At 39.4% G+C, this 121,896-nt stretch overlaps 4 protein-coding genes across 5 annotated transcripts; all 4 read right to left on the reverse strand.

Moving 5' to 3' along the window:
* Positions 1-26,195: 26,195 nt before the first annotated feature.
* micall2b (mical-like 2b) lies at positions 26,196-46,675 on the reverse strand. The gene is made up of 16 exons (XM_053328320.1): positions 46,400-46,675; positions 43,018-43,066; positions 40,321-40,462; positions 40,030-40,217; positions 39,174-39,301; positions 37,730-38,437; positions 37,161-37,339; positions 35,420-35,489; positions 34,789-34,913; positions 34,588-34,676; positions 33,340-33,460; positions 33,063-33,165; positions 31,526-31,599; positions 31,326-31,440; positions 30,674-30,720; positions 26,196-28,085 (listed from the first exon to the last, which is right to left on the reverse strand). The coding sequence occupies exons 1-16, from the start codon at positions 46,540-46,542 to the stop codon at positions 28,006-28,008; spliced, it is 2,361 nt and encodes a 786-aa protein (XP_053184295.1). The 5' UTR covers positions 46,543-46,675; the 3' UTR covers positions 26,196-28,005.
* Positions 46,676-55,755: 9,080 nt separating this feature from the next.
* On the reverse strand, positions 55,756-73,773 carry gaa2 (alpha glucosidase 2). Its single transcript, XM_053328071.1, has 21 exons — positions 73,612-73,773; positions 71,061-71,215; positions 68,815-69,399; positions 67,364-67,509; positions 66,632-66,797; positions 65,521-65,617; positions 64,889-65,008; positions 63,378-63,496; positions 63,151-63,282; positions 62,960-63,070; positions 62,760-62,873; positions 62,257-62,341; positions 62,050-62,167; positions 61,557-61,690; positions 61,171-61,322; positions 60,881-61,029; positions 60,432-60,573; positions 59,555-59,653; positions 58,555-58,719; positions 57,549-57,695; positions 55,756-56,178 (listed from the first exon to the last, which is right to left on the reverse strand). Exons 2-21 carry the CDS (start codon positions 71,151-71,153, stop codon positions 56,116-56,118), a joined length of 2,937 nt encoding a protein of 978 aa, XP_053184046.1. The 5' UTR covers positions 71,154-71,215; positions 73,612-73,773; the 3' UTR covers positions 55,756-56,115.
* Positions 73,774-74,496: 723 nt separating this feature from the next.
* LOC128367538 (zinc finger protein 436-like) lies at positions 74,497-83,619 on the reverse strand. Of its 2 annotated transcripts, none has more exons than XM_053328129.1 (6): positions 83,603-83,619; positions 80,553-80,683; positions 78,539-79,491; positions 78,213-78,396; positions 77,953-78,087; positions 74,497-76,051 (listed from the first exon to the last, which is right to left on the reverse strand). In XM_053328129.1, the coding sequence occupies exons 2-6, from the start codon at positions 80,668-80,670 to the stop codon at positions 75,354-75,356; spliced, it is 2,088 nt and encodes a 695-aa protein (XP_053184104.1). In that variant the 5' UTR covers positions 80,671-80,683; positions 83,603-83,619; the 3' UTR covers positions 74,497-75,353. The 2 variants fall into 2 exon arrangements, with proteins under 2 accessions (XP_053184104.1, XP_053184097.1); XM_053328122.1 differs by having other exon boundaries at positions 77,953-78,090.
* Positions 83,620-85,880: 2,261 nt separating this feature from the next.
* On the reverse strand, positions 85,881-121,196 carry LOC128365223 (zinc finger protein 208-like). The gene is made up of 27 exons (XM_053325886.1): positions 121,076-121,196; positions 117,581-117,755; positions 116,959-117,455; positions 115,620-115,812; positions 115,296-115,348; positions 113,793-113,958; positions 113,596-113,691; positions 112,800-112,874; positions 112,037-112,123; positions 111,629-111,691; positions 110,267-110,509; positions 108,610-109,384; positions 104,352-104,452; positions 103,600-103,968; positions 102,412-102,912; positions 100,302-101,015; positions 99,274-99,335; positions 96,431-96,641; positions 95,836-96,090; positions 94,585-95,196; positions 91,909-92,098; positions 89,681-89,779; positions 88,679-88,762; positions 88,241-88,372; positions 88,076-88,149; positions 86,783-87,046; positions 85,881-86,685 (listed from the first exon to the last, which is right to left on the reverse strand). Exons 1-27 carry the CDS (start codon positions 121,082-121,084, stop codon positions 86,066-86,068), a joined length of 6,720 nt encoding a protein of 2,239 aa, XP_053181861.1. The 5' UTR covers positions 121,085-121,196; the 3' UTR covers positions 85,881-86,065.
* Positions 121,197-121,896: the final 700 nt, after the last annotated feature.

Genomic DNA, 121,896 nt, shown 5'->3' on the forward strand with positions numbered 1-121,896 from the left:
ATTTCCAGATATCAGCACTAACTTTGACAGAAGTTATGTCCAAAACTACAAAAATAAGACTGTAGTTGTGAGAAAATGTAATGAAGCTGTTCAATGATAAATAAATGGCAGTACATATCACATCTACAGTTTCTGGATAGTGTTTAATCCAGCAGTCTGAGCGTGGATGGATCGATCCAAACAGGTGGATAGTGCAGAAGGGTCCGGGGGTGTAAACATAGGAAGTGGGTATACAGTGGAGGGGGGGAAGGAGGGGAGGTTTGTGAAGGTTGGTGAAAGTCACACGGCGGAGATGACGAAGCGGAGGATGGAGAAGCAGTTCAAGGTGAAGGTCCCTAATGCTACGAGGCCTCCATTCCCAAGACTGATTACAAGACAAACAGAGACAGATGAAGCAGAGGGGCACCGGTGGCGAGGGGAGACAGCGGTGAAAATAGAGAGAGATTACACGGATAGACAGAGAGGAGAACAAAGAGCAGGAAGTACAATATCAGAGAGAGGGAGAGAGAGAGACCAAGGGTTGAACCCGACTCAGCTGTGAGGGGCACCTGTTCACGGTTGGACCACCTCCTCCCGCCAGCCTTAATCAAATTTACCACAGAGACAGACTGTGATCACGCCCCCCTCTAACAAGAAACCTACTGTGTGTTACATCCAAATAATCCCTACCTCTAGCCAGGCTCACACTGTGTGCCACTTCCAAAGGTGTCCCACCTCTAACTACACGCCCACGCCATGCATGAAGTAATCCCTCCTCCCAACTCTAATTAACTGGTGGATATTCTTAGCGAGTCTTATATAAGAACATTCGTACTGTGCGGACATACATCATCATTACTTATCACAACACGTGGTTTATCTAGAGCTCAGTTCTGGAGGTAACGTACAGTCGTAGACGTACGTGTACATGATAAAAGCATTTTTGGAGATGTCTACAAGCCCAACAGTCAGCAGATGTGTTGTGTGTAAAATAATTTAGGTGTCTGGATGTGAGTATGTGGGGTCGGTAGAAAAAGGGGTTTTGTCTTTTGGCCTGTGTAAAGATTTCGAGTGCCTCTTGTCTCTGTACATCCTTCTTCACACTTTTTCTCCCTCGACCACTCTGCTTGAAAAAAAAAATGCATCGCCTCATTTAACGACGTCTGTAGCTCACATCAGATGCACAATACAAACAGAAAAGTAGCAGTCAGGGCACAACAGCTGAGATGTGATAATCCAGAGAGTGAATGTGATAAAACTGCTGATTTTTATTTTATTTTTTTTACGTTAATTTGCATCAAGAGGCTGTCATTTTGTGAGACTTTACATAGTGAACAACAGACGTGAGCCTGAAGATTAAGCAATATTTTTCAGTTTTCAGCTGTGGTCCCCATAAGAAGAGGCTGGTATAAAATATAATCTGGCAATGAAGGACAATATAGTAAAACACAGTTATATAATCCTATAAAATAGCTCCTCACAGCAGATGTTATAATTATTGTACATTATTAAAGACTTTAAAATGTCCTTGTTAACAATAGCTTCTATACAGTAGACCTTCAGCCATATTATATATAATAAATACAAGCACCATCCACACAGCTGCGACAGGATATACTATTCATTGCAAATTTAACCTCAATAAAACATCCTGCACCCCCCACCACAACTTCATTCGCATAATTAATCATAGTCATTTTGAGTCCATTTGAAAATATCTGCTTCTACTGTGAGAAACAACAGCTTCCCAAATGTTGATGGTGAACTTTAAGAGCTATTAGGACATAATTAAGAATATCGTTACCTGACTCTGACTTCTTCTTGAGTGAATTATGACATTAATGTGATATAACTTTGAAATCCAGTCTGAACTGGGTGAATCAACAGCATGTTTAACACTTGACTGGAAGCTTCAGGCTCATGAGAGACGAACGACAGCTTGTCACTTTGAGTCTGCAGGTGTGAACGGAGGATAAAAGTAGGCTCAAAGTAGCTCTAACATGATCAAGTAAAGAGAAACTGCTGAAAATAAAAGATTCATCAACATTTTAACCTGACAGCCATGGCCTTTGTAATGTTTTTATTCTTGATTAGTCACTGCTGGGTAATTATGATCTCTTCAATTAGGTTTCACTTCTCAAATTACTGCACTAAAACATCAAATAATGAACTTTTCGTCTTGTTTCTCTTTCCTTAACCAGCCTTTACCTGCACCTCTGAGCTCCTATTGCCCTTCATTCTTCTTGCTTCTTGCTTATTTCGAACCTAACAGACAGACACTACTCACCAGCCAACAAAATGTATTAATAGCATTTTTCTTGTAGATATGATTCATCCATCATCCATCATCCCTCTCCCCCTCTCCATCTCCCCTCCTATCTCCGCTTCTCATTCAATCTGTCGCTCCCTCTCCTCCCACTCTCTCTTAGAAGAGAGAGAGGTGTCAGTTTCAGTGAAACAACTTAATTCTGATGTCAATGAATTAATTAGATGTGTTAATGAGCTAGCGACAGCTAACCCAAATTAAATTAATACCGTAATGGCCTCAGACAGCGAGAATTAGCTCCCATTTCAGTAAACGCTTTCTGGAGTGTACACAGCCGCCAAGGATAGACACACACACTCATACACACTCACACACACGCACAGCTCAAACAACATCCATCCCCCCCGAGCAGATCACCATCCAGATGTAATTAACTGACTAATTACAGGAGCTCTCACTCGCTCCCCCTCCTCTCGCTGTATCTCTCTTCTCTTTCGAACACTTTGACTGTCTGCCTCTTCTCATGCTCTGTAATTTGACTCCACTCAGACATGAGTTTGTGTTATTTCTTAGCAGTTCAGCTCTCGTATTTGTTTTGGTTTCTTTATTCATCACTTACAGTACATATAGCTCTAAAGAAGCAAGCAAGTGGTTGTTTAACGTCTATTCATCAGTGTGGCTGTGTGCTTCCTTCCTCTCGCTCCTCTTGTCATCACACTTAAAGTCTCATTACACACAACAGGCCTGACTTAAAGGCTGTTTAGGCTGCCATTAGCTTTAATAGTGACTCCTCCACAGTTACCACGCTCCAGCAGACCTGCTGATAGGAAGTAGTGCCATCAGACTACTAATCTGATCTCAGAGGCACAAAATGGCTGCTGTCTATGTGGTGATCGGCCGGCCGGGGAGGAAAATGGTGTCACAAGTTGAAGATTTTCAGCTTTAGATGTTAATGTAACTTTATTTTCTATTGTTTGTTTGTTTTTGTTTCTTTCTTTTTTTTTTGATACTCTATAGGGGATTTCATGTGTTTTGAAAGTTGTCCCTTTATGTCCCTTTATTAATGACAGGCTCCTTTTTTGACATACACATTTACAAGGTCTCGGTTTTTAATCTGGGGGTCTACTGGAATTTTTTTTTTTTGATATTCTTCTTTGGATTTTCGCTTTCTTTGCATGATTAGCAGTTTTAATGACCCCTAATTTTATCCTTGTCTTATTGTGGCGCTTTCTGCAGCCCCTCAGTTCAGCCTCTGTCTGTAACAGGCCGTTTTAGCTCCTGTCTCTTTAAGCCCCGCCTCCAGATGAGCCCACTCTGTTCTGATTGGCTAGCTACCGGGAGTTCCCCCTCAGCAGACTTTACGCAGCTCTGTATTAACAATATTTGAATTTTTAACTCTTTCTTTTGTTCTCATCTCAAAATATTAACTTTTCAAATACATCCATACATGTTTGAGCACAAAGTTGATATAAAACACGTGAGTGGACAACGCAAATAACACAGGTAACAATATTACCAACAAAAGCTAAGGAAAATCACACACAGCAAGCTAAGGAGAGCGATACGATTGTGCTGCAGAAGGTATCAGCTTTAAAGTTGATGCATTTTTGCTGCCATCAAAATGTCTGTTATTATATACATTGGACACATTACAGAACATAATGTCATTTAACACACCGAACACTGAACATGTCATGTAGACAGACGAGGTAGTCAAGATTACAGGAGCCAGGAGTTACAGATCAATGCTGCTTCTATTAATTGCTGCTTTTCCAGAGGAGCGAAACGAGTCGATGTTGGGAAGGAGGACAGTGGCGTATCCTGCTGAGTCGATGTGCATTATCATGTGTTGACGTGTGAAAATGATGTGGTACACCACTGTCAAGACACTCACATAGAAAAATATGGGTGGCTGCGTGTGGCTGTGTGTTGCCCTTCAGTGTTGAGATCATAGCAGAAAAAGTGACGCATTGTAGATTTGCTTTCATTTCTGTTGTATTTTTGGGAGCCTATGCATTCAGACACTGGCCATATGCAAGTAGCCATCAAGCAGACACAAAAGCATATTTAAAAGCAAGAATATCAAAGGTTTAAATGGTTTAGTGCTGATCTGTAAAGTGTTAATTAATGATATTTTAACCATTATAAAGACATCTCTTTCCTCCTTACTTCCTTTCCAACGCAGAGGACAGTAATGTGATGGCATTAATAAATATACCCACTTGGTTATCCATCCCTCTCTTCACTATTTGCATCTCCCTCTCACAAACTGAACAGGTTATAATCCATTCAGAGCTCGTGACGGTGTGTCACACAGCTCTATGTACAAGTACTGTGTGTGTGTGTGTGTGTGTGTGTGTGTGCGTGTGTGTGTACAGTAGGTCTGTCTGTGTTAGTATGAGCGTTTTCCTGGGGTGAGACTCTGTAGGGAGCGAGCTTCTCTCACAAACACCATCTGTCAACAACAGGCTCACCTGCTAGCAAACATTTAGCTCAGGAACCATCTCGCCTGCTCTCTCCCCCCATCTCTAACTCCCTCTCGCTCGCTCGCTCTCTCCACACAATACGATTCAGCAATGTCAAAGCAGAAGATAATGTAATTTCCCACTTAGTCAACTTGACAATCTCACCTGCTTTGCAGCCTCAGATCTCTGAAGAATACACACAAACACATATCTGAACATGTCTGCTTAAATATGTGTGTTTGATAGAGAGAAAGACAGAGGGATAGTGACACACTGAAGGTATAAGAAAGCACAAAACAGAACATTTGACACCTTGTCTAAACATGAAAATTGTTGGGCTGGGGAGTAAAAAGCAATATGCAGAGTGGGGAGCGATTCCAGGAAGGTGAGAAAGAGGGAGATGAAGACAGGAGGGAGGGAGACTATTACCTGAGGTGTCTGACTAAATTAACTTCTCATCATCACTAATTAGCCCCTTGTTCCTCTGTTCCCTCCAGGTGAGTGCTACCTATATTATTGTGTTTGTGCCTGTGCAGTACGTGTGTGTCTGTGTGTGTGTCTCATGTTCATTGTATGACTTGGGAATGCCAGTCCTTTCTAAGAAAAGAAACGCTCCATTCATACCGGTGTTTGGTGTATGTCACTTATAATCAGCACAAAGTGTTCTTTATTAAATTCCACTTTCATGTGCAAATGATCATCCTAAATATGTAGAGTATGCACTAGAATGAAACCACTGAAAATAAATTCAGGGTTGTAGTGGCACTATTACCAAATTTCAAGGCCACTCTAGTTTTCATTTACCATTCAAAATATACATGAAACTATTGTACTACATGTGTTAGATGGAAGAACTAGGAAGCTAATTAAGATGTATTAGTGATTTTTTGTTGCATTGTATGAACGGGTTGTAACGTAACTTCCAGACCTCCACCGACTGTCTCAGTTGCCTGTCACAGTCCTGTGGACGGATTTCTATCTGAAGGACTTGGGCCAGTTTTTCCATGAAAATCCTGAGTGCCTTGCTTGTATCCACGGCCAACACCCACCACAAAAGAAACCGTGCTGACTTATCTGACTAGAAACACCCTGCAGATGGTAGCGGTCCAGCTCTGTCACTCACCAGATTTCCCAGTGGCCACTAATGGTATTGCAGTGGAAAAATCACCCGCAACCCGAAGAGATCATTTTCTCCATAAACTGCCCAAAATATAAGAGAGGACAGGACACCTCGAACTTCAAACAAGGTCAGTTAGGAATTTTAAAAACATTAAGGGTTTATGTTTATAAAACGTATGGCTATGAAACGTAATTTTTGACTATATCCATGAGCTAGAAACCATGGGAGTGTTTCTATGTTCCCTCAGTTTTCTGAGTACTCAGTCTTTAATAATAAAGAATTTCACCTGTGTTGACCTGGGTTAAGGGGGGGGGCAACAACACATTATGTGCAAAAGGAAATGGCTATACCTGTACTGTGGTAATGTAGGCCTGAGGGAACATTGGGATGACCCCAACACCACAGTGCCCTGTGCTAAATGTTCACTCTTGACTCCAGAGACTCTTCCCAATGATGTTTAACATTTTGTTCATCGTGTTAGCAAGTTGACTTTTTCAACTTCAATCTAACAACAAACTACAACTAAGGATAACTAGAATGTCATTCATTTATTCATAAACTAAGGTACTAAACAAATTAAAATTGTGACTTGATGATGATCACAAGAGAAGTCAGAGGATCACTAAAGTAATTACAGTTCATCCTGAGGGGGGCATGTACATCTGTGTTTCCAATAGTTGGAGAGATATTTTACTCAAAACCACAAGTCGACCTTGTGGTTTTGCTTGTTGATGAAAAGTCAGGGGATCGCCATGATATTTGTTCTTAAATTAGTAGCAGCTCATCTAATAGTTGAGATATTTCAATCTGGACCAAAAGTGGAGGTCTAAATGAGCAACCAACCATCCTTATCAAGCCACACTGCTAGCATGGCTAAAACTAGACATCAAAGCACCAATCTAGACCTTTTTAGAACAATAAAAAATATAATATAAACAAGAATACATACAGGGAGAGAATGTCCTAAAATGAAATTCCTGAGTATGAAACTCATCCAGCAATAAACCCCCTTAATTAGTTTGATACAAGGTTCTGAATTAAGTATTTCTCGTGCTACCTTTGGTGCATTAGTGCCTTCTGACAAAAGACATGTTCATGCTATATATTCCTGCTTTCTCTCCAGCACATTTTGAGAATGTAGAATAATCTGATTATTCAAATAGATGTTAATTAGAGCTGTTTCTTCAAATGGTGGCATTATTCGAGTGGATAAAAGCGAGTCATCTCTGAAGATTCCTCTAATGCCACAAAAGAACCTGTGTGGACATAAAAAGAACAGCCCTGTCGTTTTTTTGTTTTTGTTACATTTTTATTTGCCCAATTTTCTTTTGTCTTCCCTCAGTGTTCTTCTGGTGGGACATAATTTGAAGAGGAACAATGGCGCTGGATGAATAACCTGATATAATACATATTCATGGCATTTGAGAGGCAGGAGTTGATCCACTTGTTTGAGACACAACAAAGGTAGCTTCCGCTCCTCTGTTATCCTCTCTGCTCCCAATCCCTCCTCCATGCCTCCTTCAATAGTTTGCCTGTTCGTTCCTCCTTAATTATCTTTTGAAATCCCCCCTCTGTTTAAACCTTTGTCCTTTTCCCATGTGGAACCTATAAACAGACAGCAGCAGCGGCAGATTTCTGGGGGGAAATAAACAGAGGAGGGGGAAAGAAGAAATTTCTCCAGTTAATCTTCCTGCAGCTAAAGCAGAATAATATTCTGTATCCCTGCCGCTCTGCAGCAAGACACTATCGTAGCTAAAACTTGCTAACAAGGTTAGCATCACAAATTAAACACAATAAAATGTCTCGAAATTACTGATGCCCTACCTTAAGCATTATCATAACTAGCATAGCTGATGTATTAGCCACGCAGTGTAAAATAACAACAGACAAGAATAGCTTCAACACTCTCATTGCTAAAACAATTGTAATTACAATACTATTGTCTGGTAATCCTTCTAAATAGGAGCAAGGAACTAAATCGGTTTGATGACGGTGGTGCTCAGCTTAGGTGCCTTTCACCAGTTTTTACGGTAATCCTCATTAGCAAAACACTAATCCCCCGCTCCGTGTTGCCATGTTGTGTCCTGCTCCTTCCCCCCTCTGCCATATGAAACTTCACCAAACTTCTCGCCCCACTTTACCAGAGACACACTCATCTCATCAAGCCAGTCGAATCGAAATCCCATCAACTCGTTGCAGAATACACTCAGCCTTTGTGCTGACGCAGGAAGGATTCGACTAAGTTAGCGAACACTTGCTCTGTTTACAACAGGCTCACACATGTCAGAATCCTATCAGCTCCTCACACAAACGTGTGCAAATGTTTATACATTCACGGCACATTATGAATTTTGGCTATTACGTTCCTATATTCGGTCTATGAGACATGAAGATCTGTGTTGAACAAAGGATTTGAGAAAGCTCTCTGCTTGTCAGCTGGCTTTCAGCAGTTGATGCAGTGGAGAAATGGGTTAAATTTGGATTTGGTAAGTGAACCCAGCAGCCATTATTTTTCTGTGGTTGTAGCTGCAAAGACGAGCATTTTCCCTGCGTCCAGATTCCAGGATATCTCTAATTAACTTAAGCTATCAGGCTTAATTAATCCATTTCAAGTGATTACCTTGAGACAAATCAGAGCCAGCAGCACTGTTCATAGAGGACCAACCTGTATCTGTATGCAATATCCAGTCCAGGTGATGGTCTCTTAAAAGCAGAATCAAAAGAACTAAAATGTTGACAACTATTTCATCATCCTGTTAAACATCCTGGGAAACTGAGAAGTCTTGACTGGAGGCAAGACACCACGCTGTAAGACCTTTTTAACAGCCGACATTGTAGAAGAACAGCACAGGTGTTACTAATAACATTAATGATGGCTGTTTGAGTCAAGTGTCGCAGTAAAACATGTCTGGGTGACAGTGAGCCAGCATGCACAACACCAGCACTCTGAAACCGAAGCAGATAAAAGGGATTCAGCCATCAGTAATTTTATCACTTACACCAGTTTTCTTTTACTTTGTCTCCTATTTTTAAAAAAAGGCCCATAGCCACAAATCTGTAGCTCTACAGCGTGATCGAGAGAGCCAGTCCAACAATTTGATTCAAAGTGAAATATCTCGAGCGCTACTGCATGGATTGCCACGAAATTTGGTACAGACACTCATGGTACTTTTTTCTATTAGTGTCTCAAAGTTACTGCTGTAGTTTTTTTGTTAATCACCTGAAGATGTACAATATTAAAATATTCCCTGCCTTGCCTAACATAAACTCTACAACACATTTTTTCAGACAAAAAGAATCCCCTTTAATATATTTCCATTTCCACCTACAGCTGGAGGCTCCATGTCCACAATCCTTTGCTTTCTAATTATTCAAATAACAGACAGGACCGAGAGCTGTGATTCGCCAGCCCTCTTCAATTAGTGTTGTGTTAATTAAAGAGCATCATCAGGTTCTAGTTAGTGATTAAACACCCGAGTGTGATTACTTAACTCAGCAGGACTCCTGACGAATCATCTGCCCCCTGATCCCTGCAATGAGTGTATGTATGTGTGTGTGTGTGTGTGTGTGTGTGTGTGTGTGTGTGTGTGTGTGTGTGTGTGTGTGTGTGTGTGTGTGTTCGCGTGTGTGTCTGAACGTGTTTGTGTATGTGCATTTGAAATTTAGCTATGCTAAGGCGCTAGCAATGGGAACAGATTCTCCTGCTCACGCTGCATATCAATGCTGCAATGAACGCTGCATATGCAAAGCTGCGAGGATGTGTGTGTGTGTGTGTGTGTGTGTGTGTGTGTGTGTGTGTGCGTGTGTGTGCGTGTGTGTGCATGCACGCTTGTGTTTGTGTGTCCGATTAAAGGGGGATTTTTGTTCACTTGCTGATGAGGTGTCTGAAGTAAGTTAATTGCCTATCAAGAGAGCAAGCCAGCTCTCCCTCTTGTGTGTGTGTATGTGTGTGTACTTGTATTTGTGTGTTTGTCAGAGGCACTGCATGCTTGTCTATGTCACTTTACGAGCTAATTGCCTATCAAAGGACTGCTCAGGTCTCTGTCCTTTGCTTGGATCAAGTCTGTGTTTTAATATGTGTGTTGTATGTGCATTAATATGAATATGTATCCATATTCAATGGTGGGAAGTAACTGCTCCTGAAAGACAAGGTTGGTGTTATATATCTTTTTATTAGTATCAAAATGACCCTGAAGAGACTAAAACCAGTACTAATGTTACCCTGCTAGCTACAGTGTGTCTCTGTGTAGTAAAACTTAACACAATAAAATATACATAAAGGAGTCATACTGTTGTATTGGCTGACATGTTTCTTCACTGTGCTCAACAGTATGAGTGTCCTCCTTCTGAGTGAACTTCCTCACTACATTTTCGCACTGAGCAGAAATCATGCCCTAATGCATCATGTGTTTAATTTGTTTTGCTAATTTAATGAGCAATCTGTATATTGATGGCTATGAAGGAATATCCTGTGGACTGCCTTCAAAAAACATCTTATGAGTTTCTTTGGAGAATCAACAAAGGGTTTGACTGTAAAATGTGAGGCGGCCTTGTATAAACATAGGATAGAAATATGTAGTTTTTGGATGAGACTGGAGCGCTATAGCACAAAAGTAAAAGCTCAATCAGACTGTGACTACAGACAATACTTATTAGTAGGGACCTTAGTTACTGTACTCCATTTGATGCTACTTTATACCTCTGTCTACTACACAATTCAGCAAGGAATACTGTACTGTTTTACTGCACTGCATCGTAGAGAAGGCCATATAAAAAAAAGATATGTGTCATACAGCCAAATTTTTCCAGCCTTCGTGGTTTTACAAGACACTCCTCATATGACCAGAAGAGCCAAGAAAAACAACACAATGAAAAGAGACCTATACATAATAGAATATACACGATGTACATGATTTGATGGTAAGTCAAACAGCTTGTTCAGTAATAATGTGTAATCTACAGTACATTAATCTGTCATGTCACCTAGAGCATACATTTTGAGGTAAAGCTTCACTGTAAGATTATGATTAAATAAACAGTACAAACTAAAAGATATGTCATTCTCAACCTTATCTAAATCACACTTTTTCTCCTCCTCTGAGATTGAATGGAAGCGCCCAGTTTTAAACCGCCAAAGGCGGGACGCCAGATGTCAACTGTAATGATAATCCAATAATTTATAATTAAAAATCACTATTAAAAAAGGGCCATTCTGCATATTTGTAATGCTAGAACACTTAATTAAGCAAATAATGTTAATAATACCCCATCACTTTTCATTACTCACCCTTGTAATAACCAAATATTTTTACAGTGTAGTACGGCTACTTTGATTTAGTAAACAATCTGAGTACTTTTTTCTCCAGCGCCTGTGTGTGTGTGTGTGTGTGTTCCCAGCAGAGTAGTTTACCTCCAGAGGACCAAGATGCTAATTAAGATGAATCCACCTCCAGCCTTTCCCGGCCCCGCCCCTCTCTCACATTCATCAGTGTTATGCAAATGAGGCTGCGCAAAATCTCATTGCAGGCCACACAGATCACAGCCACCGCCGTCCCATCTGACTGGTGGTAATATATAGCATTTAATAACACTGTATACACACATACACACATACACACACATACACATACACACATACACACGCAGAAAATCAATATCCATGATTTAATAATGCAATGTACTGATCCAACCGGTTTCACAGGCCTTATTCCTGGCCACGAGAGCATCGCCACGACGACAGGCACCAGAATAACAGATATACAGCAAGCGTGCTAATTGAATGCATGCACATATGTGTGAGTGAGTGCGTGTTTGTGTGTGTGCGTGCGACGACGAATAAACGGGTAGGACATTTTTCATCTCTGGAATGATGAAGTAGGATTTAATAAACTAGCAAAAACACACTCGTAGACACATTCTCACACACATACACACACACACTCACACACACTCACGCAGATACCCTCAGCAGGTGAGCATAGCTGAGTTGACACTTTGTCAGCACAGTGTAATTTGACATAATGAATGCAAGCATCGTTACTGCTGTTAATTGGCCAGACTAATTATACTCCGAGGACGTCATTAGAGAGAACCTGCCGCTCCAACTGTGTGTGTGCATGTGTGTGTGTGTGTGTGTGTCTGTGTGTGTGTGCGAGTGTTTATGAGTCAGTTTGGGGCAGACGGTGGGAAAAGTGCAGGAGACTGGAGGAGGCGGTGGGTTGAGCTCAGGATGAAGAGGAGCAGTGCAGGTGGTCGGGACTGATGGAGGGGGAGGAGACGAGGGTGGGAGGGGTGAGGAAGGGTCTAGTTGAGGCACCGTGGGAGGAGGGGTGAGTCTAGATTTCAAGCCAGCAAGAGGTGATGGAGGAAGGCAGGAGGTTTGAAGAGTGAGAGCAGCATGAGAACAGGTGAGCTCGAAAAGTTCAGGCCATCAGGACGGAGCTGCAAAGTCAAAACAGGAGACATGAAAAGTTTGTTCTGCCAAAGTCACTGAACATACATTAGTACATACATTACACAGCCAATACATGAACGATTATTTACTTTTATTTGTCCTGAAAGTAAAGGTTGAGTTAGCACAATTATTACATTACTCTAAAGATGTCAAATCTCCAAATCAGTATTGACAACCCATCATTTTCATATTTATTTTAAACCTGCAGTGGAAAAACTTGTCATAAGAGTTCCCACAATGCTGATTAAGCCTATCACCAATGGATAAATCTCTTTGTGTTTCACAGTACACAAAGTACTGTTAACTGGCCGTTAATTGTGCGGCTCTTATAGGACCAAATGGATCAAATTCTGGCAGTGAAACGAGTCATTTCGCAGGACCTTGTGGCGCTCAAAGTTATTTATCCACCGTTTTACAGCCGCAACAGCAGGTTACAGCTGTGGCGTTCTGGCCATTGGGCATAATGGAATTAATCCCAGTGGGCCAGTGGACCATCAAAAAATATTTTTCGGCTGTTGGACCGTCAAAATATATCAATTTTTATCGCCCCCCGTGCTGTATGCCTGTTGGGAAATCACAGCCTAGCGTCCCGCTTTACTCTCACTGTCAGAAGGGGGAGACAAAAGTCCTGCAATCCAGCTAAAACCCATAAAAAGCTAAAAAATGAATTTTACTTTAAAATGGCTATAATCAATATTTTCTATTGTAACTATATGATACGACTCTGTTGCTCCCTTAGCCTTACGGAGCTTTATAGGAAGTTTCAGTTCAATGTTCATCTGTCATGCTGCAACTCTAAAAGCCCCACTGTACACTACCTGCTCAGCACTAATCAACAACATATGGAGACAAAAACAGATTTAAAAGTGAGTGAATATTACTTTCACCAGGTGGACAGAAAAAATACAAAATGAATGATGATAATGTTGCTCTGTAACTGCTGGATGTATAAATAAAAAAGAAATCTGTTTGCTAACCAGTTCAACGTATCAACCCAAAAAGTGATGATATGTGAGCGTCTTAACAACTTGTTTCAGATGTTAGTTATTTTTGGTGCAGATGTTTTAACGGCTTCATTAGTATCCATTTATCACTAAACAGAGTTTCCAAGTGTTCCAAATATTTCCACTTAAAAATAGAGAAAAACATTTTGTCTAAAGCAGTTGGTTCATTGAAAGCTTTCCTTTAGTTGCCAGCTGTATCACCTTGGTTTCAAGTGGAAAGGTTGGGGGCAAAATCAAACGGCAGCATCTTCTTCCTTTGATCATCACTTGAAATAATCATAATTCATATAATCCATTGAAATTAGTGATTAATTATCAAATTTAAACTAATTAATAAATTGATCTGTGCACATCACATCAAATATACCTGATACATAATAACTGATGACATAATGGCATCATTTTGGTATTGAACATGATTGTAATAGGAGCCATTCATAATCATGACTCAACTCTGCAGCTCTCAGTTATCATCAATCCTGTTCCCAGGCAGCTGTTTCAGCAGAAACACTTTGGCAAACTCACTGTACACATCCTGCCCAGCACCACCAAACAGACAGACCAGAAAACTAACTTTAAAATGCACATAAGTCTTATTCATTACGAAAATCAAGTATCATGCAGACAAGTTACATACTTCCAGAGTCATTATTGGGTTGAAAGTCGATGTCTTCTTCACCCAGATCAAAGAATGGACTCTAAATACTGTCGGCTAGTAATTATTTTCATTAATTCAATCCAAGTGAAGTCAATTAAAGGAAGTCAAGGTAATAAAAGACAGATTTCCAGTTAGGCTGTTATGATACTAAACATAAGAGCTTTCTATGGATTGGATTTCTATGGAAGAACAATAACAACAAAGCTTTTTTTCTCCTTCTTGTCAATCCACACAAAGCAGTACCATTTATGAATGAAGTGACAAAAACAACAAGCTCACAGCGAACATACTGACGCCTTATGGCTGAAACTGCATCAGTGGAGTATTTATTTAGCCAGCCATTGCGGCCGAGCAATTTGAGCAAATTCTCAGAAACAATATCAGCTCGCAGTCTGCCAACAGAGAGGGAGGGGTGTGAATCTACAACGGGCAAACCGTGTAATTTCCTAATTCTGATCTTGCAAGACAATCCGTCCTTATCAGTGTCTGATTCCCACATCGGAGGAAAAGTAGACGGAGAAGCTGGAGGCCATCACACACACACACACACACACACACATACACAGACTAGACAGAGGCATGAAATTACATAAAGGAAAGGGATACAGATAGAAAGAATGAGAGACTAGTGAGAGTACAAACAGGCCTATCAAACGACCACAGACCCAGATAACAAGATAAGGCCTAATCAATCAATCCTTGCACACGGAGAGAGATTGCGCTAAGTGGCTCATGAGTCCTGCTGTAAATTAAATCTGCACACTCCTTCAAGTAAGACAGAATGGAGGGATTGAGAGTTGGAGAGAAAAAGAGAAAGAGAGAAGGGGGATAATAGAAGGTAATTTCATCAGCGTGGCCCATGATGAAGCTTTTACACGGTGGTTTGAGAGGCCAAACTAAAAGGCTGGAGGTTTGGTGATATTGAATATGAGTGGTGTGTCATGATTAGATTTGAAAGACGATAGCCAGGAACTAGATTATAGCGTCTAATGCGGATATCTGAAAGGGTGTCAGATCTTAAGGGCTTGGTGTGTGTATATGTGTGTGTGTGTGTGTGTGTGTGTGTATGTGTGTATGTGTATGTGTGTGTCTTGAAATGCTCTTCCTGTGTAGGGGGGACGCCAGAGGAGTCTAACACACTGTGATTCACTTTAATTCACTCACTCTGGCATCATCCATCCTCATCACCGTTCTGCGTCCTCTTATGTGTTGTGTGTTGTTTTAGCTCATGTAGATTAACCATCAGCACGCAGCTAAAGGCAACACACACACACACACACACAAAAAAAAAGCAAAACAGTGAGCAGCTGGACCAGAAATACTAAATAAATAAATAAAAAAGATGGAGGCCAAAAAAAGAAGTGAATACAAATCCTCGTCGGTGAAACAGAAGTGCCAGTGTTCTGCCGGATGATAAATCATTTTCCTGTTTTTTCACACACTTTAGCATCACTGCCAAAGTGTGTGCGTGTTTCGTTTGGCATTGCTCCGTTTTTCGGTCGTCGGAAAAATGTCTTCACAGGGCAATAATTAAGACTATTTAAATGTTTACTCTAACATCTACTCTATTTGTGCTAGTGCGTGTGCATCAGCCAGGCCCCGGCTCTGAGTATTTATTCAGGGGGAAATGACGAGTCAGCATCACAGACTACCAAACATTAGCAGAGACTGATGGTCCTGATGACAGACGCATCAAGCCAATGGGTTTCTTAGTTAACGCCCGCTGTCTCATCCTATCCAAGTCAGTCACACAGAGAGAGAGAGTGCGGAGGAATAAAATCTAATTTTACTTAAAGTTAAAATTGCAACAGGATGGAACAATATTCCTTTACAAATTAACGCAGGTAGCTATTCATTAGGAATATGAGTCAGCTTGTGTAAACAGTTATGTGTGTGCATGTGCTTGTGTAATGTTTCCTGTGGCTCTGGAGGATCTTCGTCATCGGCGTTTGGATGATGTGTGCCTTCAGGAGCAGCCAATGAAAGATGCTGTCATGGCACATTATGCAACTTTAAAGTCAAATACAAGCTTCGCTCATCTAGACTGAAGACAATCTCCTAGTTTTCATTGTTAAAACTGGATGGAAACAATCATACCCCTTTTCCACCGAGCTGGAGCAAGTGCTGGTTCGGAGCTAGTGCTAGAGCCAGTGCTCAGTTGGTGCTAATCCAAGCACCTCTTACAAACCTGTTGCTTTTCCACCGGCAAGGAGCCACGTGATTACATCACTGTATAACGTAGCCAGCTCGCGCCTTTGAAGCACTTCCATGATTCACCAGTGAGAGGCAGCAACATGGTGCAAGGCATCTAGCCTGCCGGAAACAAAGAAGAAGAAGAAGACGACAGCTCTGGCAACCCTCTGTAAATGCCATGCTAGTCAGCTAATGAAAGTTAACCCTGCTAGACAGCTAATAAACATTAACCCTGCTAGCTGGCTAATAAACGTTAGCCCCGCCCCCAGTCCGCTGACGTAATCGGTTCTTGCTTTAGACCAGCAAAGAGTTGGTGCTTGCTCTGGCTCCCGTTCTGAGGCTCGGGGCTGGAGCTTTGGCAGTGGAAAAGCAAAGAACCGGTGCTTAGTCAGGCTCTGGCTCCGAACCAGCACCAGCTCCAGCTCGGTGAAAAAGGGGTATCAGAGAGCTTTAAAAAAACCTGCATTCAAAACCAATCCAAAATCTTTAGGGCGGCCCTTCATATCAGGGCGGTGATGTGCAGTTCACTACAGTGGAGAATGAAGGGAGAACATAATTTCTGGAAAGGACAAAACTGAAGTGGCATCGGTTTGCTAGTGGGCGTTCAGAAATCCCCAAACTTCAGTAGGCGGATATCTCTGATTGTTTGATATCATGACACTATGTTAGGGCACAAAAACTAATTGGATAGGTTTAGGAATAGATCATAGCTTGTTAAGTTTAGGAAATCTTCGTCATTATGGTTTCGGGGATGATTGTCGTCATGGTTTTTGTAGAAACAGTCTTGACGAACTCTCATGATATAATCCAATGTCTCGTTGAGCCATTTCTTGTAGTACAATGTTAGTTTTGGTTTCATCCGGGATATCGCCCTCTGAAGTGCAACATACACTAACACAGAAGAGGTAGTAAAGGTTCAGTAGCCATAAAATCATCAATTTCCTGAATATTGTCACGTGTCCATGCTGGGAAATACAGTACAGTGAAGTATTCTGATGAGATGACGCTCATCAAACTGCAATGACTTGTATCAAGGCGCCACTGGGGTGTGTTACTCTTCAGATGTCTGCTGTCAGCCTTCAGCCAACACAAATGCAATGCTCCTCATATTCAGTAGAAAGTAGTTCCAATAAAAGCAGTCGGTGGATTATCCAGAGTGAAAGAGGAACTGGATCATTTCTGCAAAACAAGATGCTGTTTATATATAATCTGTAATCAATTGATTTACAGTACAACATAAATAAAACTCTATCTAACTTCTTCACATTAAAGTGGAGGCAATCACTCAGAAGATCATGCATTCAAATGAAGGAAGTAAGACAAATAAATTAATAAGAAATTAAAGAAAGTAAGAAAAGTAGAATGAAAGATTCAGGATGCAAGAAGGGACCAAATACATTATATTAATGACAGAGTATGATGAGCTTTTTCCTATTTTGACGTTTTTAATCTGCTAACCATTAAATAAACCCGTCAGATGAATGTAGAGGAGCAAACAGTTGAATCTCTTAGCGGAGCAGAAAATAAAAGTCTCTCAAAATAGAAATACTCAACGCAAATTACTCAGTACAAGTTTTCCCTCTCTGCTTCTGTCGTAGAGCTCAACACGACCTCAAACACACCCACACGACATGAACATATCCAGTGTGTGTACAAACAAATCTGAATTATAAAAAATGGAGCAGTGACACAAAGCACAGGCCTCATAACCAACAAATATGGATGGATACACACACACTCACACACACACACACACACGCAACCACACAGACAAATAAAGTTGTCTTGAGTGTTGTTTGGCAGGAAGGGTGGGAGGGAGATTCATGACTTTTAATATGCAGAGCAGCTGAAAAGTGGAAAACCAGACACTCACCAACACACACCTACGCCGAGACATCAGTTTCAGAGCTCCATACTCTCACTCACACACACATACACACACACACATTAACTATGAAGATGTTTTTCTTATTCGTATGGTGACAGACAGCAGTTAACACACAACAGATCGCTCCCAGCAGAGAACACAGAGCCCTCACATCATTAACACCTCCTGCTGCGTACCGCTGGGCTTCAACTGTCTGGGGACACAAAGCCAAGAGAGGGAAGGAACAAGAGACGAACACTTAGGACACGGACGAAGAGGTGCTATAAATGTGTGTGTGTGTGTGTGTGTTTGCGTCCCTGTATGTGTGAATGTGTGTATGTGTGTGTATGTGTGCTCGCTCTCCATTTCCCAAATGCCTCGACTCATCTGCTAATTAGTCAGGAGCAATTAAGTACGCTTAAACTAACCGCACACAGAGGCAGCCTGATCACACACAGCCAGGTAAACAAATAATCACAAACACAGTGAATGACTCATTTTACCTGTGTCAGTTATTAAAAAAAAAACACAACAATGGAGTCCTAAAAAAAAAGGAAATAAGAAGAAACTGGCTGTGATGAAAGTGGAAAGAGAAAGGCAGATAGAAAATGAAGAAAAGAGTAATAAGGAGTGAGGAAGGGGGGAAAAAAGGAGGAGAAAGAGATAATCATAAGTCCCAATGGACAGATTGAAGCAGAGTGGATTCTATCACATGCTATCTCTCATTTATATGCTAATTTACACTATTAACAGAGAGTGGAATAGAGAGAGAAAGAGAAAAAGGGGAGGAAGGAGAGTCTAATAAATATGCACTGATTGCTGTTTGTTCGTTAGTTTCTCCGTGTTACTGAAGATATGTTGTATAGCAACCAGCAACCAGCAACCAGCCGGACACGCTGTTACATTTCTAACAGCTCGCTAAAAAGACAAAATGTGTCTCATAATGTCTTGAGGAAACTCTTGTGACTGTAAGCGCAAGAAACAGGAATGTTTGAAATGAAAAAAAAGAAGGGGGGAAAAAAAATACTGTATATAAAATAAAGCCAGAGAGACTGATGTTATCAATGTAATTCAATTTGGATTAACGCTGCAAATCATCTCCTTTCATCCCTCCTCCCTCACTCCCCTCCTTCACTTTTGTTCCTTTATGATACTGATAGCCACTTGAGTGCTTCTCTCATTTTCTGCTTTAAGCTTTTGCGGCTGCTGCTGCTGCTGCTGCTGCTGCTGCTGCTCTCAATTCAGTTCAATTAACAATAAATACAAACGCACAGTGTCAATGTACTTCACTGACCTTCAAATATGCAGCAGGTTACCGAGATTATTAAGGTGACATCGGTGAATGTGTGTGTTATTTTCAATTATATAGTTATGGCAAATTCAGTTTGGATAATTAGAAAACATCTTTTAGTTGTGCTCTACATTTAGATCTATTTTGGGTGCATGTTTTAGCGTTTGCACCTGCATAATTACTTGTTATGTCTCTGCTCTTTTTTAAACAAGCGCCCCAAATCCATCGCATGTGAAAAACATTTAACATCTTTATGAAAAGAGGTATACTACATATTTAAAAAATCACTTTGACATGTGTTTTTTTTATATAATGTGTCACTGAAAGGCTGAAAGACAGCAACAAAAAAAGGGAATCACACATGAATAAAGTTTCTAAGAAAGAAATGAAATCAAATATTGATCACTAAGGAGTGTGTGTGTGAATGAGAGCAGCATGTGATGTAAACCCCCTACCTGAACTGGCTGATGGAAATGAAAAGGGAGAAGTTAGGTTGAGGCCCAATTCACTCAGGTGTGGACAGTTTCCTGATGTCAACTCTCCAACTCTGCTTATTGGCTCCAGACTCAGGAAGCCAAACCAATCACACAGGCGGCAGGCGGAGAGGGCGGGACTCACCAAAAGTGACAGATTCACATGATGTAGACACATGTTAAACGTTATATCTACTCACTATACTTAATACTATAATCAGCTCCTTTTGAAATGTCTTGTTTTAATATATAATGAAAAGTACAATGTTCCTTATGGCTCTAGGAAGACAATTTAAAGGCCCTAAAACCTTACTTATAATATAATATAATATAATATAATAAAGTATAATATAATAAAATAAGATAAAATATAACATAATATAATATAATATAATATAATATAATATAATATAATAAATTATAATATAATAAAATAAAATATAATATAATATAATATAATATAATATAATATAGTATAATATAGTATAATATAGTATAATATAATAAAATAAAATAAAATATAATATAATATCATTGAGTCCATATCCACTCCGTCTTTTACATAGACATCACTCCAGACTCAAAACTAAATGAGGCCTTTGAAGTTGTGGCTCCAAAACTTCAGAAGTGTTGGAAATCTTTAAAGAGCAGCTCAAAGATCCACTTTTTTTTTTACTTTTGCCTTTTAGTAGAGTTAATTCTAACTATTTATATCCATATTTTAGGTATTAATTGTATTGTTTCTGTTTGCTTCATCTGTCTTTTATCTCTTATATTGAAGCACTTTTTGACGTCTGATCTAGATGCAATACAAACAAACTTTACTTGCTTACATGATAAATCTGTATTCACATGAGGGGGTTGTGTGTGTTTCTTGTATGTATAACCTTTGAAAATTTATAGATAACTTAGGTCCGTTTGTGTATTTAATAGTTGGGGATGAAATGCAAATCAATCCCAACTTATTTAAGGACAATCCTCTGTTTAATATTTAAAAGCAAATCATTTATTAGGAACGATGTTTAATCTTTTAAAACGTGTTTGCCTGAAAGTGAGAGTGGAAATATTCACCCTGATAGATGGTGTTTGTGATTCATTGAGCACATATCCTCTCTGTCTTTCACATTACTCACAGAAACGTAAGTATCCATCCATGCAGGAGCTTAATCTGTCTGCACACATATTCTCTCTCTCTCTCTCTCTCTCTCTCTCTCTCTCTCTCTCTCTTTCTCTTTCTTTCACACACACACACACACACACACACACTGATCATTACCCTCCTGGCTTGTCACAGACACTTAGAGAAACACAAAGAGGGGAACCCGAACCAAAATCCTGAAATGATTTTCCCGCCTGTCACCACTGAGATGCGTGTGTGTGTGTGTGTGTGTGCGTATATGTGTGTGTTTGTGCAAGTAAAGACCACATGCAAAGGGTTTCCACGGGCGACATCCAGAGGTTCTTGAGGGGGTCCCTGGGCTGTGATCGCTTTTCCAGCGGCTGTCGTCACAAAGACACACTTATACTAAAAACTCTTTGTCAAAACAGACGCAGCAGACACAGAAAAATAACTCAAAGAAATCAGAAAGCAAGCAGCAGCAGGAGCAACGGCCCCCAATCGTTTTGTTCCACCACGTGTTTGCATGTGAGCGCAGCGACGCATCATCTGAACACCAAAAATCACTTTGCTATGGATTCCACAGTCATCAGCCTCCTCCTCCTCCTCCACCTCCTCCTCCTCCACCGTTAAACCTGTCATCACTTTTACACCTTATTCTCACTGTTTTGCTTAAGCAGAGCTGTTGTGTGTGAGTACAAAGAGTTTTTTTGTTTTTTTTTACAAGCACTGACTAAATATCTCCGTATCTAAGTGTTTCTTTTTTCAATAAAGCAGCTTACAAAATGAGATTACAGCACTTTAAACTTCCTCATGTGGTCAGTTTTATGACCTCTCACTGGTTTATAAGAACCTCATGAAATCCATCAAAACACACAGTGAGGGAAAAGCACTCAGACTCTCTTATAATAATCATACATGAATACTTTATAAGGAAGATAATTTCACACCTACTGAATCACAGAAACCGAGCACTAACTAGAATAACGTCTGGAATATTAAATCCATTTGATCCGTTTTGTATTTAGTACAATATTTATCCTGCAATTAGGAAGAATCACCTTCCCAAACTGATACAAGACATTAACAACATTTTATGAGCTATAAAACAAACATTTTAGCTTTGAGCTATTTTTCAAATAATAATAATCAAAACTTATTTTTACACACATTTAACAGTTGGATGAATATCTGAAGTAGATTTTCTGTGTATTTATATTTTTATTGTCAACAAATCTCATGTGCAGAGCCAAACCAACAATGAATGGATCTACTTACAAACCGCTGTGCCGCACTATTAAAAACTACTAAAAACACATCAGTGAGCCACACTGCAGCGCTAAGTGACATGTTCCTTCACCACAAAGGGTTTGGGTTTGTTAGTAATTTTAGAAACTGCCCTAAAGACAAATAAACGTGATCACATTTACAGTTTCAGGAGAGAATGTGATTTATATACTGCTGGTGAAGAAACATTTACACTACTGTGCTTTGCTAGCTTGTTGTGCTATATATCATAATCTCTTAACTTTGTGCTGTGTTTTAAATTGTAAATAACTTTAAAACAAAGCCAAGAAGTTGCTGACAGTTTCAGGAGAGAATGTGATTTATATACTGCTGGTGAATTTACATTTACAGTGCTTTGCTAGCTTGTTGTGCTACATATCAAGAAGTTGCAGATATGTAGCAGGTAGCACAACAAGCTAACGAAACACTTTTCACTGAACCACAATCCTGCACATGCTCAGTGGTGTCTGTCGTACACTGAACTACTCTCCGGAGACTGAAAACAAATCGCTCTTATTAGTATTTGGAGTCATTTCTAAACAACTGAACATGACTTTAACCATCGGATGTTACATTCATGCAGTGGTGCGACTCACTGATGTGTTTTTTGGTAAACAAATTATACCTGTAAGTAGATCAGTTCATTGCTGTGAATCATCAGACATATCCTTTAAATGAAACGCATGAGGTTGTATTTACAACACAGGAAGACAAATACACAATTTGCTTTGCGCTAAAGTCTTTTAAGCAGAACAGAGGGTGCTTGATGATAAAAAATAAACCTCTTTTGGCTCCTTTTTTTTTTTTGCATCCTAATATTATGACAGGAACAATAAAGTGTAGAAAACAAAAGCAAGCGATATGAAAATGACTAGAAAGTAGCTGCTATCAGCTCCGAAGCGCCATGTAACATCACAAAACATGAACTCTAGTCGTGGGTTGTTCAGTGCGTCTCATGAACAAGCTAAATATGAAGGACAGTTTGGTGAAGTCAATTTTATTTGAGTCCAATATTATAAATCTCAAATTCGACTCGGGCAGTCTTTGGTTTTAATGAAGCAGTCCTCTCAACTACATGCTCTCTATTCGTAAGGTTAAAGGTCATGGGGCACACGAAAATGCCCCTTGGATTTTTTAAAGGGGGACCCAGAACTGTGTGAATGTACAATTCAAATCAGAGATGGAGAAATATATATATATGTTATATTATGAAGAAAAGACATTAACATCACTCTCTTTTCTTGTTTTAGCGTCCTGTTTTCCAGCTTTACAGTCTGTACAGCATTACGACACCATTTATACTTAGACCCTCACTTCAAATAATGTAAAACTCCCTAAAAAAACCTTTAAAAATGGACAGAAAAATGGAAGAAACCTCATGAAGAGCAACAGAGGAGGAAAACGTCTGCATGGATAGATAGATGTGTGTATGGATTCGGACACAAATTACAGAAATGCATGTGACGTGTTTGGTGTTTGTGAAAAAAGACAAAGTTACAGACTTGATAACAAAGTGAGGAGAAATAGTGAGAAGAAGTTTACAGTGTGCCAGATTATAAACGCTTCTTCCTTCTCTTTAAAAACCTTAAAAAAGTGAGGAGAGGAGCATGAAAGAGCGTGAAAACAACAATACCAGCAGGTTGAGTGTATGCTAATCCATGACTCTATACTCTATACTATTCGAAAATGGATTAAACAGATACGAGCTGTGAATGGTTGAATCGCATTATGTCAGACCAGAGTCGAGCCTCACCGAAAACTCACCAAACTGTTAAAAAGTCTGTGTGAATATAATGTGAGGGGCCTACTGTGTTATGTAAATGAACCACCTCAAAAAGGTATATTTACAGTCGGCACCGAAACCTCAGACTCTGACATTGTAAATGTACCTTACTGAGTTGATTTAAAGGCACATTTTCACCCTCCTCCTCCTGTCCAACCCCCCCACCCCCAAAAAGAAAAGATAAACATGTTCCGAAGTTAAGCGTAGACATGATTGATTCAGACACACAGCGGTGCGGTGATGGGACACTTTATCACGGTTTGAGGAAGGAATCAACAAACACTTTCACACATAACAACAGGAACAGATGTTGCCTTTAGAGAGGAAAAGATTACTCACTGTTGTATTTTCACACCAAAAGATATGAAATAAAGAATAAAAAAAAATAAAAAAAACAACCAGAAGCTAAAAGTCAATTTCCCTGCTCTTTTCTCCTCTTATTGTATTATTTCTTACTTTCCCGTCTTTGTATCTGTAAACGGATATTTTAACTGTAGCGAGAAGAGAGAAATTGTTTCTAGTGTTTGGATGCGTACTTGTGTTTTGCCCCTCGTGACTGTGTTTCTGTGGTTTTTGTGGCAGTAGATTAACAGCTGTTTGTACCGACAGCTTACGCACATTGTGTTTTTATGCATTCCTCACCACTAGCTTCACATAAGATGATGAAAGATGACGGACTCTCGTTGTAAAGATTTATAGAAAATCTTAAGGAGAGCAAGAAAACACTTGAAATGTTTCCATGTGAGGTTTCATCAAACACATGCTGAGGAGCTCAAGACGAAGGGCATAATGGAGGGGAAGAAAGCTTTATGAGTGGAGTCTTTGGTTTTAAAATCTCATGGAAGCAGCCCTCTATTCGTAAGGTCAAAGGTCATGGGGCGCACGAAAATGACCCTTGGATTTTTAAAAGGGGGACCCAGAACTGTGTGAATGAATCAGAGATGGAGAAATATATGTATATATATATATATGTTATGTTATGACGAAAAGACTCTCACTCTCTCGAAATCACTCCTTTCTTTTTTTAGCATCCTGATTTCTACATTAGTAATAAATCAGACTTCTTTAAAAACATAAATAAATGTGTAATCCTTAAAAATCCAAATATCTTAAACCATTAAAACTATACAAGATATGTTTTAGTTTTGCTTAAATGCGATTATAAAGGATAGAAGGTGTCGTATGTTGTACATCTTTGAATGACCTTTGTGGCAAAACTGGGATTTGTCAAATCAATTCAAGTCAAATTTTATTTGTACAGCAACATATAACAAATGTGCCTCAGGGAGATTTACAGTCTCTGCAGCAATAAAACATCTTGTATCTTTAGACCCTCGATTTGAATGAGAAGAAATTCCCTCACTCCCCCCCAAAAAATGGGGAAAAAATGACAGAAACCTCAGGAGAAACTTATGATTTGGGTTACATAAATAAAATTGACTTGACGCTGGCTGCGTTGAGTTTGACGAACAATCTTTCTTCACTCTGTTGTTGGCGAGTTTGGAGGTTTTTTGAGCAGAAATCAAAAAAACTTCTGCAACAAACTGCAAAAACTAAAGATTATTATTATTGACGGTCTATGTTTGCTATTTTTTTTCATTCTGTGATTTATAGTAGTAATTATGGTAGCATGTGTATTATGTAATATGTTTTTACTCAAGTGATAACAGACTGAGTTGGAGGTGTCAGAAGGTGAGATGCATTCACTCTGTCTGCAAAAGTGAAAAACAGGATGGAAATCCAAAGCAGAAAACTTTGTTTATTTTAGAATAAAATCAGCCCATGTGTCTGTCATCGTCTGTCTGGTTTGGATCTTTAGTCTATTCGTCAGCTGCTCACATCAAAAGACTGAAGGTTTAATTTTCTGAGCAGAGCTGCGGTGACATGAAAAGGCTCATGCTGCCTCCTGGTGGTCATACATCATCACTGCAGCCTGTTAGCTGCTCTAAATAACCAATTATAAACCTAGTTGAGCCAATTATGATTAAAAATGTTTGGAACTATGAGCCAAAATACAAAACCTTCATTAAAAGCCAACATGAGATTAGCTACCACTCATTTAAGTAAGTATTATAATATTCTTAAACTAAAATATACCCTCAGATTTACAACTGAAGCACCGCCACAAAAAGTGAACCACAGAAGAGCTGCTAAGTGCTGATTGCTTTCACCATGCAACTTGTGTACATTATTCTATTTTCATTTGGGTAAATGTCACTCCAGAGCAGCATGTTGGATCAACAATATCTTTTATTAAAATGAGTGTAAAGATATTACAATACTTTATTAAAAATCCAGGCCAGTTTCTCCATTTAATGATCAAATCCTTGTAAATTCCACCTTAATACAATAAAACACAGCGGAGAAATTAGGAAATAACGGCGATGCGTTCAATGACATACAGTATATACAATGTTATTACCGAGCAGGTGTGTTGAAATTTGAAGTAATTTGATCACAACACACACACACACTCACACACACACACACACACACACAAAGTTGCTTCAGTGCCTCTGCAAACATGACTTTTTATGACACATATAATATCTCATTATGACACACAAATCCTAAAAAGTTAATTCTGCTAAAGAAATATTAGAAACATTTACAAATCCAGATCCAATATGGATCACTTTTTACATTCCCGACACTCACATTCAGTCAACTCTCGCTTTTACTTTACTTAATCTTAATTTTTTACTGAATCTCACCGTACAAATCAGTTTTAATCTTTCCTCCAGTCAACCGTAAAAAACACAAAGTACACACTCAAGAACAACATGATTGGACAGGAAGTAACACATATGGGGGGGGGGGGGGGGCAAATGTGATTCTCAGTGACTTTCTTTCTGCTAATATGTTTCACAATAAAATATGAATGAACTTATTATGATTTGAATTATATCAGGAAAACATCTGTGTGTGTTTACATGGCAACAAAGTGACTTGAATGACGACCTCATACAGGAAGCAGGTGAAAGCTCTGACTTATTATAGTAAGTGGCCTTTGAGCTTAGATCCTCTTCACCTGCATGTCAGTTTTGATCCTTTTAAAGAGCTAAAAATTCCTCCTTGAAGTATTAGATTTGATTTAAAATACTTTTTAGCGGCTTGATGAAGTAAACGTATGTATAACTCACAAGAAACAAGAAAATGAACGTGGTGACTTTGTGTTACAGTAATGGTGTTTTTTTTCTGTTTTCCTATCTCACAACCTGTCGGAGGGTCCTGAGTTAAACCCTCTGCGTTGGGAAGGATTGTTTTTCTTTTCTTAAATGGCAAACTTGTCCAAGAAGATTGCCTGTGTGTTGTTTTTCTTTTCTTTTTTTTGCCCTGGCCAGTAAAAGTACACACAGAGAGACATTTGAGGTGCAGCTCAGCATGTACAACAACATCAGGGTCAGAGAGGGACCCTGAGGTGGGTCGAGAGGTCACTAATGACTTGTAGTCTGGACTAAAACAGGACCAGAGAGCATGGACCAGCTGTTTGACCTCTGTAACGGGTGTTTTTTCCTCGAGCTCATATTAGCATCAGTGTTGCTGTTTACAACATTTCAATAAGATGCACGAGGAAGAGATATCAGGAGGAAGTGAGAGTGTGTGTCTGTGTGAGCATTAAGTAGACAGATTAAGACTAGAAGAGGATTAAAATTTACAACTGGAGCACTGAACCCAATCACATCAGAGCTGGTGTGTCATTAACCCCTCAACGTCATCTCTGTGTGTGTCAGTGGTGTGTGTGTGTGTGTCTGTGTGTGTGTGTGTGTCTGCGTGTGTGTGTGTGTCACCGGCAGGCAGGAGTCACGTCAGATCTTGAGTGATGTAGTCGACAGAGGGAAGGGCATTTTTCTAAAAGCGCTAGGAATGACAGATCACACGCAAACATGCACACTCACACACACACACACACACACTATCCATGATATCCCCATGAATCATAGGCTGAGTTAACTGACATGAAAGACGACGACGACGGCGACGAGAGCAGCAAAAAAAAACAAACATCAAAAGAAAGCGATCAGCCGCAAGTTTTTTGTGATGAGCATCATCCCTCCTTCTTGTCCTTTTTCCAGCCGAGCAGTTTGGACATCGGAGACTTTTTCTTCGGCTTGTCTTTCTTCAGGTCTGAGAGAGAAAGAGAGAGAGGGAGGTAAGTCAGATTTTAAAAAGTAAAATTTGTAGCACAAACACTCGTTTAGCTGCTTAATATTTGTTTTATTTTGATTATTTTCATTATTGATTCATATATTTATTTTTTTCTCTATTAATAATTAATCATCTGGTGAAAAAAGTCAATCACTGTATCCTAAAGCTCAAGGTGACATCCTCAAACACTCCAACACTCATTTTACTGTCAGACAGATAAAGAAACCAGGAAATATTCATATTTGAGAACCTGGAAAGAGAGATTTTGGAAATGTTCTCCTCAAAAAAAAGGATTTATCGATAGTGAACATAGTTGGGAGCTAATTGACTAATTATTGCAGCTACTTAGAAAGACTCTGGCACATGTTTATAAGACTGTTTGAGTTACAGCTGTTTGAAGATAATCGTTAGTTCTTGGTTGCTGTTGAACCCAAATGACAACCAACAAAGTAACTACTCAGTTTTTAATGTTATTCATGTTTCTCATCACTCTCATAAAACTTGTTTCCAGCCACAACAAGCAGCTTTGAATCTGCCTCTACTGCACCACTACAGCCGCCGGCCGTCCTCACACACAGTATGGGTCAAAAATTCAGGCCAAAAAAATGATGAAATATGTAATTACATTTACACCATCTAGCTGCCATGGTTACGACCCGTAGAAGTTATTAGGTGGAGAGATAAGATGCGGTTGAGGTGGATGACGAGATAGAGACCACTGTTCACTTCTATTTCCAAGCGTGAGACAAGGTTTTGTTTCTTTTTTTAACCGTAATGTTGTTGTGTTTACTGTTGCCATAACGACAAAGGTTGCATGACTTGAAGACACATTAAACCTTGTTTCAAGTGATAGTTTTAACCCAAACCATCATCTTTCTGTAACCCTAGCCAGACCGTAACCATAAAGCATCATTATTTTTATTTTATTTTTTTATTTTTATTTGAAACCGTTATTACCTCTACTAGATGCCGTAAATGTTACAATAGGTTAGCCTGAATTTTAACCCTACACTATAGTTATTTTATGAGGATGTGTTGAATGCCCTGCACCAAACGACACACACAAAGTTAGCAACTAGCTGGTGAACATGTGGAGCGTCTAGCAGCTAAAGAGGCAGATATTTCCCTGGTGGAGAACAAAAACAGAGCTAAGATGAGAATGAAAGAGCACTCCAGATTAATGCCAATATTACTGTCTCTCTCTCTCTCCCTCTCTCTCTGTCTCTCGCTGCTGAATATGAAGCCAAACAGGCCGCAGGGCAGATTGCTAACATGTGAAGCGTGTGTAATTTTTAGCTTGTTGTGGCCAAGAGACCAAAAAGAGAAAAAAACAACATAATGCTGCAATAAATGTACGAATAACTGTTGCCCATTGACTATTATAGTTTTCTATTTTCTTTAAGATAACAAATAAAGGTTTAATGCACTCAAAAATGTATGTAGTTAGTCATTAATTATGCTCTTCCTATAGAAGTACTATCCACTAAAAACAACATGAAAACAATATACAAGGTGACATTTTCTCTTTTATTACCTTATTTTTTATATATAAGTGCACTTCTCTGTGTATTATTGTTCTTATATAACGGGCAAAAAGATGTGAACGGTGTTAAAAAGTTGTGTTTAAAGTTATTTTGTAGTCCGTTTAACTCATCATGAAGTCTTTTAGCAGTTCACAGAGCATGGTTGCTATGGTTACATGCAGTTTAATGTACCAACCATAAAACTTATTGTGATTTTAACATCTGCCAGCCAGTCGGACGGCGAGTAGTTTCCAACATCATGGTAAAAAATAAGTATATATGTGATGTTATTATATTATTATTACATGTTATTTGCAATGTGATACAACAATGTGTGCAAACTAGCACACGACTGTACTCCGAGTGGGAATGAACTGTGATACTTTGGCATTAACTTTATGAATACATTAAATTCAAATGGCTAGTCTTTAGCCCACAGTCGGCATTCGCTCGCTGCAACAACACGACCTTTCACTGAAGTTCAATAAATCTCCTCAATTTCAGCCCTGCTTTACCGATCATGAATTGCAAATGAAGCCGGTTTTTAACTATATTCTATCAGAGGGGTCAAATTAACCGGCTACATCATCCATTTGTCTAATAGGAACACCGTGGACGAAAAAAAAAGAAAAAGAAGAGGGGGAGCGTTTTGTTTGATGCTTTTTCCATTAGCAGTCATTAGATCAAATGAGATGAAAACATCACCCAGTGGCATCCTTAAAAATGCAGCACACACACACACACACACATACACACATACACATACATACACACACACACACACACACACAAAGACACACACACACAAAGACACACACACACACACACACACAAAGACACACACACACAAAGACACACACACACACTTTCATAAACCACAATGACAATTCTATCTACTTCAATTAGAGGCGTCCATGATGGAAATCCTCAATTGGATAATTTATAAAACGGGCCGAGTCGCAGTGACTCCCGGGGTTGTGATAACTAATGAATGGAGCGGAGGGAGGGTCAGATGGCCTGTGGAGGTGTGGGGGAGATACTCACTGAAATTCATCATCATCTTATTTAGCTCCTCGTCCTCCTCTTCCTCTCTGAGAAAATGAATCGAGAACACACACACAAAAATATAAGTGAACGCAGATTAATAATCTCAATACAATGCATGTATCTGTAAATACTGTGTAATCTACAGGTACTATGACAACAGAGGTTAAAATGCTGAGTCAGCTTTAATCTGTGGGTGTTTAAATCCTCATCAGAGAAACAATGTGGAAACATTTTTAAAAATATCTACACCGATTTTTAAGTTTCATTCACATAAAGCTGCAAGAATCTACATTTATTTTACCAGATAGGAGCTAAAAAGTAGTGAATATTGAGCTTATATTTGACACAGGGACAGAAACATGGCTCCAAATGAATGCTAATGTGTCTCTGTGTCAGCAGGATGTTTAAATAAGATCACCATGACAACCTCATAATGTGGTAATATTGTGTTTGGAGTTTATTCCACTTCCAAATTGGCCAAAATGACAATTTTAGAAGCATTTTTATTAACATTTCTGGAGACTTTCAACCTTCAGTAAATGGTAAATGGACTTCTGTCTTTTTAACCAAACAAAGTGCTTTTACACAACATGTCACATTCACCCATTCCTGTTATTGAAAACAAACAAAACACGTGTTGTGAACCCACCTGAGTCTGTCCTCATCCAGACCATCGATGATGGCGTTTCTGTCATTGACGATCCCCACCAGCTTGTCCATCAGCATCTGCTCTTTCTTCTTGTCCAAGGGTGTTTTCAGATGTTCTGCACACATACAAACGATTTCTTTGTTAGTCTCAGATTGTCTTTCTGTTTCATGTTGAGTTGTGTTGTCTCTTAAAACTCTTACCTGGTTTCTCCATCAGCCTCCTGAGTTCCTGCTCAACACTCGGCTGCTGTTCCTCCAGGTCCTGGGTTTTTCCTCTGCAACATAAAACTCATTATTTGCTACCTTCGCCCAGAAGAGTGTGTTTTCAGCGTCTGTAGAAATCTCAAAAATTGCATAAAACCCTAAAATGACATTTAGTTAAAATTTAAGTACGTTTTTGGTGTTAATGACACGATCAGGGAACCATTTATGAAGCACTTATTTGCACTTTATTATTAACAGTCTTTATTACTGGACTTCTTAGCCTGATACATTAGCAACATTATCATCATTACCACCTACACAGAATTTGCACAATTTTGCATGTGTGACAAACTTTTTTCAGCACTCCTACAAAATATCATCCAAATTTTTGTTTTTATTGTTAGCAGTTATATATATATATATATATATATATATATATATATATATATATATATATATATATATATATATAGCAATATTTGGATTAAATAGCTTGATGTTGATATTTAGTATTGTACAGATGACTACTGGTGATTTCATTAAATATTTACACAATGAGATTTTTGATAAATAATCATCAGTAATGCGGAGCTCTTTTAAAGCACTTTACATTTTAATCTTTCATTTGCACTCTACGTCCTTTTAATGATTTTAAAGCTAATCATTATTTTATGCTGCAATCTAATATTTAATGCTCTATTCTAGCATTTTATTTCTCTCTTTCTATTTTTCTGTAGTTTGTTCTTATTATTAGTGTGGGGGGGGTGGGGGGTTAATTGCATGTTTGTCTGCCATTGTGTATGAAATGCGCTATATAAATAAAACTGCCTTGCCTAAAGTCAAATAACATAACAGCAAAAACAGTCTGGTAAGTTCAGAAAATTACACTTTACTGTAATGCAGCCATTAAAACCAGGAAAAGACACACAAAATTATGATAACCAAAATCCAAGACGATATCTAGCCTCATATATAAATACCGATGTAATATCAATATATATTGCCCAGCTCCCCCAACTCTAAGCAGTCCTGCAAAAACTGATGGTTTTCCTCTTTTAAGCAGCCCAACAGCAACATGATGAATTTAAATAGCCATAGCTCTAAAGTCATGAGTCTAACCCGCTTGTATAAAGTCCCACTACACCCAGAATTTAGTGTTTCTGTTGTAAAATTGATCATATTATTTAAAATAATACATTTTTGCAGTTCATGACCTTAGTGGAGATGCAGTATTAGCTGTTTAAGTGTTTTCTAAATTAACATAACAACAAATTATCAGAGGAATATCTATTAGCTGCAGTAAACGTGAGCTTTTAAGCAGCATCCGGCTTCTCACTTCTCTGTCCGCTGCAGCCCGCAGAGGGGGGCGGAGGGGGGTCTGCCCTGTTCCAGGACGGAGGAGGGAGGACACTGGGGATTCAAACTGTCAACCTTCTGGCCAAAAGTCTGTTTCACTAATCGCTCAATAGTGGCATGCCTCTTTTCTAAGTGTGTTCATGTGTACGTGTGTGTGTGTGTGTGTGTGTATACTCACATGTAGACCAATTCAGACTCCCGACGCATGGCCACCTGCTTGTTCCTGATCAAGTTGAACCACTCAACCATGAGATCATCCATGAGAGAGTCATCTTCACCCTCTGACACACACACACACACACACACACAGTTAATCCCACATACACTCCTTCCTCTAAATCTGCCTCTTTTCACTCCTGACTAAAGAAGAGGCTTATACTATACGTGTGTGTGTGTGTGTGTGTGTGTGTGTGTGTGTGTGTGTGTGGGTGTGTGTGTGTGTGTGTTTATCTCACCTTCTTCGCTGCTGCGGAGCTTCATCTCCAGCTCGACTCCTCTCTTCTCCAACTCGTTCAAATTATCTTCAATGTCTTGAAGTTCCTTCATAATGTCTTCTTTGGGGATGTAGTCCGGCTTCTACAGACATTAAAACGGAGGCAGAGAGACGTTACAGACACATATACATTTATTTAACCCGGTGATCCGAGTGTTCAAATCCTTAAATTACATCTGATGATTATTTATTTAGATTAAACAGATTTGTTCTCAGAGTTCCCAAAGCCCAATATTTGCAACAAAGGTTAAAAAGAAGAAAGAGAAATGAAGAGGATTACAGTTATATTACGTAAAGTCTAAAGCTTGACTCATGTTTTTCAAAGAGATCTATCTTTTATGTTACTCAATAAATAAATAAATAAATATATATATTTTACTCTCCGGTACTGCCTCTCTGCAGTGGACAACATGAACTTTCACACTTTTGTTAAACATATTGAGGATTATAAACTGGTTCTTTGTGGCTGCTCTGAAGATGCTCGAAAAACTCACACATGGCTGAGATGGTTACAGACAAAAGACGATCTGATCTCAAAAGGACTGTAAGTGTGTTTTCCCTCCTTATTTTGGCTCTGGAGAACAGTTCAGTGTGATTTGGGGACCACTTTGAAATCATTTGGATGAACATGGAATCTAAACCCAAGCAAGGACTGGAGGAAGTACAATAATTGTCCTGGTTCTTACTTATTTTGGGGTTAAGATTGTGAATATTTTATAAAAGACGATCTGATCTCAAAAGGACTGTAAGTGTGTTTTCCCTCCTTATTTTGGCTCTGGAGAACAGTTCAGTGTGATTTGGGGACCACTTTGAAATCATTTGGATGAACATGGAATCTAAACCCAAGCAAGGACTGGAGGAAGTACAATAATTGTCCTGGTTCTTACTTATTTTGGGGTTAAGTTTTTACAGTGTGAGTTTGGGTGGAAGGATCTAGTATTTGCTTCATTGCATTAGATACTTTGAATGTATAATAAAATAATAAAACTGTAAAACAAAAACTAAAGGAAGCGGTACAGTTTAAAATTATATATATAGATAGAGAAATCAAAATAAATTTGGCACCTTTATTTGATAAATTACTTACATTTTTTATAGATTATTACATTTTTTATTAATCCATTTTCTGGCAATTGTCCAGATGATTGGAGGATTGGATTTATCCGTTGGTACTTTTATGATTTTAACTAAACAAGAAACAAAGAACCACCTTAAAAGTCTCATCTTCCCCCTCATTCACTACCTTGGCGACCTTTGACTCTGACTTGCCACCGTTAGTAGTCTGACCGTTCAGGAAGCCTAAAAAAGACAAAAAGGTGTAAAATTAAAACGCAGAAAGGCAACAACAGAGATAAAAGTTGAAGAAAACCTGAAACTGGAAACTTTACAATACAGGAATCTGCGTCTTTACCCTTCGAAGCTGGTGGAGTGACAGTAATGTTCGGGCTGGGAAGATGAGAGGAGGAAGACGGCTCTGAAGACTTTCCTCCTCCGTTAGCCCACGGTTTAGCAGAGGACTGCGAAGAACCAGCAGGCCTGAGTAGAAAAAAAGAGAACGAGAGAGAGAGAGACAGAATTTAATTGTTTCATTGGCGATTTATCTTCTGCTCCAATTAGTCGCCTCTCTTTCTCACTACGGTCTTTGTTTTGATTCATGAGAGCGAGAGGAAGGGTCATCTGGAGAAAACAACTCTGAGCGCTGAGCATATGTCGCACCATGGAGGACTCGAGCCGCTCATGACACCATTTGGGGCTCACATGCATGTGGCGGAAGGGGAGAGACTGAAAGATCTGACTACAAATGATGGGCCGAGCCATTTGGAGGAGCAGCAGGTACAGGCTTCCTGTGGGAGGAATGGCTGGAGAGATGGATGAAGGACTGGATCAAAGGATGGATGGATGGACAGGGCATCAGGGGGAAAAAAAGCACTCATACAATTAATACTCGAAATTACAAATTCAGCTAGTAATGGGTGAAGAAATAACCAGAAAACACTGAATATGGTGACAAAACAGAACAAGATGAACAAAATAAATCTTACTTTGTATCTTTGCCGCCGATAGGTTTGAGTTTAGACCTCCAGTCCACCGGAGACTCGTTTTCTGATGCTGCTGAGAACAAAGACATTAATTTAAACGTTAATGTTACCATGGTAACTTCATATAGTTGTATAGTCGTTAAAAGATGGTGTTAGCTACCAACAGCAAGGCCAAACACCCAGAAGAGAACAATATGGCCGACTAAAGCTCCACATTAACTACAACCTGTTGTGTGTTTTTCATTTTCCTCTTTGAGCATCATTATAAATAATAAATGACACATCTGTAAAACTTTTAACACGGAGCTCCGTTCTTGACTTTTCTCGTCAAAACAATCTAAACTCAAGATCCGATCACTAGATATTTGGAGATTCCCTCCACATCTCACAGTCTTCTTCATTTACAGTGTAGTATATGCAGCAGAAGACCATGACATGCAGTTGAAAGCTCCAAATGTTTAAGCTTGGATTATTCTTGTTGCACATTGTAACGTTTTAAATTGTGAAATGTACCTTTAAAGACATACTGTGTTCCCTAAGATCCTGGAGAAGCAACATCATCAGACAACGCCTTGTATTTTTTAGTTAGGGTTAGTTTTCTTTATGCCTCTCAACTCCAGAGTAACACTTTGGTTATGTGTGGTCTCTGTTTTGAATATGTTTGATAAAATAGTAGACATTCAACCAAGCTTGGTAAGGTTGATATGAATATTCGTAATAAAAAGGACGAACATTGTGGAAATCCCAGTAAAAGCATGGCTGACAGTTTTTGACTGGTCGTCTTCTACTTCAACCAATAAAAACTGGTCAACAATTTCTATTTTACAGTGTGCTATTTTTTGGTATTTTAGAGTATTTTTTAACCCTCTTGTTGAAAAGAGGAAGGAATTTAGGAGAGAAGGAAGGAAGGAAGCAAGCAAGGAAGGAAGGAAGGAAGCAAGCAAGCAAGCAAGCAAGGAAGGAAGGAAGGAAGCAAGGAAGGAAGGAAGGTAGGAAGGAAGGAAGGAAGGAAGGAAGGAACAGTCAAAAGAGATGGGGTCAATTTGACCCGGGACGACGTGAGGGTTAAACTATGGAGATTTAATTTTTGTGAGATAATTTTTGGTTATTTTTAATAGGAAGTCTGATCAGAGTTGGTCACACGTGAAGTCCGCCACACAACACAGACACAAACAAAGAAGACAGAATTTTAATCATAATCATCCACAAAACCATTATAATGTCTTTTAAGTGCTTTAAATCCCTGTGTTTCATTAATTTCCTGTTTCCTGTTTGGGTAAATTGTGTCATTTTACATTTAGATTAATTTATTCTAAGTGGGCTGAAGCTTTTGATAAGGATGTAACATTAAGCCTTCCTGAGTGTATGTGAAGTTATAATTGTGAGCGAAGTTTATTATAATTTCACACTTTGGAAAGTATGAGAGCAGTCTAAAGAAAGGCTGAGCGACAATGAAATAGTGTTTATCGGTTTTTAGCAGAATCATATTATTAGTTAGAGTTATTCTACAAACTGCTAGGGTCCAAATTAATGATTATATAATTAAAAACTTAAAATTTGATGTTGATGTTTTTTGTTTTGCACATATGAAGAGTTTGGATTCATGTAATTAAGGCCAGGGATATACAATACAGTATACATCACACTTAATGCCACACACACACACACACACACAGACACACACACACACACACACACACACAGACAACTCTACATCCAGTTATATAAAGTATTTCAATGTAACCTGGTGTGACGGGTGATGCACTGCCAGCCTTCGAGCTCCTGCTGGCCGGGCTCGGAGCAGAGCTCGGGGGGTCTGAAGCGGGATAAAAGTCAGCGAGGATCGACGGGTCCGCTTTCAGCTTCACTCTCCCTCTCGTCACACCTTCTGTCTCCCTCTTTGGGGTTTCTATTTGAGAGGGTCTGAATAGAGGGGATGAAGCATTATTAGATACCAGTTTTCACCAGTAGAGGTCAGGCTATAGCAAGATTTAAAGTTTGCTGTGTGTGTGAGTGTGTGAGTGAGTGAGTGAGTGTGTGAGTGAGTGAGTGAGTGAGTGAGTGAGTGAGTGAGTGAGTGAGTGAGTGAGTGAGTGAGTGAGTGAGTGAGTGAGTGAGTGAGAGAGAGAGAGAGAGAGAGAGAGAGAGAGAGAGAAAGAGTGAGAGAGATAGAGAAAGTATGTGAGAGAGTGTGAGAGAGAGAGAAAGAGTGTGAGAGAGAGAGAGAGAAAGAGTGAGAGAGAGTGAGAAAGAGTGAGAGTGAGAGAGAGAGTTTGTTTGTGTGTGTGTGTGTGTGTGTGTGTACTTTCTTACTTCTCAGTTTTCTTCAGCGCTACATTCACCCACGATGGTTTACTGTTATTGTTCTCCTCTGTCACTTTCTTAGAGATGAAGGCTGCCGCTGATGCTTTCTTCTTACTGCTGTCATCCTCGTCCTGTTTCATATACACCTTTTCACCACCTGCTTTCCATCTTTCACCTTTATCCAAGGTCACGTTCATTTCCTTTCTTCCAGGGACATTTACAACCACAGTCACAGATTGACTTCCTGTGGCTTCCTGGGTCTTACCGGTCACATTTAAACCTCGGTTAATGTCTACGTTCTTGGTTGCAGTCTTGCTATCTTCATTTTTAGCGGTGTGGTCTGTTTGCCAGAATTTGAGCTTGGACTGCTGCGTCTTCACCGCCGTGGTCGAAGTTCGAGGCGCAGCTACAGGCCTCGTGACGACGGTGGTGGTCGTGGTGACGGTTGTCTGTGGCGCTGCGGGTTTGGATACTGAAGCTGTTTGAATCTCTTTAGCAGGCGAGAAGAGACTTGAAGTAGGCCGGGAAGAAGGCGAAGAAGATGAAGATGAAGAAGGAGAAGGAGAAAAAGTGCTGGAGAAGCTGGGAGTCTCCAGTCTGGAGGGTGTAGTGGTGGGAGTAGTGTTGGGTTTAGTGAAGTTTGAGTGAGGAGTATATTTAGTAAAAGCAGTGTTTCTGGATAAATCTTGGAGAGGTGCACTTGCTGATGACAATGACCTGAAAGACAGAAAGCACAAGATATGAATAGAAATAAATAGGATGCAAACTGATATAATGAAATATCTTAAAGCTAAACTGAACTCACAATAAGTCATCAACCTTTTTTTAAAATTATAAATATGAATCAGAGTGACTTTCAGATTTAGAGTTAATACTTTTTCTATTCAGTGACAGTTTAATTCCCACCATTTAGCCTTTATAATCAGTATATGAACAGTTAAATGGTTTATAAGGCACTATTATTTAGTTGTAAGCAGATATGTGTTGAACTGTAACTGCTGACAATTTCCTCAAAATGACACAAGCAAATAATACAATAGCAGAAAGAAAAATGTAACCCAATCTCAGTTTGACTTTATTCCTGTATATCCTGTTTTATCTGTCTTATTAAATACTAATAAAAGTGCTCAAATTGGAAATAAAATTCAACTAAAATAGAATATCTTTTTATTTTGCCATCTGTTGCTTGTATAGCCTTTTTTTATTTTAGGTTTTATTTAGGTTTTTTGTTGAAATGTGCTGCACGAATAAATCTGCCAAAGTTTTATGAGATTTTATTTCATCTTACACTTGAACTGGTTTAATTTGTTTTAAAATGTAATGATTTTATGATTTGCTGGTTTTCATTTCATTTCATTTCATTTTCTTTTTTTCATTTTTTTTGTAACATCAGTTTTAAAAAGATCATTATTTTAATTTACTGTCTTGACTGCCTTGTTTCTAAGTTCCTTACTTGGCACAGTTCCTGTGGTAGAGCTTCCCGTCAACCATCTGTCGCTGCACCAAGTGAACGTGCTGGTTACAGGACGCACACTTGTTACTCAGCGAGCCCGTCTTGTTGGATTTCTCAACCAGCACATTCTAGAAGAGGAAAGAAAAAGGAGGTTTCATCAGGTGGAAATGACGACTTCATTCATGACGTGCGATTGATTCGAGGCAATGTAGGTTTTTTTGTTTGTTTTGTCATCAGATGTGGACGTGACGGATCTTTGTAACCATTGAGGTCATCCTCCTCCAGGTTAGTAAAGCACAAGACAAGACACTTGAAATAAAAAATGAAGTTCATAACTTTGTGATGCTTGTGCAGATTACTCATACCCCTTTTTCCACCGAGCTGGAGCCTGACTAAGCACCGGTTCTTTGCTTTTCCACCGCCAAAGTTCCAGCCCTGAGCCTCAGAACGGGAGCCAGAGCAAGTACCAACTCTTTGCTGGTCTAAAGCAAGAACCGAATACGTCAGCGGACTGGGGGCGGGGCTAACGTTTACTAGCCGGCTATCAGGGTTAACGTTCATTAGCTGACTAGCGTGGCATTTACGGAGCGGTCGTCTTCTTCTTCTTCGTTTCCGGCAGGCTAGATGCCTTGCGCCATGTTGCTGCCTCTCACTGGTGAATCATGGAAGTGCTTCAAAGGCGCGCGCTGGCTACGTTATACAGTGACGTAATCACGTGGCTCCTTGCCGGTGGAAAAGCAACAGGTTTGTAAGAGGTGCTTGGATTAGCACCAACTGAGCACTGGCTCTAGCACTAGCTCCGAACCAGCACTGGCTCCAGCTCGGTGGAAAAGGGTTATCAGGTGGAGGAATTTACCTGCGTGGCATTCCTGTTTTGTTTTGGGGATGGGAAGGGTTTAGTGATGTTGGAGGAGCGAGGGGGGCTGTTCTCTCTGGCAGGCCTCGACGAGGGGAACACCTTAGCGGACACCGGCTCGTTCTTCTTCCCAGCCGGTTCATCTGTCGGCTCATCCGCCGGCCGCTTTATACCTGCCATCCCACCAACTGCAGCAAACAAGCACACACACACACACACAAACGAACAGATGAGATGAGCAGATAGAGGAACAGAAGGCAAAGACTAACACAGACAGACATCGATACTCACTCGGGGAGCGTCCGTGGAAGTAATTGTAGTACTGAGAGACGTATGTCAGGATACTGAGGCGGTCAGGAACCTTGAGCGCCAACATGTCTTCCGCGTCCAACAGCGCAGGAATTCCCAACTGCTCCTCCGCAACCTGGAACGCCTGCGAATAACATCGACAGAAGACGCTCATGGTGCAATTTTAGACTCTAGACTGACTGGCCAAAAGATGAAAAATTCAGACTCTCTGAAACTTTACACACTTCAGACGTGACCCTCGCTGCTTGATGTTAGTGTTTAAGTGCATGTTTGAGAGTTTCAGTGTCCCAGAGAAAGTTTTATAATTGTTGACCCTTTTTATAGTCCCGCTTTCTGTTATTATACTTCCACTGCAGCACGGCAGGGAAACATTGTCAGAGGAAACACAAAGAGGGAATTTAACGCTATAAAAAGTCTGTAAATGTGGCAGATATCCACTTGATATGACTAATTGAGACTACTGAAGCCTCATATGAGCTTCAAATAAACTTTTAAATGCAGTTTTTGCACAAAAAAAATATGGATTTTGGAAGGATTACAGTCTGGACACCTGACTGTTGTTTTAAGACAGACTTGGAAAAACTGCAAACCTGTCCTTTAAATAAATTGTTTTCAAATGACCAGATTCTGACCACAGATTAAATCTACACCTCATGTGCTAAGAGAGTTAGTGAGTCAGGAATTTCCCAACGAGACTCTCGCATTCAGCGTTTCCAGGGAGGCATGAAAAAACAACAAGCAGAGGCAGGCCAAAGCACACGAGAGGCATAACTTAATCAGTAATCAGATGATCAAGGGAGCCATAAAAAAAAAAAAAAAACGCTGTTCACTTTGTTGTAGCCCTACACGGCACTTTCATTGTATGCAGTTTATGGTCTTTTTTTATTGACCTGCCTGTTGTTTCAGTTAAAATTCAGAACAGTGTGTTACTCAGCTAAGAGAGAACAGAAGTGTGTTGTGTTAAACTATCGTCGGTCGCAGGGCTTGAAGTCCAATAATGAAGCTCCAGAGACAAAAAATGAAAGTAAAGAATGCAACCAAGCAGCCAAAGTCAAAGTGCTCACATTGAAACACTCTGAGTTTGGCAATGACTTCTCCTCTCAGCTCTGTTTGAACATTGACCCGCTCTAATTTTGAAAATTCCCTATTAGCCAACATCGAGTGGTGCTGATGTAACATCCAGAGTCAACACACATGTCGAAGCCATTTAAGAGGCTGCAACCAAATTCTTTTTAATTATCAATTTATTACCTGATTATTTTTAAATTGATCAGTTAAAAATGTCAAACTAGTGAAATCACAATCTCCCCCAAGCCTACGATGACGTATTTAAAATGCCAACAGTTAAAAAACCCAAATATAGACAGTTTAACAAAATTATCTTAACTCAAGGTCCACTTGCTAGCTTTTTGTGGAGCTTTCAACCACACCTAAAAAAGTCAAAGTCATCATCTGTTATTATGAAACCAAAGTTCACACTGAGGTCACATAATGATAAATGAGTCACCTCAAACTCCATGCTGATGAAGGCTGTGATATGCAGTTGAAAACCCTGGGAAAAAAAGCTTATAAGTGGACTTTGAGCGTGACCTTTCAACATTAACCTACGATGACATGAATATTATCGTGTCAAGAGTTGGGGCTAAATGCTTTGTCAGATTTTTAGTAATAGTTCTTATTACTTCCTGATGTCAAGAAAAGTTCTTTACTTAACAATGATGCATTGAGCAGTTTGCTGTAGTTTGTAAAAGTGACTGTAACCAATATTTTGATATGAATTAAGTATCAAATGACGATGTGTAATGTGAAAAGCATCACTCGTGGTGATAAACCTACAGAGGAATAGCAGCTAGAAGTCTGCAGCCGAGTTTAAAAGTGAGTTTCAGCTCATTGTTTAGCTGCCTGGCTGCAACTTTGGTTCACTCTCACCGCTCTCATTGTGTTATTTTTGGAGAAAAAGCTCTAAAATCACATTGTACACTACCTGCTCAGCACCAAATGGTAACACACACACACAGTAAGTGACTAACTGGTGAACACAGTGGAGCATTTAGCAGCTAATGAGATATATTTCCCTCAGGAGTGGGTGGAGACCAAAACTGGAGCAAAAAAGAGGGTGAATAGTGAACAGAAACAGAAACATGTCTGCAAATGAATGACAATAATGTTGCTCCGTAACTGCATATCAGCTTAAAAGGGTGATGATATGACAGTGGTGGGTTTACAACTTATTTCCTGCTGCTCCCAACTGCTCAGCATTGATACTGAAACTGTGGTATATAATACACACCAATATCGTTCCTGTCATTAGACTATTTTATTAACTGACTAATAATTTCAAGTTGTTTGGTTGTTATATGTGTTTGGGCACTTTTTGCCTTTACTGAACAGCTACTGGTGAAGAGGCCAACAGGAAACAAAGGGAGAGAAATGGATATGACATGCAACAAAGATCCCTTGTCAGATTGGAGCCAGGAACGTTGCAGATATGTGTCATGTGCTGCACTGGGCAACCAAAATGCCCCACTTTAGGTAAATAGATGCAGATGAGATAAACCTCCAATGCAAAACGTACATTTATCAACTCAAGGATCAGAGTTAAGAGACATATAAAGGGAACATCTGCTTATTCAAAAAACACTCGCATGATTAAATATGAAGAATCTGAACATGTCTTACCAGTTTGTTGTTGTCATAGACATTTTCCTTCTTCAGGGAATCAAAATTTCTGCAACAGAGGAAAAAAACATTAGTAAGACACACTTGTGATCCAACTTCCCTTCCTCATTCATTTGTTTACGAGCAGCCTGTTTTTTAGTCATGCACAGCCCCCCCCCCCCCCCTCACTTCAACATATATCACGACACTGACAGTGTGACTGATGGGTTACATGACTGCTGCTGTGTCACTGATCACATGCCCGCATAAATCTCAGGCATGAGAGCGCATCAGAGGCATGAGAAAAGTTTATATTGAGTGAAGTGGAGCTGAGCCTTTAACCAATGTTGCGTGCTTTAACCCATGTAAACATGAAATATGCCGCCACGCTGGTGAGGCTGCAAGTAAAAACTGGGATGGAAATGACTGGAATAGCTGCGTCTCTTCCTAAAATGAAACTACTGTTTGTCATAATGACCGCTCTGGAACAAAACCAGGCGTCTGTGTGTCAAACTGGCCAAAGTTCAGCGAGAGACTGCAACTCATTTGGAGATTTAATCCAAAGCCAGGCGAGGACAGATCTGATTCAGACCATCTGAAATACCAAAACACTTTAAAACTGTCAAGCTAAAATTTAAACTATTATTCCCTGATGGAAATTCCCTGGTAGTTATCAAGAAATGGCCAGGACAGTACAAGGAAGCTGGTCTTATTTATTTTTTCCAGGAAAAATACAACAGAGCTAAATTTCCCAATATTGATTCTGGCTCCAAACTGACTTGAGGATAAACTGCACCGAGCTGAAATGATTTGCAGATTAACTGGTTAGTCAATAAACCTAAAACGTGTTGTTCATCTATTACTCGCTTCAGTTGGTTATCAAGAAAAACATTCCTGCTTCTCAAAAGTTTCTCTGTTTTATTTTCAATGTAAATGGACCGTCTCGGAGTTAGACATTGTTGAAATCACCTCGGCCTTTGAGATCTTTTTCATTGTTGACTGACTTCTTAATTGACTGAACAATTATCAATTTCATCTAGGATCAAGAGCTTGAATCATGTCAATTTTATATCACAAAAACCACAGATTTTGCCTCAGGGGGCTTTATACAACCTCTACAACAAAGCAACATCTTCTGTCCTTATTATATAGAAAAATTAAACAGGGAAATAATGGAAGAAACTTCAGGAAGAGCAGCAGGGGAGTGATACCTCTTCCAGGACGGACAGACATGCAGTAAATGTCTGTACAGAATTAGACAAAGTAAGTTGTAGTCCTTTTTGTGCAGCCACCAAACAAAGCCGACACGTTTGATTACAGCTGCAGGATGATGAGGATGATCGACATGAAGACAAACTGGGTGAGCAGCAGAGGCAAGTGCATGTTTAATTTTACAGCATGACAATAACTGACTGGTTTTACGCCTTTAGGGGGAAAGTCCAAATCCAGTCTCACCCAGCTGCTTCAGGGCAGGTCTAAATCAAGTCACCAAGTCTCAATAAGCAAAATTCAAGTCAATGAGTCATTTCACCATTCCTGTCAAAGCTGTATTCATATTGTGATTCATAGCTGAGACCAGCTGAGTTTGTTCAATGAACAGGCATAAAGATTAAATATGTGACACGTATGGCTATGTGCCTGTTGCCCTCTTAAGTCATTTATAGGCCATAATGAAAGTTGTTGCTTTCAAATCTGAAGTCAAGTCTTTAAAGATGGCCTCCAGACATAAAATATAACACTGTGATAATAATTTGTGTCGGATATGTTCTCACAGGGGGAAAAAAGGCCTGTAGGTACTTTTTAAAATGTCTCTTTCTCCAATTTCAATTCAAAGATAATTAGTTTGTTATCATATAGGAGTATTAAAACTACAAAATATTCACATTTGGGAAGCTGCAGTCAGTTTTTTGCAACTTCTCCAATTATCCGACTATCAAAATCGCTGACTATGAGTTTTCGGTCAATCGACTGGTCATTGCAGCTCTACTTTCTCCCTCCTGCTTCACTGAATCAGCTGTGTTGAAAAGTGTTGTTTACTGGAAGCTTCAGGTTCCCACACAAAACAAGCTGTGACATCACAGTCCTGCTCGCAGGTACTTGTCTTGAACTCTAGTTTCAAGGTGAGTGCAGAAGAAAACCAAAACATGTCTGCATAGTGAAGCAATAAGAAAAGTACATTTTTAAGTGGAGGGAGACTTTTAGGGAGTGAAATCTCAAGTCCTGCACTCTGTCGTATAAATATTGTTAATGGAAGTTACAGACATGAGTGAAAATGTCCAGTCACTGATCTGACAGCTGCATAGATAAATTAAAATCCAGTCCAAGTGTATAAACATCCACTTTCCTGCTTCTGTGTGATGGTTCCCACTGCAGATATTAGTGGATGTTAAAACTACATAAAAGTGGATATTGCCACAATATTTGCCTCCTACGGTTGAACTCTTAATGTTTAGCTGTGTTTGGACTAGTTTGCCTCTTTACATGACAACTAACACTTGGAGTAGCAGAAGATAGACTGTTTATTGGCGACTTTAGATAAATATTTGGACCTCTCAGCTAGTTTCCATGGAAAACAGGTGTTACAGCTGACTCAGGGTTGGAGGAGTGACGTAGGGCTAAAACTAATGATTCATTATCAATTAACCCAATGATTATTTTCTCCATTAATCAGTCAGTGAGTTGGTCTATAAGATATCAGAAAATGTTGAAAAATGTTGATCCCAAAGCACAAAGTTATGTCCTTAAATGTCTTTTTTTTGTCCACAACTCAAAGATATTCAGTTTACTGTCATATAAGATTAAAGAGACCCGAAAATATTCACATTTAAGAAACTGGAACTCTGCTTGCCTCATAACTCAAAACCATTATTAATATCAGAGACTATTCTGTCAAGTGACACATTGATTGATGGACTGATTGTTGCAGCTCAGATGGAGGTGCGCCCCCTACAGTCAGCCTAGTGTCGCTTATAATGGAGCTTATTGGTTATTTAGACAACAAATTTACCTTAAAAAATATTTGTGCTCCTATTTATATATGCAATTTCCTCCTAAACACAAATAGGTGGGGTTTTTTTAAATCTAAATCATAATAACTTCTGCTTTTAATCAGCCGAGCTCCTCTACAGTCAGCAGCTACAGCCTGATTCAATCAGTCCACAGCTGAGCTCCTATATCCTGCTCCTGTTTTTCCTTCAGACCCACCAAACTCAACTTCTCTCTTTTCTCTAAGTCCCACTGCAGCGTGACCCGGTATGAAAGCTGAAGATATAGTTTGTGTGAACAGGCAGGAGAGAAGGAGGAAGGTTTAAAAGGTGTGTTTGGAAAGAATCAGAAGTAGGCTATAAACTGAGCAAACACTGAGCTCCTCTCTCGGTCTCCTGGTTCCAGCTTCTCTACTTACATGAGATCGGGTCTGTGTTTGTGGATGAGGGCGCAGAAGGCCATTCCGTCCCTGAAGGACGTGGTCATGTTGGTGATGGACACATCCCGGTAGCCCTCGCACCGGAGCCGGCACCACTGCTGCAGCGCCTTCACCGCCGACATCCCGGAGCTCCGAGACGCTCACGCACCAATGTTGGATCCGTGCGTCGGTGCTGCTGCTGCGGCTGTGAACTAACAGAGCTCCCCTTCCTCCTACTCCTCTTCCTCCTCTTCTTTCTCCTGGTGCTGCTGCTGCTGCTGCTGCTGCTCCGACCTCCTCAATAGAAAACTTTAGAAACTTTCCACAGGAGCCAGGACACGCTGGATCCGGGAAGTGACAGCGCACACACACATACACACACAGGGAGAAAGAAAGAGAGAGAGGCTGAGAGGGAATCACCTTCAATCCTCTGAGCGCATGGAAAGAAACTGGACGTGACACCTGCTGAGAAAGGTCGATACTGACGCGTGATGGGTGGAGTTCAGACCTCCTTTGTGTGTTTTCTCTCTGCGTGTGTGTGTTTGTATGTGTGTGTGCGCGCGCATGTCCTTATTTCCCTGAGAGAACCAATTTCATCTGAAAACCAGCATTATGAGAATATTTTAACCAGTTCTCACAACTTCAATGATTCATTTAAAGGTTTAAGACTTGGTTTAAAAGTTAAGGTTAGAGTTTTGGGTTAGGGGGGGTTAGGTAATGCATTATGTCATTGAGTGTCCTCACAAGGATATAAAGACAGACTTGTGTTTATGTGTGTTAGTGACTAAGCCAGGACAAAATTCTCACTAAAGACGAGTTAATTGGGGACAGCTTGTTCAACTTGAGGATAAAAGTTTGGATGAGTGCTTAAAGTTTATAGTTAAGTCTCCAGGTAATGAATGTAAGTAGCTACTGTCTCCAAAAAAAAAAAAGTGAAAGTGTGTGTACCTGTGTGTCACATGAGCCAACATGCTCACTGAGCCAGAGCAATAAATGTAATATCAGTTTTAGAGATAAGAGTCTAAATTACCAGAACACCACACCCTTATAATCTTTTTTTTTGTGCCGCCACCATAAAGTCGGTAAATGTTTTATCATATCAGGCCTATAAGATATATTTTCTGTACATTTTAAGTCCAAGATACAAATCTAAATGCTGTTTCAGATCATTCTCAGCACTGCCATATGAGTCATTCTGATGGATAAATGCTAAATTCATCATTTTAATTTAACCCCAAAACCACAAAAACCATTGAATTTAGACATCTTGACTATATAAATCAGCTTTTTAAAGACTTCCTATGTGTAATTGAGGAGAACACATGTTTAAAAAAAACCCAAAACAAACCTGAGGATGTGGGAACTTACTGTACTTGAGCAATTGCAACTTAATTGAAACAACACATGGAAGCAATCTTTAACAATTCCTCATAATTTCACGTCTGAAGATGAAGCAACAGCAACATGATGCATTTAAACTGCGTAACTTAGTGCACGTCTTACTTACTTTAAAGTGCAACTCGACACCAGAGGAAAATCCAGTTTTTTCTGACCTCCAGCAGTTTTAACTTCAATGACTCAAAGATCTCTGCTAAGTCATTATACTATACATCTATCGTTACCTACTTGCTGTGCTGTTATTATAGCGCCATGTAATACTTATTTAAAGATTGTCCTGTGTGGCTATTTAAGTAAATGGAGGCTTAAACGGTGAAACCAGTTAACCAGGTGTGGTTGTTGCTTGTGTGAGCCAGCCGGTCCTGTCCTGTCCTGTCAGCTGGGCGTGTTAAAGGAGGCGGTTGAAGTCTTTTCACTAAGTTACCTGACACCTGCAAGTATTTAGTGTTTCATAAAGCATTAGTCTGACAGCGGAGAGAGGCTTTGTATGGCTTATTCAGACCTGGTACTGTAAATACTTTGCTTCTTCTTCACTGTGGTGTCAAGATTGTTTGCAGGATAATCTGCAGATTTCAGTGCAATGAGGTGGAAAGTTATGGAAAGGAACAAATTAACAGATTATACCTTCTGGTGCTGACAGTGGCATCATGTATAGGCGCACTTTTATCACCATTCATCCTCCGATCTCGACCTGATTTACACCCAAATTTGATACATGTTTCAAAACTTCCTGAAAAGTTTGTCATTTGTGTTTTGATGTTATAATTTTCTTACTTTTTGCAGCCAAATTCTTGTAGGTGTGGCCTATTTGACATAAAATGACATCATCCTTAAATGGGTTAAGCTAACTATGCTATTGCAACCAAATGTCGTCCTCCCGGGTCAAATTGACCCCGTTTGTTTTGACTGTTCCTTCCTTCCTTCCGTCTGTACTTCCTCCATCCCCCTTTCTTCCCTCCTTCTTTCCTTCCTTCCTCTTTTCCTTTCCTTCCTTTCTCCCTCCCTCCCTGACTGTTCCTTCCTTCCTTCTGTCTGTACTTCCTACATCCCCCTTCCTTCTTCCTCCCTTCCTTCTTCCTCCTTTCCTTCCTTCTTCCTCCCTTTCTTCCTTGACTCGAGGACAACAGGAGGGTTAAGTGACGTTGCGTCAACATGAACACATCTCTGCACACTTTAAACCTTAATTAAGGGATTTTTTGGCCACTAGGGGGCAGTAAACAGGAGTCGTGAACACTACATATCGTCATCCTTTAACTTAACATGTTGAACTTGTTAGCAAACAGTTTCTTATTTACACATCCAGCAATTACGGAGCAACATCATGATTTATTTGTAATCGTGTCTAAGTACAGGTCTTTTAGCTCAGATTTTGCATTTCTATCAATTCCTGAGGGAAATATTTGGCTCTTTAGCTTCTAAAGACTCCATCATGCTCATCAGCTAGCTAGTTGCTAACTGTGTGTGTTTGCTGTTTGATGCTGAGCACGTAGAGTACTGTTTTAGTCTTTCTCTAAAAAAAGCAGCTTCCTGAATGAACCGAAACAGTACAGTCACAGCCAGACAGTTAAAGAGTGAGCTGAAACTCGCTATAAAGCTCCCAAAAGCTCATTCGCTCATAATTATCTGTGGGTTCATCGCTAAGAGCAACATCGCGGATATCACACTTTGTAATTTGATTATTAAGATGTAAAATAATGATTATAGCAGCTTTAGGATGAATGTGAGCGTTGTTAAGTTACTATTTAAAACAGCTTCTTTTTCTTTCTTTTTTTTGACCACTTCTGGGCAGTAGATAGAATATTGTCATCTTGTAAAGATTTATACATCAATAGTGTCAATAAACAGTTTCCTTTTTACATTCTCAGCAAAATTAGCTTTCATTTGGAGTTGGGTTTCTGTCATGACTCCAAATGTCTGTCTGTTTAGTGCCTGGCAGTCAGTTTATCTGGGCCTTTTCTCTGAAAGCAGCCACAGCTCAGAGCCGTGAGAGAGTCAGCCAAAATGTTGCAAGCTCATTGTAAGAATTAAAACAATGAGATGAAAGACTTTAAAATGCTTCGTACAGCTGAGAGGAAATATAGAGTTGTGTTAATACTTAAACTTATCACTAAAAAAACAACTAAAAATAAACGTACTATTAAACGACTTCTGGCTTTGTCACTTCAGATCACTTTAATGACACACAGCCATGAGATCCATTACTAGTATCTATTATTAACCCTCTCATACTGTCACATTTCCTCATAATTAATCTTTATACTAAACTTCTGAACCACAAGTCATTCATCAAGACTTCATCAGTCATAAACAAACATGATTAATCCTTAATGAAGCTTCCACAGAGCAGAGAGTGTTTATTTTCTATTTTTTTAATGTGGAAAAACAACATAAAAAACACTATACTATGGTCCAATTTCAACAAATTATATTAAATAAGAAGAATGATAAAATTTTTGAATGATGATTTTTTATATATATATATATAAAAATGGGCCAAACATGCTACAAAAAAGGATTTTAAAAAGTTGACATATTTCATTCTTTGTATATTCTGGGTCACATTAGGGAACGTCATCAAATTTCAAGCTAATTTTTTACAGCTCTCAAATTTGACCCTGTATAATATGTAAGGGTTAAAAAACATCAAATATTCCACCTTTAAATTCACACATTATAGCCACAGTGAGCCAGTCATGACTGCCTCTCACTGTGTGTGTGCTACAGCAGATTCAAATGCAAACCAAGGTTATTATAGTTTTGAAATTTTCTTTAGTTTTTCAATTTGCTTGATTAGTTTTAGTTAGTTCAACAAGTGATTTATAGTTTCAGTTCAGTTTTTATTTAGTTTTAGTCTTAGTCTTAGTTTTTCAGTTATTAAGAGAAAGCCTCGACTTGTAGAATTATTTCTTCATTGCTAGTTTTAGTTCAAGTTTTAGTTTTAGTCTTCGTTAACTATAATAACCCTGGTGCAAACTAAAACTTTCTAAACATTTCCATTTATTGGAGGATTGCAGAGCTCTGACGGAGCAGAGTAAAGTATGTACTTCCTGGGTGTTAGCATGATAGCATCATTCATAGTTGGTGTCCGCTGCGTGGATGTTAGCATGTATTCTTGTGATGTAACACTGACATTTTCATCAATTGAATCATCAGTTTCCTCTTTATGTCAGGAGGTCAAATAAGTTCTTTCTATATTTACACTATGGAAATCAGTTTATTCACGTCCAGCTGCCGCCTGTCTGCTAGATACTGAAGTTATTGTTGGAACAGACGAATGGACGTGATGTCAGCCGTCCGTGATGAATCAAAGCTGCGGACCATAGTATTTACTGGACTTTCCAAAATCCCAATTTGGTTTCTGTGATAAGTAGACAATAATTAGAGTTGTCTGTTTACAGATCAGAAACATACAGACACACAGATTGGATAAACATCATGTCGACTGAAACAGAAGAGAGCAAACAGAAAGGAAAAGTAAAGAGCTGAAGTGTAGATCTGATAAGGTAAATATTTGACTTTGATGGTTATATCATGTTGGACGCACCTTAGTCGCGCCTATAAGGAAGACTAAAGGTGCTCAGACTTACTGAAACTCCTGAAATAATGGGTGCAAGGTCCTGCTTTATTTCAAAGTGCTTCCAAATGCTTTCACTCAGGAATCTGTCGCAACATTTAACAAGGACTCACATTTTTAGCCGTGGTTCAGTGACCCTGTTTATAACAAGAAACAACAGGAGGATTTTTGGTGGATTAATACAGAAATGTTGCTTTTTGTTTTAACCCCTTTATGTTAGCTCACCAACATGCTTTTAATATGAGCAGTTTTATAAAGTTTGTGTATCCAAGCAAAGCAGAAGAAACATCTATGTGTGTTATCTAAATCTAAATCTTGCCAAAACTTCCCAAAAAATGACCTCACTTTACAAAACTGGTGCTCTTGATAGACTGAAAGGAAGCAGTGCAGCACAACAAGAGCTGCAGTTCGGGGGTTGCTATGGTCCTTTTGTCGAGTCCCAGACCGACCTCTAACTCGAATGCTTCAGTGTGAAAAGAAAAGAGAAAAGACAAGGAAGCTGTTTTTAGCTCTCTTTTTTTTATGACCCCCTAAAAGCCTCATGCTTGATTACATACTGGCAAAAATAACCCTAAAGCTATTCTCACTGTTAAATTAAGTTGAGCATATTTCACTTTGACGAGAATATTTAACGTTTTCACAGGAATATGACTCAACATGACAAAAAACACTATTTCACAATAATGGTTCTTCTCAGCTGTGTTCAGTTTTTCCTAAACTAGCGTTACAAAGATGGTTATGCAAATCCAACATGCACAGAATCAACCCCTCCAAAAAAAAAGAAGAGAAAGGACTGTACTTTGTCCCTCTCTCTCTCCACTCTCCACTCCACTCCACATGCCGACCCCACAAATACCCCCCCCCAACCCCCACCCCCCCACGCACAAATACTTAATCCTCCCAAATCCAGACAGGAAATGCCCTCGTCAGTAGAGCAGAATGCTTTTGACAGACCCCCGCTGCTCTTTCTCTCTCTGTGCCTCTTTCTACTCTCTCTCCCTCTCCTCCCACCCCCCCCCCCCCCCCCACCCCCTCACCCCCTCTGTTGAATGATATATATGCCCTCCACAAACTGCCATCTGGAAACAGTTAGCCTGTGAACGTTTGCACAGAGCCAATAAAAACATGTCTATCCCCGAATCGAGCTTATCAGTGGTGGAGGATAACTCAACCCCCGCTATCTCAGAGAGGGAGTATGGGACAAGTTATTTGCTTTCACTTTCTGCTGCTTGTGCCTGTGTGTATTTCTGTGTGTGTGTGTGTGTGTGTGTTGAAGGGACAGTCGAATACTTGTTAAGTGTCATGACTCATGAGAAGTCTTTGGCTCGGCGTCACTCCTTCCTTCACAGTTTATTTCCTATAGTATGTTTCTATGGCGATAACAGTTCATTATACATATAAACAGACAAACTTTTTGTCCAGAGGTATCTTAATTACAGACATCCTGAAACTCTTCTATCTACAGAAGCAGCTGAGTTTATAAGAAGAAGAGAAAAAAAAGGGGGGGGCGACTGAGGATCCTGCTCAACAACATAAACACACAGAGAGTCTGCGGAGGATGGAGAGCTGATTAAAGAGAAGCACTGGAGAACTCAGCTTGAATTTGACTCTCTGTTTCTACTCCTCAGTCTTCCTAAAGTGTATATTTTCTAATGACCATACAAAAAAAAAAAGGTCTTGACATTTTGTGCAAAGAAAAATGATATTCAGTAGATTTCCTGCAGGACTAGAACAAACTCTGGCTTGAGCTTATTCCACTGGACTTCCTGATTTGTGCAATTCACTTCCAAAATGTGGAAACCTTCTCTAAAATATGTAAATATGAGCATGAGCTATTCTTAACTAGAACTTTTATATGACTTACGTGCGATAATAAAGCCTAACTATGTGGTTTTTTTCATAACTGATGTGAAATGTCAGATGGATGTGCTCGTTGAGAGGATGTTTTTTTTCTTTTTCTTTACTGTTTATGCTGAGTTTGACAGTGTTGTGCTTTAAAAAATGAAAAACAAGCATTAAAGCAGGAAGAGAGACCATAAAAGAGATTATCTGATACTGTGGAGACAAAAGGAGGAAAATGAGACAGATAGGACACAATATTAGCAGAAACAGGATTTCCACCTTATCAATGTCTCCCATAGCAACCATATCAAATATATGAGGTAAACATTAACATTAACACATTTTGCCAGTCCACATGGGTTGTAATTTATTCTACATTAGTTGGTGTTAAAAGACAAGACAGCCATATTTAGATATTACAGTAAACAGTTGAAGTCTCGTGCAGAATGAGAGGAGGAAGGGAGAAAAAAACATTACTGATTCAGTTTTATCCCCAAAAAACATTCTGCTCCTGTGGTTCAAACCAAAAAACATCATCTTTTAATTTACTCTCAGTAATTAAGGCTGACAAACACATCTGACATCAAATCCTTGGTTCTCATGAGAAAGGACACCCACAATCATCCCAGCGCTGAGGAAGTGTGTCCTCTAGTGGCTCGAGAGCTCCAACATTTCAGGTTCAAGAGCCAAATTCATGCGACATCAAAATATAATTTATTCAAAAAATACTATCTGTAGACCACAGCAGAGCTCAAATAAGTAGAAAATGTGTTTTATACATTTAAAGCAGTGTTTGGCTTTAATTTTTAAACATTTTCCTCAACCTGTTGTCGCGCTAAAAGGTGTCAAATCATCATTTTTGGTAACGAGTGCTGAAAAAATAACACTTCTCATATTTCTCATATATAATTAAATCTTAACAATCACATATAAACGAATACTCTGAGCTTAATGATCAAATACTGCAAACTGCTGTGGTGTTGAATTATACTGCATTATACACTTAGAGGTATTTCTAATATTTTACGTCCACTTTATTAATATGAAAGAGAGTAGCGCTAAAATAGCAACTGCGTGCATATTTCAAAGTTGAAAGATTGGCTGGCAAACATTTTCATACTCTGGTGTGTTGTTGTGAGAAAGCCTTTATAAGAAACTCATATCAGATGTCCACAGCATCGCGGTCAGATTCATGCAGAATCAATCTTTGAAAACCTGAAACTAAAACTACCTCAAGAAATTCACCTGGCTTCAGTTTTTAAACTCCGGCAGAAAAATCAGTGCTGAGAAAATTCACAGTATTTTCCTTTTCTTTCTTTTTTCTTTTTTTTAAACAGAACTCCCCACGGCTGCTCTGGTGTCCATTTTCCATTTAAAGCTATCCTCCTCTAGCAGAGGGGTGTCACACTCATTTTCATTCAAGGGCCACATACAGCCCAATTTGATCTCACATGGGCCGGATCATTAAAAGGAAGGAAGTATGGGAGGAAAGAAAAGAAGGAGGAGAAGGAAAAGAATACAGGAAGGAAAGATGGAAGGAAGAGAAGAAAAGACAAGAAGGATGAAAAGATGGAAGGAAGGAAGGAAGGAAGGAAAAGAAGGGCAGATGGAAGGAAGGAAGGAAGGAAGGAAGGAAGGAAGGAAGGAAAAGAAGGGCAGATGGAAGGAAGGAAGGAAGGAAAATAAGGGCAGATGGAAGGAAGGAAGGAAGGAAGGAAGGAAAAGAAGGGCAGATGGAAGGAAGGAAGGAAGGAAGGACGGGCAGACGGAAGGAAGGAAGGAAGGAAGGAAGGAAGGAAGTAGGGAAGGAAGGAAGGAAGGAAGGAAGGAAGGAAGGAAGGAAGGAAGGAAGGAAGGAAAGAAAAGAAGGGCAGATGGAAGGGAGGAAGGAAGGAAAAAAGGAAGGAGCATGGGCCAGATTGGACCTCTCGGCAGGCCGGTTCTGGCCCACGGACCGCATGTTTGACACCCCTGCTCTAGCACATCAGTACTATGGTCTTTTTTTTAGCGTTGCGAACACATTTAAAATATAAAGCTGAAAAAAAAAACCCCCATCTGGAACAAACCCAGAGACGCTCAAACACACAGAAACAGGAATCATAAGGCACCTGTATCTACCTATGCAATACTGCAGGACTAATTAGTGCAAAAATAGGCCGTCGACTGCATTCAAGCATTAACAATATATTACATCATGGACTATAATAATAAGACTCTCGTCACATTTGCAGGAAGGTAGATTATCCTCTCTGTAATTCATTGCACTTCATCCTTCTGCTGATGATAAATTTTAAAAAATAAAATAAAATACAGATTTGATTTACGGATAAGAACTAATAAAAAGTACCAAGACCAAGCCAAGCTGTTTGTTGTAAATCATGTGACGGCTTTGGTTATAATTTATCAATGATGACATCACATCCACATGGATATGAAAAGCAGTGTCTGGGTCAGTGATTGTGTTTTTGTTGTGGTTTTTTTTGCACATAGAAATGTTTTTGTCCATTTAAAAAAAAAAAAAAAAAAAAGTGTGCAAAGACGCACGATAAATAAGATGAACACAATCATGACCTCACTCTACTCCAGAGCACCTCCACTTTGTTTTACCTGCTCATCTTTTGCTCACTGATGGGCAGTTATTTGTGTGTTGGCTCTGTACTCCAGCACAGGAAACAATAACAATACAGTTTAAAGTGCTGTGAACCAGATATGGACGTGAACTGAACTTCCACTTTAAGCTCAGTTATAGTTCCTGTTATTATCCAGTGTAGAGTAAAGAGCCAAAACAGTGAAAAACATCACTGCTCTAATACTTACAGACTCCACTGTGTGTCAGTCTCAATAACCATCAACGCATAAAACTAATATCTTAAATAAAATCTGATTTTTTTTCCTTTTTCCTTCACATCCAGCTGATGGTGAAGTTCCGACTGAGGTTCAGACCCAAATCTGCGACTGTCAACACCTGCAGGGACGAGAAAGAAAAACAAAAAGATCCATTTTCAGCATCAAGAATTTACTCTAGTCTTTAAACTAAAAGCCAACTTTATAAGAAAGACGTCAACACGCTCGTAAATCAGTCAAACTGGGTCTGCTTGTAATCTGAACTCTGAAACTGGCCCAGCTGCATAGAGACATCAGTCTACGTCCCTCTGTGAGCACCGGTCCACCAACGTCAGCCTGGAGCTCACGAACAGAGCTCACACATACTCATACTTTAGTTTATTGACTCTTATATACTATACAGAGTCCAATTTGACCATTTTTTACATTTAAGAGCTGTAAAACACTCAAAACACTTTTCTTTTAGCCAGACTTTTCTTATTGTGACCCACAGTTTACAAAAATGGAAATAAAATGCATCTTTTTTTAAATATATGCAAATATACAAATTTGAACTGTTTTTTTTTATTTATCCAAAAATCAGCATTTAAACATGTTGTATCTTCATATTCTATAAAATGCTCTCAAGGACCATAAAATAGTGATTGTGAATGTCTTTTTTCTTTTAACATAAGATTAATCAAACCTGTGTTAATGACTGACAGGAAATGTATGAATATGAATTGATGTAGAGACTAATTATGAGTCAGACTATGAACAGTATGTAAGGGTTAAATATATTTGTTGGGGTCCATGTAGGAAAAAGAAACATGAACCTCATACAAAGAGACGTATTGTTCAGTTACCAGCCAGATAATTTATATCTGCTGTCCCTGAGTGACACAAATACAATGAATGTAATTAATCATTAATATCATAAAATACACAATGAAGTCTCAAGAATCTAAAACTCTTCATGTGGAAAGAAAAAAAAAAGTTTTATCCTTCCAATATCAATTCATCATCTTGCTAAGATATATTTGTCTTGCTGTGTGTGTGTGTGTGTGTGTGTAATATATGTTTAGATGTTACTAGGCTTTCTTCCATTGTTAGACTAAAGACTATAGACTGCATTGCGCAATATTTAAAAAAAAAGAAAAAAGTTCCTAAACGACCTTATTGTCTGATGTGAAAACTGTTTCTATTGTATTTGTACAATGGACGAGCTCATTATAATGTCTGTTAATATGTAACGAGCTCATTAATCTTCATTTATATGCATACTGAGAAATGTAGCTGCAGCTTTTCCCTTGAAGTTCGTCTCTATGAATTTTGGCCGAGGAGTGATGGACAACGTGGGTGGATTTTTTTTCTTCTTTAAAAGTTAATATGTAAAAATTAAAACTAAAAACATTGTCTTTTTATCTTTTATGTTTTACTAGATGCAAGACTGTTATTGAGCCTGTGTGACTAAGCGTTGATAACAAGCCCGACCTTTGACCCTGGCCTCACCTGGTTCATTCTGTAGGTGAACGATGCATCCTGGGAGTTCACCAGCACTCTGTTCGGCTGCTTCTTCACACCGTAGAAAGACGCCGACTCCACCGTGATGTACGTGGCCTCCACGTTGGTGTGGAGGACATGTGACGTCATTACGTTCTGTGATAATAAGCAGATAGACGACGGGTTTAATGAAAAGTGGCTCAACATTAAATATTAAAGTTCATTAGGTCACTTCTGACTCCTGGAGGCCAAAGGTCATGATGTCATATGACTCTCTTTGAAAGACTTTTGATTATCTGAAACCCGAAACTTCTCTCCAGACACTATTTTCCAACAACAACCTTCAATAGATCAGAATGCCTTAAACATGCACCATGCACCAGGAGATACATACATATGGGTTCAAATGATGTGTGGGAATGTTTACTTAGGTGCAAATGAGATAACTAGTAACATCAAAGAAAATAAAAAGTCAATAAAAAGCATTCCTGCCTGCCTTCCTGTCGTCCTCCCGGGTCAAACTGACCCCGTCTATTTTGACTGTTCCTTCTTTCCTCCCTTCCTTCCTTCAGTCTGTTCTTCCTCCCTCCTTTATTTCCTTTCTTCATTCCTTCCATCCTTTGTCCTTTCCTTCCTTTTTTCCTCCCTCCTTTCCTTCTTCCTTCCTCCCTCCTTCCTTTGTCTTTTCCTTCCTTCTTCCTTCCTTCCTTCCTCCCTCCTTTCCTTCCTTCCTTCCTCCCTCTTTTCCTTCCTTCTTCCCTCCTTTCCTTCCTTCCCTCCCTCTTACCCTCCTTCCTTCCTTCCTTCCTCCCTCCTTTCCTTCTTCCTCCCTCCCTTCCTTGACTCGAGGACAACAGGAGGGTTAAGAAAGGCGACTTTAACTTTCTGACCAGATATTTCTCTCTCTTCATAAAAAACACAAAATCAGCAACTAAATCCAACAACTTCAGACACAGTTTGTGGATGTTTTTACTAAAAAGGTATTCTTGGAAATGTGAGTAGTAAGACGACGGACCTGAGAGACGTTAAAGACGATGTAGGCGTACTGGTCGTTCTCGTAGGTGTCGATGCTCTCTCCGTCATCCCAGAACAGATCTCCGCTGGCTGAGCCGTCATCGGAGAGCGCTGAGACGAGGTGGAGAGGCTGACCGCTGCTCACCCACAGGGTCAGGTTGGGCGCCTGTGAGCGAGGACGGCGAAACATCACGAATTTAGAAACAGTTAAAAGGCTCAGTTCACCCAAAATACAAAAGTACCAATTTTCCACTTATCTCTATGGTCTCTATAGTAACCATACAGAGAAATTAGCTTTTATGTGTTTTATGTGAACCGTGAACTGAACCCTAACCCCCCTCCCTCCCCCACCACGATCACAATAATCCTAATTGCATCACCACGGATTGATGTGCAATAACTACATATGAACTGTAGCTTATCCTTTAAAGCACGTTATCATATTTCACCTTATTTAACAGTTATTCTATTTCATGTGTGTGTGTGTGTGTGCGTGTGTGTGTGTGTGTGTGTGTGTTTAGTGATCGGAAACAGTTTTCCTTTTATGACAAACAGCACATTTCATTGTATGTGAACATGCAGTGACAATAAAAGGAATTAATTTACAGATTTTGAGATATCTGCTTCTGAGAGTCAATGCAGACTTGTGTGAGCAGTTTTCAGTTGAATTACTTTCTATTAAAGAAATTATCTTGAATAGAGCAGCAGTCATTCAACAGAAAATTAATTGTGAACTATTTTGCTGGTTGAATAATCATTTTAGTCATTTTTTAATTAAAAAAGCCAAATATTTGCTGGTTTCAGGCTCTCATATAAATGTGGTAATTTAATACTTTTCTTTGTCATACACATACATACTATCATCTTTGTGTTTGGGATTGTTTGACAAATTAAACAATGCTGTGTTTTATTAGCTGACACAAACACTTTAGTCTCTTGTCAAGTTTAGTAAACCAGTTATAAATCAGAATAATTAACCAACGTAAATGTAACTGATTTACCTGTGTAGGTATCACAGATCCTTCACGCAAATGCAGGTTGATCTTGTCTAAAGGTGCAGGGAGTCGCATCTCTTCACCTTTACTGTTCACAATGTCGCCCTGGATGGAAAAGGAGCACAAGTGGGTTTATTAGGACACAGTTTACAGCATGGGTGTCAAACTCATTTTCATTCAAGGGCCACATACTACCCAATTCAATCTCACGTGGGCCGGATCATTAAAACGATGGACGGAAGGAAGGAAGGAAGGAAGGAAGGAAGGGAGGAAGGCCGGAAGAAAGGGAGAAAGGACAGATGGAAGGAAGGACGGAAGGAAGGAAGGAAGGAAGTAAGGAAGAGAAGGGAGAGAAGACAGGAATGAAAGACGGAAGGAAGGAAGGACAGATGGAAGGAAGAAAGGTAGAAAGGACAGATAGAAGGAAGGAAGGAAGGAAAAGAAGGAGGAGAAGGTAGAGAAGACAGGAATGAAAGACGGAAGGAAGGAAGGACAGATGGAAGGAAGGAAGGAAGGACAGATGGAAGGAAGAAAGGTAGAAAGGACAGATGGAAGGAAGAAAGGGAGAAAGGACAGATAGACGGAAGGAAGGAAGGAAAAGAAGGAGGAGAAGGAAGCGAAGACAGGAATGAAAGATGGAAGGAAGGAAGGAAGGAATAGAAGACATGAAAGAAGGAAGGAAGGAAGGACAGATGGAAGGAAAGAAGGAAGGAAGGAAGAAAAAGAAGACAGAAAGGAAGGAGGGGAGGAATAAGGAAAGTGGGTCAGATTGGACCCCTCGGCGGGCCGAATCTGGCCCACGGGCCGCATGTTTGACATCCCCGGTTTACAGCATTTCATTACGTATATAACATGTGTACTGAATGCTGAGTGAGGGTCTTACCGTGTAGTAGTCGTACCACAGACCTGCTGGGAAGTAACCCTCCACATAGTCTACTCCAGGATCCAACACCGGCGTCACCAGTAAACTCTTCCCCCAGAGGAACTGTTTGTCAATCCCATAAGTTTTTAAGTCTTTTGGAAACCTGTCAAATACATACAAGACACATAAAGACTAGAACTGCAACAAATGATTACTTTCATCATCAATTCATCTATTAAAAAATCATTTAGTTTAGAAAATTGTCCAAAAATGCAAAGAATATCAATTACAGTTGTCCATACCTAAAGATCTTTAGTTTATAATCACATTAGTGGTGTCACAATATACCAGTGTTGATGATAAATGTGATATTTAAAGAATGAAGTATTGATATCATGTTAATAATACACATATGTCTTGAATTATTTCCATTTGAGGGATACAAGACTGTGTTTTTATGCTTCACTTACTCAAACATGAGGGGCCGTGCGACAGTGTGTCCGTGAACATGTGCGTGATGGAAGAGCGTGTAGAGGACGGGGTAGAGAGAGTAGCGTAACAGCAGAGCTTGTTTCATGGCTAAACGAGCCATGGGGCTGAAAGCTGTCGGATCCTGAGGCTGAAAATTAGAAGAAAAGAAAAAAAAAAGAAACAAACTGTGAAAAAACCAACAATAGAAATACAAACATGGTAGAAGTTGTTATTTCAGGGCTTTGAATGTCGTCTCAGCAACTTCTCAGCAGTGATGTTAAACTCTTACCTTCCTGTCGATGGCGTTGTGGTTGCGTGTGAAAGGATAGAAAGCTCCAACCTGCGTCCAGCGGACACAGAGTTCCTCCTGCGGCTCTTCACTGAAGCCACAAATATCTGCTCCCACCAACGGGATGCCCAGAAGGTTAAAGGTCAGAATACCTAAAGGAGAGAAAAGAAAGGTAGGTGACGTCTGGAGGATATGGGAAGGAGGCGTTTAGCTTTGAGGACAGCTTTGATTTCACTAACTCTGCTGTCTATCAGACATTTGATGGATAGTTGGGTTATTAGAGTGTTTTTACTGAAAGTGAAGGAGCCATCTAGATAAAGATCAGAGGACTCAAATGTTAATATTAGACTCCACATTTGAATCCACTATAACCTATGTGATCTAACCTGATATAGAGGTGTAAAGGTCTTTCCACTGGCTCCTGTTGTCTCCCAGCCAGTGACCAGAGTATTTTCCCTGACTAGGGAAGGTGGAGCGAGAGATTACAAAAGGCCTCTTTGCCACGATCCGCTTCAGAGCACTGCACAAGAGGACAGAAAGTAGAAGATTTAAGGAGAGAAGAAAGACAAATTCTGCAGTTTTTAAGCCATGCTAGCAAAAGTTGGTCAATCCAGACTGAAATATCTCAGCGACTATTGGTTGCAGACTAACTTCCACACCCAGTGCTCAAGCTGTAAAGTCTGATAATTACACCTCGAGGTGGAAGGGCAGACCATGCCTTTACATGAAGCCTTTACCAAGTACTGTGTTAACAGTGTAACAGCTCTTGTCAATCAGATGCATTTGTCTTTTACTAACATTTACCTCAGAGCTGTTAGCATGGCTTAATCGTAATAAAGAAACTTTCACAGCATTTTATTTCACATTAAAGGTCCTGACCTCGCCGAGGCCTCCGCTTCCATGAGTCCATAGAGGCTGTGCATGTTGTAATGTGTGGACTGCTTCTGCTGTGCAGATGCACACACCGTTTTGCCTCTCAGCAAACCTCCTAGTACACCTTAAAGGCAAAAGACACAGTGTTACATTGAGGGTTATGTGTAGTGTGTAGTTGTGAGTTTGTGTAGTGGTTGTGTCAACGTCTCCCACCTGGTGTGTAAGGTGGATTTTCAAGACTGTTTGATGGACAGCCGTTTGTGGACCCATCTAAGAAATTTGACGGCTCGTTCATGTCCTAAAACGAATGAGACAAAGTTCAGGGAGAAGATATGACTTATTGTGAGTCACTCCAACAATGTCATTAAAATCTAAGTTGTGTGTAGGATTTATTGGCATCCAGTGGCGAGGTTGCCAACTGCAGTCAACTGAATATCCCTCTTCTTCCAAGTGAGTAGCAAAACTTGTAAAAACCCATAAAAGACCCTCTCTAGAACCAGTGTTTAGTTTGTCTGTTCTGGGCCACTGTAGAAACATGATGGTACAAAACTGCAGCCTCTATGGAAGAAGATGTGCTCCCTGTGTAGATGTATGTAAGTAAAGGGCTCATTGTAAAGGTAAGATTCTTACTTTCTGGTGATTATACACTAATTAGAACATACTTAAGCACAGATGCCAATAATTTCTTCACACTGTAGCGTCGCCTACATACTTACAATCCACAATCCATCAAACGGCACCTTCTCATGGAACCTCTGAAGGTTGTCGTACCACCATTCGTGGGTCATGTCGTCAGAGAAGTCAGGATATGCTGTGAGACCCGGCCACACCTGGAAGAGGATTGAGATTGAGATTGAGAGCGGTAAAAAATGTGTCCTAGGTCACCAGCTGCTGCGGTAGAAGGACTGTCTCTCACCTTCCCAATGAGTGGTTTTCCTTCAGCATCTTTAATAAAAACGTTTCTCCTCAGTCCTTCGTCATAGGGCCAGTACGAGCCCTCAGGCTGAGTGCTACTGATACCTGGATCCTGCAGGGTGAGAAACAACGGTCACACACATGCAAAATCAGAAACAGTCCACATCAATGCAAGAGCAAACTCCTGCGTACCAGGATCATCACGTAGCGCTGGTCGTGAGCGTGCAGGTCTTTGACCATGTCGGGTAGTGTGGCAAAATTTGTTGAGTCATAAGTGAAGTCCAAAAATTGCTCCATGTAGTCGATGTCGTTCCACTGGACGTCCTGCAAGCAAATACAGAATACACACACATTATTATCACAGAAAATAACTTTATATTCAAAATTAACACTGAGTTTAAATGCTAGTTCAAGTTTACCTGGGGTATCCCAGAATCCCTCATGCTCTTAACAACCTCCCAGGTGGATTCGCTTGAGTTAAAACCCCACCGACAGAGATGGTAGCCTAAAGCCCAGTAAATGGGCATCGCTGGGTAGCCTGTGACGAAAACAGAAAGTAACAGAACTTACAAAGCTGGACAGAAATTAGTATCAAAAACATGTATAAATACCAACCAGCAGGCTTTTATTTTGTAGAGTATTTTACTACTTCTCTCAGTTTCTGTGTCAAACTGCCCTACGTCATACAGATTCAGGCTGTCCAGAGAGTGTCAATCTAAACTGAAGACCCTTAAATATAACATTAGTTCTTCTGTATATAGAAGTGAATGTGTTTTCTTTAGTTGTATAAAAAGGTGTTGTGGGTATCACATCTATTTAAGTCAAATGTGGTGTTGAATAAACTCTACTTAGGAGGAGAAGAGGAGGGACGTAAGGACAAGGCTGACATTATTCTACTTTTTTCTTAATATCAACAAATCTAATAAAAAGGCCAAAACCAAAAATATTTTAGTTCATATCTCTGTACTTTAGGATTTCCCACACAGTCTAAGCCAGATGTCTGTAAAAACAAATACAATCTACAGAGAAATGAATAATCAGTGTGTTGTTTAGCTGAGGATTAATGCACATTTGGTGCTCTAGAGAGTATTTTTGCAGCGGGAGGATTGTGTATGTTGGCTGGAACCAAAATAAACTACAGTGTTATTTTCATGGGATTTGTTGACTATAAGAAAAATAAAGAATAGCACCAATGTTATCCTTTACAGAGTGAGGTGTATATCTACCCTGTTCTGTTTGCTCATGGTCACTTTATTTAGGATGTAATGTTGCAACAGTTGAACAGGACTATCTAGAGCATGGGTGTCAAACTCATTTTCATTCAAGGGCCACATACTGCCCAAAGGCAGGGAGGGAGGCAGGAAGGAGGAAAAGAAGAAGGAAGGAAAGGAGTAAGGAGTAAGGAGAGAGGGAGGAAAGGAGGAAGGAAGGAGGGAAGGAAATGGGTAAGGAGAGAGGCAAGAAGGAATGAAGGAAGGAATGCAGGAAGGAAGGAAAAGAAGGAGGAGAGGGAGGAGAAGGAAGAGAAGACAGGAATGAAGGAAGGAAGGAAGGAAGAAAAGAAGGAAGGAAAGAAGGAAGGAAAAGAAGACATGAAAGAAGGAAGGACGGAAGGACAGATGGAAGGAAAGAAGGAAGGAAGAAAAAGAAGACAGAAAGGAAAAGAAGACAGAAAGGGAGGAAGGATAGATGGAAGGAAAGAAGGAAGGAAGGAAGAAAAAGAAGACAGAAAGGAAGGAAGGGAAGATGGAAGGCCGGATCTGGCCCACGGGCCGCATGTTTGACATCCCTGATCTAGAGTGACTGAAATCTCTTTAAGTAAACAGAAGGTCTACAATGATTTTATAATCTGTCAGACAAATATATGTTGTGTAAAATGTTTTACGCTCATGCAGCTGCAGCAGACACGTAACAACAAACTGTTACTGACCGATGACTTCCACATACTGTCCGATCACTGAACCAGGATCGGGACCAAGGAAAACGTAAAAGTCCAGGATTCCACCAATAGTGCGCCAGGTGAGGGCCGGGGCGGGCTGAAGGGCCACGTCTGATGAAACAGAAAAAAAAAAAAAACACTGAAGAAAAAAAACTCCTACTAGACTCCAATCAAGACTAACGAGAAACACCTGAAGCAACAAAGAAAGAAAAACTACAACACGAGAATATAATGAGAACCTGATTGTTGCTCCTGTGTGGAGCAGGTGGAAACAATGAAAGACTAATGATCTGCATTATATCATTACAATTTAGTCTTTGTTAGAAAACACGACATGACCTCTGAATGACCTCTTGATACAATACAGGAAAGTTCAGACTTAACGGCGCTGTAGTCACGCTTCTGTGACACAACAGAAATGAATCATGTGAACCGCCCGCCGTCCTCCACTTCTGTTTTTGTTCAGTGGCTTTATACATTAACTGTCATCTGAATAGTTGTGAAACAGTAAGAATCAGCTACTTCTCTGTTGTTGCTGCTTTGCCCCAATTCCACCTATCATGTGTCTCATTGCATGGAGAGAAGGCTGAAGTGAAACGTTACAGGGCGACCGGCAGACTGACCCATTGCGTTGCTGTTCAGCAGGAAGAAGCCGTGTGCGTTCCCTCCGTCCTCGACTGCCAGGTAGAAAGGATGCGCTCCATACAGGTTTGTCTGCTCCTACGTGGCAAAGAGCAACACAAGGACATCAGTCATTTTATATAAATTACACAAAAGTGAAGAGCACACTAGGACTGGGCAATAAATCGATATTATATCGATATCGTGATATGTTATAGATATCGTCTTAGATTTTGAATATCGTAAAATGTGATAAGTGTTGTTTTTTCCTGCTTTTAAACGCTGCATTTGAGTAAAAATCATAGACTGTATAAAAGAAATCGACGTAACGTCTGTGACGTCACCCATTGGTTTGTGGACTGTTGTTCGGAAGCCAATAGTTTTGAATCTAGGCAGCGCCATCTTGAAAATTTCAGGTGCATGCTGGGAAAAATAAAAACATGCATTCTACTTATATGGGCATGAGGCGGAGCAGGGAGGTTGCGATAGGTTGTGAGGGCTGGATCTCGAGGACATTGGTCAAACAACCTGTCAATCAGGATGTAGCCACGCCCTAATGCATACCCTGCTTTATCGTCAAATATAAAATCAGGGAGGCCAAAATTTCACAAATGAACATCGTACTGCATTGAAGAAGGCTTTAAACTAGCGATTGAGACCATAAACACATTTTGAAAACGTTTACTGAGGTTAGAAATCAAGTGAGAAGTTGGTGAATTCTCCATTGACTTGTATAGAGACGGAAGTCCTTTTGACACCAAAACGGTCGCCCCCTGGTGGCCTTTTGATAGAACGCAGTTCTAAGTTACTTCCACGTTGGCCTCGTTTCTGAGGACCAGAACTCCCCACCTGGTAAAAATGCAATTTTCTGAGCTTAACAGACTCTTCAATTATCTGCCTTTATCCACTTAGTCATTACATCCACATTACTGATGATTATTTATCAAAAATCTCATTGCGTAAATATTTGTGTGAAAGCACCGACAGTCATCTCTATAATACTGTCAAAATATCTCCCAGCCCAACTACAAACTTGTAAATCTGTAAAAACTGCCAGATGCTGAATTATAACTACAACTAGAGCAATGACATGGACAGGATTTTTTTCCCTACCATTGGAGGCACATCTCTGGCCCACATGGTGAGCGTGTTCCAGTGGACGTCATGCAGAAAGGTGGAGCGGTGCTCTCCGAGGCCGTAGATGAACTGACTGGGCAGGGAGGTGGAGAACTGGAGAAACTGATCGGCGTAGAAGAGAGGAGCCACTGTGGTGTTCAAACTGACAAGGAAATAATCAGAGACAGAGTTTTAATACCCTTTAGTTTTAGAAAACCCTGCCTTAACCCTCCTGGTGTCCTCAGGTCAAGGAAGGGAGGAAGGAAGGGAGGAAGGGAGGGAGGAAGGGAGGAAGGGAGAGAGGAAGGGAGGGAGGGAGGAAGGAAGGAAGGAGAGAAGGAAGGGAGTGAGGAAGGAAGGAAAGAAGGGAGTAAAGAAGGAATGGAGTAAGGAAGGAAGGAAGGAAGTAAGGAGATAAGGAAGGAAGGACAGAAGGGAGTAAGGAAGGAAGGAAGGAAGTAAGGAGATAAGGAAGGAAGGACAGAAGGGAGTAAGGAAGGAAAGGAGTCAGGAAGGAAGGAAGGAAAGGAGTAAGGAGGGAAGGAAGGAAGGAAGGAAAGAAAGAGGGAAGGAGCAGAAGAACGAAGAAAAATTAAAGAAAGAGGAAGAAAGGAAGAAAGGAAGGAAGGAAGGAAGGAACAGTCAAAAGAGATGGGGTCAATTTGACCCGGGAGGACGACAGGAGGGTTAAAATCCAATCACATGTAGCCAACTTGAGTGTAAACTTACAGCACGGTTCCTGTAGACGTCCTCTTCACAACGAGACCGAACGGCTCCTTAGAAATCTCCACGGTGTAATCTGGATTTTCAGCCTTCTCTGTGACGTTGGGAACGGAGATTGGAACTTCAAAGCGTGAAGTGGAAGGGTCGGTAATCTAGATTAAGAAATGAGACAAGGGAAGAAAAAAAAAAAGTTTGTAATTCAGTTACAGACCAGAAAGTTTGCAGCAGTGGTCTGTTTGTTAAAATGTAATCAACTGTAATCAACTGACACCCTCACACAGTTTAATGAAAAGACTGGCACAGATCTTGTTTGTGTTTTAGCACACAATGATTACATCTCTGAATGTGACCTGTGTTATCTGCTCACATGCTTAATGTCTTGATTAGATTTTTGTCAACCTTTGTAAGTCTCGTTAACGCCCATGAAATGCTCTAACAAACATTCACTAAGTAAAGTAATGCTGCAGCTGTGCGTTTATACGGTATTAGCATGCTACTTGTTTTATGCTATTTTTGTTTCATTGAACTCTCCTTGACTTCGCTGTTAGCTTTAGTGCATTTCAGGTCTCTTATTTAAGGATTTAAAAGCTTCATGGTGCACCCCCCACTCTCAATTTGTACAGTATATATGACGTTTGGTTACCGTAAAAAGCTCCATAAATAGCTTCACCTGACAAGGAATGCTATTAGAGCTTTTCAGTGTAAGCAAAAATATAAATGATCAAACATTCTTCATCTCTAAAACTACTCTGATGAAAACTCTCATGATTTATCAGTATGATGTTCCTTAAGCTTTGTGTGTTTATACAGTATTGGTATGCTACAGTACTTGTTTTTGGCTATTTTTGCTTGATTGATGTATTTTCTTGGCTCTTCTGTTAGCTTTACTGCTTTTAAGGTTTCTTATTTAAGGATTTAAAAGGTTCATAGTGCACCCCTACCCTTAATTTGTACAGTAGGGGAGACCGGGGATGGTTGTAACAGCATCACTTTCACCAATAAGGGATAACATAAGAGTCATGTGATCAATTTCATGTATAACCACTCCCTCCCTGATCGTGCATGTGAATTTGCACGGCTGTGAGAAGAAATGTGCAGATTTTACAGCCAAAACATCAATTTTCAGGAAAGAAAGTATTTTTTTGGACCAAGTCTATATTTTGATTAGTAGCCTATATGAAGTTTGGTGACCTTTTAAAAAAGCTCCAAATATAGCTTCACCTGACAAAAGAATGCTGTTATTCACAATGAAGAACTTTTCAGTGTAAGCAAAACGTATAAATTATTAAACATTCCCCTTATCTCATACTACTTTGAGGAAAACTCTCATGATTTATCAGTATGAGGTTCCTTAAAGACATGTTAGATGTTACAAGTCATCTGCACAAATATATGGAGTTCTCATGCCAGAAACAGAGACGATCATAGAGTATATCTGATGGGAGTATTTTACTCACTCTGACACGTAGCCGAGAGTCTGTCTCATGACGTATCTCCACCTCTAGAGTAAGAATGTCTCCTGGGTAGTAAGTCTTCACCTCCTTCACAAGCTCACCCTTCTGCCCCAGCGTTGTGTCTTCTATTGACTTGAGCGAGTACGAAGGGAAATCGGGAGGATAGAAGCACCAAGGGATACCGTTTTCCTTTGATGGACGGCTGGCAGAGGAGGAGGAGGAAGCGGAAGCCGGGATGAAGCAACAGTTCCTCGCTTCACACAACTCTTTGGTAACGACGACTCCTCTTTCGGGGTAGCAGTCAAACCTCCACGCCTCGGGGATTAAACTGCAAGCCTCGCGGCGGAGGGCAGCCGCCGTGTCGTTTGCTTCGGTTTGTACTGGTTTCACTGTTGGTGCTGGAGCCGGTGGGGCCGGCACTGGGGGTCTGTGCGGCTGCTGTTTGGAGGGACTGTGCAACCAGAACATGGTGCCCAAGATCCAGCCTCCACAGAGGATCAGCAGCAGGCAGCCGATCACCAGGACGCCCGTGGTGACGGAGCATGACAGCCTTCGTGGAAGCAGAGAGGCTTCTTCTGGCTCCGGCACCTTGAGACACAGAAAGGAAACAAGGCTCAGAAAAGAAATCCATCAACAGGAAATAGACTAGTCCATCAAAGCTACAATGAAGGAAAATGTATTTTAATGAGTAAAGCTTTATTGAGTCTAAAAATCGGCTTTTCAGTTTAGTTGAATATTTGCAGCAATAAGCATAAAATATCTAAAAATTAGACTTAAAATCAATGCAATAAACAAAACTGTCTGAAGAATCACAAAAAGAACATGAAGGCAAAAAAAAATCTCACAACAAGGTCCATTTAGTAAGTGTTCTTGCTTTCAGTCATATCACATGGTCTTCCTCAGCTGATAAAGTAATGTCTAATTATCATGAAATTGCAGAAATTCAAATTTCCATTTTTCTGAACCCCTCAAGGACTTCTCATGTATGTAACAAATCTCAGAACAGCAACTAAATAGCGGAGAAGTGTAAAAGAAGAAAATCATTTCACATTAAAATCGCAATTCTAATCTTCTACGATTCTAAAATTGGTTCACAAACACTAAAAATGTTTATATATGAACAAAAAGCAGAAATCAGGTGGACCATCTTCTAAAAAAGTAAGAGCTTGTGCATATTGTGGATTTAATGACTGAATAATAACCTGTACAAGACGATTGTGAGGACTGCTCTCAGTTAATGCTGTTAACTGTTTTTAAATAAAGAGTCTGAAAAGGAACATGATGGACGATGGGAGGTCCTTTGGGAGCTCTTCTGGACAAACACTGATGAAAACAGTATACACCCCCCATGTGTGTGAGTTAGATTTATTTCTATTCTTATTTCTGATACTTTCATATTCTTCTTCATCATGTCTCACCGTGTCTTCACCAGAACCAAGAACCCATACCTGTATTAACCAACGCTGCAATTTTGGAAGTTATAGTTAAATAAATATTCAATAAAAACTTAAATGGCAAAAAAAAAAAAAAAGCTGCAAACTCTCACCCACTCCTCTCTGCTGACAGTGACCTTAATCAAGACTGTTTATCTTATCACTGCCAGTTATGTCTCATATTACATTTAGTGGTGGTTTTGGCACAAAGTGTTCTGGACTAAGACCCTAAAAATATTGTGCCCTTTTCTACTTATTAACCCTTTCATGCATGAATTATGATAACCTCAGTCAGGATAGTTCTCCTATTTTGTTTTCATTTGTCTTTAGGCATAAAAAAAAAAAAATTGAACTTCATTTCTTTTTTCACCAAATGACATACTATGATATTATAATAACATAAATCAACTGATCTACAACCAGAAACATTACTGCAGGTTTAGTGGTGATGTAGTGATGTATGGGATGATGCACTAGTGTTCACTGTGGAGGCTGAAGTGTAACTATGCCATCAAAATCCTTCCATACATAAGAAAACAGCTTTTGAATAGCTGTCCACTGCAGTGAACACTATGCGTGAAAGGGTTAAAATCGTGAGATTCCCAAAGGGTCCTGGCCCAGATTTACCAGCTTTGTAGTGAGATTATTTTGCCAATTACAGTTTCCAAGACCAAAAATCAACTTTCAATCTACAATAAATAAATCAAAAATCAATTAAATTAATGAGACAAATGCATCCAGATTGTGAAACATCTGCAGAGACTTAAATTGACTAACAGAACAATATGTGATTGATATAATTTGATGTAAACTCACTGAAATTTCCTCTTGGACAGGACGGGGCTCCTCTGACAACACTTCACTGGAAAACTGAACATCTTCTGGGTTCAGGCGCTTGTAGGACACCATCCTGACAGCGAGCGCGTCGGTCTAAGTGAGAGACCGACCGTGTAGGCTGTAAGAGACGAACACTGAGACGGACAGAGAGGGACAAAGTTCAGAGCAACGCGGTGGTATTTGTGTCATTTCCTGATATTTGCACAGTTGATGGGAGAAGTGTGTATAAGAAATGCTGAAGTGAAAATGATGCTTTCAATAAAACTGTAAGTTAGAAATCTGATTGTTGCATTATTTTAAATACATAATGTGACCATGGATGTGCAGTTATTTCATTTTTTTCCATTTCAACCCTTATTTTACATTAACACATGGAAAAATAAATGAACAAAAATAAGAATAGATGAACTTTTCATGACCGAGTTAAGAAAATAAATCCTAAAAAAGTCTTTATTTCTGTTGATATCTTCCACAGTTAAAGTGTTGTTTGTCCCTGTTGAGCTGCAGTTAAAGTAGAGTAACAAAAACAGGAACTTCATTTGGTCGCCTGAAGCTTCAGTTTAGCTTGAGATAAACCAATATCAATAAATCAATCCAATACAATAAATCTACTTTAAATTCTACATTTATGAAGCTTATATATTTTCATTTTTGCTTACATTATCAAAAAGGTAATAATTTTAGTTTATGTTTATCATTGAGGTCATAGTGGGTGCATTATATTGACTGGTGTTTCTATTATTTTGTCCACTCCATTCACACTCCATTACATGAGAGGGACAAAATAATAGGAACACCGGGCAAGGCAAGGCAGCTTTATTTATATAGAGCATTTTATACACAGGGGCAACTCAATGTGCTTTATATATAAAAACAAAACATTAAACAGTAAAAATAGGAAACATTACAAACAAGAAAACACAAACATAATACAAAATAAAATAAAATACAGAAGAATAGAAAGAGAGAAAGAAAACAAAAGGCTAGACTGAAATAGAGCATAAAATTGTATAAAATAAAAAACACCATTCAATACAATGCACCTCAGTACACCACCACCAAACATTATAAAAGCCCAGGTGGCAAATATGAACAACATAAAGAACGATATTTACACAATTCACAATCAGCACACAAATCTTTACGACAGCTCTGCCATAAATTCTGCTTTTATGAAGCTTTTACATTTACAGTTAGTATTTTTTCGTTAACATTATCAGAAAGGTGATAATTCTACTTCAAGTTTATTATTGAGGTCATAATAGTTGGTGGTGCATACATTAGGAGGGCAAAATATTAGGAACACCAGTCAATATAATGCACCCTAATACAACACCACCACTTAATACATCAGTAGTAAACATTGAGTAAAATTATCACTTTTTTTTTTTACAATGTTAACAAAAACTTAAAATGTATAATAAACTTCATAAATGTAGAATTTAAAGCAGTTGTTGTTGTATTAGATTGAATTAAATTTCACATGTGTAAGTAATATAGTGGCCGGTGTTTCGGTTTACCTGGTGACCGTGTTATCTGGTGACTTTCTCGCATTTACAAGAGAGATGAATGAGTCTTCTGAACACAATTAAATTGATATAAATGGTTATCATAACTTAGATATTAAACACAGATGAGCATGTATTTAAGAAAATTATCAAACTACAATAAGGAGAACACACCTATGTTAAAGTCACCATTTAACATGGTCACCAATTAAACCGAAACACCGCTGACTGTACACTGTAAGTACTTTATGAAGAGATCTTTTACTGCTCAGTATGAACAGGAGGAAAGATTACAGATACAGAAAGATTTCCTTGTGGTAAACTGCTTTTCAGTCTTATTGCTATTTCTGCTTCTATTAGCTGTGATCTTCTGCTCAGTATTAAAAAGTCTTAAGAAACTAATACTCCAGTATGACAGGAGATTTGAAAGTGTATCATAATCCTGAGTTTTATTCATTTTTACTGTAGTATTTTTCCTCTTAATGATCTCAAACCCTTTACTGAGGACTATTCGCTGTTTTTTTAGATTACCATGGAGACTCCGTCTATGGGAGACTCCAGAGAGATTTGTGAAACCTTTACTCTATTTATGAAAATGCAAATAAAGGACTATTTCACTGCTTTTTTCCCCTCCATCCAAACCACATTAGACAATCAAAAATCACTATACTTAGATAGTTATCAGCTCATTTTAAGACGTCCTTGAAAATAGTCAACATGTGCTTTGAACCCAATCATCTAGTCACACTTTAACTTTACATAATCAGCTGGTGAAAGCTAACTTTAGCCATCCATGCACACCAAATTATGTAAATGTCAAAGTTCACCATGGAGACAGTCGACCCCCTCTTCATAAATAAGCTAGGCCCCGCTTACTAAACAATATAGAAATCAAATAAAGCAATGAGTGGTGTTCAGAGAGAGGCAGAGAGGTCAAACAGTGGAGTAGCAGCAGCAGCAGCAGTGGGGTAAAGTTTAGCTAACAGCAGCTACTGTAAGGCGATGACGTCAGCTGCTCTTACCTGTAAATATCAGCGGAGTTTAAAATAAAAAGAGACGAAAAAAATGAAACGCAGCAATACGGAGAAAAACACTGTCCACTAATTATGTCTGTTGTTGGCTAAATGGTTCATAGCGTTGAGACTTTCCGCTGCACACGCCGCTCCTCTGTTTATCTCCATGGTACGTTCACCGTACCTCGTAATTTCGACTACTTCCGGTTTCGTTGTTGTTGTTGTTGTTGATGATGAGTCGTGCAGCGAGCTCATGGTCCGTGAACTCAATTCAAAATGTCAATTATGTTATGCTGTATAAAGATAACTTATCAGGGTGGGGAAGGTTACTTTGGAAATGTAATAGGTTAGGGATTACTAGTTACCCTTTTTAAAATGTAGAAAGTAATGTACATATTTCTATTACTTAATCAAACTAATGTATCTTATTACTTTTTGAATACTTTTCTAATGAATGTTTTCAGCTGTTAGGGTAAGTGTACCCATTAAGCCTGCCAAAATCTAAGTTCAGGTATTTTACATGGATTTGGATGGACTGACATGATTTATAAGGGAGATCATTTCTTATAAAACAAGATTATCTCTCATTTGAAAATGTATTCATTAGTTCATGTAGATTTTGGAATATAAACTGATCTTTTCTGGAGGAAAAGATGGAAAAATCTTACATTCAGCAGATTCAAACATTTTCTAAGCATTTCTTGCTAAATCTAAAGCAAAATCAAGTTAAATTCACTGAGAATATTTGTAATTTTTGATACAAATTATTCACAATTTAATATAATAACTGAGATTTCTCTCCTACAATAACTTCTGCATGCAGCAACCCACCCAAAGCAAAAATAGTCTTCAGTACTTTTTTCTTTATTGTTCAGCATAACATGTCCCATACAATTAGACAGAGGCAGCACTGGGCAAAATTTACCATCTACATTTTCTTCCAATTATTGCCTTTTGTGTCACAACCTTAGAGAATGAATCTTTTATTCACAATGTTTACTTGGCCTTAAAGAGAAGCCTCAACCAGGCGAACTTGACTCATGATTTGGTTCACAGGTAACAAAAATGAAATCAACACTAAGGCAAAAATGGTTTTGGCACAAACTTAATGAATGTTTGATGACTCCATTGTTCAATCACTGGTTAAATATTACTGACACTGATAAACCGTTATCTCACACCCATCTCATGAAATCCAGTTTCACCCGATTCTGAGATTGTTCGCTAGCCGCCGTAACATCCGATACAAAAAACATCATTAATCTTTAGTCCAATTTCCACATATACGATTAGCTTGAAAGACAAATACTGCATGAGAAGAGGTGAAATCACAGACCTTAAATGAGTCTTTTGTACTACCATAAATACTCTAAAATGAGAGTGCAATATTTTGATGCAGCTAACATATGTAAGAGTGATAAACAAGAGTATATATGACGTCTAAAATTTGCCATCTAAACAGTTTAAGATTTTACAAAAGTTTTGTTTGTAGTAAATATGTTTGGTCGTTTTCTTTGAAACAGTGTTGCTCGTCATCTCACACGTACCTGTTTATTATTTTTTTCTGCACCTTTCTGGTAGTTAAATATTTAAGGTTCAATACTTTGATGGTGAACAACCATCACGTAAAGGTTTACTGTCGGTCTATTCACAGAGGTAGTCCCTTACTTTCATTATTAACCGCCTAAAATCTCAACAACAGTATTATAATACTAGTACTCGTATCTGTATGGTTTCATATAAATACATTTTCAGTCATTTTTGTCTGTTATACACATATTTATTGGGGAGTTATCGTCACTCTGTGATAAATCGTCATTCTTCACGCTGAATGCGGACTCGTCCTCAGTCTGAATCAGCTCATGTTTCCGTTTGTGGAGCCTGAGGCTTTGAGAGCGGCTGAAGCCTCTCCCGCAGATGTCGCAGCCGTACGGCCTCTCGCCCGTGTGAAGCCTGAAATGGTTCTTGAGGCTCGAAGCTCGTGTGAAACTCTTGTCACACTCGGGGCAGTCAAACTTCTCCCCAAAGTGGATTTTCTCGTGTTCCCTTAAACGTCCGGACTGGTTGAAGCTGCGGTCGCACATGGAGCAGTGGTAGGGCCTCTCTCCTGTGTGCGTGAGCCGGTGTCTGTTCATGGCCCCCGAGTGGGCGAAGCTCTTCCCGCAGTCGGGGCAGGAGAACGGTTTCTCTCCCGTGTGGACCTTCTGGTGACCTTTGAGTTGACCTTTCTGGGTGAACTGCTTCCCGCACAGAGAACACTGATAAGGTTTCTCCCCTGAGTGTATTCGCATGTGAATCTGCAGCGCGGACATCTTGTGACAGTCTCTTCCACAGAGCCCGCAGCAGTAAGAGCTTTTAGTCAGATTGTTGTTAAGCTGTTCCTGCACCGGTGATGCTTGAGGACGGTCTTTCCCCTCGTCAGCAGCATGATCCGGATCCTCTCGAGACACTGCGGAAACAAAAAAGGGAAGAACTGAAACAAAAAACAGCAAACAAAAAACACAAAATCTTTTGCTTGTTAAGACACTTCTGCTCAATGAAGATAAAAATCATAAGCAAATGCTCAACTTTTGACTCATCTGTGTTCTCAATAAGGATTATCACCACCCCAAAAGTTAAGTAAAGGCAAAGGTGCACCAAATGTCTCACCTCACTGTGAATATGCACCTGCCTCCCATCTTAATAAATGCATATGTTCAGAGCAGCAACATCAATTCAGATGCTGATGAGTTCTTCTTAAAAAGTAAGACACCTTTCAGAGTCATAAGATAGACCCTTGAAGAAAAGGACAAAGTGAACTGTTGGCTTTTCTTCTCAGGAGAAAGCAGGAGCACTGTGCTGAATTTAACTAGGTATATCAATGGTCTTTAACGGACAACAATGACTATTATTCAGCCACTGGCAGATTAGTTCAAGATTAATCAGAGAAAATTCTATTAAACTCTATAAAATCAGGAGACTTCAGCAAAAACAAAAAATCCACACTAACCACAAACTGCAGGGTTCTCATTTTCGAACCAGTCAGCCAGAGACACCAAAAAGTCAGCCGGAGTGAACTGCAAAAAGACACAGTCCTCGTTCTATCATTTTAAACACTGAGATACTCGTGAGAGACGGATCTTTCAGACACCGTCTTCGGCTGAGCATGAACAGAACAAAAAAAGCACATTAACCAGACAACAGCCAAGATTTTCATTTTGATGTTTGGCCAACTCACAGAATTAATTAAAGTCAAAACTGGCTCAAAATGAGAAGCCTGCTAATATAAACTTGAAGTGAATTAAAGTGGCTACAATCAATATTTTCGATGGATCACATGATCACAGTTTGTAATTGGGGTTGCTCGCAGCGACTCTGCAGCTCTCTAAAGCTCTTTACTGCTTCTTTCAGTTTACTGCTTTAGTTTTATGATCTTTAATTTAATTGTTTTAGATTGGTCTCGTAAGTGTTGTTTCAGAAAGAGGCACCTTAATTAAAAAACACTCTACACTACCAGCCCCGCACTAAACTGCAGACAGACAATGTCAGTCGCAATCTTGTGAACACAGTTGAGCATTTAGCTGCTAAGAAAAAAAAGAAAAGGGAAAATTGGACTAAATATTCATCAGGTGATCAGAAAAATGACATATATGTAGGTCCATATCAATAAAACAAACATAACACATAATAGAAAAAAAAAAATTAAATTAAATTGCAATACAAGGACAAGACAGTGCAGATATATACTGGGTCATGGCTTACATCTAAAAAGTTTACTTCACCAACTTAAAAGATCATCACCACAGTTTGATTACGCTGCCCCCAGGTGGCCAAAAATAATAATACATCACTGATTGCAGTAAACCCAGGTTTATATGTTCTGCCAGCTATAATTAAACTTTTATATTTTTGTGGGGGGATTTTTGTGTTGGGCAGCTGTGCAGATCATCCACTGATCCCAAAGTTTGCAGTTTGATCCCCAGCTTCTTCTCACTACATGTTGAAGTGTCTTTGAGCAACAGTCTGAACCCCAAATTGTTCCTGATGGTTTGAAATGAATGTGTGTTAGACTGAATGATGAATGAGAGGCAAAATATATATATAAATACAACCCAATTACTAAAATGAGGGGGGAGAGAAGGAATGTTATTACAAGTTACAATCATTCATCCATTCATTCATCTTTATTACTAGACCACCACGATGCCCCTGATTAGATCACGTCAGTGGGAACCGGCACTCTCACACTCAACAGATTGTTTAGATAAGACCTAGATTGATCTGATCAAGTAAAGACAACATATATAGAAGGGTTAGGGTTAGGGTTAGCCCATCCCTCAATCAACTCTATTTATCTAGTTATTTACTTACTGTTGACAGGTTCCTCTTCTTCCTCCTTGACAGTAATTTGGATTTCTGTGCTGTTTTCCTGCTGCTGCTGCTGCTCTCCGGTTTCCACTGGCACGGTACAATCATCACTACCAGACACTTCATCAGGAGTTTCATCTACTGAGGAGTGAAACACAAATCAAACAACCCAGAGGATTTAAAATCATTCTCAAGGGCATTACTATTATTTTTTAAATATATATATATGTATAGCAGAAATCTGTAATCTCATGTTGACATACCGCATAAAGGTTCCTCTTCTTCCTCCTCTTTCACTATTACATTCATGTGTGGACTGGAAGTGACGTCCTCCTGCCGGTCTTCTGGCTCTCTCAAGTTATTTTCAGACTGGGCGACTTTGTCACAGTTAAGACCCTCCGAGGAATTAGCCTGAACTTCAGCAGGTATACTCTGACTGTCACACACCTGTAAGAACAAATTACAGGCAGAAACAAAGAGTTAAATGATATTGTTACGTTGTTGTAAAGAACAAGCTGAAGAAATATCTGAAAATCTCAATCTCATGTCACCAGGGGGAAAAAAACTAACCGCTGTGTGTTGTCATTACCTCGGAGGTGATATTGTTGACCGGGTCTTGCTGGGATGATTCACCAACTGTTGCTTGAACTGAGCCTGAGATGACACCTGTAGCTGGTCCGTTCTTGCTATGTGTGCACGACCTTTTATGGTTTCTGAGAGTCCCCGCCAATGAGAAGTGCCTCCCGCAGTCCGCGCAGGTGTACGGCTTTTCACCGGTGTGGATCCTGGTGTGCCTCCGAAGCTCTCCGGGAGCCACGAAAGACTTATCGCACTGTGTGCAGCTGTACGGTTTTTCCCCCGTGTGAGTCCTCATGTGTGTCGTCAGAGTCCACTGCTGTGAAAATGTCTTCCCGCAGTCGGAGCAGTGGTAGGGAGTGATGCCGGTATGGAGACGCTCGTGTCTCACAAGCGTTCCCGACAAAGCAAACCGTTTGTCGCAGAACGAGCACTGATAGGGTCTCTCGCCAGTGTGAGTTCTCTGATGATCTCTGAGCTCGGCCGCTGAGTTGCAGCTCTTATCGCAGTCAGAACATGGAAACTTCTTCCTCGTAAAGCCTGCGACGACCTCCGAGTGCATCGCCTCCAAGTGAGTTTTCAGGTGCCAGTGACGAGAGAAGCTCTTCAGACAGATAGAGCAGTGATACGGCCTCTCGCCGGTGTGAGTCCGCCGGTGTAGTCTGAGCTCGCCCTGACTGGCGAACCTTTTCTCACAGAAAGTGCACGGGAAAGGCTTCTCCCCAGTATGGACCCTTTCGTGAATCATGAGCAGCCCCTTCTCAGGAAACCTCTTCTCACACATGGAGCAGGGGAAAGGCCTCTCTCCTGAGTGAGTGCGTAGGTGACGCTGGAGTTTAGAGGCGTAGGGGAAGTCTTTCCCGCACACTGAGCAGGTATGAAGAGATGGTGGTTTTTCATTTTGACTTTGACCAAATGTCTTTGAGGGGGTCTCCACCACTCCAATGCCAGGGATAGCGCCTTCTCCTGTGTGAACAGAAAGATAAGAGGATGGGTTTTATTTAGGAAACACATAAAGGCATAAATCTTTTCAAAACAATACATCTTTGAACGCAACTGAAAGATGCTAAAAGGTGGACAGACATGTGGCAGAGTCCTTAATACTGTTAGGTCCATATATATTTAGACACTCACACAACATTTGATATTTGTATGGACGAAGTTGATTGGACGGTGCTTCACAGTACAGATGGACACTGACCCAAAATATTACTGTGGAAGCAACCAAGGAGTTTCTTAAAGCAAAGAAGTGGAATATTCTACAATAGACGAGTCAATCACCTGATCTCAACTCCATTAAGGATGCATTTCACTCGCCGAAGACAAAAATTAAGGCATAGAGACCCACAAATAAACAACAACTGAAGATAGCTGCAGTAAAGACCTGCATTGAGTGTACTGTGTATAAAAATGCAATTCCAAACAGTTTTAAACCATCTTTTTGTCCAACTTGAATTAAAACTGGAAGTCTGCACTTCAATCACATCTTGAATTGTTTCATTTCAAATCCATTGTGTTGGTCCACAGAGCCAAAACTGTAGGTCAGTGTGATAATGCTGTTCTGTCATTTAAGGTCTCACAAGTGTCTAACAAGTAATAAATAAAAAGCACTTAAGGCATCAGGTTTCAGCACATCTCTAGTCTAAATAATTAATTAGCTGTAAAGACACTGTGAACTCCAATAGCTGGGAATGCAAGAAGGTGCCTCCGGATATTTTAATGTTATGCTTACAGCTTGTAACAACTTGTAAAAGAGCAGTTTCAACAACTTGGAAGTCTTCCAAGAAGCACCTTTATTTTCCTCTGTGACTTTATGATGTTAGACCTTCGCAGACGAGACGTTTTGAGCCTCCTTAGAAGCAAAATTAGCATGCTGTAGTTCTTTGTGAGTCTATTTAAGGTGGTCAGATTTAGATTTACATCAAACATTATTCTAAAGAATCCCGTATAGCAATCATTATGTTGAGTGTCTGACTGCATTATAACGTACTCTTTTTGTCTTTATCTGTTATAATTCATTTACTCACCGAGATCTGAGAAATCCACTTCTTCTCCATCAGAGTTGATCAGGCCTCCGATTTCATGTTGATCTTCCTCGGCCAGGATAACAGCTGGTTCGAAGTCGTCTGGGTTTTCGGAGCCCATCCCTCAAACGAACCTTGTCAAGGGGGAACAATCACATGTCAGCAGGTCAAAACTCAACTTAGTGGGTCAACAATCACAAGAGAAAAGTCATATTATGATGACGTAGTGTTAAAACAATCACAGTCCTACTATATTACTTTTATAAAGTCATACTGAAATCACAGATATTCCTGTGTAGACGTTTTATGAGCAGAAACCAGGCTTGTTATATTTATGACTAGTGTTTGAAAGGATGTTTTATATTTCTTTATATCCTAACATGTCCCAAACATCTCAGGTTTCTTGTCACTTGGATATCAGCTGATCAGAAACATTATAAAAGACACTGCTTGTGCACAGGTGGCAAATATGAACAACATAAAGGACAATATTTACACAATTCACAATCAGCATCACTCAACATTAAATGGGCCAAACCTGTGTGTAATCTAATATGAATCATTATGATAGCTCTGCCATAAATTCTACTTTTATTAAGCTTATACATTTTCATTTTTCATTGACATTATCAGAAAGGTTATAATTCTACTTCATGTTTATTACTGAGGTCATAAGAGGTGTTATATTAGGAACACTTTTCATTATAATACACTCCAGTACATAATCACCCGCCCACTACGACCTCAATAGTAAACATAAAGTAAAATTATCATCTAATGAAGTGAAGTGGCCGCTCTTTGCTTTAATGCATTTTTGTTTTATTGTTTTGTGTATTTTGTTTCATCCCAAGGGTTCATTCAGCGACTGGAGCTTTTTTTTTTTTATGTATATATCTTTTGGTGGCGCTTGATGAGATTAGATAAAACAAGATTTAATTGATCCCCAGAGGGAAGATTTGCATGTTACATCAGTGAAGGAAACAAGGAAAACAGATAAGAACAAGGAGTAATAAACACAACAAGATAAAAAGTCAAGTAAACAGGATTCAATCGACTAAACTCGTCTCTACTGTAACTCCTCAGGTGATGAAACAAAATCACTAAACTCTGCTCAATCCGTAGAGACCCTCTCAATATTTAAGAAAAGACTAAAGACGCAGCTCTTTCAAGGACATCTCTGCACTTAATGACAAAAACTAAAAAACGACTGTATGTATCGCCTAAGGTCCGAATAATACTGGATTTTCGTAGCCGATGCCGATACAGATTTTAGGGACGATAATCTCAAGTATACAGATTAGATACATAAACATAAATTGTTTTTGTAATGATCCCTCAAATGCAGTTACTAAGATATGTAACGGAGGCCGTGATATTTTACTGTAAAAAACGACATCATTGCACTGAAACAGTAAACAGGGATTTAAAAATGATAACTAGAAATAAAAAATCCAACCAAAAAAAACATCTGCACATATATATATTAAGTCATGTATAAATATATAACTTGAGTGGTGGCGTACTGGGGTGCATTATTTTGCCCCTCTCATGTATGTTAATGGAGTGGACAAAATATTAGGAACACCATTCATTATAACGCACCCTAATACATCATCATCACCCACTATGACCTCAATAATAAACATAAAGCAGAATTATCATCTTACTGACAACGTAAACAAAAACTGAAAATGTATAAACTTCATTAAAGTAGAATTTAAAGCAGAGTCGTTGTATTGTATTGATTATATTGCACAGGTGTACCTAATAAAGAGGCCAGCGTGGGTATATAACCTAGTACATAATTATACATAGATATATATCCATAGCTACAACCGTTACTTCTTCAACCACAACCTTTCTATTTTTACTACCCATAAGTCAGGTAATTTAATGACATTGTAATATATATAATGTTATAATTAATACAGTTTACAGTTTCATTTATAGGTTATATATATATATTATAAAAAAGCTATATACATGACCCATGAGTTGTGGATTGTAAAAAATAAGTAAGCAAAATATGTGCAGAAGTAAAGGTTGTAGCTGTGGATATATATATATTATATATGTATAATTACATAGGTTATATATGCACCTACATTCTCATCAGATATAAATGTATTTCATCATATTTTTTCATCATAATTTCATTGCCTGTAACAACTGTCCACTGTCGTCCATCCTTTAAAAAAAAAAGCCATCCATTGTCCTGCTCAAGGACACTTCAGCAGGGTGGATGCTTTGTTGTGACAACCTGTGTGGGCCTTAAAGCTAAAAGCTCCCTGAAGCATGAGCTGTCCTTTAAAAAAAAAAGAAAAAAAGAAAAAAACACGTAACTGCATGACTTACATCTCCTCCAGGTGCAACACTGCATGATCGTAGCTCTGTGTTACTCTGCTTATCATCTCCAGAGCTGTGTTTGCAAGCCCAATTACAACATCTCTATATCTGCCCTGAGCCTCCCTTCCCTCTCTGCTAGCTCCTGTAGCATTTAGCGTTCATGCCACATCCATTTAAACCCCCCTCAGCAATCCTCCTTTGAGGCACATATCAATCTACAAACCTGTTGGGTGTCTGTGTTGTCATTATAAACACACATAGCATCAGGAGCAACCTAACCCTTCCTGCAACAAACACACACACACACCAACACACACACCAATATTTAACCTCTAAGAACCACAAACACCAGCAGCAGCTCTCTCTTTCTCTCTGGTCAAACCACTACAACCTCTCTTTCTCTCTGTGTGCATGCATTTGAGGAAGAGGAGAAGAGGTCTGCAGCTATTAGCCTCAGCTAGCAGCCATTTACTCGGTTTAGCACCTAAAGCTAAGCTACAGCAGCAGCAGCAGGAGCAGCAGCAGCTCTGCAACCATAACACACAAAGAGTCACAATAGATTAATAGTTAAATCCGGTGAGAGCATGCACAAAATAAAATAAAATAAAAGAGGAATAAAGATGCAGAATTCAACCCCCCTCAGCTTAAAGAGGACATAGTGGCTAACTTAGCAAAGCTACTGATAGACAATAGACATGTTGACCAACCTCAGCATTGATTCTCCCTCAGGTAAAAAAAAAAAAAAAGAAGAGAGAGAAAGAAGAGGAAGAAAAAAAAAAAGAAAGTAGTCGATCGATAGTTTATTGCAACGATCTGATAATGTGTCTACTTTATCTATCTCATGTTTAATGCCCCTCTCAGTGTCCTCAGATAGTCTTAATTTAGATGTGAGACTAACTAATAATGAGGTTAAAGTTAAAATGTGCGTTTGGAGGCTGATGACAAACCTTTGTAGCATTAGCTGGTAGCCACTTACTGTAAGGGTCGGGACTTCCGGTTGGCTTTTAAACACCCAGGGAAATAATAAAGCAAAAAAAAAAAAAAAAAAAAGATGTACTGTATGATAAAGATACCCTCCGGACATTTTTCAAAATATATGTAAAATACATTTATATATTTTTTCTTCCACATAAAAAGTTAAATTACCTTAAATAAAATCATTTAACCCTCACATACATGTTTGATTAATCTTTCTGTTTGATTAAATCACTATTTTATGGTCCAGGAGAACATTTTATAGAATATAATTAATACAGCATGTTTTTAAAGCTGATTTTTTAAACTTTTTGTTATAAATGTTTTATAAATTTGTTATAAAAATGTGTATCAGCTGCACACACACACACACACACACACACACACACACACACACACACACTCACATAAAAAGACGCATTTTATTTCCATTTTAGTATATTTGGGGTCACATCAGGATCAGACCTTTAGAGGGGCTCAGCTCCTAATGAGAATATAACATAGGATGCCCTGCAAGTGTTCAAATCCTCTACTGAATTACTCATTTCACTGGATAACGTAAATTAAAACAAAAACAATTAATACATAGTTGAGTGGTCTACTATAATGTATAATAATAATAATGGTTCAGAATAAATAATCACAGATCTCTACAGAGAGGACCCTGAGATAGTTAATGAGGGAAAGACTATTTATTTCTTTAGATTTATTTTAGGGGTGCTGAGATCAAATTTAGGGGTAAATGAGCACTCCTAAAAAGGGTCTAAAATTGCCCCTCGGTCATATTAGGAAAAGTCAAACTAAGAAATGTGTATTTAGGGTTTTTATAACTCTCAAATGTAAAAATGGGATAATTTAACCCTGAACAGTATGTAAGGGTTAATCTTTGTTGGTTATTTTTGCAGCTTTGAGGTGGAGTGGAGGGCAGAGGATGTTTTTTATTGATATTAATTAATTCAAAAATATAACTGATATATAAATCTTTTATCTTTTAGGACTTTATACAATAGTAAATGTAATTTTTCTATCAGTGAGTGACAGCGTTTCCTCAGTTCCTGTTTTTATTGACTTTTTGTTTGTTTATTTGAGTCTGTAAAGGGCTATAGCAATAAAGATTGATTGACTGAGTGATATGTTAAAGATATCCTCCAAACATGTTTCCAGATATATACTCTACTATTAAATCATAATTTATAAGAAATATCGTGTTAAAAAATCATCTTTCTTGTTCAACTGTGTGAGGGGCAGAGGAATGTATTTTTCCTAATATTTAGGATTTATTTTTATTGATATGAATATTAATAATATATTAATTAAGAATATCATTTATATATAAAACTGTTTCTTTCACCACTTTATCCAACAGTAAATGAAATGAAAATTGACAGGATTACCAAGAAGACTCCGATAAAAAGCCCAATATTTAAGGACAGATTGATAGACGGAGTTCAAACAGATGAAAGACTGAATCACGGCTTCCTGACCTCGATGTTGGGAGGAAAACATGTCAAACATGTGTGTAGTTAACATTAACTGCTGCTTCGCATGGCAGTAAATGCTGTAATTAGCTCCAGCTGTACTTTCTCTGTTGCAACTCATCTGCTATAAAGAAACAATAAAGCTCACATAGTAATAATAAAGTAATAATGATATTGCAATAATGTCCTTTTGTTTTACTTTGTTTCTTGTATGTCAAGTTTTTCCCATTTCCCATTTTTGGTTTCCAGAGCAGGTGTGGCAAAACAAAATTGAAATTTGGATGATAAAATTAATTAATAATGATGATAATATTAAGAAGAAGAAGAAGAAAAAGAAGAAGAAGAAACAAACTGCTAAACTAAAAGAAAAGTGTTTTTTTAAGTTCTTCTGTCAAGAATGCAGTAAGAGGTTTTTCCTTAACAATAATAATAATAATAATAATTTAATTATTCTGTAAATCAAACAATAAAATAAAAACACTGGTCCAACATGAAGTTTGGGTCATCCATAAAGCTGAACAAACATTCACAATAAGAGGATTTATTAAAAACCAGAGTCCCACACATGTAACAATGGAGCTGACTGTACACTCAATAACACACATGAGTATCTTCACATTGCTTCAGTCACTTATTTCATATCGTAACAAACTGGTAAAAAATGATGTCCTTTTTCCTCTTATGTGTTCAAATTAGTGTCGACTTCCCCCGATGACATCAGGGATTGTTTTCTAGCAGCTGTTGCTTCGGTCTGCCTAGCGGCTTTGTTGGTGGTTTTGGCTTCTTGTCATGCATCTTCAGATGCTTTCTATAACCTTGAGAGTAAAAGTAACACTTTCCACATTTCTCACAAGTATACGGTTTCTCTCCAGTGTGAACTCTCAGATGAGCCTTAAGAGCGCACGCCTTGGAGTAACTTTTACCACAGATTGAACACAGGTGAGGCCGCTCTCCGCTGTGAGTTTTGAGGTGACCCGTGAGGTGGGAGGCCTGCGAGAAAGCCTTCCCACATTGTTCACAGTGGTAGTTCTTCTCTCCGGTGTGTGTCAGCTCGTGTTTTTTAAGTATGTCCGCTGTGAGGCAACTCTTTCCGCACTCCGAGCAGAGAAATGGTGAATCTCCTGCGTGACTGCGCTTATGGAGTTTGAAATAATACTCGTTCTTGAATGTCTTGTCGCAGTCGGAACAAGCGTAAGGCTTCTTGTGGCTCTCGCGGTGTTCCTCCAGCTGCTGTTTCTGAGGGAAGTCCATCCCACACTCTCCACACATATGAACTGTGACAGGAGACTCTTTAGGGGGACTCTTCTCTTTGACTAATGTCCAATTTGGTAACTCTCCTGTGAGAAAAACAAAAGATGATTACATGTAGAACAGGTCTGGATTATACAAGCATCTGTATTAAAAATCAAACAGGAGCTTCAGGCTGTTTCTGACCTTTATGAACCTTCATGTGTGTTTTGAGGTTTCCACTCTGGGTGAATCCTCTTCCACATATGAAGCACTTGAAAGGTCTTTTCCCTGAGTGGATCACAAGGTGTCGTTGCAGAGCGGCGTTGTGAGAGAATGCTCTTCCACAGGTCAGACAGTCGTAGTTCTTCTTGGGTCTACGTGGCCCCTGGTTGTGTTTCGGCTCGTCAGACGGCTTCTCGTTAAGCTCCTCGTGGGAGCGGCTGAGTTCAGCTGATCCTCTAAAGCTTTCTTTAAATAAAAACAGTAAATATAAGTTAGTGTAAATATGGCAAAGTCCTCTGAGAAACAGACACACCTGAGCCCCTTGAACCTTTTTTGCATTACTTTCTTTTTATTTATGGTATTTCAATACACTTATCTACATCCAGCTGTTTCTTACTTTAACCCTCCTGTTGTCCTCGAGTCAAGGAAGGGAGGAAGAAGGAAGGGAGGGAGGGAGGAAGGAAGGAAAGGAGGGAGGGAGGAAGGAAGGAAGGAGGGAAGGAAATAAGGGAGGAAGGAAGGAGGGAAGGAAGGAAGGAAGGAAGCAAAGGAGGGAGGAAGGAAGGGAAGAAAGGAAAAGAGGAAGGGAGGAAGGAAAGGCAGGAAGGGAGGAAAGGAAAGAAGGAAGGGAGGAAGGAAGGAAGGAAGGAAAGAAGGACAGAGGAAAGAAGAAAGGAGGGAGCGAGGGAGAAAGGAAAAGAGGAAGGGAGGAAAGAAAGAGAGAAGGAGGGAGGGAGGAAGGAAGGAAAGGAAGGAAGGGAGGAAAAAGAAGGAACAGCCAAAAAAGACGGTGTCAATTTGACCCGGGAGGACGACAAACCTAAAAGCTGCCATAATGACGAGCTGACATGTCCTTTAATAAACCAATCATTTCCTTACTGTCTGCACTTATTCTATCACTCCACGCTGTTTCTGTTGTGTCACATGGTGATGGTGCAACCTGCTAACAACACACCTGCTAAATGACGTAGCTTGCTCCATTATCAAAGGATAGGACAGGCTGAGAGAGGGAGGAAAGAAGAGAGGGGGAGAAGGAGGAAAGGAGAGAGGAAGGGAGATAGGGAGGGAGGGAAGGAGGAAAGGAGGAAAGGAGAGGGAGGAAAGAAGAGAGGGAGAGAAGGAGGAAAGGAGAGAGGAAAGAAGAGAGGGAGGGAGGGAGCATGATTGGGGTTTCTAACTGCACAGCTAATTCTCAGTTAGCCGGCTAACGCTAACAGCACGAAACAAATAAAGCAGAAACAAGCTGAAGTTACTGTTAGGAATGGTCTACAGCACCGTGCACAGAGTCCTCCATGCTGATAGGTGGAAGCTCATCCAAGCAAATCTTGGTCTTTAGAGCAGCACCAGTCCTGTTGTAATAGAAATAATTATGAAAAAAATCAATAACCAAAAAAACACAATAACTTGACTGTAAGCAGAGCCATAAAGTATTAAACCTACCTACACATACGAGGCATATAATCTTCGTCATCGCTGTCGTCGCAGTCTGTGTCTACTTCCCCTGTTTCATCTTCCTCTAACGACAACACAGACTCCTGATCAGAATACCACGTGTCATCTTCCCATTTAATACTAGGGAAGAAAGAATAAATTCAGAGAGTGTTATTCACACTAATATTTTCATCATTTCCCCCAAAAAGGAAAAAGAAATAACATCTCCGCAGTCCACACAGCAACTTAGATGGAGTCATCATGATGATGTCATCAACATTTAGATCCAGTGAAGACTCACTAAACAGAGAGAGAAACAAAAACGACAATGGACGGGATGTTAGGTCGCCACATCCCTGAAATCATTCAGGGACCAAGACTTTATTTCAGATTTGTACTTTTATTAGAAATAATATGAACAAATTGTGTCAGTACTAATTCCCTTACCTTGCATCCAATTCCTGAATCTCTGTCTCCTGAGTGCTGCTGTTGTCTAACGCCTCGACTCCAGCTACTGAGAAGTCGTCATCTCTGGAAAAAATGATTACTTATTTCAGAAGAATAATTAACAGGATATAAAATTGTTCTTCAATTCATCAAGGAGACAACACAGTACTGCTGCTCCAACACTATACCCCCTCCCGTGCCCTCCGATCCACAGAGGGAAATCTCCTTGCCCTACCCGCTGCCGCCCCCACCCTCTGTAATTCACTCCCCAAACCCATCAGAGACTGTACAGACCCCCATACCTTCAAATCACTCCTAAAAACACACCTTTTTAAACTGGCTTTTAACCTGTAAACTGTTCTTTTATCCTCTTTCCTTTTTATGTCTTTTTAACCTTTGTTCCATATTTTTGGTGTTCTCTGTAAGCGTCTTTGAGCACTTATTTATCATTATTATATAGAAGTTCTGGGTTTGAAAGTTGAAGGGCAGATGGTTTTATGAGTGGGAAGTCATGATTTGAGAGGCTTGGTTGGTGCATTGTGAGTAGAAGTCAAGTAGAGTGTTCTCCATATTCTGCTGTGGCTGGCAGACGCTGGCAGATTGTGATCCACTATGCTGATTATAATTTAAAAAATGTTTTACTGATGGCAGAAATTGGTGTCTAACATATGACTATTAGAACCAGTACTTGAGATTTGATAGTAGTTAATGAAAATGTTTTTTTATGGGAGGCAGAGAGGGGGCAATGACACGCAGGATAGGACTGCTCGGTGCGAGATTCGAATCGGGGTCGCCTGCAGTGAGGACTGTAGCCTCAACACATGGGGCAGGTGCTCTACCAACTGAGCTAAACACCGCCACCGAAAATGTTGTTTTTTTAACCCTTCAATCATCCTTCATGTATGTAAAACAAATGAGCCAGACATTAAAAAAGATACATATGTATGAATGTTACCCATCAAAGAGAAGAGAGTGGTCTATGTTGCATCAAGTTACACTCACCGGTCGGAGAGAGACTCCGCTAAAATGATGGTAACAGCAGGAGGTGGGGGTTCGGTCGATCCATGCTCCGAAGGTGTGGATGAGGAATCTTTCTCATAACTAGAAAAACAAACACACACACACATAAAAACTACATCACCACTGTAAATAATCACGTTTAAAGCCAATATAGATTTACAAAGCAGTGCAGACACCGGTGTTACACTGTATTTGGTGACCCGTCAGATTCTGTGACCTGCAGTGTTGGAAGAATGCTGCGTTCCCATTTACCTCTGAAGTTGGAAGTCGGAGCTGGGAATTATGTCACACCCCAGTTTGAAACAGCCCAGTTTAAAGAAGTCAGAAAACCAGTTTTAACCAGGTTCTAGCCACTGATAACAAAACCTGTAGATAAAAACACATTTCGCTGTATTTTGAGCACACAAACACCGTGGCAAAGTTTCAATGTCCACAGAAAGAAGTTGGACAGTGCTGAGTATACGACTGATTTAATGAGACACAAATATGGAAAAAGTGCTAATAAATAAATAAACAGGATGTTACTGCAACTTTCACACTGTTGATGCACGGAGCAGCCATGCTAGGTTTTAAGGTTGGGGCTTCAGGAGGCGTTCCAGCTTAAGTTTCCAACTGGTAACTCAGAAATTCTGAGTTCCGAGTACAACTTGAATGCACCATCAGATCATTTACTTTACACCACAATTAGGAATTAAATTATTTATGTCTTAACAAAAAAAGTTTCTCACATGGCTGGTGTGATCATTCATTGAAGGTAATAACATTGTGTAATATATTTTAGGATGTTTTTTAATTTATTCACCTATTTATGCTACGAAGGTCAACTTTACTGGCCCGACCCTTGTGTGAGTCAGTAAGCATGAGACACACGTCAGGTGTCTCATGCATATCAGTCCTTATCTATTGTCTCTGGCACAGCTACACTACACCTGCTGCTAGTTTATGTGTGTATTTTCTAGTTTTGTATTAAGTCTGGGTTGACTGTAAGAACTGAAATGTGATAAATAGAGTAATCTGAATTACTTTAAGTGCTATTTCTGTAGGAGCCCGACTTCCTATAAAATCTGTACTTTTACTGAAGCACTTTAAGTATGATTTTAAGATTTTTTCTTGTGATTAAAGTATGTCTACAGTGGTATTGATACTTTTCATACTGGTCTGCCCCCTTGACCTGGTGGGAAAAAGGACAATGATTGCCAAGCTGCCCTCTCTGATGAACGACGACTCCCACCCCATGACGGAAACTTTGATCACACTGGAGAGCTCCTTCAGTCACAGACTCCTTCACCATAAGTGTGTGCAGCTGTCAGACTGCATTTCAGTACTAATTTCAGTTCAATTGTGCAATAACTATATCAAACTCGGGTATATTATCACTCATCACCAATAGTACTCCTTAACATAATGTTACTATTATTTTACTATATTCTTTTACTACTTTTGCTTGTGTATTTACTTACTTACTTACTTACTTATGTTTATTGTTTTTTTTAATAGACACTCTTTCTATTTTATACTATCCACTTTGCTGCTGCTATAATATAATTTTCCCCACTGTTAGAGTAATAAAGGATCATCTAATCTTATCTTATCTGTAGATGCTGCTGTCTTCCAACTCTGCAGGTCGCTGAATCTGACAGGTCACCAAATGCAGCGTAACACCGGTGTAAAAAGAAACAGTGTACATTATTGGACTTAAGTAAGGCAAGGCAGCTTTCAAACCTAGAGGCAACTCAATGTGCTTTACATAAAAACAATCATTTAACAGTAAGAATTGGAAACATAAAAACATACAATTTAAAAAAGTAAAAATAAAACCCAATAATAGTAAACATGGAAACATTAAAACCTACAATTAAAAACAAACAAAAAATAAATAATAAATAAAATAATAATAAAAAATAAAAACAAAGTACAGAAAAATAGAAAGAGAGAAAAATAAAATAAAATAAAAACTAGACTAGAATAAAGCATTAAATATAAGTTTACAGCATAAAATAATGATTTGCTTTAAAATCATTAAAAAGGACATACAGTGTTTCAAAATAAGAGCTCAATCATATAAGCACAGGAGAGGAGAAGTGGTTTAACCTGCATTTAAACATGATTTCAGTTCTGCAGATACATAAGTAGCTCCATGTTGGTGGCATGCTTGCAGAAAATAAACCCTAAAAAACCCCCAGACCCCCAAAACCCCCCAAACCCCCTACCTGTCCAGCAGAAACACAGCCACCATGGCGTCGCTCTTCAGGCCCTTCACCTCTCTCAGCTGTCGCCATCGTTGAAAAGCGACACCGATGTTGACTCTGGTCTGAGCTCTGGCTTGGTTCACTCTCTTTTTGGTCATCGCCTCCGAGACTACAGTCTTTCTCTTGTTGCTCTGCTTAGAGGTGCAAGCTGCTGGACGGAGGAGAGGTGTAACTGGATATATTGGCTGCACTTTCTCTGCCATGGTTTTTTTTTTTTTTAAGGAAGATCAATGACAAAGACACAGACACCCTGCAAACAAGCTGACAAGAGTCCTGCAGTCCAGTTTCTGGTGCAGCTGCGGCCCTGCAGTGCAAGACTAGACCCACAACTTCTGCTTCTTCTTCTGTTGAGTTTTAATGGTAGTTTATAGATGCGTCTACTGCCCCCTACTGTGCGTCAGCAGATGTGCCTATATCCAGAGTTAGGAAGGTTGCTATGGAGATGTAATATACAGATTACTAGTTACACTATTTAACCTCCCTGTCGTCCTCCCGGGTCAAATTGACCCGTCTGTTTTGACTGTTCCTTCTTTCCTTCCTTCCTTCCATCTGTCCTTCTTCTCTCCTTTTCTCTTTCTTTCCTTATTCTATCTTTCCTCCCTTCCTTCTTTCATCCCTCCCTCCTACCTTCCTTCCTTCCTCCCACCCTCCTACCTTCTTTCCTCCCTCCCTCCCTCCTACCTTCCTTCCTTACTTACTTCTTTCCTCTGTCCTTCCTTCCTCCCTTCCTTCCTCCATCCCCCTTTCTTCCTTCTGTCGTTCCTTCCTCTCTCTCCTTACTTCCTTCCTCCCCGCCTTCTTTCCTTTACTCCCTTCCTTCCCTCCTTCCTCCCTCCCTCCCTCCTTTCCTTCCTTCTTCCTCCCTCCCTTCCTTGACTCGAACACAACAGGAGGTTAAAATGTAATAAATAATGCAACTATTTTAATTACTTAATCAAAGTAATATAACTTATTACATTTATAAAGTAGATAATTTCTAATAAAAAATGTATTCATTAGTTACATCTTTCCTCAGTAACTGTTACAGATTTATTTTGTAATTAAATTACTAAACACTGTTAAACGTAACTAGTTACTCCCCAACACTGCTAGTGACACAATGAGGATATATTTTTTTAACGCTCCTGTCGTCCTCCCGGGTCAAATTGACCCTGTCTCCTTTTGACTGTTCCTTCTTTCCTTCCTTCCTTCCTCTTTCTTTAATTTTTCCTTCGTTCTTCCCCTCCTTCCATACTTCTTTCCTCACTTCCTTCCATTCTTCCTTGCTTGTTTCCTTCCTCCCTCCCTTCCTTCCTCCCTCCCTCCTTGCTTCTTTTCTTTGTTCCTTCCTTCTTTCTTCCCTCCTTTCTTACTCTTTTCCTTCCTCCCTCCCTCCCTACTCCTTTCCTTCCTTCCTTCCTTGCTTCATCCCTTCCTTCTCTCCTTACGTCCTTCCTCCCTCCCTCCTTACTCCTTTCTTTCCTTACTTCCGTCATTCTTTCTTGACCTGAGGACAACAGGAGGGTTAAACAAGATAATATTATGAGATACATCTGTATTTCTAAAAGAAAATGATGATGATACATCGCTCAGTTTATTAAAGCTTGAAGAGAGTTCTGCTGGCAGACTTCACTGCTGCAAATAAATAGTTGGTATGCAGATAGAAACCGCCCCACGAGCTCAGCATACATCAGTGGAAGCTTTCATTTTATGAGGTACTAACTTTAGAAGTCTTTAGCGCTCGAGCACGAGGAGCAAAGATGGAAAACATACAAACTCTTTAAGGTGCAGCTCAGAAATCATTTAGCACATTTCTGATCCAAAATAGATTTAATGACAGAGTTCATAAGATGTGTTTTTTTTGGAGGGGAGTGATGATGTATATTGGTGAGGACCTGTGGGATGATTGTGGGGATTATTAATTGTTTTTGGTGGTTTGTGACTGCAGAAAATATAAATGCATGTATTCAATCATATCTACATTTTTCACTTCATTGCACAGATCGCCTAGTGTACTATCAAAAAAACTAAAACTTAATTTCCAACCATGTCAGAAGTAACATTAAAACCATAATCCTACAGAAGTGTATTGCATTCACTTGAAAAAAAGCATTTTTTTCCGAATTAACAAGATCATTTAAAACACACTTTCATTCCCGTCTTGAAAGCTCGATTTAATAGAAGCAAACATGGCCTGATGTTTAGTTTAACCCAGTTTGACTTTGTTTTGGGTTCGAGACCCTGGGAGATACTCCTGTCCCTAAGTCATATAGATGATACTGTTGATAGTCAACTTTGCTTGTTTGGTTCAGAAAAGTTTTCAAGTGAATGCAATACAATAAAGTTTACCCATACCTTAACTTTTAAAGTTAAACTAATGGGTAAAATGAATACTGATCAAAGGTTTGTGGTAAATCATGAATATAAACATTCACAAAGATTCACAATATTATGATTTATTGTCTTAAATATAAGTAACACTGGCTGAACACACGTAAGAGCACTATCATATCGGTTGGCCTATCACTTCAGTCACTTCAAAGATTATTACACTTCACATTGTAACAGGAGGATAAAGATTGATTTATTCCCTTTTTCCTTGTATTGTACGTCGGCTCAAATTACTGTAGATTTTCCCAAGATGACGTCATTCATTACTTTCCGCTAGCAGCTGTTGTTTCGGTCTGCCCAGCGGCTTCGTTGGCGGTTTTGGCTTCTTATCGTGAATCTTCAGATGTGCTTGATAACCTTGATAGTAATAGAAGCACTTCCCGCATTTCTCACAAGTATACGGTTTCTCTCCAGTGTGAACTCGCAGGTGAACCTTCAGAACGTAAGCTTTGGAGTAACTTTTACCACAGATCGAACACAGATAAGGCCGCTCTCCGCTGTGAGTTTTTAAATGTCCTTTGAGGTGGGAGGCCTGCGAGAACGCTCTCCCGCACTGCTCACAGTGGAAGTTCTTCTCTCCAGTGTGCGTCAACTTGTGTTTTTTGAGCGAGTTTGTCGTGAGGAAACTCTTTCCGCACTCCGAGCAGAAAAACAGATAATCTCCTGAGTGTCTGCGTTGATGGAGTTTGAAATAATACTCGTTTTTGAATGTCTTGCCGCAGTCAGAACAAGCGTAAGGCTTCTTGTGGCTCTCGCGGTGTTCCTCCAGCTGCTGTTTCTGAGGGAAGTCCATCCCACACTCTCCACACATATGAACTGTGACAGGAGACTCTTTAGGGGGACTCTTCTCTTTGACTAATGTCCAATTTGGTAACTCTCCTGTGAGAAAAACAAAAGATGATTACATGTAGAACAGGTCTGGATTACACAAGCATCTCACTGGAAAAGAAACAATTGGCGCTTTTCCACTACACAGTTCCAGCACGACTCCACTCGGGTTGTTTTTTTGTGTTTTTCCACTAGGGATAGTACCTGGTACCTGGTACGTTTTTAGTACCTGCTCTGCTGAGGTTCCAAGCGAGCCGAGCCGATACTAAAATGTGACGTCGACAGACTTCCGGCCGCTGATTGGTCAGAAGAGTTGTCGCTGGAAGAGTCATGAGACATCCCACACCAGAATCAAACCCGCCATTTTTAAATACCGGCAACAGTGTTACAGCCATACGGCTCAATGTTGTTGCTTTGTGTGTGACAGAAAGCCACATACAGCAGCAAGTACACCACTGCCTCCATGTCCTCCATTGTTTAAATGTTTGTGTCGCGTATAAAACAAAGTCACGGCAGTTCGCGGAGCCGTGCTATGACGACCCTGCCCACGTTGAGTAGGTACTTCTTTGTAATGGAAAAGGTCGTTCCTGGAACCGAGCCGAATCGAGGTGAGTCGAGCTGAGTAGTGCTGGAACCGTGTAGTGGAAAAGCGCCAAATATGGAAAACAGGAGCTTCAGGCTGTTTCTGACCTTTATGAACTTTCATGTGTGTTTTGAGGTTTCCACTCTGGGTGAATCCTCTTCCACATATGAAGCACTTGAAAGGTCTTTTCCCTGAGTGGATCACAAGGTGTCGTTGCAGAGCGGTGTTGTGAGAGAACGCTCTTCCACAGGTCGGACAGTCGTAGTTCTTCTTGGATCTGCGTGGCGCCTGGTGCCGTTTCGGCTCATCAGACGGCTTCTCCTTAAGCTCCCCGTGGGAGCTGCTGAGTTCATCAACAGGTTCTTTAAATAAAAATTTAAAAAACACAAGTTAGTGTGAACACGGCAAAGGAGCTGCAGTGTGCGGACTTTCTTGCTTTTAAGATATTTCTTATACACTTATCTACGACTGGTTCTTTCTTTCAAATGAACAAAGAAACTTCTGTCTAGAGCTCTTAATACACTCTTACTTTTTCAATGGGAGGCCTGTTAGTGAGCTGCGTGTTTAAACCAGCAGATTTGGAGCAATATTAACGCTAATTTGGAGTCATATTTGATCACTTACAAGCAGTGATGTGATCCACTGTTAATATAAAGATGTTAACAGCTGCTTCAACCAAACATCAACTAACTAATAACCAACCTGTAGATTCTGTGCTGTGATCCTGGTCATGTGCTGCTGGTCTCTGTTCTTCATGGTGATTTATCTCTGCTGCACTCTTGCTCAGGTGCATCTTCTTTGACGCTGTGTTACGCATGCCGAGCCCCACCTGTGAGGACGGAGTCACAGAGGAAGTCCCAGAGGGCCAGGAGGGCTGCTCTGCTGGACAGCTCTCCGTTAAGTGATCCTGATCCTGTGAACACAAGATGTTTTAAATCATTACCAAACATCTTAAGAGACTTCAATATTAAGAATGATTAGAAGAGAATAAAACTGTACTGTCAGAGTTGTGAGAAAAGTGACATGATACAAAACTAAAATCAGGTGTGGGGGAGTCCGAAGGAGAATTTTAGTGATTTTAAGATGCAAATGAAATATTTAGAAATATTCCAAGTTGTAAACTTTACATGGGAATTATGGGAATATAATATGGGAATTAACAGAGATTAACTGGAAATTTTGAGTAATTTATACAAATTGTATCAACTGTATACAAACATTCAGTTTTGTCATAAGGCTAACATGCAATTTTATTCCAGTTTATTCCTGTTAATTCCCACAGAAAGTTTTGCAACCCTATTGATATAAGAGTTTCATCATTTATTTTATTGATTATGTTGGGGGGGTGTCAATCTGTACCTGCTAACTAGTAATTAAAGCTGTCAAATAAATGTAGTGGAGTAAAAACCACAATACTTGCATTTAAAATGTGTTCATTCAGAAGCAGAAATGAGCAGAAAAGTACCTCAAATTTGTACTTTTGTGCAATTCTTTAGTGCAATGTTACTCAGTTACTTTCCACTTCTAGTAATTGAGTTGAAAAACGCCATAAAGTTAGCTTATGTTAGCTAACATTACATATCAGGAAGGTGGCTTTAAAGGCTCGTTGTTATTTGCATTGAGCTGCAGAGGTTGTCACTGCCTTCAGTATCTGTTCAGGCTGCAGCTCATCAAACTTGACTGATGCAAACTCTCTCCATCTCTGCCATGAACAATCACTCTCTCTCTTTCTCTCTCTGGTGTTATTCACTTTAGCCTGACCACTGTTACCTCCAAAAAACATGAACAAAGTGGAACAATTCACGCTACGAAAATACAACCTTACCTCAGCGTCACGTACGACCGAGATCAAAGCTCCGATTGGCCCACAGAAACGTGCAGAAAGCGGCGGGAAGGACAATCTCACAGCACAGACAGATAACGTTGTTTCGGTTCTGTTCTTTCACACCCGCATTCTGAGAACGCCCGCCCTAAGCTGCTTCTGATTGGCTCTGACGCTAGTATTATTACGCCAACCAATCAGCTCCCTCCTTTTGTAGAACCCTGATCGGTATTAGCCAATCAGAGGCAGAGTAGGGCGGGGTTTAGCGGAATGCGGCTGGGTATAAAGAGAGGGGCCCAGCAGCGGCCTGTAGACCAGGCAGAGCCTCCAATTAAACCCGAGTATATCCGAGTAAAGCCGAGGGTTTAATTAAGTACAAATAAGAATATTTACTCACTGGACTTCCTGACATTTATTCAGCTGTTTCTCTGCTGTGGACAAGCTCTAAGAGACACTGTTTTATCTCTTAATTTGTCATATTCATAAGGTTACTGACCATCTCTTAACAAGGTACCACTTTTAATATTAATTTGTAATAACAATGAGCTACAATAAATGGCTGCACTGCTCTGTCTCCTGTATTTATTGTCTTTGTTTTAAGTTAGACAGACAGAAACTGATTCAGATAAACACTAGACACAGGTATGCACGATTTAACAAACAAACAAACAAAATAAACACTATATTTGAAGTGTGAGGAATGAAACCTCTGTTGCTGTTGGTTTATTAACAGTTTAAAGTTCATTATGTTACATTCAGTTGTTCTGATTTCTTTCCCTGCAGCTTCTGTCCAAACTCCTCTGCTCGTCCTCCTTCACCTTAGACCTCCACGTCTCCCTCCACCGCTCAGACGGGACTACAACCAGCCAGACTCTTTATATTCATCAACATGTGCATAAGTCAATCAAACTACATGTGTTATGTAAGATTTGATCAAATGTACTGAATCATAAGATAAGAAAATGTGTGAATGAAAAGAAGAGAACCTAATAATATTTAATAATAGTAATGATCCTCAGTGTCATCTCAATGAGGCTTTCCAGGTTAAATAAAGGTGAGGTAAAATTAATTAATCTACAAAAAACAACAATAAAAAGGTCTTTAAATGGTAAATGTTTCATGGTCAGAGCAGTCCTCATTTTACTGTTTGAGTGTTTGAAATATTAATTTGGACAAACTGTTAATTTCTTACTATTGACGCAGTGATAATGGTAAAAATAAATAAATCAACGACCACAGGATTAAATATTTACCATAAGACGGTGCATGGTAGCTGTATAAAAAATAAAAATATCATAAAGAACTGTTTTTTCTCATGAGATTCGATCCTGTACATCTTCAAAAACTCTCCAGATCTACACTAAAGGCGACAAGCTTGCAGGTATTAAAGCCACCTTCCTGATCGTCTAATAAGATAAATAAGAATAAAAATATTAGACATTTATTAAAACCTGAGAATGCAGATTTTTGGTACCATCGATTGTAAGTTTCACAGCAGCACCTGGTGACAGTGTTAACTTCCAACTTTTTAAATTTCATTATTAAGAGAGGCCAAGAATGAAGAGCTCCTTTTAATCACATTTATCATAGTTGTAAAAAACAAAATACAACAATAGCAGTTTTGATAGATAGACGAGGAGTCGTGAGATGTCTGTAAAATATGAAGCAACAATGAACAGGCAGCAACTTTATACAACAATATACAAGTTGTCATTTCTCTCACCTGGACTTGGCTCTCTGCAGCGTGATTTTCTCGGTTGCCGTGGTGATGACGAGGCCTGTTTCCTGTATCAACAAATGAGTCATATTCATTCAAATATAGCCTCCAGTTATATAATAAATAACTAATGCTTTATTCATGTGCTTAAAGGTTGTGACTTTTGATCAGTTGTTACTAAAGTAGCCACCACACATTTTCATTAAAAGTTTAATTTAAATCTGCTTTTAAAGATTGTTTTGGGGCATTTTCACCTTTATTCACTAGTTATGTGGCCTGCATCTAAACCATTTTATTTTTGAACCATCATTAATGTAACTGAGTGCCTTGAATTAGTCTCTTTCTGCCACACATGCACGAGGGTTTGAGTTTCCTGTACTGGCAATAAACTTTTATGTGCCAAATTAAACAGCGTTTTACTAGAATGTCTTCAAGCGAGGCATTTAATTGCTCCACTTTACACAACTGTACCAGAGACAAAATTAAAGACAAAAGCATTTTAATTAACACCGAAGACTTAACACACATGATCAAATATCTTCCAATAACAGTTTTAGATTATTATTCTTTTTAGTTTATATTAGAAAGACTCAGCAGACAGAGGGAAGACGTCGTTCTAAATGATAATTAAAAAAATATTAAACAAAGGGAGGAAGGAAAGGAGGAAGGAAGGAAGGAAGGAAGGTAGGAAGGAAAGGAGTAAGGAGGGAGGGAGGAAAAGAGGAAGGAAGTAAGGAGAGAAGGAAGGGAGGAAGGAAAGGAGGAAGGAAGGAAGGAAAGAAGTATGGAAGGAGGAGGGAGCAAAGAAAGAGGGAAGGATGGGAAGAATGAAGGAAACATTAAAGAAAGAGGGAGGAAGGAAGGAAAGAAGGAACAGTCAAAAGAGCTGGGGTCAATTTGACCCGGGAGGACGACAGGAGGGATCATATTTACTTCTCACTTGAACCTAACACACTTTAATTTGACTTTTTTTGGAGCATGGACCTCACTTAAAGCTTCTCTTACAGTTTGAGTCAGTTGTTCGGCACACCTACCAACATCTGGAGGCTCCCACGTTGGGTCCTCTCCATCTGAGTCAGACTGAGCCCCCCGTGAGACCTTCTTGGTCCTGCTCGTCTTCCTGGGACTCCCCTGCTGTCTGGGTCTGCCGAGCCTCCTGGTGGGCCCTATTGGTTTGGCGTTGTGAGTCTTCTTGTGGTTATTGAAGCCTTGCCTGTAGTAGAAACTCTTCCCACACTGGTCACACTGGTACGGTTTTTCTCTCGTGTGAACTCTGAGGTGAACTTTGAGCTCTTCGGTTCTCGTGTAACATTTCCCACAGATGGAGCAGAGGTGAGGCCGCTCTCCAGAGTGCGTCGTGAAGTGGGCTCTCAGAGTGGACTCCTGCTTAAATATTTTACCGCATACAACGCACTGGAAAGGTTTCTCTCCTGTGTGGTCTCGCGTGTGGTTTTCTAGTCCCTTTAAGGTCTGGAAACCTTTATCGCACTGTGAGCACTGGTAGGGCTTCAGACCCTCGTGCCCGGCTTCATGTTCTTTCTGTTTCTGGACACACGTGAATCTTCTGCCACAATGTGTGCAAGGGAACTGTTTCTCTGATTCATGGACTTGCTTCAAATGTTCCTCCAGCTGTTGTTTTTCAGAAAATTGCGTCCAACACAGGTGACAAAAGTAGATATCCACTGATGATTGTGCTTCTTCGGGTTGAGTAGAACTTTCTTCTAAAGCTGCCGCGTTGGTTAATTTCTCTGTCGGAAGAAAAAGAAGATTAAGTTCATACATCCCTAAAGCTGCATTAATAAATATTCTTCACCCTTCTGTTGTCTTTGGGCCAATTTTGATCCAGGAGGACAACAGGTATTATCCATAGACCGTATAAAAGAAATGGATGTAACATCCGTGACGTCACCCATTGGTTTGTGGACTGCTGCTCGGAAGCCAATAGTTTCGAATCTAGGAAGCGCCATCTCGAAAATTATGCTCTAATGCATACCCTGCTTTATCGTCAAATATAAAATCAGGGAGGCCAAAATTTCACAAATGAACATCATACTGCATTGAAGAAGGCTTTAAACTAGCGATTGAGACCATAAACACATTTTGAAAACGTTTACTGAGGTTAGAAATCAAGTGAGAAGTTGGTGAATTCTCCATTGACTTGTATAGAGACGGTCGCCCCTGGTGGCCTTTTGATAGAATGCAGTTCTAAGTTACTTCCGTGTTGGCCTCATTTCAGAGGACCAGAACTCCCCGCCTGGTTTTATCTCAAAAATGGGGTAAAGTTTCATTTAAATGAGGCCTATTGAGCAGAATTTCCATAAATATGTGTAAAACCTGTGGTAATAAGTTAGAGTGAAGTTTAAAAGGTTTAACACAAAATTGGGTTATAATTTACACCTTAGGTTTTATAACCAATCCAAACCAAACCAGGTCAATTTGACCCAGGAGGACACAGTTGACATGAAGACAACAGGAGGGTTTTAAATGGACAATGGATGGAATGACTATGTGCAATGTAAAAGGTTTCCTTCGTAGCAATCAACCTGAATCTGCATTTCCCTTCAGCTCTACAAAGTGTTAAAGTGGCTTTTAGCTATTTTTTTGGTTTCACAGCTTGCTACTTTACCACTTTGGTTGATAAATATAAATATAAAGTGTGCCTGTTCTTATACTCTTACAGAGAGGGTCAAATATCTGCAGTAAGCATTTTAAGCAGAATGTGATACATCCTTCTGGGGCTCTGCCAGCTATGCTGGTCTGATATTAAATCATTGTAGACATGTTTACCTAGACCGGGTGGCACCTATGATGAGCAAGACTCCTAGACTACATAAAAATACATACTAACAGGAGTTCAGGTGCTTTTTAGATCTTTTATCTTATCTTTATGTAAAGGTAAAACCATTTGAAACATTAAGATATATAGATATTTCCATTTTTCAGCACATCTTGTAGCAACTAAGAGTACAGACTTTGAATAATGCTAGATCAGGATGTATATTTATTCTTTTACCTCAACTGCATCGTAGACCACTGTTTAAAGTATCTACTGCCTGTTCAACAAAGAGACAAACACAATCATAACAAATCTGTAACAACATAAAAAAACACCACAACAACTATTATGAACCTCAGTGATCTCACCTTTATGAATCTTCTGGTGTGTTTTGAGGTTTCCGATCTGTGTGAAACCTCTTCCACACAAAGTGCACTTGTACGGTTTCTTCCCTGAGTGAATAATGAGATGCCTGCTCAGAGAAGCACTGCTAGGAAACTGCTTCCCACACGTTGAACACATGTAGGTCTTCGGAGCCCTGCGCTCTTCTTGTGGCTCCACATCTGCTGCTGGTGCTGGATGGTAGATCCGCCGATGAACTATCAAACTTCGATTCCCTCTAAAAATCCGTCCGCAGTCGCTGCACGTGTGACGCTGGTGCTTGCCGTGTTTCTCTCTCAGATGGCGGTCTCTGGCGTACACGCTCTGGAAGTCTTTGCTGCAGTCTGTGCAGCTGAAGAGTTTCTCAGCCTCAGTTTTCTTCTGACGTTTCCTGTGTGTTGCTGTTTTCAGAGAATAGCTGGGTTCAGGTTTGGTTGATGTAGCTGTGTGTGTGTCACCAGGTAATGTCGTCACACCAAGAGCCTTTCCTACATGTATGATACAAAAAAGGCTGGTTAATGCACAGTTAAAAACACCAAAACTCTCGCTCTTCCTTCTTTGCATCCTTGACTGACGATACCTAATTTGTATTTTTTCATTTATCTCAGGCTCTTTTCACCCACATGACTAAAAAAATAATTATTTTCTCACATACCCCTTGTGATAGCTAGCCACACACATAGTTTTGGTTTATGTGTCGAGGTTTTGAGATCTCTTTCTCTATTTCTGCATCTACTTTAACACAATCAAGGTGTGTTGAACTTAAATTGTGGTGCTCAAAGCATAATTTCTCTTCAGAATCAGTGTTCCTCTTATTATTAATAATCCATAGAGTCTGGATTGTGAATGTTTCTCACTCTTCATACATTTCCTGTGAATATTATGAGAAAGAGCTGTGGATTACCCCAAAGACACATAACTGCTGGACTTTTCCAATGTGATTATTAATGGTTTAAAACAGCACAAATGACTAATTTACTGTCATTTTATTGTGAGGGCAGATACATTTTTAAAGATCTAAAAAGCTGACCCTCTAAATTAGAAGGATTTCACTATTTTAAAAGCTCTGCTCAAAATGTTTACAGTAATATTTCTACATTCAGTACATCATTTGACTCTCTGACTCTCAGGTCTGATAGACACTGCACTGTTTTTCTACTAATGAATAAACCTACCAACAGGATTCTTATCCACATTAACATCTGAGTTAATCAGGCTTCCCGCAGTTTCTCCTCCATCCAAAGCCTCGGTCTCAGCGGACCACTTGTGTGTGCCGAGGTGTTCCTTCAGTCTGTCCTCGTGGGAGAATCTCTCGTTACACGGCGGACAAGTAAGAGGTTTGTCTTTGGTGTGGATTAAAAGGTGTCTCCTCAATCTGTTCAGCAAACTGAACCCTTTCCCACACTGGGAACATTTGTGACGTTTGGTTCCTGCGTGCAACCTCTGGTGTCGTTGCAGAGCTCCGCTGTTTGAGAACTTCTTCCCACACACCCGACAGCAGGACCGATCCATGCATCTGTCCAGCTGCTGATCATGAATGTCTCCTACACAAAGAGACAGAGACAGTTTGGTGTTAGATTGAAATACAGCAAGAAAAACATCACCTCTCATCATTTAACAGGATAAATCTCTAAATTTGAAGCTGAATCAAATAAATGAGCCAATCTTAGTGTCAAAAACGTTTAAGCTTGTGCAGCTTCTCATTGAATCGTTGTGGTTCGGAGTTTGGTTTCTCTCCTCTGTTCCTGTTTTTTACTTTCAGCTATCAGCCTTATTTTACTGCTGACTAATTCCTACAGCTTATCAGAGCTGTGTTAAAATGATATGGCTGGCAACTTGAGCTTTCACCACATAGATTACTGTTATATTAATTTATCTAGAAATGGATAATAATACTAAACTTTACTTACTTACTGTGTCCACTTACCAGAGCTGGCAGGATCCCATTCTACCTCTTCTCCCTCTGAGTTGATCAGACCACACACCTCCTCCTCTTCTACTTGTACGTTGGTCATGATAGCTGTCTGTCTGTCTGTATTTCATAACAGACTTAACATGGTGCTTCAAAGCAGAGTTCGTACCACAGAGCCGGTAGAGGAAAGGCTTCTCTCTAGTGAGGCTTCGTAGGCGGACAATCAAAGAATTTAGAAAGGTAAAACTCTTCAGATTATAAATACTTTCAAGCAGTTTGATTCCTCTGTGACTTTAGCTGACTTCTTTCTTTCTACAAAGTTGGCAGAGATGTTTCCTGTTTTTTGTTGTGAGTGTCTGGTGTCTTTGAGGTTTTTCTGCTGCAGTCTGAGAGTCTTGTCACCACAGCACAGTGTAAAAGCTGCTACAACCTAAAAAGTGGCTCCACACTCCTCATTCTCAGTTTTTATCTGCAGTGACACTACTCATCTCCAAGCAAAGGATTGTTTCAACAGTGACGTCCATCCCTGTAAAGGCATTCATCATTTACACTGGGTTGGTTCCCATGTTGTCGTCCATGGTTGACTTCAGGTCAACGATTAGACGCTGAGGGCATTTACAAGAAGGTTCCTAAAAGGGAGACAACAACGGAAAGTAAATACAAAATCAGCACTTTCATACATCTACTGTACAACTTTGAGGTTCTTCTACTTTACTTGAGTATTTCCATTTCAAATCCTCACATTGTTAAAGATTAAACCAGTGGTCTCTGATCTTTTTTTTTCTTTGGACGTCTTACAAAAAGCAGTGTGTATGTCAAGTTCACATTTCAGTTGTTAACAGCTATAATACTTTTACAGAGATGTGGCTATTTGGTATATATTAACACATTGTCAGCCTCTGTGATGGACGGGTTATAGATTTACAAGCTTCTGTCTACCTTGCCTCTCATTGTTATTATTTCTATTATTTCTCTTTTTTATTTTATTTTTTCCTCTCTCTCTCAATTTGTTGGTGGGTGGGTTGGGGAGGGGTTTGGAGTTCTGTGTTTGTGTTTTCACGTATATCTTGAAGAATACTGAAAATAAAATACTACTAAAAGTTGTTAACAGCTCCACTAAATAGTGATTTTCCACTCTAAACTTCTCACATGGTTTCATTTCAATAAATGTTCAAATGTTCCTATACTTCACCAAAATTCAAAGCTATTGAATAGAATACAATAGTGTTTATTGCCATTATACAATGTATAACGAGACATCTCTGCAGTACACTCGGGTTAAAAAAATAAAAAAGAATGAAGAATAAATAAAAAGCATCAATTCAATACACAAAATCAGTGCAATGAGATAGTCACGGAGCGTCAATACAGGTACTTAGCAACAGAATAGCAGCATAACATTTAAAAAAGTGCAGTTTGTGCATCAGTCTGACTTACTGTGATGGGTGGGAGGGTTGTAAGGAGAGATGAAGGCCACAGCTCGGGGAAAACAGCTGTTCCTCAGTCTATTACTGTATAGTATAGTAGCAGTAACTGTATATAAAGTAGTGTAAACTAGCTCCACCTCCAGCAGCTACAACAGTAACATGCTGCTCTAACACTGATGCTTTTAGTATTAATAATCTAATGATGTCATAAATAATAATATATCAGTCAGAGGTACCAAACCACTACTTTTACTGTAATACTTTAACTACATCACTCACAATACTTTTAATGATGTAGGAGTTTTCATGCAGGACTTTTCTACTAATGGAGTATTTTTACATTACTATATTAGGTAATGTAACTTTTAATGATCTGAGTACTTCCTCCATCACTGAATCACTGATCAGTAACACTATTTAACTATTAGCTTGACTTAATCTGCTTTAAAACCACTGAAACCTGATTATCTTCTCAGCTGACAGGTTTTAAGTTTGAACCAGACTAATCTGCAGACAACAAAATAGATGCTAACCTTGCTACTCAAACTCACATGTTGTTATTGACATCAGCTAGCAGCTAGATAGCATGCTGCTGCAGCCGACTTCATTTATTACTCACCTCATTCATGGCAGATTAAAAACAACACCACGTCAACTTTAACTCAGAGAGCCGAGTCTCAGCGTCGCCAGTGTGCATGTAATAAAACATGAAGTACGTGTTTTATGAAAGCATGAATCACACTGCAGCATTTAGCTCTTAGTGCTAATAGGGAAGAAGGGATATCAATACCAGAGGAAGCTAGCTCCAGGGTTGCCAGTTCAGGTGGTCAGAAAGAAGTAAAACAAGCTGCTGTTTAATGTTCACTTTAATACATTCATGAACTTTATTCTACTTTTTAAGTTTCAGTCACTTTATGTAAAATATGATTGCCCCAAAATAATGGTTAATATCTAAATATTTGACCAAAAGAAATGTGAATGTGTGATTTATATATTTCTCTGATATGACTGCTTAGAAATATTTACTGTTTATACATTATTTTTTAAAGTATTACTAGTTTATCTAAACCCATTTCTGCCAATGTGATGGAAAAAAGATCCTGTAAATCAATATAATGAGAAACTTTAGCAAAAATAATGACTTTATCTCAAAATAATGAGAATATATCTGAAAATAATGACAGTATCGAAAAATTACAGTATCTCAATTTTCTGAGATACTAATAAGTCGTCATTGTTTTGAGATACTAAGTCATTATTTAAGTTTCTCATTATAATGACTTACTTTTTTCCATCACATTAATGGGAATGGGCTTCCATACTAGCTAAATATCATTCAAGGATGATTTCTTTTTTACTATAGATTAATCGCCTTATCTATATTATGTGATTCTAGCTTCCTAAATGTGAATATTTTCTAGTTTCTTCAGTCTTTTATGATAGTAAACTGAATATCTTTGGGTGGTTGGGACAAAACAAGACATCTGAGGCCTTGAGCTTTAGGATACAGTGATAGCCATTTAGCATAATTCTCTGAATATAATCATTGGTTACTGCCCTACTCAAGTGTTTATTCCTATGGATTCAGTGTCAAATGTATGTATGGGAAATGTGTAGTACAAACCTCCATCTAATATGTCCTTGATTTCTACTGATAACATAGAAAACACCATTACATTAGCTGTAGACTGCAGTGTATCTCTAAAAAAGTCTGTAGTCACATGGATTTAATTACATCTTACCAGCTTTCATGATCAAACCACAAGATGATCCATCTTGTAATTTATGCAACAATTAACTAAGGTGTGCTCTCTTTAATTACACAGTTCACTCATCCTCACTCAGCCTGTTTTACCAAATTACTCCTACATTAAAGTGATACTGCACCCACAATCTTTTTTTAGTTTTACTTACTCCCCTGAAGGCATGAAGTAAGGAGACTGTTAAATGTTTGTAGCTTCATCTCTCGGAGGACGGCAGCTACATTGAGCTTGAATTTGTATCAATGAGTTTTTATGGTGGAAGGTTTTTAGAAACTTAGAGATTGCTGCTGCTGTATAATCAAGTTCTCCACTTTATATCTCTATGCTAAGTACGTCATACTATCATTGAAATATGACTTGATAATAAATATTGTTCAGTTTTATAACACTGAATCACACTCAGTATCATTGGATTTTTTTCTTTTATATTAATCAACATAAAAACCGTCAAACTGATAACTTTAATAAGTACCTACCACTCAACTAAATTATCACTGATGCAGCAGACACAGTTTTTAGAAGTCACCCAACAAGTTAAATGACTGTGATTAATAGATTTTTTGTATCTGGAGGGTCGAAGAGTTGGTGAAGTAATAGAGCTTGGCCTGCTGGTTGGAGAAACTATGTAGGTCTTACTATAAATTTAATAATGTAAAGAGTTCATTATTTCAAATGTATAAAAACACCCAGACTTGTTTCTGAAAAATGTCTGTATTCCATCAACATGGATTTTAAAATAACAAGGATATTGTGCATATTTTTTAAACATTAAGTACTAGTATTTGGCATGCAGGAGGATACAAAGGCACTCAAATTGTACAGATGGGCTACTAGAGAATAGTAAACATAAAAACATGGGTACAAAACATGAATACAAGACGGACAGCACATTAAGCTTCCAAAATATTCTTGGCAACCCATACCGACTGTAGCGCATACTGTATTTTCAGACAGTGACTGTCTCTGCTGTAGTTGGGAGGAACTCGGAGGAAGGAGAGCAGGAGAGAAGCGCAATTTACTGTAATATTTTCAGACACAGTTAACAACACATATAAAAAAAAGCATCAATAGAGCAACTGTTACATGTCCAGCCTGGCCTGTTGCTTTGGTCTACCGAGCTGTCGGGTCGGTCCGATGCGTCTCCCAGCGTGTGTGCGCTGATGCTGTCGGAGACCCTGGCGGTAAATGAAGCTCTTCCCGCATTCTCCGCACTCGTAGGGTCTCTCCCCGGTGTGCAGCCTGTGGTGCACCTTCAGTTCCTCGGCTCTGGAGTAGCCTTTCCCACAGACGCAACAAATGAAAGGTCTGTCTTTAATGTGGGTCTGGTAATGTGCTGTTAGGTACGAGTTTATCCGAAACTTCTTGCCGCAGATGGAGCAGGCGAACGGCCGCTCCTCGGAGTGCTGCATCTCGTGCAGCTTGAGAGAGGAAGCAGTGTGGAAGCCTCTGCCGCACTGGGAGCAGAGGAAAGGTTTCTCCCCGGTGTGGATGCGCTGGTGAATCTGGATGTAGTTTTCATTGATGAACTTCTTGCCGCAGTCGGGGCACGAGTAGGGTTTCTCCTTCACGTGGGTTTTCATGTGTTCTTCCAGCTTTTCTTTTTCAGTGAACTGGATGCCACAGCGGCGGCAGAAGAGGAGCTGTGATGTGCTGTGTTCGACTGTGTCTGACTCGGCAGCTGAATGTGTGGTGATGTGGTGTGCTTGTAGAGCTGATTGACTCTCACAGTCCTTCCCACACTCAAGGCAGTGAAGGGACGACCTGATCCTCGACTCCCCCGGCAGAGACTTCAAGTATTCAGAGAGTTCTGACGCTATTGGATTCACCTCATCTTCAAAATCCACAGAGCCTTTTCGACCTTCAGAGAGACAAAGAAGAGACAGATCAGCTTTTACTGTTTGCCGTCTTCAGGCGTGACAATCTTGTTGAGTTCATCGTTATTTCACTTTTATATTTTTGTGAAGGAACGTCTGTATTTTCTAACCTGTCCACAAGAGGGCAGTGACAAGTTTGTTTTTCAATGGTAAAATATCGAACCCAGCACATTTTCTATGTTGCAATTGTAAAAGCCCAAAAGAAAAATATGTATGTAATGGGTTGTTTAAAGAAAATCAACTGATTTAACTGGTTTTAAGAGATCAGCTTTTAAATACCAATAGCGTTATCAGCCTCCAAAATCCTGTATTAGTCTGTCCATGGTAGTCTGCGAAAAAACTTTGATAACTCGACACTAACCCCTCAGTACAGAGCCGAGCAGTTCCCCAAGGACTTCTATGTGTCAGGTGAACTGTTGTTTTGCAAAAACACACTGTCTGTTTTTGTTACTAAAATACGAGAAAAAGGTAAAAAAAACAGGATTCACAAAAATTAAAAAGGAAAAAACAGAATTCACAAAAAATTACACCGGAATTTGGGAAAAAATAAAACAGATTTTATAGGGCCCTAATTAACTGTAGCAGCACAGTGATCCTGGAATGACTCAAAATAAACTACAGTACCCATAATCATAGCAATGAAAGAACATGTCATCCAAAAGTGAAGCTTTTTTGATGTGATTTTTTAAAGAGTTCACAACAATTATAGACATTAAAATAATAGAGGACGTATATGGAACAGGCTTCAGAGACGGGCAACAGGTCATATCTGTTAATATGAATTAATGAACCTTTGTAATATTACCCAACATATTCCTTTAAGTATATGAAAGAGTATTATCCTGTTGTCCTGTAACAGCTCTCACCTAGGTGGACTTTGTAGTGTGTTTTGAGGTTTCCCTTCTGGTTGAAACCCCGACCGCAGATGGAGCAGCAGTAAGGTTTCTCTCCCGTGTGGATCAGCTCGTGTCTCTCTAGTTTGTAGGCGTGAGGGAACTCTTTGCCGCACACTGAGCAGTGGTAGTCGATCTTCTCTTTGGGCTTCTTCAGGAGCTCAGGAGGTATTTCTATCGGTACTTGAACCATCTTTCTGCCGGGACGCTTCTTCCCTACGTGTGGAAAACGGAGGTGAAGTTACAGGTGTGATATGAGATTGTAGCTTTCACATATTAACCAGACACTCCCCTTAAAAATGTGTTTGTCGAAACAGCTGCAGTCAACTCTGGGTTTCTTTTTTTCAAGAGGTAGACAAAACCATTCTTAATGCCAAACAAGATGATGAAATAGGCTTTTAATTTACTCACAAACTCAAATCTACTCCTTAACGTTACTTAATATGCGATGGGTCAGTTCATCCATTTTCAGAGCAGTTCCACACACACTAACCAACGTCACCCATATCACAGGAAAATAAATGAACGCAGCAGTTTAGATCTGTAGTTGCGGATGTGTTGATGTCTCATCTACAGCTGCTGCAGTTTAACACAGCGCCACCTGCAGGCAATGAGTGTTATAGTGGCAGTTTGTCCTTTTCATAGCAGCGTTTTGAGATTTATATGTTGAAAAATTATTTTGTTCTGCAGATGTTAAATATTCAACATGATATATAACTGCAAAACACATAAAGTTAGCTTTTGAAGTTTTTTTTTAAAAGTCATATATGATATATTTCCCCTTTGAAACATCTATGACGCTTAAGCTTTTTTAGATGAGACAAAAAAATTAGATCTAACATAAAACCACTAAGTTTCCTCCAGATCCTGTATATTAATCCTATCAAGATAAACTGCTGCTGCGGCTGTTTTTTAGTGACAGGTGACACAGGTCGGACTGGAAGCGCAGGTCTGAAAACTGCTGCTGCTCTGCAATAAGTTGATAGTGATACTCTCCATCAATGCCGCTGCGTGTCCTTGTTCTGTAATGTGTCTTCCCTGTGTGACTGTGTGTGAGATTAAATGAGAGACAGTTCAGTATTGATGTTTATAGTGTGGCCTGACTGGTTGGTGTGTGTCCATTAACAGAAAATACCTGGCAGGTGTACGTTAAAATCATAGTTCCACCATCATCTACACTGCTGGTTAACACAATGGTGAAACTGAGATAACATTGGGTAACATGGTGTGAGCCGACTTTTAAAAAATGCAACGATTTCAACACAGCTTCAAACTACTGTGTTGGGGGGGAAGTTGCCAAACATTAGCCTGAGCCGTGGTGCTGTGCTGTAGTACCTGTACTCTCTCCTCCTTCAGCTGATGGTTTGGCATCTTTCTTTTTTCTGTAAGGTCGCTTTGCTGTGAAAAGAAGAAAGTAAGTTTACTACAAATACTACATTGATGAGGGTTTCTGAGAGTTGGGTATCAAGAGCCAGTACTGAACTGGGTCTGATAAAACATGACTTGGCATGAAATGCACTTTTTGACTCACTCAGCTGTGTTTTATCTTAATTGTATCTTCTTGAAAACTAAAAAGCCTAAAAATATCCATATCATAGATTTATTTTTCTTTTCTTGCTCAAATAATACGTTAAGCAGGACTGGTAATTGTTACAAACTCAAATCAATGAGTAGAACTGGATTCAGAATCAATAAAACGATACCCAACCCGACTTAAAAGTGTAATCTTTTCCTTTTTCTTACCAGCAGCACGCCGGAGACTTTTTGTGTTAAATTCTTCTGTTTCCACGGTGACGACGGGAATCCTCTTTCTTCTGGTCCGCCTCGATACTATGAGATCAAAATAAAGACTTAATATTAACCTTTGTGTCGTCCTCCCGGGTCCAACTGACCCCAGACGGGGTTTTGACTGTTCCTTCTTTCCTTCCATCTGTCCTTCCTCCCTCCCTCCTTCTCTCTCTCTTTCCTTCCTTCCTTCTTTCCTTCCCCTTCCCCCTTCCTTCCTTCTGTCCTTCCTTCCTCCCTCAATCTTTCTTTCCTCCCCATTACCTTCCTTCTGTCCTTCCTTCCTTCCTCCCTCCCTCCCTCCTTCTTTCCTCCCTTCCTCTTTTCCTTTCTCCCTCCCTCCCTCCCTTCCTTGACTCGAGGACAACAGGAGGGTTAAACATGGCTGCTGTGTCACAAACTTTCTTATATTACAGCTAATTGGTACATTCAAATATGTTTTTGGAAACATCGGAGGTGAGAAACAGGCAGTGCAGTAACTTAATATTGATTTATTTTTGAAAGTTTTGCCCTCTCCTTCTTCTCGTTTTATAATGTGTGGCATCTGAAAGTGTTGCATTACCGACAACTGTTGGACTGTCACATCTCTTCTAGCATGTGTGGAAAGGTGCAAGACAGAAATATTCCTGCATGTGTGAATAATGAAAATCCCTAGTGGTTCCCGAAAAAGGTTATCTCACAAATTTATCAGGAAATATCAATAATCAACAGGAATACTCACTTCCAGGCTCTTCCTCCAAATCTTCAATGGACACCTGTGGAGCTTCTATAATCTTTCTTCTGCTCCTTCGTTTGACTTAGTTATGAAAAAAAAGAAAAGAAAACAAACACAAATTGAATGTTAAGTGAAACTAATTTTGATGCCTTTAACACTTACTGACTCTTGCAAAAGCTGCAACTAGGGCTGTCAAACGATTAATTTTTTAAATCGAGATTAATCGCACAATTTCCATAGTTAATCACAATTAATCGCGTTTTGAATTGCATGTTTAAAATCCTGTTACTTTACATTTCAAGGCAGTTTTATGCCCATAATGTAAAGCATTTCTTACCAGAGTGTCTTAACTGGGAATCAATCATGGCTCTGCTGCGACTCCCACACTCCAAAACGCTTGGCTGCACCTGGGTGTTTAGCGTGAAGGTGCTAACTCAAACTCGACGTACTCCGGTGGTAGTTAAACTCCGTTTGACACAGGTTGCATTTATTTTTGACTTGTCAACTGAACCGTCTGGAAGTGTTTTAAAGTTAAACAAGCCGTTCAAAAGTCCAGTAGCTCTCTTACTTTGCATCACCGCGGTAGGTTAACTGCAGGAGGCCACTTCAAAGCATAGCGCTACAGCTAGAGGAGCCGTCTACGGGTGAGTAGAAGGGACAAAAAGGCTTGCAACATTAAAATGCGATTAAAAAATATTTACGTGTTATGGATTGCATTAATCTAATCGTGATTAACGCGTTAATGCTGACAGCCCTAGCTGCAACATAAACTTTTTAACCATTAAAGCATCAGCTCACTCACCACGCTTCGCAGGACCTTCTTCCTCTTCATCAGCAACGTCCGATGACACCGCTGCTGTGACTGGAGGAGCCTTTTTCTTCCTTCTGTGTCTCTTTCCTGCAAACATCACGTGTGAAAAGGTCAACTCAGAACTGATATTATGTAAAACCAGTAGAGTTTTCCTTTTTTTTTTCTTTTCACATGTTTTTTTTTTTTACCACGATTTACTGGCGAAACAGTTGTCATCTTCACTACTCTCTCTTTTTCCTCCCCTTCATCCCTTTCTTCATCTTCCCCCACAGACACAACTTCCATGATGAGTGTCGGACTACTGCTGTCTCTCTGGTTTTGGCCTTGCAGCTGAGACTCTGACAGGACGACACCCTGTGATCATAACCATTAAAACCATTAGAAACATCAGCCCAAAGACGCCTGTCCTACTCCAGACTCGTTTAATAAACTAACCCGTACCAAGGTTATTATAGTTTGGAAATTTTCTTTAGTTTTTATTTTTATTTAGTTTTTCTGTTTGCTTTTTTATTTCAGTTTAGTTTTAGTTAGTTCAACAAGTGATTTAGCAGTTTTAGTTTAGGTTTTATTTTGAAGGAATTGACTAGTTTTTAGTTTAGTTTTTATTTTGAAGGAATTGACTAGTTTTTAGTTTGGTTTTATTTTGAAGGAATTGACTAGTTTCAGTTAAGTTTTTATTTAGTCTTAGTTTTTCAGGTATTAAGAGAAAGCCTTGACTTGTAGAAGCTGAAAAGGATGAAAGAATGTGTGACACCAAATATGGTTTATCATCAAGTCCTTTTTAATTTCATTTTTTAACCACGGCTGCTGCAGCACAGGAAGTAATCATTTATCTGCAATAATAAGTCAGTTTAGTTTTAGTTAGTTTTACATTGTTCATTGCAGTTTTTATTTAGTTTTAGTTTTAATTGTAGTTTTTATTTTAATTTCAGTTAACTAAATTATTTTTTCATTGCTAGAGTTTTAGTTTTAGTCTTAGTTTTCGTTAACTATAATAACCCTGACCTGTACACAGAAAGCTGCTCCAGTGACCCTTAAAGACTATCATAAAACAGAATTTAAACTTTGCTATTCCAATAATATTGGACTATAAAATCAAAAATGGAAATAGAAACTAGAAAAATGGGATTTAAGTGACTTTGTGGATGCCTGAGATAAGTCAAATAACTGCATCATCATTTTGGTTATGATACATTTTCAAAGTGGAAACCTGAATTATAAAACTCTATCTAATATGTGATGCTGCTTTATATTATAAGGGGGAAGCTAAAAAATGCCAAATACCAACAGGAGTATGGTGCAGTTATTGGATATGTTGCTATACAACATGTACGAACAGTTTGGTGAAACTAAAATTGGAAATGAAAGGAATATTTTCCATCGTGAAAAAAACAGCTGGAAGAATTTTAGAAGGACTCAATGACACGGGAGGACTATAAAAAATGTTTCCAGTGATGGGAAAAGAGACTGAGACGAGTGAATTATATCTGAAGGAGAGTACTTTGAAAGGGATTAGAAAGATACAACTGAAAGATTTATAATGACTGAGCTTTTTTTTTTAATTTAGGGGTCTCCTGTCGTGTACTATAATGCAATCAGCAGCTTCCAATGAGATTTGACTTTTTGTATTATGGGAGCAATCCTTAATAATCCTCCATATTTTGAGAAGTGAACGCCTAAAAACAATTTACCTTGCTTGGATTGGGACCTTCTGTGCTTTCAGAGCGTCTGTCAGGGCTGTCTCCTGTTAGAAATACAGATGTTAAAACTTTAAAAACTTCATTTCATATGTTGAGACCAAACAGTCAAGTAATGGACATTTAACGACACAGAAAACAAAAGAACTTCAGCTATTCATTAAAAACACATAATTGATCTTGTCTCCTCTTTTTTTGAACTGTTGCTTAAAATAATCTTTACTAAAATAAACTCTCCGAAGCTCTGATGGAAAAAGAAACAAAAACACTTCCTGGAGTAAATAAACATGCTTTAAACTTCTTTAATGAATCACTTACTGCTGTCCCACTCCACCACTTCGCCATCAGAGTTGATTAAACCTCCGATTTCTTCGTCTTGCTCTTCCTCTTCCTCCTCCTCCTCCTCCTCCCCCGCCTGCAGCCTGACAGTCAGATGGAGCGTTTGGTCCTCTAGGTTTGCCGACGCCATGGTGAGTCCATGTGACATTAGGGGCTTACATTCAGGAGAGTCCTAAACACACATGACACACATTCATCCAACTGTCATTTCTTTACATCTTTAAAGTGATTTAACCTCAAATTTGAGTCTTTTAAGGCAGGGGTGTCAAACATGCGGCCCGCGGGCCAGATACGGCCCACCGAGAGGTGCGATCCGGCCCACTTGCCATCCAGTGCTCTTTTCCTTCCTTTCATCTGTCCTGCCCACCTTCCTTCCTTCCTTCCTTCCATCTGTCCATCCTTCACTATCTCTCTTTCCTACCTTTCTTCCCTCCTTCCTTTTGCCTGTCTTTCCTTCCTTCCTGCCCTTCTTATTTCCTTATTTCCTTCTTTCCTTCCATCTTTTTAATGATCCGGCCCACATGAGATCAAATTGGTCTGTATGTGGCCCTTGAATGAAAATGAGTTTGACACCTCTGTTTTAAGGTGTTATATCTTTTAGATAGTTTTTGCATTGCAGTATTTTATTATTTATTACATATATATTTCTTTTATTAGCACAATTTGGGGATAGTTTTTAGGGCTGGGCCAAAAAAATAGATTTTTATATTTTGACTTTGATTTTTGACCAGCTAAATGTAGAAGTTTAGTTTATTGTAAGAATCTCACAAACTGATGTGATGTGTGTATTGTTTTTTGTAAATATGACTTATGATGTATTTATTAACAAGTGGATCAATAAAGTGTCTAAGTGTCTATTTATCTACCTTGTTTGGTTGGTTAGGGTCAATAATAAATCTGCCTGAATTGATGATCTTATTTTGTTTGAGAATATCAAAATAAAAGCATGCTGCTAAATGGCGGTCTGAATGATGTTTTCTTTTATTATTTTATTTTATTAATTTTATTACATGTTTGAATGTTTTTAAACTCCCTTTTCCTCTGATGCACTGCAAGGAGCTGGTGGGAAACAACTTTTCATTTCAAATACATGTGTGTGAAATGACAAATAAAGAAATCTTGAATATTGAATCATATTAAAATAATAAAATAAGCAAGAAACGTATAAAAAGAATATTTAAATTTAAGTCCCTGATGATATTGCACATAGAAAACTGCTACTGGATGTCGAGAGAAACAAGTGAAAGGACATTTTTCTTTATAAATATTGTAACGTTTGCATAAATTAGCATAAATAAATCAAACTCTTTATACACACTGTTTGGTAAGGTGCTGGTCTTTTGGTCTGATGTAGTTCTGCTTCTGTTGACAAAGATGTGCTTTGTTTTCCGTCCAGGTTCTGGTCTTGAGGACGACACTCCTCCGCCACACGTGTTCTCTCGCAGACTTTCACGTTCCTTTTGTGACTGGCCGTCGTCTCTCGTAGTGAGCAGGAGAACGGTTTCTCCGCTGTGTTGTTGTACTGGTGCACAGACACGTGTCCCGGCCCTTTCCCACGAATACATGAGAGCTTGTGAGGTTTGTCTTCTGAATCCGTGAGCGTGTGTCTCTGTGGCTCCTCTGCTGCGGAGGAACTTTGCTCACAGTAAGCAGGACCGGCGGCGGACTCCTCGGAGCATTTCTCCACAGGACAGGATCTCTGGTGTCTCTTTACTCCACACGAAACGGAGTCGTCCGTCCCACACGCTTTGAAGTGCGGATGACAAGAGTGTGCGGTAGTGTCCTCGTTTTCTGCGTCCGAGCCGAAGCCTTCATCTGCATTTAACGATATGTAAAAAGGTAAAACAGAAACATGACAAATCAAGACAGAGTGACTGAGTGAATCTCATCAAGTGAAGTGATGCTGGTATTTGAAATATGGATTTTCATTTTCCACTCACGATTTTCACTCACAGTCCAGCCATCCTCTTCCTCTTTAATGATAACTTGAATCTCAGGTGTGTCACAGGTGTAGTCGGGGCTTGCTGGTCCTTTTTTTGACTCGCGGCATGGTGAGTTCTGGTTACTGTAGTTTTCATTTAGACTCAGAGACAAAGGATCTTGGAGTTCAGGATCCTGAGAAGAAATATAGACAAAGACAAACATAAAGTAACAAACCTCAGAAAGCTCAGAGTTTAAGTCAGAGGCCATGAAAGGGAACATTTTGTCCAGTAAGCATTAAATACTTTAAAAACATACATTTTAAATCCTACACATGGAAACTATAATTATCAGTGTGGCTCTTACAGTTTATCAAGCTGACAGTTAAATAACAGGTCAGGTTAGATGACTGACGCAACGTTCATTAAGCCAGGACAGAAGTCTTATAATAAATCTCAGATATAATATTGTCAGATTGCACAAAGACAGGGTTGTAGGATGAAATAATGCAAAGGATGTCTATTGCAGTCAGACATTAATCAACTTATATTATATTAGAGTCACAAGTTGAAACAGCTGATCAAAAAAAGGAGATATTCCAAACAAAAGAGGAAGATGGGCCCGTGTTCGTACTTTTCTTGCATACTTTGTAACGTCCATCAAGTATTTAGTATTTCCAAATTAGTTTTGTCCTCTTGTCTCATTTTATGGATGTCTTTGATTTATTACTGACAGTGTAATTATCTCAAGTGTCTGTGTTTTGACTGGTTGTTGCAGCCAGAAGCAGTTGTTGCAACAAAAAGATCTAGTGAGATTAATGCCTGAGATTAACTTTTTAATCACCTGGAAGTGTTCCATGTTTACACCGTATTAATATAAAGGTAGCCTAAAAGCAGCTATTTTTATTGTGTCTTATCTTTAGCATTGTGTTAACATGTTAAACCACTTTTAAACATAATATAACATCTTTACAGCCCCAATTTTTAAGAACTGAGTCAACTATATTATTGTTAATAGATTTGAAAAAGCCACGATAACCGAAACCGCCAAATTTTCTTTCATAGCGTCTTTAAGATATGAGCTGTTTTTTGTCTGGTCAAAGACAGAAAGTGCTGGTCAGAAATCCCTCAGGTGGTGCAGCTGCAGTGTAGAGTATCACGACCCCTCACACTGTCATTACCATATATACTCAGGTTAAATTAACATGTCTGTCTTTATTTTTCTTCCTTTTAAGAACATTTTAGAGCTGTAATCGTAATACCACCATACCATGAAACCATGATATTTTTGCTTATGGTTATCATACCACCAGAATCTCATACTGGCCTTATTGTTAATATCAGATTTTATTCACACTGATCTGCTCATGACAATTGTTGCATCAGTTTGTTGAGAAATAAAGAATAAAGAGATATCATAGTAAAATGCCCTGATGTTGATCATACCAGAGTTTTTGTGTGATTTGGCACATTTATGTCAGTTCACTGGGAAGCAGTGGTGGCCATTTGTTTCCATACATAAGACATCGAGACACAGGCAGAAATAACGTGATGCCACCAAAAGAAGCTGAGATTACATTTAAGCAATGCAAAACCAACATTTAAATTACCAAACACTGCTGTGTACTTTTCATACAGAACAATCACAGCAGTGTTAAACCTCCAGATGATTACACACTCAGCTGTTCAGTTCACACCTCCCTGAAACTACTGTGAATCACACTGTTGAGTATTTCATGTAATTAAAGCTAGACAAATGTTAGAAACACCTCACTGTATGACACAATACTTTTATGACAGGTCCCAGAGGTAATTTATTGCAGGACTTTTACTACATGTATTGGCTTTAGTTATGCATACCTAATAAATGTGCTAAAAATACTAAAACTGTGATTAAATGACCAGACAGGCACATGGACTATTTCAAAGTGCTTTATACAAATATAACCACCATAACCAACTGAGACTAATGCACAAAAATCTGTTAAAATGAATAAAGTGTACTCATTTGCCAGTTTATAAGGTATGTATTACTTAAAGCTTTTTATCTGTATTTTTGTTTTCTTACATAATATCCAACAGCTCCCAGTATACCTCCCACTCCCACTAAAAAAGACTGGTGCTATCATTACTATGTTAACCCCATGAACAGTGCACACATGTATGTAATCTCAGGAACTTCTGTATATTGCACATGTATATCATTTATTTACACAGATATTGTTTATTGTACATAGTATTTCATTTTATTTGATCACTTTCAACTTTACACTGCTACTTTTTTCCACTGTACTGCTGTGTAGATTTGAATTTCTCCCAAAGGGGATCAATGAAGACATATATTATCTTATATTAATTATTATTATCATCATTATTAGTAGTAGTAATAGTAGGAGTAGTATTGTTGTGATTTATATGAAGTAGTATCAATCTTTCTTTTACAAGGACAAAAAGTCAACATGTTTTATGCTTTTATTTGGGAAATATAACACATAAAGTCAAATTCACATATTTAAGGGAGGCTGCCAGCTTTAATGAACACCTTTAATGGATGGCAGTATAATAAACTATGCAAACACAATCCAGCACCTTGTTGTAAAGTTTTATGGGACAGCAGATTAATAATATAGTTAATTGATATATTACTCTATTGCAGTAATAAACAGTTTATTGTGGCATTATCACTGAAAAGTGTATGTTCAATACATGTTAAAGTTAGAATATAGTTAATATATTGAACCTATCTGGTATGCATTAATACATTATTAAGACTTGTTTTGTTTTCTTACATAATATACGGAGTGTCCTTTTTTATGACTCATGTGAAGTAGCATCTATCTATTTATCTATTTATCTCTTTCTTTCTTTTACCTGGACAAAAAGTCAATATTTTTTGTGCTTTTATTTGACAAATGCAACATAGTAAAGCATAAACCCAAAATCCATATATTTAATGCACACCTTTCCTAAGATTTGCTCATACTCTTTGCATAAAACCAATAAGCTGCTGCCTTAAAAACAAACTTCTCACTTTTGCACTATACACAAACCTCACCATGAGCTATACTGTTATGCATTTTCATCACACCTGCAAAACAAAAGCCTCCCTCTCCCCAAAAATAACCCCCATCCTGAGCAGTAAATCAATCATTATAACTTTACACATCTGTTACTAATTGCAACGCTATGCATTAATAACAAAACGTCACCAGCTAACTATAGCTAGCCTTTAGGGTTATTATTAAGATATTAATAGTAGTTAAGGCTGCTGCTAAATGTAAAAAACAAGAAGAGGATAATGTTTAATATCAGCTGTAACACACACTCTCTCACACACACACACGCACACACACACACACACCTAACTGGGTACTTCTTCTTCTACATGTTTAGCTGCACACACCTAACTCAGCTAAACTAACTAACGCGTTATATCAGTAAAAAAGCTACGTCTAAATATCACACCAAACATCCGGCATGCTGGACCAGGAATGGTAGCAAAGTTATGCATGTCACCTCAAACATAGTGTGCAGTTGTCTCCGGGCTTGAAGGATGTCATAAGAAACAGCAGGCTGGACAGTAAATTAGGCTGAGATGCAGCGTTAGATGACAGCCGCTGTCAGAGAGAGAGCTAAAGGAGTTGCGCCACCATTTCTTCTTCTTCTTCTTCTATTAAGGCAGCATCCGGGCATGACGCCACAGCGACCCCTGCCGACCAGAGTCTGACACAGCACACGGGCCAAAACGTGAAGCTACACAATGATTAAAGACAAGATAATTAATTAATGTTGTACATAAGAGGTGTAGCTTTAGTTTGAGAAATGGGACACACACACACACACACACACACACACACACACACACACACGCACACACACACACAAAACAAGGGGTCAAGATTAGGAAGAAGGAACATAAGAAGCTCGAAAAATATCAAGGGCTGAAAAAGGAGCTAGAAAAGATGTGGGGAGTAAACAGTGTCAACAGTGGTGCCATTGGTAATGGGAGCACTGGGAGCTGTGGGAAGCTCCAGCAGATTCCAGGTACAACATCTGACGGACGTCTCTGTCAAGAAGACTGCAGTCCTACAAACAGCTGAGATACTACGCATAACCCTCAAACTCCATACAATAATTAAAGACAAGAGAACTAATTAATGTTGTACATAAGGGGTGTAACTTTGGTTTGAGAAATGGGACACACACACACACACACACACACACACACACACACACACACACACACACAAACAAACACACACACACACACACACACACACACACACACACACACACACACACACACACAAGGGGGACAGACAAGGGGTCAAAGGGTT

This window comes from Scomber japonicus, chromosome 2 (genome assembly GCF_027409825.1).
Source record: "Scomber japonicus isolate fScoJap1 chromosome 2, fScoJap1.pri, whole genome shotgun sequence".
In the NCBI taxonomy this organism is placed as follows: Eukaryota; Metazoa; Chordata; class Actinopteri; order Scombriformes; family Scombridae; genus Scomber; species Scomber japonicus.

Excerpts from the sequence above, each read along its gene's own strand:
- micall2b (XM_053328320.1), bottom strand. The coding sequence starts at position 46,542 with ATGTCGGCGGTGAAGGCGCTGCAGCAGTGGTGCCGGCTCCGGTGCGAG. Across the intron at positions 31,600-33,062 it reads GAGTCTGAATTGGTCTACAT|AGGAAAAACCCAGGACCTGG; the intron begins GTGAGTATACAC and ends TTTATGTTGCAG. Across the intron at positions 30,721-31,325 it reads CTGGATGAGGACAGACTCAG|AGAGGAAGAGGAGGACGAGG; the intron begins GTGGGTTCACAA and ends TCATTTTCTCAG.
- gaa2 (XM_053328071.1), bottom strand. The coding sequence starts at position 71,153 with ATGGTGTCCTACAAGCGCCTGAACCCAGAAGATGTTCAGTTTTCCAGT. Across the intron at positions 61,323-61,556 it reads CCTTTACACCTCTATATCAG|GTATTCTGACCTTTAACCTT; the intron begins GTTAGATCACAT and ends TCTCTCCTTTAG. Across the intron at positions 59,654-60,431 it reads TGTGGTACGACTACTACACG|GGCGACATTGTGAACAGTAA; the intron begins GTAAGACCCTCA and ends TTTTCCATCCAG.
- LOC128367538 (XM_053328122.1), bottom strand. The coding sequence starts at position 80,670 with ATGGGCTCCGAAAACCCAGACGACTTCGAACCAGCTGTTATCCTGGCC. Across the intron at positions 79,492-80,552 it reads AGTGGATTTCTCAGATCTCG|GAGAAGGCGCTATCCCTGGC; the intron begins GTGAGTAAATGA and ends CTGTTCACACAG. Across the intron at positions 78,397-78,538 it reads TCAACAATATCACCTCCGAG|GTGTGTGACAGTCAGAGTAT; the intron begins GTAATGACAACA and ends TTGTTCTTACAG.
- LOC128365223 (XM_053325886.1), bottom strand. Across the intron at positions 112,124-112,799 it reads TTTGGAGGAAGAGCCTGGAA|TATCGAGGCGGACCAGAAGA; the intron begins GTGAGTATTCCT and ends TTGATCTCATAG. Across the intron at positions 88,763-89,680 it reads GCGGAGTCTCTCTCCGACCG|AGATGACGACTTCTCAGTAG; the intron begins GTGAGTGTAACT and ends CATTTTTTCCAG.